Below are 102,239 nucleotides of genomic sequence, written 5' to 3'. Positions count from 1 at the left end.
ATTAATTGTGTCTTGTTTCTGTTTATTCGCAATACTACTCTCTTTCATGGTTACTTGGCGACAAAACAAAGGTTTTCGAAAAGCCTTTCATCGACACATTTCCGAAATTGTGATTTTATTGCGGATATAAATACACGTGTGAATGATATACGGTCATTACGTCTATCCGTTGCCCATTACTAAAGGCGAGAGAGTGGTGAACGAGATATTTCGTAGTCCATATCAATTATATGAATTGATTAACTACTCATATAGGACGCATTCAACTTTTGATCGATTAAAGCGAACGTTATATCATTCATTTACACACGATCGAAAGCTTTCTCGAATGTTAGAAAGAAAAGAAGTTGGTTAGTAGCATACAGCCAATAAGCCACATACAAGAGATGTATATTGATTTGAAAAGATGCGAGATTACCTTAGTTAAACGGTTCTCTATACCAGTAATATATCTCGAGGCAAAAAGTATACTCATACAATTTTTTTGCTACTCAATTTACTGTATACTGATCCGCGACTCTTTTCTCGTAGAAATCTAAAAGATTTTTATCTCATTTCTAGTAATACCTCTGTAAGATACTAGAATACATTACCAGATGGTAAAGGATGGAGATTGGTGCCGAGTGCTTGACATATTGCGTTCGAGTCGTAAATTTGAGAAATATGGTGAAATTGCACAAACATGACACTGTCTTTTCATGCTAGAATGTTCTGGCGTTAGTCGGGAATCTATCGGCGCATATTTCCATTTCATTTCAATTCCTTAACCTATGATTCCTCCCTCAGAAATTGGAAATTTTTTACTTGAATGAAGGTCGAAAGTTACCATGGGTTACCGTATCTCTGTCCGTCAATTTGCAGTTCCTCTTCTATGATTGCGGTCGTGAGGTCGTGAAAACTGAGCCGTGTGATCCACTTGTCCTCAGTTTTTTTTCACACTCTAGAAACTCTTGAAGATATGTAAAAAATGCTTATTTGTCATACTAGTTCTTGTTCAGTTTTCCGTAAGTTTTTTCTTGCATCGTTGTATTTCAATTTATTTGTTCCCGTTCTGGAAACAGGGGCTCAACGATCTCTTCGTTCTTATTAGGGTGATTTTGCTTTTTTCCAGTCATAGTGTCACACATTTAACTTCTTTTTTAAAGGTAGATGGACTTTATCAATTATATGTAGCATGTGAAGAGAAGTATCCACTCTCATTACGGATATGTGCAGCTCTTTGGTGCTAATATGTCGAGAAGAATGAACGAAGAAAACTTTTTTTCCAATCCAAAAATAAGAAATCATTTTCAATCACATTGGAGTCCCTTTTCAGAATGATGTCATTTTCTTCATTTTCTTGCTATTCATGACAAATCTTTCGGGATGTATAGCTTATTGCACAACGTATTGAACACTTATATCGAGGAATGGCTTAGTTTAGGTTCATGGCATATCATATCATCCATTAATTTCCACTTCCCAGAAGGGATGGAAACGGTACTCAACAGTTTTATTTTTGGAGTCCTGGTTTTGGTACTCAAGGATAACTACTATTAAACCAAAACAATAAACCCTGTATAGTTTTGGAAAGTTGCTGGTTATCCTCATTCCTTAATATACGGAATAATGAAGAAAAGAAAACATCACCGACTTGACTCACGTTTTCATAAGTGCCATTGTCTACCAGTTATCGTTCGTTCGTCACAAATCCTTTCTCATGTCTACAAAAGAAAGCCACCTAAGCGTCATGTCATACTAGGAACACATATTCTGAAAGAAACTGGAATATTTGTCATCCATGCTATTCACATAAACGAACACAGAGACACAATAGTGGGACAATTATGCTTCGGCGAACATATGACACTCTCGAATCGCTGCCTACAAAGGAAGCTGAAGTAATACTGCAAAGCTACACATTCCACATGCTGGACAATTTAGCAAAACCCCAATTTTAGGGAGATTTTTCCTTTTTAGAAATTAGAAGAAATCCTTGACACTACCTGTGAACTGTGATACTGTGATCTATGTCGTTTCCGGTTCACAAAGACTGCGTCAATGACTTATTAAGGACAACTGTTTGGACACCAGAGGTTTGAAGAATCCCCAAAAATGAGTTTGTAACGCAGAGAGAAGTGATTACTTCTATGACTATACATAAATACCAAAACAATAAACAACAGCAACAAACGAAATACAACGATTGGAAGTAAAACTCCTTCATTTAGTACAAAAATAACACAATAAATGTACAACCTGGCTCACCGCCATCCAAGTACAAGTAATCATGAAATGAAAGTATTTTCGTTAGAATTATTTCAAACTGAGATTGTGGGGGATTTTTAAAGCCAATTAGAACAACGTAAGTGATTGGCAACCTAAAAACAAAATGTACATAAAACATCACAACTCGCATATAAGTGAAACGAAGCAATAACAATAGTTTTGTGAAGTGTTATTATGAACACTAAATCTGAAAAAAAAAAACCACCCGTATAAGCTGAGAAGGTACAAGATGGGACATCAAATCATACAGAAATAAAAGAATCGACTGATCATGTGCCTCCTCAAAAGTACACCACATTTGTCTTAAAACATACCAATGAAAAGCTATTTGAAAGAACGTTGAAATCATTACAATGACCCTGATTCGAAATAAATCACAATCGCTGAACAGTAATATTCTCTCTGAACAAGGACGGGGCCTGGAGATATCACATGATGTATCGTGCATATATCAACGGGATATTAAAACAAAAAAGTGATGATTCTCGTCGGAGAGTAGAGATTAACTTTTTTTCGATAAAACTATCAAGATCCTCGGTGGGAATTCATGAACCCGCTCAATCCAGCCTGAGAGAGCGGTGAAGTAATGGACCTTCGGGGACTTTCGATGAAGGTTCGGTAGAGATTACTGGAGAGCAGGCTTGAAGCATTTCTTTCGACCCGTCAACGAACGGAATGTTCGGCGGTAAAATTGATGCCATATTATCCCTGGAACTTGAAAAAAACATTCACGGCCATCAGTTTCCCATGGGCTCGGGACAACTCCAATTACTGCGCAGTTACTCAATTGAATCAAAACCAAAGACCTACCTTAATTTCTTGTGTCGCTCAGTTTGTTGCTCCTGCAAATTGCAACCTTCCTCTCGCAGTTTATCTTGCAGCAATCTTCGATTAATGGGAGATCCTAGATAAAATCCAGATTCAGTTGGTAACCTCATACAACCTATACAAAGAAAGAAAAACAAGTGGATACCTATGAAAGAAAGTACAACTGGAAGGAATATCAAACCATGCAAAGCGCCGATGATAACGATGCCCAGAAACATCCGAAAATAAAAAACCTGAAATACTGAGCACATCATCGAAAAAGGGATGCGAGAAAAATTTAATTTTTCAAGGTGTCTCATTGACACTAGTACAACAAGGAGTTTATAAGGAGGGAAGTACACCTTGTGACGTGTACGACTAGAACAAGAAAATTCCTCAAAGTGATGAGTTTTTACTACATTGACTACGGAGTAATCGTTCACAAAGTTGTGCTGAGCCAACAAAATAATTATGGGTTCGACACACGTGTAGCAGCACGTTGGACAGTTTGCAGAAAAAGAACTCGAGAAAAATTTACCTTGAAAATTTGCGAGTGTGCGAACGCTAATACAACCGTGCCTCCAAGAGTTGTGAGTGTAATTCCTGAGAACACCTGAAAAGTAGTACTACAGGTAACAACAACATTTCCAAGAGATGGGTGCTCCGTTGCTAGGAGAATGTGACCGAAAAGTGCAGCGACGCTGCATTAGATTGTGAACATTTTGTAGAACTAGAAAAATGCTTCTAACAAGGCCATTCCGTTTTGGACAGGCAAAAAAAGTGTCCTAATTACATCAACACTCTATAAACGAGGATGCTGCAAAATATAGCATACAACAGAAAAATTTCTCAACAAACAAGCCAACTGCAACAGAAATCAATAACACTAGAAATTCTGGAGCTACACAACATGTTCTAAACAAGAGAAGACGTATCAAGAAAAAAAAATAAATTTTTGCAAAATAAATTTTAAGGAAGTGATTTGTCCTTACGAGTCTAAGTAGTGAAACATTCAAAGGCGTACCGTAGATCCCATTTGTGCGAGTGCTTCTTCTGCTCGCTCTATTCGAGTGCGTCGTATCGAGTGCGTGAATATTCGAATGGTATGAACGATGAATTCTACAGAAATTCCAAGTGACTGAAAATGATGTAGTAATTAAAAAACCAAAGACAAAAAAAAATCTAGGCGAAAGAGAAACATATGAACATTGTTGAACGTACCATAACTAAATTGGCAACTGAAATTGCATTCAGATCAATTTTCCATAAAACCATGAGACCAAGCATATCAACAAGAATACAAACGATTATTACTACTGAAAGAAGCAAACATTCAGGACACACCATTAATATCTCTTCAGTTCTAATACTTACCAGTGATGAAAGCACTAACAGGATCGAGACCAAGTAAAACACATGTCACAGCATATACAACCGCTAATGATAAGGTAATCTGCGTACTAGCATCATAGATGATCGTCGAATATTGCTCATAGAACACGTAAAAAACACTAAAAAAATAAGGAAATTACAAAGGGAAATGAAAATGTCTCGAATTCTACATACCTATACGGGAAAACGTGCACTTTTCCATTAAAGGACTGTTCAATTTTCCGTGCAACTTTTCTGGCGCCTTCCATAGCCACTGAAGTGACAAAGAAATACATATACTTATCAAAACTTCTTTTCAAGAGAAAAAAGGCTTACACGTGAACTCGCGTGATGTACGGAGTGGTGTATGGTAGGTCATAAAGTGCGATGCTTGAACATGACCTCGAGGATTAAGAAGAATTGCATCCTTGAAGGCGGCTCGTCCTCTAAAATTGTAGATTTTCTAGTAAGAGCCAAATAAAGAGCAAGATAAAACCTAAGAGAATTTCTCACCCAACAATGCAGTTCGCATTAGGCACATCATTCATAAAATCCTTTAAATGCTTGTAGAAAGGTTCTTCTGTAGGTCGACCATTTCTTTGGTTCGGATCACAGCTCGAGCAATTATAAGCTTAAATCGTATTCTCATGTGGATTGATCCCAAAACAAACTCTATTAAATGCTGGTAACTCACAGTCTTTCCTACTACTCGGACAGAACACATTTCTATCATAGTTGTACACTTTGCAACAATCACTTTCCTTGTTCAACCACTGAATCATGTTGTCCACCCAGTTCAACACGTTTCCCTTGATGTATGTCCTGGATAGGAACATAAATGGGACTTTTTCTAAAGCTCAAAATTCAAAAATTCAGTCTACACATACCGATTGGAATGTGCGGCTGCTTCATTAAGGATCGCACCAACGGAATTTTCAGAGCATCCGCCTATTGTGCAGAATTTATCCTGAAAATAAGTGTGGACTTCGCGAAACTCGTAGACAACCTTAGTTTCGCTCTACAATGTTAAATATGTGTTGGTGTCATCACTTTCTCTGCACCACTGTTTGATCTCTATCGATCTCAAGATACCAATAACCTGATAAAAGAGTAGGTACGATTTGAAGCAATAACGAACCTGGATCTGTTTGGTGTGCATATCCAGTTCTCCCTCCACTACAAAATACACCGGCGGGCCAACGTTCATGAGACGATCCAAATTTTTGAAATGAAGATAAACGTAGGAGTCCTCAAAAATGTAAACAAATAAGTAGGGTATGGAATAATTCTGTGCGAGCAATTTAGATATTTGATAAAATTACCTCAGGAACGGCTACCTTCTGATCAAAACCAGGATTTAAGAATGGGAATATGCAGAGTGAGGAGCAGAACCATAGAATAAACACTACTAGCTGTAATGTACAGTTTTTTTTTCTAGAGTAGGGAATTTCTAAAGTGACTACGTGACCAACCACTGTCATTCTCATCCATTTCCTCATTAACTGAGGTGCTGCGTACTTGTTCATCACCTCATAAATGTAGCCTTCGTTATCCACTCGTTCAGTGTCAAGTTTCCGATGGTACATAAGCTCAGGTTTCCCTTCCTATAGCACATAATTTACATAGATGACGCAGATATCAACTCTTGAAAGGTACCTCCTCCCTCTTGCAATCCCAAACAAATATGGCCAGAAATATAGTATTTTGAAAAATAAAGTCAAAAATGACTGCTAAACCAGCAAGCAAGGAGAATCCACGTACCGCAGGCATGTCGGAGATAGCACCTGAGAAAATAGATTTAGAAAAAAAAAACGCCACACTGTGCATAAAATACAGAGATTTATTTCTTTATCCAACTGTTAATTAGATGTTCGTGAAAAAAAAAACTCAAGCATCTTGAAATATGGAATCGCAAAGACTGTAATTTACCCAATTTCTGAGGTTAAAATGGAAAATCAGGAAAGGATCTTAAGTGGTGTAAATTAAAAAGTAGAATTTGTTCAATATCAACTAATTATCACAAAAATGTTTAGGAGATCACCTTTCAGTGGAAATGAATACAATGAAATGTTTTATTACTTTGAAATATTAAAAAAAAACATACCAACAAAGAAACATAAGCTCTCCGTAAGCGTACTAAGCAACATCGATGGCATCACTTGACCGCAAACTTTGGCAATTCGATCTTCAACTGATTGACCAGCACTATCTTCGAGCCTCTGCAGATTTAAGAATTCATATAAGTTTTGACACGAAAGAAAAAGAAGCAGTGAACCTGATATGCCTGAACAACAATGAAAACCCGGTTAACTCCAATAGCCAGGACCACAAATACAAGCACAACAAGAGCAGCTTTGGATGTACCTATTCCATAGAGAGAAAACACGCCGACTGAGCTAAAGAAAAGCAATGATCAATGTAGGAAAAAACGACAGGAGAGCTTAATAAAAACGAGTAACAAAATATTTCTGGGAAGTGACCTAGTAAACTTATGAGCAATTCTTACAAAACATGGGAGTAGCCACATTTTCAATCCATAACAAATGTGTAGAATACTGCAGTCGAGACAATACATAGAGAATAAGATGAAAAGCCGTTACTGATCTCATTGTTGTAAATTATTGTGAATTACTCCAAAATCTTAGCTTCGAATCGTTCTACACAAGCGTTCACTCATTTAATGAAATACAAACATTCGGGATACGGTGACATGATCAGATGTTTGAAAAGCGTAAAAAATTTTGAAGAGTTGGCCTACCTTGCGGCACTGCACATAATGATACCGACACCAGCTACACCAGCAATAATTTTGGAATGTACTAATAGAGATAATAGGTTGTTATCCGTCACAATATACTGTCCCAGTGCAAACGCAACATAGCCAATCACTAGTATACAGCTGATCAGTACAGTATACACATCAGACGAATTCTCCCTTTCGATTTCATCCTGTAATGGAAACGGCTTAAATTTTGCTAGAGTCATTTTTCATGTCATGTGATGCCAATTTCTCCTCTTTCTTGCTATTCATGATAAAAACGTAGGTATGCAGAGCTTATTGCCCAACGAGTAGGATTAAGGTTAAGAAGTTTTTCTCTTCAAAAACGTGTTTTCATGACTAATACGGGATTTTCTTGATATTAATAGCTAATGATTCCGATTCAAATAGAGGAGAAAGTAAATAATGAGGAGGGTGTGATGAGTAATTAATGAGGTGGTAATTAACAATAACATGCAACAGCAGAACGAAACTAACCGAAATAGACCTCTCGGCCATGAAGGAAACTTGAATATCGTCATGTTTGTATTCTTTCAGCAGACTGATAAACCTATAAAGAGAGTGAGTTCTAGATTTTTTTTTCTCTCTCTCTCGGCATCATATGATTGAAGGCAGTTAACACAGCGCGAGTACACTTCCCTTATCACGGATCAAAGATTGAGGAGGGTAGTGAACGAGGTGATAATTGCTTGCAAGAGATCAAAGACTTGTTCTTTTTTTAATTTGAACTTTGGGCGAAAACTCACGCTTGCTCCCACGCCATTGCCTTCTTCTGATTTGACAGTTTGCCGTTAAGCGGTATTGTGATTATAAGCGCGTTCGAATCAGTCAACTAAAAGTTAATACTGAGTTGAAATATAAAGCAACAATAAAGAAAACAAAACTGATGGGAAGAAATACTCCAAATACACATTAAAACGTCCACAAAAGCTGCCTACCTGAGAATCTTCGGACACACCCCCGAAAACCAGCTCAGGGAAAACAGGACCACCGAATGTGCCAAGGCAGCTCATATTCGTTGATGTTTCAATGTTGTATGGATTCCTTGAAAGAAAAATTGTGTGTCCTTACTAACCCACTAATTCAAGTTTCTTACTCTATGCAATCATAAATATGGTCCAAATAATTCCTCGTCTCGATCTTTTCTTCTGGTGCCTCTGTTTCATCAGAATAATAATCGAGGTCATCCGACTCAGCTTTTGCTTGAGTTGTGACGTGAGCAGTGATAGAAATATTAAGCAAAGATGCATTTTGCTGAAATATGCTTCTGGAGAAGAGAACGAACATTTTCGCTGTTGTTCGATCACGTGTAAGAATTTCATCAGTATATGGTAATAATTGAGGTGCACTGATCAAATCTCCGTGGCTCAAAAACAGCAATCAACAAAAAGAAAGGAAAGTAACATGAAATGAACCTGGAAATAATTCGTTGGGCTGAAAAGTAGACAATCGTAATCGTGCCCCATAGGTCGAAAACACACGTCATCAAGAGTCACACGCCTTCCATCCGCCATTCGTGCAGTGATGCCAAGGATTCGTGACAGAATAACAAATGCCTCAAATGTAATTTCACTCAATTTTCTTCAATACTACACGGTAGCTCGGCAAAAAAAAGCCTACCTCGTTAATGAAATTTTTCTGGAAAACTGCTCCCATTCGAATCCCATGTGGGCCTATCACGACCTGTTCCAGAGATTTCGGATACATAATTATTTGCTCAACGCGATAAAAAGGCCTTAAAGTTTAGAGACTAAATGTTAGTGAAATCGGAATTTTTAGAAAAAAAATGCCTAGCATACCCGAAACTCTGCTCGAAAACTTTTTTCTCTTGACGGGCTAGGCTGTGTGCTGATGTCCACATTTCCAACGGATCATTAGTAAATTTTAGAAAAACGTTCCCAGAAATTGAGATGACTGCTATAAAAGATCCGAAGAAGAAGGCGAACCATGCATGGTGGACAACAAACTGAAATAAGTACACTTTAGAGCACAGAAATGGGCAGAAATGCGAAATATTTTCATTTTCCTTTTTTCAGTACACTGAATGAGAGGAACGTACTCGTCCGAACATCTCCCCGTTGTACTTTAGCTGATCCTGAATCCATGCGCCCATAGTGCGTATTCGACCCATATTTGTGTTCACACTCTAAAACGTGAGGATTTGCTAGGATTCTGTTACTGTTGGTTCATTTAGGTGTTTGTGTGCTATCGTACCTTGTAATCCATGCGATCCATGCCAGAGTCCGTCGTACTCGTACCGTGAAATAAGTGCAAGAAACCCATGAATATCAATACACCGGCGAATATAAAAAGAGATCCAAAGAGGAGAAATACTTTACATCCCATTCCCAGAACTTGGCACACTTCCTGAAATAAAGAAACATTCACATGGCTTAGAGCGATTTTTCCGATAAAAGATGATTTTTCTGTCAACGTTGTGACTCAAGGCAATAAAGTTCAACAATGCCGAAGATAAATAATCTGTTGAATCAACATTTGATGACTCACCGCAACATACTTGCTTATGCACTCAAGACCACAAAGAATTCCACTGCAAATAATTGCTTTGCAAGCTTTTCTGAGGTTTTCGTTTACAAAATAAAGTTAAACGGCTATGAGAAGAATGTGAAAAAAAACGAGGAGATTATGATCTCTTCCATGTTTGTTACAAAGTATATACAGATGAATACGTAAGAAACCGATACCCAAATTGATACCACAGCGAAAAATCGAAAGCAATCCAATGACACACATCTGGGGGTTATCCGATCGCTTACGACATAGAAATAGTCACAAAGCATAGAAAATACTTCACAACAATCTTGATCAGTCCTGACGATCAGGGTTTCTCCGAAAATGTTACCGAAATTTAATTGTCTGAGAAAATACAACTACATCTATGATGTTTCATCTAGCAGAAGTAAGAAAAAGATGCTAGAAGATCCAGAAGGGAAAAGAGACTACCGACAAGAAAGCACGTTGGAAAGGCTCAAAACGAATCAGCTATTGTCAAGTTAATATACTTGAAACACATAAACGGAAATAAGCTAGAAATAAATACCTTGGTGCCTTCATCTCTAGGAAAAAGGTCCTCAACTTGTACGGCAGCACAATCTTGTTTCGAGCACTTCTCACGACCGTAGCGCGGAGACATATGGCATGGAGTCGTCGGTACGGTCATGAAGTAGTCCAGGCCATCGTCTGGTCCTTGCTGAAATGTACTCACCGTAGATGTAGCTTATTGATTGCTTTGGGTCAACGCTTGAAAACTATCCTAGCAATGAAGTTTTATGGGGAATGAGTAGTGTGCAGTGGAAAATAATGTGTTATCGCTACATTCTTCTTGCCATACACTGTAATGGGACTTCCAAAGTCTGTTTCGAGCACTAAACCTTCCATCCAATTTAGTAAAAAACGACAACCATCTTCGTCTTCTACTCCTACCTCAATTCTAAAATATTAGTCGATTCTAACGTATAATTTCCAACTTTCTAACTTTCCATGATTCGTCGCTTCAACTGAACATACATATTTAGGATTCACAACCACAGAAGTCTAGGTGAAAACCAATCAATAGACAAAGATGACTACTCTTCTAAGGATACAATATGAAATTATGCAAGTTCTTTCTCTGAAATCCGATAAATGGAAGTTTAGCGAAACTTGTGAAATTTTTGGCAATATCCTCCGGAGTGTCTCCCTGAACGCTCTGCGCTACAGATTCAATGGTGTGAAACGCAAGCAAATCATGAATCACTAAAATAGGGAAGGAATGAGAAATGGCGAATAGCAAAGGAAAAAACACTCGGCGGTATTGATCACTACATTACAAAGGCAAGTAAACAGTAACAAAAGGAAAAAAAATCACACCTTCGTATCGATTAGGTTGAATTCGATTCCGAGGGGTATACCAATCCTATGATTTTGAGTTCCCATGAACTTAAGCCAGTTGTCGATTGTACACACCTCGTTCTTCTTCAAACTACCACACATTAATCGGATTGCTTTTGTCGAACTTCCCGCCATGGATACCTTCAAAGAAATATATTCTGAAGAAAATCATACACAGCAGTCGTCATACCCACGCTAATAAAGTGTCATTGTAGAGACAGCGCGGAAAAACGAAAATAAAAGGATAGTCGTACAACAATAACTTACATCTTTACATGAGTTGTACAAAGCATCCGAGAAATCTTTGCTCACATTGTATCGTACCTTGTTGATAAATGAAATATTCGTCTCTGTTACGGGAAGCTCTTGCAAGATCTAAACAAATCGACTCGATTTGTATGGAAACTGAGACTAGAACGAGTACGAAATCCATGCGAAATTCCTAGAACTATACTGGCAAAACAAAGCAATTATGCAAGATTCCCGTTCACCAGGTCATCTTGCAAAAGTACGAATCCGCTGTTTTTATGATCTCTGTGAATGTTAAAAAATCGAAGAACATGGTTCTATTGATTGGCTATCAGTAGTGTAAGAAGGAAGAAAGCGACTGTTCCAGTGTGGAATTACTCAAACATGCGAACAGCAACGGTCGACTGATAAGGCGAATTGTAACACAAAAGGTGTAAAATCCAAAAAAAAGTCGGTTAGTCTCGACAAACCGTGCAATTAATAAGTACGTACCCATTCAAGAAATCAACTAGGTTTTACCAATGAATTTCTTCTTCAAATCTCCCATATGATGCTCATATGTCTAACTAACCAATAAAATCACAAAGAATGGCTAAACGACTAGCCTCCATGAACATATGTTGCCGAGGTGAACACGTGAATTCACACCACAACTTCTGGAAGTTATCATAGCACGATGGACATCGTTCCAGTAAACTGCTAGCTTGCCGTAGTTGTTTGCTCATCGCTAGAACTTGAGCGGACGAACAACAGATGCCATCGTTACCTACAACAACTACAGAGTACTTTAAAAATAGCCCACAGGTGAGTCTGAAAGAGTAATTGGTACACTAGAACAACAGGACAACCGAATCAAACGAGTAAAGTCATACAGATACAGGAGCGGATTTGATTTCTCAAAAAAAAAAGGTCCCATGAAAAAAAGGCGAAAAACAACTCCAGATAAAATCATATTATTCTCAGAACACTCAAGTGATGTTGGACAGAAAACTCTTTTGCGGGGTATAAAAGTTCAAGCAGGAATCAGTTCGACCATATTTAAAAATAGTGAATTTAAAAAGTGCTAAAGACAAATAATTCAGCAGAATCATAGGTAAAAAGTTCCAAAAACAAAGAAAAATGTCTTTTTAAGCCAGTTACAACAACCCTCTTTTGTCTAATTTCGTCATGAAATTCTATTAGGTAATGTACAAGGAAATAGGTTGATAAATGGGAATGGAAAAAAAAAGTTCTACTAGCTACATCGGAACAGATTTGAGATTGCCAATTGCGATAATCAAAAAAAAAAGTACAGATTGAAATTACGTAAAACGTCACGCTGGCCCCGTACAGTAAATGATTAATGGCTGATTGATGTCAAAGATTATAGAGATTAACGATGAAAAAAAGTGTTGATACGTACCTTCGAGTAAATGCGGACATATGTATTCGAGTTTCTTTGCCGCATCTTCGGACAACGAATGTACTGGACGTGCGGTGAAATTCTCGTCGGCTCGACAATTCATCGGACTCGAATGTTCGATATGACATACATCGTACATTACGCAATACGACTGTACACATTGTAATGCTGTGATGAGTTGAATAAGGTAGACGAGTAACCGATTGTCCTCAGTACGCATCGTCGTGTTCCAGAAAAACGGCCGACGCTTCACGGTTCACCACTTCGGATCACTCATCAATCTGTAACGTTGAATATTCGGATGACGTAATTAACCACGCCTACAATGCATCCAGGAATCGTGAAGAAGAGTTGCTTGTTAGCATAGTGACTCAGCATAAGGCGTTTGGATCGGAGATGAGTTTTGCTTCATCAGAAATCACAGTACGATGAGGGCACAAATAATACAGTACACTGGAGTCAATCTAAAACGAGATCTAAAACGCTTTGAAGAAAAAAAGAGCGCATTTCGCATTTGCTGCACATGACAGCCAGAGGAATGCACTGCTTTTCAGTTAAACATTCGTGAACGAAACGAAAATGTGCATCTGTTACTGTGTAACGGTTAGAATGAGGGAAAAGCGACTGGATGTCAGTATCATATCGGACGTCCTCGAATCTAACATCGCTTGATTAGCTCTTGAATTATGCATAAGAGCAAGAACGCGCTCCACCGTCAAAGCTATTGATATGACAGGCGCAAAATCTGCAATGCAGTGTGTGTGCTTCCGAAAGAGGAATGAGCTATGTATGTGCAAGAAATCCTCCCCCATCTATCTCTTTATGGAATCTAACGATCTTAAGAAACAATCGCCGACGCACGGTTCAGTGCGGAATGACCTCGAGTATGCACGATGGAGGACATCAAAAAGCTGTGCAGAAGCGAAGTTACAAATCTACATACTACGGTCAATACCGTATTCTATCATATACGAGGGGGATCACTTTGAATTATGGGATGGAAATCCTGGTCATGAAGAATGAAGGAATCAGAAAGGCTTTGCATTGTATGGAACAAAGGCGCACATTCCTTTTACGCTCCAGTTATACCATATTCGGAGAGAAGTGGATCCGAAAAAAAGAGGAGATGAGGGAGAAAAACAGCGTTCATGGAGCGGAATGAGGACCAGAGCGACGCATGCGCAGGCGAATTCACACCAGATGATGCGAGTTCGATGCGCGGCGCCTCTCGAAAGGAGGTATCCCGACCGATGGACGAGGCAAGCCGAGGCCAGCACGCAGACACGACAGACGGCCGGCTCTGCGTGTCTGACTGCCGAGTAGCTTGAATGCGATTTGCTGCGATTAGCATGAAGCATCGACGGTGAACTCCCTCCATCAACTCATCTGGTACTCGTCACTCACCGCCGATGTCGGATATTTTAGCGCTAAACGACCTCATAATGCCAGCTGGCGATGATCCGCGGATTTGATCTTCCTATCCCATCGCGCACTAAACATCGCCAGGAGAGCATCGGGAACAAATTGCACCCAGAGAGATACGGTATTCTGCGCAGGGAGGGCAACTGCACTTCTTGTTGAACTGTTTTCTGTTCATTCACATACAATTGTTTGTTCTAATTTGTATTCCACGCATACGAGTACCCCTGCTACTGGAAATTGCTTGAAGATCAAAGCTGAACAGATTCGGAGATAATAGAAGGACCAAAAAAAAAATTTAAAATTACTTTTAAAGTCGTCGGTTCTTCAGTCGTATTTAGTTGGTGCTCATGGTCCCTATTACTACGAATTACAAAATGCTTAAATGGTCGTCGTGGATGAAAATGAAACAATGCGCTTCTCACGAAACCTCATGACCCTCAATTGTGATTCAGACAAAGAAAGTTCCGCAAATACACGATATCGTGTCTGGACCCGCCTACGACCCATTTCTGATTGGTCAACACTCATATGTGAGGCAATATACTCATATGTGAGGCAATATCTCGCATATAGAATGATATCCATAATAATAACAAAATTTTTCGAGTCACACAATACTTTGAGAGAATCATGGGACATTTTTAACGTGAATATTCTTCTTAAGACCCTTCAAAATCGTTCATTCCAATAATTTTTATCAGATAGATACGAGGCTAAGATACATATGAGAGCTGAAGTGATAGATCGGTAAAACCACGGAAAAATCCATGGAATTTGGTGAACCGCTGCTGGGATTTCTACTACTCAATAGCACTACATTCCGTGCTAGAAAAATCGAATACATGCTATTTCCATTTTGTCTCTCTTTCTTTTCTTCCGAAAGAATGGAATGGTCATTCAGGAGCAGATGAATGCCTCCGGCTAATGTCATATTGGGAAGTAGATGAATAATTTGACGGTCTATCTTCGCTCATTACTCTCTAAGTCTTTGCATTAATCATATTCTTTTCTATTTATTTTGTCTTTTTATATTCGAAGAAAAAAATATCCAGAGATTTTAAAACATTTAGGAATACGTGGTTGATACAACTAATATATGATAACCTATTTAATGGATGTTTTTTTTTGTATTCACATCAAAATTCGTTCACCTCGTGCCCCACTGCTCTGTTGTAAACGTGTTAAGCAGTTCCTAATAAAATGCTACAGGAGTAAATATCCAGTAAATTCTGGAAGTGAAATTCTTTGCAAAATAACCTCGGCAGCGTACAAGTCATGTGCTCAGCTAATATGTCTCTCGTTTGATTAAGTGCAAAAAAAAAATTGACAGAAAATATGGAACTAGTCCAAATAGTGGCGAATGTTTGTCAAAGCGACGAGAGCAATTTTGCACTTATGTGTTGCATGTGGACTTTTCCTAGGCGCTTTCCGGATTTCTCACACCATCGTTCGCAACTATTCATCTAACAGGATCGTTAAACAGCATTTTGTTTACATTTCGTCGACGTTTGATTGTTTTCAGTTAATAAGCTGAGATTTATCGGCTTCAACGGATTCCGCCTCGAGTGGACTGAGAAAGAAGGGATGAGAGACGGATCGTCTTCTATTCCCTCCTCCCTACCGAACGGACACTCAGAATTTCGATGTGACTCGTTGTCTCTTAGTCACATACCCTCTACATTTTCATTCATCAGTTGGAATTTCTTCTTCCTCAAGAAAAAAGCACATATTGTACGGCATGACATTCATTTCATCAGATTTTCCAGCATTCCTCACTCTTCTGAGAGGGCTCGATCGACAAATACTCAATCCTTATTTCTACTTTATAGTGATGTGAAATATATGGGTCGAGCAAAAGAGACCAGTAGAGATATAATTCTTCATCTTCAACTACTAAAAAAAGTAACTAAAATTATTTCAAAGTTGACAATCATTAACTGGATTAAAATTTAAGCAGGAATATGATAACAAATTTTTAGAATCGAACTATAATTAACGAAAGATGTCGTATGGAATTGAGAAAATCCCGTAGAAAATGGAAGTCGTGGCGAGGATAGCGATGAAACGTCGTGAACATCGAGTGAGTGCCTGAGTGAAAATCATCGCAATCAAGCAGGCGGAGGTCGAAAAAAGTCGAGCGAAAAACCATCGCGCTGAAATTTCTGTGGATTACATCTGCGAAGAAACAGAAAAATATTTATTGCAATTTATTTATTTTTTTCTTTGGTTTTCGAAAACTTCTCGCTGACTTTCTTCGCAGTTGATAAGACTTAGGTTTCTATAAAGTACTAATGGTGTTGTCCAAGCGTTATCTATAGCGGAGATAGAACAAAATTTCAAGCACGCTACCGTGTGAATAATCGTTTATCAAACAATAAAGTATTCTGGAATGAAGATCCTGGACTGATTAAAGCAATGTACTTTAGTCAAAGACAGGAGTCGATGATAACGATATATTTTAATTCATTGCAACACACTAACATCAAAACATGCCTTTAAAAAAATGCGAAATTAAATGATTTCGTTGAATTTACCAATACCAGGATTAAACGACTTTTAAAAAAGCGAAACGTACGAAAACTATTGACTTGCATTAATAATCAATTTTTGTTAGTTACATTTGAAGAAGACAGGTTCCTTTCGAAATTAAAACATGGGACCTTAAAGTAGCAAAAAAAAACATCACGAGACTATTTATCTCTTATTAATGATGTTTTTAATTTCAGAGGGGTGGAGATAGAAAGAAAAGAAAAAAGAAGTGGTGAGTTTCGATTTTTTTTTCAATGAAAAAATGAGGTTTGGATTTTGCCTGCTCATGGCAATCTATTTCTATTGTCGTTTTATATAATTCATAATTATATAATTTTTTTATTGTTTATTATTTTTCATTTTTTTCATATTTTATATAATAAAAGCATATAATTACTCAATTTCATATTCCAAATGTGATAAACTTCTTGGATTTTATACACATTATTTTCCGGGCACTAATAATCTAACATCGGCAAAAGAATACACACCTACTTTAACAAGATAGAGTATTTTTAAAAGGACAAAAATTCAGCTCAGTTTAATATCGAGAACTCACTAATGTGAGGCAGTCGTCTTATCGTATATATTGATGAAATATCCGTGAAAAATGTCGCATAAACTGGCAGCAGATAAGCTCTTTGCATACCATAACCAAAAATATAAACAAAGGCGTCCATAAGAGTAATACCTCAACGATAATAAATCAACCGATAAAGAAACTTCATAAAAAAAGGAGCGAACACTAACGAAACGCTAAGATAAGGACTTTAAAGATTCGATTAAAATTCATGAGGACTCACAATAAATTGGTAAAATCAAATTAACAACCACTCTTGGTTGATATCGTTGAACGGTGAAACCGATGTCTATAGATTCCGGATATAAACCTTTCAAATTTCTGCAAAAAAAAGAATCCAAAAGATGGAAGTAAAATATGTGAAAAAAATACGTACTTGTCAATTTCTTCCAGATTTTGTACATATTTGTACGATGTATAGTTTGTGATTTTGTGACCACTGCGGTAAGCTGTTTCGGAGACCGTCATAAATTTCCTCGTATTTTGCAAATCTGATGTTGGAACGTCTATGCATCACAGTAACAAGAAATCTCATAGTTGTCAAATCCACAATTAATTAATTTTTAGGCTTGCCAATTAAAAGCGTGCTTGATTCCACAAAAAGAGCGATGTCAAAGCTTTTAAAAACACTAATGATTGCATGTCACCTAGATCGTAGAATACAGCAACTACTAGTAAATTATTCAAAAAAAAAGTGGTGGCTAGGAAAGGAACAAGGTCAAAAAAAAAGTAGAAAATAGAGTAAAAGTAGAAAACAGACATCAGAAAATAACACAACGTATAAAAAGAAACTGCAATTTTCGATTGAAATAGAGATTCGGAAAGGATCATAGATCTTCTTCCTTATTTATAAGAAAAAAAAACCCAATCAACTTTTAATGTAGTCATGCCGCTTATCTCTTTTTCGGTTTCTATCCACAGAACTAACTGAAGATAATTTTTAGCCACGAAAAAAAAAGGAAGAAGGAAAATACAGCAGTTTAATTCCCTTTTGACCGGTAACAAACTCAACATTGGTGTATATCAAAATAAATCAATAAAAGAACTCACACGTATATTGCACAGTGTTATTCACTTCATAGTCTCCGAATTTTTCATAACATACATAAACATCGTAAGGATAATTAATATCTGTGATAAGACATGATACCATCAGCATAAATTTGAACATATGCGAAACACCACCGTACGATGTAAAAAATAGACGCTCCGAAAACAGATTCGATGTGCTCCTGACAAAAAGAAAATTAAAAAGATGTAAATGTTCAGAATCTTCTCCAAACAAAAAAAAAGAGAAAGAAAAATACTAGACTATGTACTGTGAACAAAGCTATCCTGAAAAAAACGTCAATATTCCTTTATGCTGTGGAGAACTTTACTGTTTGCTTTATAAAAACAGTCGTACTGTATACAAGTGCAACGTCCCTTTTATTTTATACAAAAAGCTAAGAGAAGCAGTAACTTTGCTACATTAAGAAACCCTTTAAAAATTCCGAATTTCATCCTAAAATTAAGAATTTTAAGAGCTAAACAACAAACGCCCAACACCCTTAACACCCTTTTTCCCTTCATTCTCCTAGTAGGAAGAGTTTGATTGAACGGTAAGGGCCCTTAACACTTTGGAAAAATTACTGCTAAAATAATTTGCAGAATCAAAACTAAACAAACCTAAATGTAAGCAATTTGAAACGATTTTTAATGCTTGGTATCCACAGTCGGCTGTAAACCCTTCGAAAATCGCTAGGAGTAAGAGCAGCATCAAGATCGAAGGTATTTTCACCTTCTGATGGTACCCATGATTTACGGGTGTCAATCCAGCTCTAAAGTAGATTTGCTTTAAAAAAAAATTACACAAACAGTTCTTGCAAGAAAACGAAAACTTGAAAGTTTGAGTGATTTTAGAATTTGGACCCTCATGCCTAAGTGAAATCTATTTTTAGTGAAAAAAATCAGCGTACAGGTACATACCAAGGTCGTTGTTCCATGAACATGCAACGTAGCACTGGTGAAATCCTAAAAATAAGAATTTTTGACATCTATTCTGCTCCTGTTTCAGTTATTTGAAAACATTTAGAAACAGCTGTGCTGAACCTCACACTACGAAGAGATGAAAGTAATGATTTTGATAGTGAAGACAAAAAATTATATTAAATTATATTATAATTATTATATCCGATATTCCAGCCTCCATTATTGTTTGGGTCATAATTTATAATCGATAAAGTCCCTGACCTTATCTAATCATTTTTTAAAAAAAGAATTCTCCACGATACCGCCTCATTTCAGTGAGGAACCGTAAGCGAGAATAAAGTAAAAACAGTTAACTTCTTTAAGGTAGACAACACGGAGTTTTTCTGGCATTTTTCCAACTATCCTTCTACCACAATGCTAGGATGATTATAACGAAACTTCAGTATCAAGGAAACTAAATGTAAAAACGTATGAAAAAATTCTATCATATAAAACTAACCATGTACGTTTGATGCACATCGATTTTCATATGAACATTTACTGGCCTTATAGGAGGATAGGAACGATTCGGTACCAGTAATGATTTTGGGATATCAGCGATAGTGGTACCGATCCAGGCAAGGATCAACAGCATGATGTGACCGTCAGAACTGCAATGTTTATGATCGCTGATCGAAACTCTATACGGCCTCGTCAACACATCAAACACGGTGAAATTGGAAATCAGGGGTGCTGAAATGTTCGACACGTTCCAGTTTTTTCGAGTTGTACTTTGTAAAAATATTACTGTTTATATTACTCATCCGATGTCCCAATTAACGAAATTCCCGATTTCGTTGACCTACTCAAGAGGATGCGACCTTAAGAAGAAGTTCACAACTTCGATTGTGACGCTTTGGGAACGCATTTTTCGTTGTACAGGTGATTTTTTTCCTGGAATTTCGTGAGACAGTTTGCAATTTACTTTTTTTGTAGTTTAGTTAAGGATATTCTCCGGAATCGTTAAAAGACCTAACTTAGAACTTTACCCTGTCTACCTCTAATTGTGCTCAAAGGGTTTAGCTAAATTTATGGTTGAAGAAAAGTGAGCCATACATTCTTGGATCTCTGGATTGACTTATATGTTTTTTTATTCCACCATCGTCAGCTTTTTAATGCGCTGTGAGTGTCGCCTGAGATCTAAACAATAGGTTGCTGATCTACCGATCAATGTAAGAAGGTGGATGCCTAATCAATGCCGAATCTTCGAGCATTCCCTGGGAACTGGAATAAGTTCCAATCCTTGCTATATTTAGACTAATTGTTGTTCGAATAAAACATACACATTTCCTTTATGGCCAATTTTCTGCAATTCGGTCACCTCCTATTATGAAGAATTGTTGGAGAGAATTTTCCAGGAAACTCCTTCGTGGTTTGATAATGCGATCCTAGTTCATAGAAAAGCAAACAGTCTATTAGGAGTGTTATCTTGAAAGATGAAATAGAAAAATCAATACTTCTGTTTTTTTTTTTAATTTTTTGCCTTTTAGTTTTGTTAACTGTTTCTGCTAAAAAAAATAACCAATCCGTTGTAAACTCCTGTTTTGTTCAATACTGACGTCATTGGCTAAAGTTCTCGTTTCACAGAGAAAATTTTAAATCTACAATGAGCCCGTGGCTATGGAAAAATACATTTTTTCATTTTAGCTCTAAATTTTTTCGAGTCCATTATTTTCCAGAAATCTGCATTACTTTCAGTCATTTTTCTCGGGATTGATAGAAGTTTTAAATATTGGAATTCTGCCAAATGACTGTCAAGTTGATTCCGGAAGTGGATTCATATCAAATGACACAATTCAAATGCATGCTGTCCTTTTCCGATTAATAACTGGGCGGATCTTTTGTTGCTCGGTCAAGTCACCTCTTCTAGTCCTCGCTGCAAGAATGAGTTAGTTTCATTACAAATCGGTTTTTGAGCAGTTTTTCACATTTTTTACATTACAGACTAGCAAACACTCTTTTTCTCTTCACCAAATTCACAGTTCAACAGGAGAATAACCGTTTGATAGAACAATCGCACATTTTCCATGCGAATATGATTTTTTTACTACAATGTTTCTTGAAGGCGAAATTTCCGCAAATGACTTTTAAAAGACTATCCCTTTAACATTCTCTTCTCATTTTACCATTAATTTGCAAATTCTCTGCATTTTCCACCTACTACTGTGACCTTAACTAACGCATCGTAACTAGATCCTCAATTTCCGGCATATTATCCCGACGATACTCGTAATGAGAAACGCAACAGTTTGTAGCTCATTATCCTTCTAGTTAATGCTGATGAAAATCTCTAACATACGATAATTGTTCTAAAGTTATAGGTTTTTTTTTTAAATAAAATCGTATTTCAGAATTGCAAGGATGAACGGATCATGTGAAAAAGCGAGAGTTAAAATTTAGTGACAACAGACTTCAACAAAATACACAAGGTTTATCGGACAATTAAAGCTATTTTTGTGGTTTTATGCAAATTCAAATTTTTCTTATACATTTTTAACAATGTAATCGCTAACCGGTCGGAACAACGCTTCACTATCTGGGCTTCGTTCCAAATAAAAGTTCTTGAAGCAATGCTACTATCCTCAAAAAAAAAAAATTCGGAATCGGATTTCCCTTAAACAACGGTCTCTGAAGTCAAGGATGTTGTACTCGGTTGTTGTTACTCTGCACTACCGTCATAGTGCTCTTATTTACATCATCGTCATAGTAAGAATAGTATTATCACCTGTCAACATCTACTACTGCAACAATTTCACCATTTGATTAGTCAAAATAAAAAATCTGTTCAAAATAAGTTGACCAGAAAGTGGCGAACCCTGATCTAAGAGCCAAAGAACAAGAAAACTTTAAATTTCCGCTTTTATTCGACGAAATGACATTGGAAAGATGTGAAACGATTTACAAGAACCGTGAAAATAAATCTTTTTTTTTCAAAAAAAAAAATCACCATAGAAATCTTATCCAGATAAGATTGGAATAAAGAATGCGTTAGACATTTGTTCATTAATGTTGCCCGTTGAATTCCTTTCTTTTTTGAAAAAGTGTCTGTTTATGGAATTACATTACTCTAATGAACACAAATGAAGCTTCTAACAATTTTTGAAAAAAAAAAGCAGTACAAAGATAAATTGCCCTTTACTGCATCGACGAGGATCTCTAAGCTATGCATTCAGCTGATTCGTTACTCTGATACACAAAGTATTCATAGTCATTACTTGAGGGAAATCTCGTGCATAAATAAGTTGCCGATTATGAATATGATTTCTATGACTAGTCTTTGAGCTTCTACACTATGAGTACACCATTTATTTTGTAATTATTGTTTCTTTAAGATGTCTAAAGAAGGCAATTTTTCAAGAATCTCTTGTCAAAAATCCATCAATAAACCATGTTGTTGAGTTCATCCATCATCGGATACTAACATATGCAGTACTTAGCAATTTAATTCAAACAAGCAAACATGTTATTAGATGTGGTGAATAACTGTTGATGTAATTCCATCATATATTCTTCACACTCAGTCGTTTCTCGAACGCGGATAAATTTTTTTAGTGGTTGTTTCAATAAATATCATTATAGCGTCGATCAAGTAAAGAAATTGAAAGTGTTTTAGTGGAATTTTCGCCAAGAATTCTTTTTTTCGCAGTGGCAAGGTGCTCGATTTTCGAGTATCTACTTAGGTGATTCGAGGACTCTGAAGAGGTTCTCTTCCACGAGTACCTTCTGGAATTAGCAACAATTTCGCTTTTTCCATCCTCTATCTTGCCATTGTTTGTGTTTTTCCGTTTATCGCCTTCTATCTTTAATTATAAAATTCTATAATTGCTTTGAAGCCATCAACGCAACGTAATCAGTGGCCTCGTCTGAATATTGCTTGCGTCGCAAGTGCTCTTGCAGTTTTCTCGTTCTTAGGACCACTTTCGTTTCTCATTCAGTGGGTGTTTAGTTACAAAAAGTAAAAGCTACTTGCACTGTGGAAATATCCAGTGAGGAAGGGCTTGGTGTACAGCTACATATCTACTAATAAATACTACTAACTACTAATTCTTTATTCACCGTTTCCAAACTTATAGGTAAAATTGTAGGAAATTTTACAATTCTTCTAGTATTTGAGGATAACTAACTTGTCACCAGTGATTTTTTGGTTTCTGGATTGGGATAATGTCAAATCTATGTCTTCGAGCATAGAATAGTGTCGAATATAAGCACTGATCCTCATATTTCCACAAAAAGGAATAAAGGCTCCTCTTGTCTATTTCTACAGTACTGTGATCACTTCTGTAAGATTTTGAATGAATTTTTATATAAGTTCTATAGTGCTCTATATAATAGCAGTCCTATATTGCGTGATTGACTCCTCAAACTTATATAATTTGAAATCTGGTGTTTATTCATTTCAGCTATTCGCAATGCAAAATTCAAAACGTTCTTCTTTAAGGATTTGCATAAAATTTTGTTGAGCAAATTTCCTCCCGAATAGCTCCAGTTCCCAGATTTCACCGTTTTATTCATTTTAAACCATTTTTCTACCCGCACATCAACGTCACCTTCAGCTTAGTCTATCGTCATTTTTGCTTACGTTAACCGCAATTGTTATCCATTTTTCTTTTAGCTATAACAGTATTTTATAGAGGTTTCCTTCGAGAATAATTTCTCTATAAAACGCCGAGCTTTCATGGGAAATATATTCAGACAAAGAGCCTTTTCAGTAAACGAACCGATATAGTTTCCATAGATTTCCACAGAGTTTTGCTATGGGATCTGGCTTATGTGGACTGAAGAACGTCAGTGGCGATGAGGCAAAATCCCGAAGAATCGATTCAGAGCTGAAGAAGGAGCATGTTTCAGAGAAAAGAAAAATTAAGATCTTACTTTTAGGTGAGCATTTATCTCGATCCTTAACCAGGTTATCTTAGTTCAAATTTTGCAGGCAGTGCAGATTCCGGCAAAAGCACCATCGTGAAACAAATGAGGTGAGGTCAAGGGCGCATAATTAAACCAGCAAATTCATCGAATAAGTGTTCGTGAACTTAAAACGTGAATTCTGAACATTTTGGAATGGACCATGGAAAAAATCCAATTTAATTTGATCATAAGTTTCCGAACCTTGTTTAAGAAAAATAAACCTTTTCTTTAGCGTAATCTACACTCATTTTATTGAGCAGTGTTTTTTCCTCGCGAAGTTTCATTCGCTGTTCATGTGTCACCAGAAAATTAAAAGATTTTTCTACAGAGTCATATTTCATTCAGGCTAATTCATTCCGCCGGATTCAATGAAACCGAGGCGATCGATGCCATTTTCGTGATTCGAAAAAACATTGTGGATGCTTTTAATAGCATCGCTGTGGGGGTTGAAGAGACAAGTATGAATATTCCAGAAGGAGAAAAGGTTTGCAGCTCTCGTAGATAAAAAATATTCTCGTTCTCGCTTGTGTTGAAAGTATTGAATCTTTTTTAGCCAGTTCATTTGAGGATTTGTTGGCTAATGCATAACCTGTCATTGCTATCGTCATAACTTTTTGAACTTTGTGCGAATCATTCAAAAAGAGTCAAATTTCTTCCAACTGCAGAGTCATTTTTCGGAGAAACAGCTCCAATAACGCAAAGTACCGCAGCGTTCTTCGTTTAAAGATCCAGAGAAGTGTTGAAATAAAAGACGATCAGTTCCCGGAAATCACTAGTTTCCAGTAGATTGCATTTTTCTTTCTAACAAGAAGTGATTATTTATCAGCGACGTTTACCTGCCGACTATTACGTCATTACCAGCGACGCAATATCGGTGCAATTCTCAGATTAATCTGCTCCCATGAAATAAGGAACCTTTTTTCATCGAGCCAATAAATCATTATACTGTTCTTTGAGTTGAAGAATCATTTATGTTTGTCACTGATATCAAAAGTTGCTGAAACAGATCAAAAGGAGAAGAAAGAAAAAAAAAACCAATTAATTAATGAAAATATCGTGTGAATTATCAATTTGTTTCTACTGAGAAGAATCTTTAGAGCAATGGAATAATTGAAAAATTCCCGATTATTATAGAATTTTTCGTTTCTGATGTTTCGAACACTATGCAGCATTATATTATATTATTTCTATATAGTATACGACTCAAAAAGGAAGATTGTGCAGTTTTTAGTCAATCCTGGAGCAGTTTTCAAGACACAGTCACGAAATCGAAATCATGGAAGAGAAATCAGAGCTACAATTGCTTAACGATTTCCTGTAAGTGATATTTATAATTATATGTATAAATGAGTTTCAAAATAAGAGAATATTATATTTGAACTCATTTCACGTGCATTTCATGTATCTCATCGCGTTAATGATAGTGCTAGTGGACTAGTACAGTAATTAAAGGCAGCACTCATTAAAGGAATCTTCTTTATCGATATTTTTAATCCTGAGATCAAATAAAATTAAATAAAATTATAACGCATGAAGAAATTGATTAGTAACTCTCCTTTACTCGAGTAACGCCGTTTCGAAGACTTTTTCATTTACCTCGATCAGCTGTGACCTCCCGTTGTAGATCACAGTCTTCGTCTATAAATTGAGCGCGCGAACACTAGGATTATAGGAATTGAATTTTGCAGCCGATAATTATTATTTTATTATCTCCCAGGCTGCGAAAAATTATGTTTCCTTCTGTTCTTTTTTTCCTTGTGATTTAAATTGAGTTAAATTTAATAGTACTTTTGCATTTATGTTAATGACACTTCCTGTGGAAAATGTTAGTTGGAAGGGGTGGGTCGTTTACTGGCGCCCTTATTTCTGGATGTTCTATCTTACTTTTCTTTCTTTTAGTAACTTGAGCTTACATGCCATAGATCCGATAAAATTAATGCTTAGGTCTTAGGGACACCGACTGATTTAGTTATTTACTTACAAAAATAAGGGCGACACTGAGTTGCCTCCCCACCTACAATTTACCTCAGCTCCTTTGTAGTAGTCAGTCAGAGGATGTACTTGAATAAAATATCTCTTATTCCAGATACTAATTACTTTTCTGATTCCCCTTAATGGATTCAGTATTGCTCAACTTTGTTTTCTGGAATTTATCAAAAAATGACAGTAAATTTTCTGTAACATAATGAAAATTTTTGTTTGAAACGCGAAAGTGGCGGCAGTTATCAGCTCATCGGTATTGATTCGCACTTATCAACATTTTTTGATTCTTTGCTCTGCAGCCAGTTTTTCGCCTCAATTCTTTGAAGTGAAATTTGAAAATGCAAGTGTTATTCCACTGGCATTGTAAACAAAAATAAAACACATCTTTTTTTAAATGTGAGTGCTGTCTTTAGAGTGTTTCATAATTCAGTCAGAAGATTGAAGTCTTTGGGCGGTAAATGAGCGGAGGCCACATAATACATCCTTTGCCTCATTAAGAACTCATCTTTAGAAATGAATGCTAATAAAGTAATATGAACAATACCCGTTACTTCTACATATTTGTGGCTTTATTGTTGTTTTATTTTCGACTCCATTTTTCGCTAAACGGTCTGAAACGTCAATGTTGTGTAATTAATGAACGAATTGTCGGTGTTGTCATGTATATCAATAGCAAAGTTGATCTTTTTTTTTTTTTAGGAAATTGGAGTGCGTCCAGTGTTTTCTGACAAAACACGCTACATGGCCGACCATCCCGGATAATTATGGCTAGTAAGTCTTGGGGTTCTTTGGAATGAGTATATTATCTTTCACTCTTTTTTTTCGTAACAATTTAAAAATTGAAATTCAAAACTAACATGTACAAGACAGTGAAACGTGAACAACTACGATTCTTTACATTATTTCCGTTAAGTCATTGAACCTTAAAAGACCTTGGTGACACTTTTTTTTTCCTTTCTCTCAACATCTTCTCGCATATTCATTTTGTTTTCAGCTTTTCTTCTCATCTTGCTCGAATACTCACTGCTAACTACATGCCGACCAGTATGGATATTGTTCACATGCGTAAACCCACAATAGGAGTCCATGAGTTCGCATTTGAGTTCAAGAAATATGCGATAAGGTTTGACTTTTCGAAACTGCTTTTTTTCCCTAACGTCCTTATCTCACACCGTTAGCATTAACCTATAGTCGGCTCCAAAAGTGTTCAGTCGGGAATACCTTCGGGCAGGTGAGGTCGGAGGGAAGAGGAAGTGGGTCAGGCAGACAGAGAGTTTTCGTTGCGGCAGACATGACGCGTCCCCCCGGTTGAACACTTTCGGCTCCAAGTACATATATTTAGACTCATAGATGTTGGCGGTCAACGGACAGAAAGACGAAAATGGATCCACTTTTTCGAAGACGTTACTGCAGTAATGTTCGTAGCATCACTAAGTAGTTATGATCAAGTCATGGAAGAAGATATGAAGTTGATGCAGGTGCGTTTCAATAAAATTAGATTTAAGGGAATCACTGAAGTTTCCATGCCTTCAATCTTCAAAGTTTAAGGTAGTCTCTACAGGCCTTAAACCGTGTCATGCTGTGGTACGACAGCAAACATCTAATCCTAATCCACCAAAGGTAGTACTGAATTCGCTATGAAATGCTTTCTTTAATATTTTGATATCTTTATTTTTTTTTCGAATTTTTGAAAAAATTTCTTCTAGAATCGCTTAATGGACAGCATCGACCTGTTCGGTGATATCGTGAAAAACGAGTTTCTAAAAACCTGTTCCTTTATTCTGTTCTTGAATAAAGTCGATCTTTTCAAAACAAAATTGGAACACTCAAAATTAGCTGACCATTTTAAAACTTATACTGGTAAGCTGAGTATCAGATATACTTCGTCAGAAAAGCTAAAATTTTCGTTTTCAGGTGGAAACGATTATAGTTCTGCAGCTGAATATATCCAGAACTGCTTTAAAAAGGTGAGCTCTTTTTAGTGATCTCGTTGATTTTAAACAAAGACTGATGCCGGTGAATTATATAGGTTGTCTTTAAACTGCATCTGATAGAAGTGAGCAATATGTCAACAATTTCTAAATTTTATTTCTAGAGTAGATTAAAATGGAGTTCTTGAATGTTATCATTCTGGATAATAATTACGAGCTCTTTGTGAGATCGCATTATTAGCATCCTGGGGATTTTTTTTGTAGAATAATTGCAGTCTAGGGGTATTTACGATGTTTCCAGAGGATACGCCGCTATCCACAAATATAAGTATATTTTATGAGGGTATACAGCTCATACACCACAACTAAGCAAGGAAAAAAAATTTTTTTCCCACTTTAACCATATCTGAATTATGAACATATTCGTTTTAGACCCAATTACCGTCAAGTAACAAGTTGTATGTTCATTATACGGAAGCCACGGATACGCAACAAATAGACTTCGTCTTTGCTGCTGCTTGTGATATTATCTTACAAGCAAATCTTGCCCGAGCTGGGATGCAATAACGATGTTTAGCTGGGTGCTTAGTTGTTATTTTAGATCTCAATACTCGTGGAAATTAACATATATTTTCTAATTAGTATACAAATCTAAACGTTCTCTGCCCTAAGGAGAGTCTCGTTACTGTGATATTTTTCATATACTGTAGAAAAAATTCAGTCAAATCCATATTTCTTCAGGAAGATTTGAGTAGTCTCAGATTTCTAATTAATTGACATTTTTTTGGCGATTCTGCATTTGCAGAGCATTTGCAGAAAATTGATGTATAGACGTTATTATTAATTATGTTTTCTAACTCACACTAACTTCGGCAGATCAACGTTTATTCTATTTTATTCAAAATAAATATTGATGTATTCTAGATCTCTGTAGATCGTACAGCGTTAATGTTGTTCGTATGTCAGTTCTTGTTGGTAGAGGATTGTCCTCAACGAGTACTCCACTATAACTCAGTTCCGGAAACGGTATGCCACGGTACTGAGGGAGAATTGCGAGGGACTCTAGAAATTCACTCAGAAAAGTCCTGAAACGTTAGGATTAGCGAATATGACGCATATACAAGCCTGTGTAACTTGTCAGTGCCACTTGAAGTATTTCCAGCCGATCAATGATGCAGCGATTTACTATGTGCATCGATTGAGTGGTCAATAGATCACACAGGGTAATGTTGACCATGACCGAAGCTGGATACACTTTCCAGAAAAGTCTCTTCTCACCAACTACGATGTTGGGTACGTGCGCTTTCGGTCACAATTGGAACAGAATTCTTCAGATGGAGCTCTCGTTGTAAAATAAATTTGTGTAAATCCCATTTCTCTTTGTGAACGGCGGAAAAACACAAGGAAATAAATGTTTAAAATTAAGAAACTATACTGTGAATAAGAATTCTAAGGAATTTAGAATAAAATCAGTTATTTAATATTTTTTTCTTGTAAAAAGGCATTGAAAAAGATCAATAAATGAGCAGCAAAGTCAATAAAGTCTCGTCGATCGGCCAATGCTCGAATAGACGTGTCCTTCCTGATTATTCCGGAACAAAGGCAAGCGCATTTGAGGTGCGCGCCTCAATTACCGTTCGGATCTAGGTCAGTGAGTTATTAGGTGGCCAAACTCACTTGTGCCCATCTTCAGTCTCAATACACATGATATGCTAATTTTGTGACCATATTTGTCAGCACTTGTCAAGATCCAGTATAAAATAATCCTTTTCCTTAGTTTGGAATTGTTATCGAATTAAGAACTCTCATGAAGATATCCCATACATTGTGGTTTTTGGAACAGATCACAAAATAACCCTTCAAAATTACAGCAGAAAAATTCCACTCTTGTAAGAAAGTCTGTTTAGTTTCATTTGACATGCTGTATACGAAGAGAGTAAAAAAATGCAAAATAGTTGTCATATTTCTAAAATTCTAATCATTTTTCAAGGACTGACATGAAACCATGCTAGTATTGTATATACTTCTGCCTATTCCAACGGCATTATCAGCGGCCTTCGACAAATATCGTAAGTCTATTGATATAAGATGAATTTGCTATCAATCAATAGCATAATTCCCAACACTATGTGATACTTTAAATTCTGTTTCGCTACAGTTCTTGCAGGCGATCTCGTGCGTTCTCTGGATGATTGGGAACGAGCGCTCTTGCGTGATTTTGTACGAGGCAAAGGACGTGGCAGTGTTTCAAGGATTCCCGTCGAATTGCTGAATGAACCTCCACCAGCACTCGACGCAATGCAGGATGATAGCATTGTTTCTGTACGATCACATTCGCCTTCACATAGATTTCAGGACACATGCCGTTTCAGCTGATAGCTCCACCAGAATCCGCCTTACGAGCCGGTCCAATGATGGGTTTTCCTCGGGATGCGCTGCGGTCACTTTCAATTTCGCCTAAAAAACTTGAGCCCTCTCGAATGGTGAGAGATTTCGTCGCGGAAAATTCAAGAAATATTTGAATTGCTTTAGCGAACAAATAAGGAAGATCGAGAAGTGCCTTCTGTGATTTCACCGGCTTCAAAGATGAAACAAAAATCTCTGATTTCGACTCAATCCAGAGTTCTACAGGTAGAATATGGGAGTTTCCTTTTAGATCATCTTTTGCGTTCACTGATGTTGTCATAAATTTTCAGAAGAAAATTAAACCTCCTCTAGAAGAACCGACCCAGGAAACCTTTAAGGAACTTTCTGGACTATTACAGGTAGATAATTCTGATTTATGTGTTTTCTTGTATTGATGATTGTCTTCGGAAATTTCTAAATAATCTTCTACTAAAAAAACCTGATGATTTTCGGATATGCCCATAATACTAGGAAACCATTCTAGTCTTTCATCGATCGTCGAAAGCCACTACTTCAACGAGTTACTATTTCTCCACCTTCAACTCCAGTTCCAGCACGAAATTGGGCTCATGAAGAAAAGGATGAGGATTCCACAGCGAGCAGTGTACATATCTTTATAAATAGAAGGCACATATCAACTGACTTCAATTTTCAATCCTCTAATTTCTGTTTAGTCGCTGATGGATCAATGGGAGACAATGAATCCTGAAGAAGAAACTGGAGATGTAGAGGAAATCGAACAAAAAGAGATGGAAGGTGAATTGATCGCAACTTAAATTCAACTAGGTTACGCGGATATTCGAAACGATTTCTGAATCTTTGTTTTTTTTTCCTAAAAACACAATTTTCTATTCGAGCTTCCAAGGTCTTTTTGACCTACTATAGCTATAGACAGAATACTATATAAGGTGGTCACACATTTGACCTAAAGACGATAAATTGCTGTGGACCGGGCGCTATTATAATTGAAAGCGGAGAAACTAGCTTTGGCTAGAATTTCACGTGATCTTCGCGCTCGACGCTATTCGATGATGCTTTTGAAATGCTAGGATGAGATTTGAATGGGATAAATCCTTCAAAGTTGTCAAGAAATCCAGTAACTCTAGGACATATTTCTGTAATTCCCTGGACAAATCATTTTCTTTCATTCATTAAAAAACAATATGTGTTCGTTATACGCTAAATCACTGGACCTAGCAAAAACAAAAACGAATATGACTAGCATATCAGTCAGTATCTTAGATCCGATTGGTTCGATTTGCATATTAATTTTAATTTTATCACTGATATCAGATTAATTATGAGGTTAATTTCGTCTTTTTTGGACTTAGTTATGCTGTGAATGAAGCGCTGGTCTCATTTACCTGATCTGGAGTACAGGCGCACCATCGCACGTGCCCGTAATTCCCTCCTAAACGTCGCACTCTTCGAATAACACATACCGTCAGCTCACATAAAATACAGGTTTTCCTCTGCATTAAAAAGAAAAACATGTAGCTGTCAACATCCCGAACAAATTTCCCACGGTTCATAATTATTGCCTTCCCAAGAAATTCGTAATCCATGCAATTAATTTTTTCAAAAAATTACTGGATTTATCACGATATTTTCATGATCTCCTGTCATCACCAACATTATGCTTACATGCGTCAACTATCCGAAAATGTATTGGATTTAAGGACTGCTCCAGTATATCTCGGATATATCCGAATTAGAACAAACATGAAGAACGATCGCAACAATTGAAATCATAAGGCAAAAAAAAAAAATACTCGTTAAACCGTATCCAACAACTATTAGGGCATGGATCACATTCCGAGGATGACTAGATGTGTGGGTATCTACTGAATCGATAGGATGAAATTTCGCTGTGCCTCGACTGCGTTTGATGGAACATACTTCAATCAAAAGCGCTTCAAAAAACACTCTGGAAAAATAGAATCCTAGAGTGTTGCTCTTGAAAAAAGGGAATCTTCTAAGCAAATCTAAACTTAACTAAATTTCTACAAGAAGATGTCTAAAGATGTGTGATCTATTGACGTTGTAGATCAGTTTGATCAAATCATTATGAGGGAGCAGAAATGGCGACGTTGCATTGATCGTTCACAACCTCTCCTCATTTCTTTTCTTCTTTTACTTTTACATATAATTACGTTAGATTACGAAAAAGTACTTAACTGTTAAAATGTATTTTCCCTTCTTCTTACTACTCTTCAAATACTGGGAACACAGGAAAGACAAAATTCCATTTAGAAATGCAATATTTGTAGTTTTTGCAGATTTATTCTCTTTTCACGTTCACGATGTCTTGCAGCACGCTGTACCTCCAAACACGTTTCTAGTCGATTTAAGTGGTAGACGTGATCGAGAACAAACTTATTGTGTCATAGTAGCTCATAGTTTATCAATTTGTTTATGATGCATTATGCATTATCTCTTACAGATTATAAGTATTACCACTTCTGGATTCGCCGAATCCAGAACGAGTACGCATACACACTAATTTGAGTTTTGAATTTCATTTTCATTTTCATAATTGTCAAAAAGGAGAAATACATAATTCTGTCAGGCAACCACAAATCAACGTACTATCTACTGCTCTGAGTTAAGGAAAGAAAACATGATCACTTTACATAATTCCAGTCATCTTACCTTCAGCCTCAAAGATTGGCTTCATATAAAATACTCATATTACTTCTTCCAGATGAGCCTGATTGGGAATCAAGAATGCGCGAGCTCAGCGGACAACTTAGCGCCATCCTCATACAAATAAAAAAGGCGAAGGAGAGTCGAGCTGTTAAGTACGCGACCGCACCGGAAAAACCCAAGCCAAAGGTGACGATACTGAGAACTGTGAGTTAATTATCATCTAAGTAGTCCAAGAAGTTTTAGGATTGAAATGAGCTCTTACTCACTTTACAATATTAGAATACTGGGACAGATATTTGAAGGGTACACGACACGAGGTAAGTAAAGCAGAACAAAAAAAAAACGGAGATCAACAAGGCGCCGGTAATTCTGTACGATTGCAACGCGCCATTCGAATTCCGGAGCGTAGGTAGCTAGGAATTTCCGATAGACAATTTTCCATTTTTCGTCTGGCACCGTTAAAAAAAGATCCACACACTTCTTCACTACATATAGAATAACTTGGCCGGAAGTTTATTTGCGTCATCTTCAATGTAGCAGCGGCACATATCATATGTCTTATTGGTGATGCTTTTTCTCCTTACTTTTGCCATCCACTTATAGTAATATTCGACTTGCAAGTTTTTTCTCCATTCCATTTGAAGAACCAAATGAATAGCCACACCTCTTCTAGGGTTCCGCTAATCAAACCAACGACGGTCGATACAACTTTGTCGCGACAATCACATTGGTACAAGATAACGGAAAGAATATACTTGTAGATACTGGGCTAGGGACGGATATCAATGGCAGAACTCAGTTAATGAGCGGTAAACATTGTTTTAGAACATTGTGTTCTTTAAAAATCCAAGTCAAAATTGTTTTCAATTCCTATACGTTTCTTATTCAAAATTGTCAAGTCCTTCGAAAATAGTGCTCGATGACCATCTATTTATAGTTGGGTCAAAACGACATGATGCACCGACAGCTGCGTAAGCGACTGCGCTCGAACCGGTGTGGTGGAGCGTAGCGGTTGGGATCGCGTAAGGATCCTCGCTACCGCCACCCATCTTTGCAGTTCGCCATTCTCATCTCGATTCCAACCGCTGTCTCAGCAGCACTGCTTCCAGCGCAACCGCTTACGTAACTGTCCGTGTTTCATGTCGTTTTGACCCGGTTATACTTACGCAATTAGTTCTTTTTTCCTCGCAAGTAGATATTGCCGGCTTTTTCTAGTAAAGATCTCATAAGCTTGGTTACTTTGGTAGTGAGTGGTTGATTCCTTCTATAATCATTGCAGCACTGGAGAAACAAAACGTGGGGGTGCCTGACATCCAAATAGTGGTGACCACACATGGTCATCCAGATCATGTTGGTGGAGTGCACGATTTTCCGGATGCGATCCACTATCAAGGATGGTACATTCACCATCGGACCATGTTCAATCTTAGCAGTCTTTTTGAGGTGTTTCTTTTTCATACCACAAAATTAAATATGTTGAATTTTGTTGGTGATAAATTACAATAATTTTGTTCTAGGGTGACCGACATGTATTGACTGATAACGTTCACCTGATGAGGTCAAATGGACATACTTCAGATGACATTGCAGTGATTGTGATGGACGAACAAACCATGGGAAAGGTTATTATTGCAGGTGAGCGTAGTAAAAAATTTCATTTAATTAAGAATGTCATAATTGACTTTTATAATATAATAGTCAGAAATTAAACACGAAAGAGGTCCACCAATTTTGGTGTTGGGAACTCGAATTGCATGGCTCATCGTTCGCACATACCGTCAACAGTCTGTGTAGTAATCTATTTAGAGATTTTTGCATTCAAAGCCCAAGTCTTGCATCTCTTTTAGAGTGACGTTTAGAGAACACATCTTTCAAAAGTTGTGAGAGTGACTGGCTTATTTTGTTTTCCATACATGAAGCATGAAATGAAATTATGAAGGTATACGTCTGTAAGTGCATCTAGAGTCCAAAGAAACTTATTGCAATGCCATCCAGATGATACAGAGACATATTGTACAGATTCATAATGAAGACTAGAAAATGAATGGATACTGAACTAGAATATGGCAACTTCGCTAAGGTGGAGTATTAAAAATGAGTTGCAGGCGACACGTTCATGAGGCGCGAAGATCTTAACTATCCAATGATGTGGCAGCCATTAAGTGCAAATGAAACGGAACAGGCGAAGTCGAGAAGAAATGTAATTTGTGAAGCCGCTTGGATTGTTCCAGGACACGGTGCACCATTTCAGGTGACGCGACAAATGCGTGCACAGTTTCACTGCTAATGTATACACAACAAATTGTACAGTTTTGAAGCTCATAAAATTCTTTTTTCGTTCATTTCATTTCATCTCATACTGATATGATTTACTTTGTTGACTGACTCTCAACAGAAGCAGTGCATCAGGGGAAATATCTGGAAAAACACACATTAAAGTCAACACAATTGGGGCGATGATATGCGGGACGGGGCTGGAAAGGACAGCGAATCACGTGAGGGGGACGAGGGGCCTTGCTAAAAAATCGCTACTCTAGATATGGCTAAACGATAGGGAATGCTGAATAATTTACAGCCCGCTGGCACCTAAACACGAATGGAGGGAGAAAGAAATAAGTAGAAAGACGTTCACAGACACCGATAAGATCAATGAAAGCACGAATAAGAGTGAACGAGGAGGGCGGAAGGCATCCATATAGGCAAAACAGGCAGAACGATATTTTTGCCAAACTTATACCGCATTACCTCAGAAAAAAAATATGCACATATACAGATGAACGGGAAGATTGAAAAGTAAGGAAAAAATTTAAAAAAAAACTAGACCAATAAATTATGAAGTAAAATTACAATGCGACGTCGTTAAGTAACATGAAATATGCACAACGATACGCCGCCGAGGATTCGAAGCAACGTCGTGCCGCATGAAGAAAAACAACGGGCGAACATTATAACCACAAGAAACATAACCTAATTTATGACACTTCGTATCCCTGAAATGCGAAATTCAGATATTCGAACTAAATATGAGAGTATGTGTCGAATCGTCGAATCGCGCAAGAAATCCATAGTGGACAGTCTGAATTTCGCACCAGGGCGTACATGACTTATCCATGGAGACGTGACGTCACCTTCTCGTGTTTGCCGTGTTTTACGTAGTAATCGATCGTCTTCATTAGACCTTCCTCGAACGGGGTCGTACACTGCCAGCCCATCGCTTTTTTGATCTTTGAAAAATCGATGTAATATCGGCGATCGTGGTACGGCCGGTCCGGTATTGGCACAAAAGAAGGGGGCGATTCTTTTCTAAAGGGCAAGGTTTAGTAATCGGAGTCAACGTACGTGAATAAATTGCAAGAAGATTCCAGGACAACAACTGCAGAATTACAAAAAGAGCGGAAGAGATAGCAGTTTTAGCAATTCATGCATATAATGATATTTGGAAAAAAAAGTACTGGAGAAGAATAAGCTCAAAACAGCTGAGTTGTCAACTAATGAAGCACAACCGTCCACTTGTCTGAGCTGGATCTTCATAATTGTCGAGATGAGACTAGTTAAGATCTGATAGATACAGTTGAGTTTAATTTTAAAAAAGCTGCAACTAATCCTAGAATGAGAACTAGTGGTTCTATACTTCTGGAGGTCATTCTATAGCTGAAAAGGCAAACAGGACTACATCTCGTTGTTGTACTAAATGTCATTAAGAAAAGAATCTCATTGGTATCACTGTAGAAGAAAAATAATGCAAATGTAAATCAAAGGGAATGTTGAAGTGTCAGCAATTAAAGGGCGTATATCGTCTCCTTATGCAATAGATGCACCAAAAATTACTTACGAGGTGTAAAATATATCTGGTAGTTTTCAAGGAGATGCACCAGTAGGAAAAACGAACCGCTTTTGCAGTTTGTTGACGATGTCGTGGATTTTCCTCGTCAGATCGATGTTGGTCATCTCGAAATCCGTCCCAATATTGTACACCTCCCCCAGCTGACCGTCCTCGGCAACCCTTCTGATTGCTTCCGAGCAGTCTTCTACATACATCCAACTTCTGAAATGTACGGAGAATATAACCAGAGGAAGAGAAATCTGTTCAGATAATTTTAAGGGAAGAAAATATTTAAAAATATCAAGCAAAGAGCATTGCGCCCACCGTGTATGCAATCCATCTCCCATCAGGGGATATGGCTTTCCCTCCAACGCCAATTTTGTGAATTTCGGTATAAGTTTTGTACAAGCTTGACGGGGTCCATATACATTATTCATGCGGACCATAACGTAAGGAAGTTTGTATGAATGCTGAAATCTAAACACTGAAACGGCATATTCTGGAAGTTGAATCGGATTCACCTTACGGAAAACTATACAAAATGAGAAGAAAGACTAAGTTCAAGGAATTGAACTGACCCAGTAAGACCTAATTATCACTTCACATGCAGCTTTGCTGGCTGCATAGGGATTTGTTGGATTTGGTAATGAGTCTTCAGTTTTAGGAGTAGCATCATCAAATGAGTCACCGTATACCTCGTCTAGAAGCGTGTCACATAAGGAAATGCTCGTTTGTAACAAATACAAAAAAAACGCACTTACCCGTACTTATATGAACGAGTCGTTTCACCCCTTTATAGTTTCTGTTCATAATACTTTCTAGTAAGGTTGTTGTCGATATGACATTATCCTGAATCGTTCCTACACGATCCGTATACGATTCATCAACGTGAGTAATAGCGGCAAAGTGAATAACCATATCCACCTGAAACGTATTTTGGATATGAATGTTTACGACGAAATGGAGGAATGAAGGAAAAAAGATTCAAAAAAATAGAAGCAATGAAGAGAAGTTGCCAGATTCAGAATGAAAATTTCAGGACTATTTTAGAATCTAGATAATACTGGAGTATTATGAGTGTTTACCCAATCCTTTTGAACTAACATGAACCAATAATCTGAAAAAGTAGCGCCCATGATGAAGAGAATATAAATTGGGGAAAAAAGTCAGAGACAGTGAGAAGAGCGGCTCAAAGCTTATCGCGTAGTTGTTTTCGTTAAACAGAAATATCTTTAAAAAAAAACATTCAATAGTTTGATCTACTCTTGCACGCGGACAGCAGCAATGACATACAATTGAGGGCACATAAAATAAATTTAATGTGGCATAGAATTAACGATTACACGACCACGATTGAAAAAAAAACCTTCAGCGATTCACAAAGATGAAATAGTTTGCGCTCAAAACTCTGATCCCATATCCTAGATTTCGAGAGGTTTAAAATGCCTCAAAATTTATTGGAGAACCCAAATTTTCAAGAAAACAGAGAAGAAAGAAAAATAGATACACTTTATGTGGGACCACGGCTGAATGAACGAAAAAGAAAACGTAAAAAGAATAAGATAAATCAACGAAAGTTACTGACCTGATGCTCATGCAAACATCTGTCAAGAATATCCTGGTCCTCAAGACGAGCTTCGATAAATGTGTACCTCAAAAAGAGAAGATAAGTTAATTAGTTAAGCTGAACAGCACATATTTTTTTCTTTAGAGATCCACTTGTATGTGCGCTGCGAAACATCGAAGTCCCAGAACAGAGGAGATCAAATCAATAGTCAACCAATTGTCCAGGAAAAGAAAAACTAACAAAATAAAATTGCTTTGAGTCTGTTTTTCATCCCCGGATACTTTCATTCCACATAACTCTTGCGGTCATAAATCTATGAAAATGCATATCGACTAAAAAAAGAGTACAGCCCCATTAAAATGAAAAGAATGAAATAGAGGAATGTAATCAACAAAAATTAACAACTATTCTTTTTAAACTCACTGACTAAACAGTAGGTGCCATTTTCAAAGGAAAAAAGTTCTTAAAGAATGTAGCACGAATTAAAAAGAAATTATTTAAACGAAAAATATAACACCAAAAAGATATGATACCATAAATCGGAATAAAAAAAATACATTAGAAGAAAAAATTGAATAGAGGCTAGATTTAATCGGTGTTTACCTGCTAGACTCTCGGATTCGCTTCTCAACGTGATGAGGTGAAGCTCCAAATGCTAATTTGTCGTAATTGACTATCCTTAAAAAACAAAAAATCAAGGTATCCTCATAACCAGCGGAGAAAAGAAGCAAAAATTACAATTACACGTGCTATTACTTTTAAGAATGAAAAAATCACGAAACAAAAGTGATATTGAATAGTGTGAACGAAATCATAAATATCAGTAGCAAGATGTAATGGTAAAAATATTTCTTCGTCGACACATTCCCTTACCTGGAAGATTTCCAACGATCCGCAATGAAATTTATAAAATTCGATCCAATAAAACCACAACCGCCCGTAATAAGCACACATCGAGGCTCGGCCAAGTTTTCAACCATAACGATCTATAATGATCAAGATCAAAAGTAAGATCATTCGCGTAACAATAGTGGCGACAATAAGCGTCGATAAAGCATGCCCAAAAAGTGAAACCTGGAAGCAGGCAATCCGATGACAGCTTGCTATGATATATCCCAGAAAGTAGATGTTGACATTGCAGGAATTCACAAAATGAAGAAGAAGAAAGAAAGAAAAGAAGAGAAAGAGAAGAGAAGAGAAGAGATAGAGGAAACGTTCAAGATAGGGGCGGTGCCATTTGATGATACGAGCCGCTAGCCGCCCGCTGGCCAGGAATCATTAAGGTGTTTCGCACGAAGGGATTTTCTCCACAGAGAAACTCGTTCAATTCAGCGACGAGTCGAGAAAGATAGCGACACGTCAACTAGGTAGCCATGGATCACTTCGACGTGACACACGACGATGCTAACCACGACGAATACCGCCTCGTTCGGTATCGTCACCCGCCTGTACTGTGCCCTGCATCGACACTGACAACCAAGGCTTCCACACACGAACACGCGGCAACCAGGAAGACGAAAAAACTCGCAATAAGCTAACAAGCGATGGAAGAAAAAACAGAAAATACGCAAAAATCCCCACTAATCTGTACGCACTCGTTAGCCGCGTGCGAAGGTGTTGCCGCAAAATTAAAATTTTCGACGTATCGCGCGACATCCGGTCGTGCGGCCGGTTCGCAAGCAAGTTGAATTTCGCGATTGCGAATATGGTCGCTGATAAGTCGCAATCAATCATCGCTGTTATGCAAATTTCAAGCACAGCGATACTTGGATGGCAGTCGGCGATGGCATGCCGTCGCATACCGAGGCTCGGCAACAATCCCCGTCGCCGTCGCCGACAGGAACGAATCGATGCCCTGGCGATTTATTGAGGGCGATCTTATTGTGAAAGATCTCATCGATACATACCGTCGTACGTCACCGACAACGATCGATATCGTACGTAAGTCGCAAGACGCGCATCTACATACCAAAACACGCGCGCATGCAAGAAAACCAGACGGCCTCGAGATGTTCGCGTGAAATATATCATGTGTATGTATGTGTATGTCGATGAATATGGCTAGTGTGATTTGTTGAGGTGAAGATGAGGTCAGAATGTGAAGAAGGAGCACGAGATGGAGCACGAGAAGAAATGGGTGGAGTCGGCGGCGTGGACGTAGCAGTCAGCGGCGGCGGTGTCTACGAAGAGCTAGGAGATGACGTCTCGACGCGGGACTGGTTTCGACTGATGAGGAAACCGCGCTACCAGTACGGCATTTGCCACATTATCGCTTCCGTTTACACGGATTTACACGGAATCCACCTCATCTTCAGCAGTTTGGAAAAAATCAGACATTGACCGCACTTTCCACTCGCCTAGAAAAGGAAAATAATAAATAAATATTCACTAGAATCACTTTCTATATCGGGGTTGTAGGTCGAACATCAATTACGTTGAGACTCGTATCTGATCGAAAAAAAATTGAATAAGACGAGGAATTACTACGATGGCACGAAATACAGCATGGGACGAAATTCGAGACAGGCAAACTTGATCGCGACAGCTTTCCCCTTCAAAACGCACCAGTGAGTGCAGAGCAATTGGACCTTAGGGAGGTCTGAATGATGCCGGAGGCAGGAATAGCGAATGGCAAAATCTTACGTGACGTTCTTCCAGGGATCCTGCCACCTCGAACACCAGACAGGAGCAGATGCAAAACAGAAACACCTCTAGGACTATGCCTTTTTATGCGTATCGTTTTCATGGTGGGCGGTCGGCCATGCCCGAAAGAAGGCTCCGTGATGGAGGGAGGGCGTGAAGGAGGGGCGGCGGAAAAACGGTTTTCTGTGGCAGTCACCTGCACATTGTCTTCGAAGGGTGCCGCCTTATAGGGGCGCAGAAATGCGAGTTTCTTCATATCCAGCACTCTCTGGATCGGTGATAATCTCTCATCGTATAACGTATATGCAACTCGCTGGCACTCCGATCCCGCTAGCGAGTTCTTGCGTCGGGCCGCCACCGGAGATCCGGCTTGAAGTTTTCCGACCGATCTACGCCAGCCTACATCACCTGCATACCATAATCAAAGCCAGCTAGACAATCACCAAAAACTTGCTATCCTCCATGGGAGAGGTACTCGCTAACTCCAAGCGCTCGCTGACCGCTAATCTTAAACTTTTTGGCAAGAAAGAATTTCAATCAGTTTAATTTTATCGCCATATTTTATTAAATTTCAACCGCAGCGATGTGTTCGTTCGTTTGGTGATTGTCCGTAGTTCAGCAAAGCTCAAGTTTTGCCGGTACTCATCTTATATAGCGGTCAAAATATGTGGAAAACGTTTATTAACGGACATCTCATCTTCATCAGGAAGGGAATAATCCCATCTCGGGGAAATAATCCCCAAAAAAACGGCTTTTTTGATCAAATTTTTATTTATATTTATTTTTTATTTTTACATCAATATTTTTTCGATTCGAATTTATAATCCGGTATTCCGCTCTGTTTGAGTCCTGCGTTTTTTTTTTATTCTGGCACATTTTACTACGTATAGATAAATATTTAAATCAATGTTCCTTCTGATATGGTAGGTTGTATGTTCTAATCGTACGTTTCAAAACCTTCATACCACAACAACAGATTTTAACCTCATGTTTATTTCTGAAAACAAATGTTATTCGCAAAACAGTAGAAATGCAGAGTAGTAAATCTCCGCGTCATTCTCGAAGCACGTATTTAAAAAAAAATTACTGCGATGAATTGTTTGATGGAAAAATACGAATTGAACCCATTTGATTTTTCCTAATACTCGAACTTCCGAATATTTTTGAGTTTTTGTCTTTATCTTCGCCCAACAACTTACCAACTCTATCCTGATCGTCCATATATTTCTTGCTCCGTCACTGTTATCTTCTCATGGTTAGTTATATTCATATGTAGGAATAGAGATGACATGTGGATCGCACCATTCCATGCCGGAGCCGGACCCTCCTGAGGTGAACGGAATCTGGCTCATGGGGTGCGGTTCAAGTGATGATCATCCCTTCACCAAAACGTCCAAAAATGAAGGAGCTCCTTCTCCAAACCATCCAGAAGTGAACAGGGTCAGACCTCCGGCTCCGACTATCCCATATATGGTACGCTCGCATAGCTCCTCGATAAAAATGTGTTAAAGTCTGCTACGGTACTGGCAGATATGCGCTACATGTCAATCACGTAAACTACAAGTTTAACAAGTGCTGAAGCACTTTATCAAGCGTATCTAAGTACTGTAAATCTGCATTATTTCCAATTATGTATTTCATAACACGAATTTTGACTCATGTACAAGACAAATCCATGACAAATATCTTCATCTATAACACGAAACTGTCATTTCAAATGAGCAAAACAATAGCTTTTCCTTAATAATAAATCAACACACATTAGCTGTGATATATATCACATTTTTAGTTCCTAGTTAAAGAACATATGAATCATAAACAAAGGTCATACGAGTCGATATGTTGGTAGATGAATGGCACACCATTTCTTTCACTCGATACAACCTCATTTATGAGGGACGTGTACAAATGACAGCAAAGAAAATTATTAGTGTTACAATATTCTAGAAGATAATAAAACTAGTCGATCAACGTTAAGAATACTTTGCACTTGAACCTTGAAAATGAGGAAGCTTCGAAACCACGACTTTTACATATCCACAAGTACAAGCTGGCAAGGTAAGTAAAAAGATGAAAATAAGATTTGATGAACAACGAGGAATTGTTAACGCAATGCAACTTCTGAATACTGCTTTAAAATACTATAGCTTCGGGCGAACTGATGAATTTAGGATGAGGTAGGACATTGGGCCGCTGGGAGAAGCTACGATTGGCTGTCTGATGAGGGTAAAGCATAATGAGCGCAATAAACTCCGCCTACTGGCCGCGTCGGTGCGCTACCCGTATTTGAAGTAGTGAAGTGACTAGAACCACTGAACTAAAACACCTAACGCCCAGTGTGTTTTGAACTGAAAAGAAATTACAGCAAAAAGATGATGTTTCTCGAATCCACTTCACCACCGTAGCCTCTCAGCCCAAAATGACCAACGTTATCTCAAGCAATCAAGCTCACTATCACAAACTTTTGTACGAGATCTCCCTTACTATAAAGAATGAAAAGGTCTTCATGTCACCGAAGTGATTCGCCTTCTAATGGTACTTCTTTTTTGGCTTTTTCGAGTGTTTTCCTTCTTTCTCGTGCCTCGGTTCCTCCTTCTTCTCTCTTTCTTCGTGACCTCGATGAGTGCCCTTCCACCAGCGTGGAATGATCACCCGCAAAGGCATTTCAAATTCGTTTTGAACCTGAAAATAACGTCAGCTTCCAGCTACTTTCAATACAGAAAATCCTGATGGTACAATCAGTCACACTTGTAGTTCACCTTTCCAATACTACCAGCTTCGAAGAACCATCCGAGCGGAAACCACAGGCGAATACGGTCATCGGTAGCCGTTAAATTTGCGTGGTTGTATGCATAGGCATGGTAATAGAGGAACATGCGAGATGAAATATAGAATGCTAAAAAGAAAACGACTAAGGATGTGCGAACAGAAACATGCTAAACAAAATGGCAAACTCTTAGAACAAACCGCGACTGGTGCTGCAAAAAAAGGAAAAAAAATCCCTATGAAATCTCTTTAAAAAGGTCTACTTCACAGAAAAAAAAGACAAATAAACACACCTATAAACACATCAATAGAGTAGTGTTCATGTCCGGCGAGAATGAAGAAAACCCCGAATAGATTCATTACCCAAGTAGCTGTGTGCAGGAAAGTCCAAGATGCCGGTGTATCTCAAAATTAAGGATATTGGCACTAATTCCCTTTCATAAAGAGCATGTTAAAGGTAGAAGAGAGAGTTTAAGAGCTAAGAGCTTCAAAAAAAAGATAAACTCACATTCCGTAATGAAATGATTGAGAAGAGTGATAGCAGTGGTGTGCCCACTAAACATATAGTCACCGCACGTTCTTACACCCTACAAAAAGTAAGTAAGAGTAAAGAAATAGCGATGTGTTTCCACTCTTTTATATCTCAAAATATTCGTAACTTCGTTTTACTAAAGTCCAGTACACTCAGAACAATCTACATTATGAAACCCCTTATCTCATCGATATTCCACCTATGGTGCCGCACTACTACAAAAACAATCACCTGTATTGACATCCCTAAACGAGACCAAATATGAAACGCTTGCACAAGCTTGTCCATGAGACTTCCATAGCTCTAGAATATTTAGCGGATGAAATGAAAAATTACGTAAAAGGATTTTATTGAAGGCAAAAGCATTGAGTTTCCAAGTTTTCTCCTTGCAATCTTCCTACTTTCTACTTCCTACTTTTTGTACTGCCCATGTTCGACTGTCCTTCAAATATTGCCATATTGAATACATAGCTTTTGATTATTATTATTATTATTGATTAGTATTTGATATGGCAAAATGTCCTACTCTTTGTTTTAATTTTGTTTCGAAAAACGCTAAGCGAACTCGAATTCCCTAGATTGGAAATAGCACTCAACTGGTCAGCAATGCACTATCTTTCGAACCTGATAACGAAGGACCAACGAATGACCGTCGCTAGTCATAAAACTTTAGCAAACATAGCTAAACTGTTTCGGATCACGTCAATAATATGTGTTTAGGATACTGTCTCCAAGTGGCACTATTTGTAGATGGTCACAAATAAAATTATAGACAAATCCACAAAACAGCAACAAAACATACCTTCGCTCGACACTCCAAATGTACTCCAGGAACTGATAACGATGTAATTAACATGGTAATGCAACGAAGAAGAAATACTGTGCCAACTAATGAAAACATCCGTCGTGTTATGATTATCCTAAACAGAATGTATCAGTTTTAATTCGCAGTATAAATAGATTTTCGTTTTGTTTTAATAGTCATCAAACATGCGAGACTCTTTGCGCAAAGGAACAGTCATTCAGACTGTTGAAATATTTTAGTTTACGTTAAACAAGTCCTTACAAATTGTTAGGGCAAATCCCAACAATACATAATGACGGTCCTGCAGAACTCACCTATGTTTATGGAACAGAAGCACCGTGAACCAGATAACACTAAGAGCTACACCTATTAGTTCGCACATGTCAAAAGCCCATGGAATTAATGGCAAATTGTCAAGCACGATATCAGGAAGTGGAGGATACATCTTCATGTCTGAAATGCGGAAATAACGTGTTTTTCAATTTATGAAGTGATTTAATGAATCTCATAACAGACTAGAGAGAAATATATAAGAAAATCTTCCGAATGTCAGTGTAGCAATAGAAAGGTGGTGAATCGTATCGTATCGTCGTCAAAAACGGGATGGAAAACGCCGTTTTTTCCTACGATGATTTCAGTTGCAACGCACCGTATCCAGCTGCACAGTGGTCAAAAGCAAGTGAGTTCTCCTCCACTACCTATTCAAGTATTGAAACCAATGAATAGGTTGCCTGGGGGGTAGGAGAAGAGCAGAACGCGTACATATGAGCGCGTTCTAACGTCCCTCGTAGGAACTAAAGCGGGTTCCCATGACAAAAACCTCAAAAAGCAGCTAACAATAGAGAAATTGATAATGAGGATTAAAAAAGGAATAAACAGCGGTTACGTTTTTGTGTTTGCAGAACTAGGCGCAATCAGAACGGTGCAAATACACACCTACTGTAGAATCTACATCAGTAATTGATTCCTTACAGAAGTAAACTGAATTCGGTGAAGCAAAATCCAAACCAACATTTTGAAAGCAGAAAGAAGGAAAAGAAACATATAAATATTAATATAACAAAGTACCTGGAACACGATCATGTACTAAAACCATAGCGAAAGCTGTAATGAGCAATGACGACAAGCAGTAAAGAAAAGCTATAAGCAATTTAGCAAGGCTTTTTGCTTTGGTATCCGGACTTTCGACAGTTCGTATAAGCTGAAATTATTCTGTTTGACAAACAAATTATTTCTCCTACAACTTTTCGTTTAGGTTTCTTATCTAATTCTGTTATGGAGCATTGGTAAAAAGAGGCCAGAGAGCGATTTTTACAAACAACGCGCTCACCTCATCCCTGGATATAAGACGGACTGAATGAATATCACCGGAACTGGATAATGTTTCTACCATAGCGTCATCTCTGAACAAGAAGCTACTCGTTCACGATTACATCAAATTGAAGTCAAATCGAAGTACTGTTCATATTAACCACTTAGATCACAACGTTCTGAGAGAATATCCGCTCACATGATCGCACTCTGTTTCGTCCGTACAAAAACGTCCTCGCCCGATATTGACATTTTTCTTCTATGATCATATTCAACGCATAATAAAACGTCATCCTGAGATGCTGATTCCGACACCCGTGGAGATGTTTGTATGGAATTTATATGAGACTAAAATAGGTAGAAAGAAATCTAAAACCAAACCAAAAAAACATATAAAAAGCATCTCACATTTTTTAATTCATAAATTGCTCTACCGAGCCTTTTGATATCACCTAGACATTTAATTTGCAGTGGAGGATCTCGAAGGTCTAGCTCGGATAACATGAGGAGGGTGGCGCCATCAATCTGAAAATAATAATGCAAAATTCTCCGGAAGCGAATCCTCAAATGTATATAGCTCTTTATGCAAACTGATGGAAACGTGCATGCATTATGTACCGATGCTTTATACATATGACAATGTTCTAAATACGTATCGATCAACGGCCAATTTTGCCGGAGCCCGCAGAAAGCTATGCAGCTTTTCTGGGACGCAAACTGGCAACCTTTCTTGTGAGGAATATTCTTCTAGAATGTATGTTTTCATTAAGAAAATGGACATCTCTCAGCACTATGATGCATGAGGTGCACGAAGAAAGAAGAACATAGCAGAATACCACAAAAGCTTTCTCATTGTCCTTGCGAAGACGCGATTTCCGAGACATGTTTTTTATATCGTTAAAACTTATGAAGGAGTTCGAATGAAGACCATTGAAAAAACTGCAGCAAAATCCACTAGAAATACATAAACAGCTGAGAAATATATTCAATGGTGACGTCAGTAAAGACTTGCATTAGCCGACAGATAAATGACGAAGAATTAAAGACTGATCGAAACGCATATCCAAGAAAAGAAACTGAATGATATTAGGAATATCTTGTGCCACCCTACCTTATGCTGAACAGCGAATAGGTCAGCATACTGATGAAATCCTGCGCTGTGCAACCAGATGGAGACGTCCTTCGTCGTCCACTCAAAGACTTCCGAAGGCATAACGGTATCGGAGGCGTTCGCTACTAGCGGCGAACGTATCGCCTTACGCACCATCTCCTCGCCGTCCTATTATGAATCAGTTTAATTTAGAGAGAATAATTCGTAGAACTATACGAATTCAACGAACAATGGCACGCAGCTGAGTGCATGACGGTGCGGAACCGCGGAAGCATAGACAGACAACAACAATACAAAACAAGGCTCTCATGAAAGAAAGTGCACGGAGAGTAAAAGCGCAACGAAAGAGTAGCGCGATAGTTGCAAATGATGAATAAAAATATTCTATAGGCGAAAGCAAAGGAAGCAAGTTCGTCTGAAAAATCGACAACGTCCCACCCTAGTCAATATCAAGGCGAGCTAAGAATGAGAATGTTTCACATTCTCCATGAATTAAATAGTTAAAAAGTTGGCAAAAAGACGAAAACGAAATCAATAACTAAGAGAAGCGGATTGGAGCAGCGAGGTAAGCTCGAAACGAACTCGGAAAGCATGACGAGGTCCAAAAAACAAAGCAGGATAGCAGTCAGTCAATGCAACACATCTCTTGAACAGCAAACTAGCACACTGGCACAGATTAGCAATCCGAACAACGCTTATCAGAATATTGTTAAGACATTAACCCCGCATTACTGTGGACACGACTACTATGAAACATTAGAAGCAAGCGGGTTCAACTTACATTGTGTTGACGATTAAAGTGCATGGTCGAACCGCTGTGAAGGAAGGTTGACTCAAATTAACAACGAGGAACTACATCGTTCCGCCCTAGCCCCAACAAAGCAGCGTCAGCAGTGTGACAATAGGTTTGAACTTGGCATTAGAGCGCCGTAGAGGACATTATCAGGACAAATAATGAACGACAACTAAGGGGGGAACGAGTCCGACAAGAGCATAGTTCTGAACGGTCATTTCTTATGGACTATGTTTCGGTTTAAATGTAAAAAAAAATCCTGGAAGCTGTAGAAATTTTCCATCGTTTCAGAAATTGAGGGAAATTTGAGAAATATGTCTTTTCCATGGCATCAGCGCAACGCTTGAAACGCTACAATCGTGTTTCTCTACAGTAGAACCGGTTGAACAGGATTTGAAATGGTGCACGGCAAAGATATACATAATCAATATTGATGATTTTGCTCGGTCGCACTTTGAATGATTGGGGCAGACACATGGAGTGTATTGAAACAGATAAGCGTTAGTCGAACAGTATAGAGTAATGTAAATCCACTAGACAACTTCTAAATCTTATTCCAACGAACATTATCCTGATATGGGACAAAAACTCACAAATCACATCCAAGCAGAAACGTGATTGGTTTAAATGTCGTGGGTGGAGCAACTGGCAATTCAGGGCGCTATTAAAGCGACACCGCAGCGACCTGTACATAAAAATCTGCCGATAACGTACATAGGGTGAAGTCGTCATCATGCAAGCAGCAAACATTCCCTAACCTCCCCTTTCAAGTCTATTATATTCCTACACCACTAAAAAAAACTCCACTTCACTTGAAGTGTAAACATACAGCTGAACCGCAACAAAAACATTACACACCAAGCGACGATACATTTCATAGGGAAATGTTTTATTAGCTTTGCACCTATTGATGCCATCGGGTGCCATTAAGGCTACTGTTTGGTGCTATTTTTTCATCAGAAAAAGATTCCTTACAAAAAATCAAGAAAAAAAAAAGAAAACATAAATAAAACAAAATGTAGTTACCAGTCTCGCGCAAAAATAGCGCTTCATCTTTGCTGGTGCTTCTTCCACACAACTATTTCCAGACATGTAGTCTGATTAAAGCTGCATTTTGATTTTTTTTTTTTTGCGAAGGTTACGGAAATTTTTTGATTCAGCGGAAAAAGCGGAAATTCAGTCCCTGTAAACGTCGAAACTGGATTCCAACCAAGTCTACTTTTTTTTGCCTTCGAGTTCGGTCAGAATGGAGGAAAAGTTGCTCGGAATATCAAAGGGGTTTGATGGAAGTGTTGATAAAGTTTTTCTCGTCATGGTGAATTTAGGAAAATCCAAGAAAATGGTTGCCGCCGACTTTTTATATTTGCTGACTACCATCTAAAACTACTTGTCTTTCCATTGAAAACTATCTAGGCTAATGATCCTATTTAATCCATACATTTTGTCCGGGAAATCACAGGAAGACACCTCAATGACCAAATATTGATTACTTTACATTACATGAATGTTCGCTATTTGGAGGGAATGACGAAACCCAGCAATTATTTGCTGTGCGAACTCAATAAAAACAAAAAAAAAAAGTTACCGGCATCATCGAACGGTCGTGATCCATTAGAGACTCGCAGAATAGAGTTAAGATATAAATAATGAGGTGCACAACGCTGATCAGAGCCTTTGGAATACGCCAACGTGTTCGTCCTCAATTCAGAACTATGGAGAGCTACGAACGTAAATGCGGCTTATAGAATCAGTGGTGGGACCCGATCGGCGTATCAAACTAGTGTTTTTATCCAGCCAGACAAGTCTCGTACCTATTTATCCACGAATCGGTTGGCAATGAGAGGTTTCGAACCATCAACGTTGTGAGAGCCTCTTACCGCCGTGACACATGCACTGTCTAGGGATCCCATCGCGATTGCATAGTCAATGGATCGATATGACCTAAGGACAATCAAGCCTTTCTTCTTTGTAGATCAATAAACTTGTGTTTGTATGTTCTGGAGGATAAAAACACTGACTTGATATATTGGTTTGCTCTTTCAAATCGTTGTCCTTTACAACTCTGTATTAAAATCCCAAGGGATTTGATCAACGTCCAGCATTTTATCTTTTTTGAGTAGTCGATGACTTCTGGAGACGGGGAACAAATTCTTTTTTTGAAGAGAAATCGGATGTCCTGTGCCATAAATATTGAATACAATGGATAGCTCAGCGGACTTCGGATGTCAACAGGAAGTTGATTCCAAAAGTAATTGAATTTGTATGATCTCATTTTGTAAGAAATGCTTTAAACATATCTTGTAAACATGGCGAACCTTCGATACCTCTAAATTCCTGGAAAGAACGCAACGTAAAAATTTCCCCAATCCGTGATGAGATTTCATGTTTTCCTGAGCTTGAAGAGGCTCAATGATTACGATGATGATAATATGATTGGGTTTTTAATGTCTACTATTCTTAACATAAGGATAGGAACCCTAGGATCATTTCTTTTTTTTAAATTCATGTTCTGTATTTATACATACGGATCAATCTGCTGCTGTGACCAATGAAATGCACAATGCATTTTTCTTAGAAATTCACCTCAGTCTTGTCGAGGATACGAGCTAATGGCAAGCTTGAATCGGGCAATGACTAGTGCGTAACTGTAAGCTACAACCGGTTTAAAGTTTACAGATCCTCATTACGATTAACTTCTTCCGATTAATTGCCGATATTATCGCTGTTCTTCATATATAAGACCAAATTCGGGAAGCTTAATCCATTGCATTACGCTTATTATCGCAAGATCCACCTAATCTTCCATTCAATTCCCATTAATTTTCTTTGTTATATTAATGTTACTGGTTCTAGAGAAAATAACACCTTAACTGCACCTTTTTTGAGATTTGAGATCTGCTGCTGCTACTGCTTCCAGATGGGAAAAGTCGTTTCTCCGGGACTGAATGCATCAGTAAATTTCGCCACACTCCTCTCTGGATGCGCATTCCTTGGCCTGGTACGAAAAATGTTCCGTTTTCCTCAAATAAATGACGAACGCTACATTTTTGAAGGTTGTTTCCATGCCTCTACTTTTCACCATTATGAACAGTATCGAAGAGGAACTGATGGAGACTCGAGGAGTTTACAACGAAATGGCTGATACTATGTGGAAGGAGCTAATGAATGAGGAAGAGGAGCTTCGGAGGTTCCCTCGACAAGTTTGTACGTAAATTTTCCTACTTTTTTCAATACCGGTCCCACGTTTTGTTCACGCTTTCCTTCAGACAAAGAAGGAAAGGCTGGAACTGGTGGTGGCTCTACAGGAAGTGGTGGTGGCTCTACAGGAAGTGGCGGTGGCTCTACAGGAACTGGTGGTGGCTCTACAGGAAGTGGTGGTGGCTCTACAGGAAGTGGTGGTGACTCTACAGGAAGTGGCGCAGGCTCTACAGGGATTGGTGAAAGTGCTGGAGTATTAGGAACAAGCAAAGTAGGAACGACAGGTGCAGGAAATGGGGGTGGAAAAGGAAGAGGCGGTGGAGGATCTAGTTGCCCCGCAGGTCCCAAAGGTTCTCCAGGACCGGCTGGAATACCAGGTAAACTGAAACATGCTGCTAACAGAAGACTCGTAACGTCATTGCTAACATTCTCGCTTCCAGGAAATGATGGTTTCCCGGGAGTCCCTGGAAAGGATGGCGGTGGTGCACAATCGTCAAATGCAGCTGGAGATCAGGGTTGCCCCGTTTGTCCTCCTGGTCCTCCTGGTTTGCCAGGATACAAAGGAACGCGTGGTCCTCGAGGACCTAAGGTATTATATCCGATTGCTTTTTTCCCACATTGATATGCGAATTATTCATTCAAGGGAGAAAAAGGTGCACCCGGAAGTCCAGGAAACGATGGCGCTACTGGCGATGAAGGAACTGACGGCTCACCAGGTCTTCCTGGAGAAATGGGAGCAGCGGGAGAAAGAGGTTGATTCATGATATATTTATATCGTCACTAGAATTTTGATTTTCTTCCTACAGGAGCACCTGGAGCGGATGCTGTGGGATCTGGAAAAGGAAGTCCAGGACCAGCAGGAGAAATGGGACCCGCTGGTCCAGAAGGAGATGAGGGGCTTCCAGGAGAGCGAGGCGATGATGCTATGCCAGGTCCACAAGGACCACCTGGTGCAATGGTACTCTCGGATAAATTCGTTTTGAGCTAGTTCACAGTCTAATCGTTCTGCATGAAATAGGGAGCTCCTGGTGAGGCAGGTCAGGATGGCTACCCTGGCCTTCCCGGACAGCCTGGTGGAAGCGGTGCCGATGCCGAGTACTGCCCATGTCCCGACAGAGCTAAGAAAAATGGAGAACAGTACAAAACTGATGTCAGCAGCGGAAGCAACGGTGGCAGTGACTCAGGTTAGCTTTCTTGGTAGGACAACAATAGTAAATACGATTTAAAGAATGCGCAAATTTTAGGAGCTGAAAGTCCAGCATCACCAGTAGGAGATGGAGCTGCTGGAGCTTCTGAAGGCACTAGTGGAGGCTCGAGTGAGAATGGTGGAGCCAGTGGAGCAGCGGAAGCTACTGCTGGCTCATCCGGTGCTACAGCCGAAGCTGCAGCAGGAGATGCAGGAAAAAGCAATGAAGGTAGTGGAGGAGCGGGTGGATCGGAAGGTGCGAGTGGTGGCGCAAGTTCGGTATGTCTGTTTTTCATTCACCAATTTATTCATTCAACCTATACTATAACGTTTGAGTATTCAGGCCGCTGATGTTGGAGGATCTGGTAGCGCAGGAGGAAAAGCATCAGGAGAATATCCCATCAAAAAGGTATCTTATCAGGTAGTTCCTCAGTCAGGTCATTAGAGTCAACTGTGGTCCTATTTCAGGCTCTTGTCGTTAATAAGAAAGCGTTCGCTCGTGCACTCCGAAGAAAACTCGTTCTCAAAGCATAAATCTGGAATTTGCATTGTAAAACATTTATTCGCAATAAATGTTTGTTTTGATGATTGGTCACTGCTGTATGCCAACACAATATTCTCTGGATTTTTTTCACGTGTTTTCGTCATCTTTAGACCTTCACCAGACAATACATTCTTTAGTCATGGAATCTACACATCCATAAACTTCACTTGTTTGGTACGTGTGAAAATTTGCGAAAACATAATCTTCGTATGACGATTCTTATGTGAAGTATTCCACGGATACACAATAGTGTCTGAAGGACTTTGTTTTCTTCCAGAAAAAATAAACGTCGGAAATTGTCGTGTAAGCCAGCGCCAGTGGCTTCTTCTGTCTCCTAAACAATTCGTGGTTCATGGTTAAGCAGAACAAGGAAATAGAAGAGCCAGAAACTATGGAACTCTGGAAGGGAATTTTTGTGATTAGACTCTTCGTGAAAACAATGTCATGTTCACACCACATCCACATTCAGATCCTGAGCTTTGAAGGCCACAACTATTGGCCGTCCTTTGTAGAATCCCCTCCCCTGAATTTCAGGTCCAGTATTCCAGTAACCCCGAAACTTACTGTCTTTTCCAAAGATGAAACAATTCGTTGTCTGTTTCGATTTGTTCGACGTTCCTAATATTTCATGTGTTTGATTTAAAAAAAAAAACACACACACAGCAAAAATAATGTACAAGGATGAGAAGAAACTATGGATTTTAGACCCGTCACGAAATTTCGTAAAAAATGAAATTGAAGTGAAATTTAACGGAATCGTAAACAATAATGGAATCTGCAACTATTAGAAACTTCTTCCGGTTAGAAATAGATTAGAGGATTTTACAAAACCATGGAATGGAAAAAAACAAGATACGTGAGAATCGACACTAGACCTAAGATTTGTCAACAAATCTGCAATTGTGCGTGTGCCAAAATAAACAATGTAGAGTGCATGTTTTTTTTTCCCTTGGAAAGTCATCCTTAATTAATCCCTATATGACTAAGGATCCTAGTAAATCATTTCCGAAAAAATTTCACATCAGCCTTTGATGCATTCAGTTCCGGGCTAGTTAAACATTGCGGTCACCGCGATTGATTATCGTTTTTTTTTATAAGTTTCAAACTGGTCTTGCAACGACAAGATGTATGTATGTAAATTCCATTCTATTTCACTTCGATTTCGTAGTTTTACTTGTTCCAAAGACTGGACTACATATTATCCTGGGATATCTTCAGTTCAATTACTCCTGTCAGTTTTGATCTGTGTGGTGGTGGTAGATCAAAGAAAAATCGTTAGCCGGGTTATGACCTTGCGGTGACGATTACGTACACAAACGCCAGCTATGTGTCCCTGTACGTGCTGTAGCGTCCGGTTTTTCCTGAAACTTTGTAATGTTTTGGATTTAGCGTAGTAGTATACTCGAATTTTGATCCGTTCTAAGTGTTTGACAGCTAGTTCGAGTGTGAGTTGTTTTTCGTGCTGGCGCTTATTTCCCATGGATTTACAACTTCCGATGTATATTTCGTGAGATCAACGTCAACCTTTAGACGTATGCTTTTACGTCTAGTAAATTTGTGATTTTCTGGATACAAAATTGTTCTATTGTTAAAAATGTACGTGGATTAAGGCTATATATGGAACAGCAATTTCAGATTGTCCTGGCTACAATTGAAGATCTGTTACGTTCAAAGTTTACGTACAAACACAAAATTGCAGCAAACTTTTCTCTATCCTTAATTTTGAGCTACTTAAGGTTTTTGTGGAATTTGCAAAAGTTTCTCTACTGTTTTTTTTTCATAGCTCTTAGGCAAAAATCCCAATGAAGTGAGTACTTTCTTTATCTACTCTAACGTTCCATATATTTACTCATTTGTTTATTTCGTAACAAGAAATTTTGTCTCACCATTTAACGTTATTTTTTTCAGGTACGCATACAAAAACGAAATAAAAAAAAGGAACTTATAGAAAGTGCTAGTCGGTTGGGTTGCTATTTTCTAGTGTTAGAAATTTATTAGGAAAAAATTGTTTTGCTTTATGCTTAAAATTATGCGATACCTATAGCTTATCCCTCGTTTATCTTCTTTTCAAAGAGGAAAAAACACGATTTGAGGATTACGTGAGCATCTGATTTCCAGTAGCATCCGCCAATAGATTTTTCCCTCTTTGCGCTAATGATATGATATAAAAATTGATCTTTTTTTAAAGATGTCTCACCACGACTAGACGCTATTAGAGTTGTTTCACATCGCATACACTCGACACTTCCTCCTCAGATTTCCTGAATTACCTGGGATTTTTTTTTCTAGATTGTCATCGGCAGCTATACCGTCTTTAAATCACCTATGGGTGTCGCCGAGAATTCCGCAAATTCTTCCTCTTTCCTCACATTCATAGGCACGCAGTCATTTTTTAAAACTTTCCAGAAATAAAAGAGGATATTTTCCAAAATTTAGTTAAGGACAAAATGTACAAATCAGTTCGAATGTTTTTTCTTTTACAAAAAACTAAACCTATAATAGAAATGAAACAAGCAACGCTACGAATTTCTTTCTGTCAGCAGAGCTGTTGTGGATTTGTTGGATCATTTCAAATCATACTTTCGTTAACTAGGATTGGTTTTGGCCTAGCAAAACATTTACCTAGAGACCAAAAAACAACATTATGTAGAAATTAGAGAATTAGAGTAAATAATTGCGAGAACCTTTTAATCTCGAGATAAAAACTTTATTTTCTGTATTATTTCATTATATCATAATGAAATACCGTATGTTACGACAAGCATCGCGATTAAAAAAAAAAAAAAAACTACACGCCATTCTCGTTATACACAACTAATTATTCACTACTAGTCTACTAATTCTCAGTTAAAAATTCACAGAAATGGGAATCTAATTTGCTTATGAGTCTATGCGATAGCGTTTTTTCTGTGTAGTATATTCTATACTTCGCATTAACCTAGCAGGGTTGAAAGTAGTTAATGGCGCAGTTTGCAAAAAGACTCAGCGCTGAGGTAGTGTTGCACATTGAGAGCTCAGGAAAAAAAAACCTCCTTGAAAACCGCTAATATTCATATTTCATCTATCCTACACATATTCCTTAGCTACTATCATCATGCAGTAATTTGCAGCTATTTTTGTCTTATTACCTCCTAGTGGAATCAATATGAGAATAACACGTTTTAATTTTCTCACTAAAGAACATTCTATTCATTTCCTACATAGAATTGTTAGCAAATCATGTCTTCAATTAAACCCCTCATCCTCCATGAACAACTCTTTATAGAGATGGTCGCTGCTAAATTCGGCTTAATCTTTCTCCATAAAGGATTCGGATAAGTAGTAAATTTTAATTTTAAAAAGTAATGCAAACACTACTTTCTCATCATTAACATGCATATGTCCGAACTCGGCGACTTTTTCGCTGGGATGAAATCGCGAAGCGAATTCTTGCATGAACTGGGAACACTTTGTCCTGAGGGAATATTGTCGAATTAACTATGTGGTTGATTAGTTGATTGATTAATTAAGTTAACTAATGCAATGCTTATGCTCCGATTGCTCCTATTTCATCGTTTATTTCTATTGTATTGCTGCTTTTGTAGCTTCTTTTCCTTAAATTTTTTCCAGAGAAATTTTACTCTTCGCAAGTGAGAAGTCTTGAATCTTCCTATCAAATCAAAGTTGTGGGAGTTGTGATGATGATTATCTGTGTGAATAAAGTGACTAGAATCCTTTAAGAGGATTCTTTGAGCTTTTCCATCGTCCAGTTTCCTAGCTATTGTCCGCGGGAAATTGCGCTCCATTGTCACTGATCGACGAATTGCGGAGATTCCCGCCATAGCTATTTGTTTCTAACGAGGAGTGACTTCCCATCTTTTCAATCAGAAGGCTGGAAGATAAGTAGAGAAATAAGTACGTTATAGTAAGCGGCACCGCAACCTCAAATTAGAGTTATGATGGAAGCGTCCACCATGCGGTACTTTTTCAACTCACTTCCAACTTCTTTTATGAGCTGAGTCCAAGTATTTCACTAATTATTGTGTTTTCATGGCTGTTTTATTTCAAGGCAACTCACAATTTGATGTCTGTTGTTTACTGGATAGATGCCAGCATTGTTATTTGAGGCTCACTTATGCCTAATCGTCTGCTCCTTGATATTTGGTCCGCCGGAAGTTTAAGGCGATTTTATCTTCACGTAGTGATGGTGAATTCGTTTGGGTAAACTGAATTGTTCGAATCCCTACAATTTGAGTTGGATCCATTGTTTTGGGAAGTTGTTCCTTTCCGTCTTCACGTTGTCGAAACATTCATAATTCTCTTCTATAGTCTCTCGCCGATGAGATACTCGGAAGTTTAAAGGCATCACCCCACGAATCTGAGGTGGTACGGATTTCTGGTGGAGTACTCGTATACGGAATCGTAGATTATTGAGAGAAGGGTGATTCCGTTCATTTCTTCCTAATTGTCGTAAAAAACGGTCCGGAAGATACGGCTTCGAGCGTTCCGGCGCACTATTTTCTACAAGGAGTTCGATTGGAGCGCGCCAGCCTTGCGCACGCGCCGCATATTCCAGGCCGTTTTTACGGCAATTAGAAAGAAATGGACGGAATCACCTCCCTCTCCATAATCTACGATCCCGCATACGAATACTCCACCTGACATTAGTACCACCTCAGATTCGTGGGGTGATTTCTTTGAAAAATAACAGTATACTCAGATGAATATGATTGAGCGAGCACATTGAGGAAAATATTAAACGCTTTTGCTTTACCTTATATTTTGCTGGATGTCCTTAAGAGGAGAAATATGCTCTGGACAGTTGACAGACGTATGGAATTCGAGAGAGGATGTTCATGTAGACTCGTCACTGAAACAATTAAATTCTAATATAAATAATTCAACGAGTGCTTTTTCGGCTATTTTATAGGACTCGATGTGTGAGTTTCTGAATCCCCAGCCAAGTCATGCTGTATTAGACGCCGCGCCACACTCATCTCCAACAAAATTATCTAACTCTTAGAGTGAGGACCGCTGGCAAGGAAAAACATCTGGAATAGGAATTGTAGGCTCCCTTCATTGTTATTACCAAATCCGACATGACGTTTTAACTCTTTCAGTCTTCATAACCTCTCATAAGATGTTTTATTTCCCGATATCTACATTTTGCTCGTCTCTGATCGTTGCTTTTTTTCATTCTAAGTTCTCCTTTCTAAAACACTCATTTTAATGCACATTCATGCATAATGGTACACAATGCACTGCTTTGAAACGCTGCGATTTTGGATATTTCATATCAAATACAAACAATAATATTAGTTGATGGAGAAGAAAAATTGTCTCATGCACATTCTACACTTAATTGGGCAATATATTCCTGGGAAAACAAAAAAAGAGCAAAGTTATAGTTGTCGTTTCCGAAACTTTTCTACCTCATTATTCTCCGACATTTTAACTCCGACTCCGATCGAACATTCCCCTTAATTCTATGCTGGAGGGAATGTATGCATTGCAAGAAAAACTTCCAGCAAATGACGTGAACCTCAGGAGTTATGCAGGTGCGAGAAGCTGCACGCTGCTAACTTGCTCAGTTTCCCAGGCTCAGATTTCTTCAATGACGTTATCTTTGGTACTTCGTAGCAGCGCATATCATTAAATATGTGAATCCAACGACCAGAATAGAACGGGTGTGTGAATTTGTTGTGGATATGGTCGTGGTCGTACTCGTTAATGAGTATCTGCGTAGGAAGCTTGGAAGAGAAATAAAAATAATAGAGTGATACACGGCGATTCCGATTCCCTCAAGCCCCTCCTCTCTTCCGAACCGCAAATTTTGTTCACCAATGTGAATTTACTCGGTTATCGCTTTCACTTCCTTCCTTCTCACTCACGATCGCCTCCATTACCCAATCTCCTTCACAACTGCTCATTTCCCAACAAACAAGATTGAAACGAAAACAATTACTTTTCACATCTCCTAGTTTGACTACGGTAATCCTAAGGACGGCATATCCACGGAATCACTTATATTGTGGATTCGGACGAACTGTGACAAGGTACCGCACGAAAATTAAATGATGTCGCACGAAATGTCTTCAATTCACTTGAACTTATTTTTCGTAGAAGGAGTGTGTCGGACCAATTTGATCTCCGAGTTCATTACAGAAAGTACCATGACATTTCCACATTGTATTTCAAGTTAGATGTGAATTGTACAGGTAATAAGGAGTAATTCCTTAAAATTCCCCAACTCAAAGATAACGCACTTATACCTCCTCTGACGGGAATTTTCTGAGCTTTTTACTACTACTGAGTAACCACAAGTGCAAAGTAACACCAATAGGCACACTAATCCAGTAATCAAAGTCTGGAAAAATCCACAGAGGTGTGATTTACATGTGTTCTACGTGACTGAGCCTAACACTTATTCAAACGTTGTTGTGCTTAGCTACGGAGTTATTTTCAGGTAGGTACGGATATGATGTCAGTTGAGGAAGTGTTAATAACCAGGATTAGTTGCTGCGGTGACAGCTTCATGAGTATTTGTGTACTCGAAGAGCTCTATTCAACAAAATCATCAGATTTTTTTTGAAATATCTACTTCTAATCCCCTCCCTCCTTCCTCACTCATCGTAGACCTCATCAATCTTCTTTTCATTTTGAAAGGCGCAAAAGTTACATTTACGTATGCCCACAATCCCTTAAATTAACTCTATAAATGAAACAAATAACGAGGAAAAACAGGATTTCCTGTGACATGTGTCCCGGCTGAAAAAATCTATTCGCATAGTAATAAATTTTCATTCTTCACTAACTCAGTTCTAAAAAAAAATGTGCCAGCAATGAATACCTCGCTATTCATCAGGGCCGAAAGACCAACCAACAGGCTGCCTTGATTCAATTCGTTTACTCCATGGAAGCCTCATTTGGTACATTTCCTGTCTATCCAAAATAAATCCGCTGCCTTGATGTTGCCACCAGTCCAGAGACGTTTCTCCGTTTGTTCATAGTTTAACGTCATTTAACCACATGCCTTAAATAATTTCTTTCACGTTAACTATTGAAGTCATTCGAAGTTCTGGATGGATTACTGGGATTGATTATTGGACGAAAAAAGAAGAAAAAAATACCATCATTGGCTCGAAAATATATTATCTGTTCACAGTATTCTTTTTGAATTGCAAAAGTTCGTTACTATACAAGTCGTCGCAATCATTTTGCATGAATACATTTAATGCAATAATATGATTGTATTCAAGGGCAGAAATCCGCGAAATTTTGGGAAAAATGTCTGCTAATGTTTCGCTTATCATTACTCCTTTATCTCATTAAACCACTCTGAACACAAATGTGAGTGCAGACCTCCCAGGAAAATCTGAGGGAGTCAAAATCATCAATAGATAAATTTGTTCCAATACTTTGGAGTTCGAACATAAGACATGTAAATGCTTTTTTTTCTTTTTTTTTTTTTAAAGATAGTTTTCAAGTATTTGTATTTAGAGATGTGTTCTTTGAACGTAATTGAATTGGTCTTTAATTTACTTATAGGTCTTTTTTACTTTATTTAGGAATACGTTAGAAAGTATTATTTGAGCTCGCTAAAAAAAAATAATGTCATGCCTGAATCTGTATCTTCCTGATATGATCCTACAATGTTATAGTTCGTTTTACTTACTCTAATCTTCGTGGAAAATAGTCAGATGAAATGAGTTTGCTTTCGATTCTCAATAGAAAGAAGCATTTCTAGAATCCCTTGACTACGTTGTGACTCAATGGTTCCATGACTTATACGAATCCCAAGAAATAAATCCTATTCATCATATGATTAGAACGTAACAACCAGAAAGCATTGGTGCTTTCAATTACAAACGACTGGTGATCCATGGCCAGAATTGATCAGAATGGGAAAAATTCAATTTAAACATTCTCTTTGAAGTTGAGACAAAAAAATCATAGTACCGAAAAGCAGAAAAATCATAACTGTGTTTTGACTACGCCTTGGCTAGGACTAGGATTCTGAGCAGATGTCTAGGAATTGGCACAATTTTGCCCCTAGGTAATTCTAAGATGGGACCAATATGGCGAGCGGTATTAATGCATCACTATTCGTCTTTTCCTCAATTTCTCACTTTCGTGCTTTTCCTCATTCACTCATATGTCAAATAACGAATAGGGTAGATATTATCTATTTATGCGATGAAAATGATATATTCCACGATTATTCAGCAACAATGATTGTATTCGATATAATGAGTCATGCCGCGCAGAGATCCTTCATTCATACCTCGTTTCCGAGACGAATGTGTGCGTTAATCGGTATCGGATACAAACATTGAGTTATCATCTGAGCTGAGTGAACTCATCCTGTGAGCAAAAAATTCTTGTGAGCTGACTTCACTAAAGTGCGTATTTTTGATCGTCTTCACTTTTTCTTACTCTTATGTCTAATGAGGTTCCTCATTGGCCTTGTTGAACGAATTTCCTCAAAGGCGCGTCGTGCCCATCCTGTTGACACCGAATTACATACTAAGTCCGTTATCGCGACATGTGCGAAGAAGAAATCCATGAACTTACTTCACCTACAGCCTCTAGCGTTCCATGAATTTGTGTCCTTGTTTTTTTCGCTTCAAATGTATTCACTACTAACTATCATAGTAGTAGAGTAGAAGTATAGTGATCAAACTTGAGCAACCTGAGTTCGTCTTCACCTATAGATTTTTATTCATCATTCCTAGAAATTCTCTGCAAGCAACGTGACTTTCAGTGAACCTTTCCCGAAGCCGTCTTTGACATGATCTTGGACCACTTTCCCACCGTTTATGCATTCATTAGTGTTTCTCCTCTCACAACACCGAAAATAGCGGAATTCGAGTGACTAATACGAGGAAAACAGCCTTCAACCTTGAGTACTGAAACAAACGACAACCCTCTTTCTTCTGGAATTTTATGACAATTGATGGTGTGTCTTGGATTAGTTCAAATGTGTTTGAGGCTGAATTTCATGTTCATGTCGAACAAAATTACAAATCTTCGAAGAGGTATTTAATTCATGTTTACGGCTTGTCCTGATTGCTCATTCTGTCCTCGATTAACACCTCATTTATAGAGGCTTTAGAGGGGATCAAAAATTGGGATCTTTCGGTCTTCGAGAAAATCAATTGTAAAATTAACATTTTAAGGAGAACTTGTTTAACGTAGAGCTAAGATGAAAATGAATAAAATCTACTAACGAAGATATTTCACGATTTTAGGACCTAGTCCAGGATAGAGTGGATACGCTTTTAAAATGTCCACAACTTGGAACAAAAGTGAAAATGTTGAGAGGGAGTAAATCTTCTGTAATCTCTTCTTGGATTTTATTATTCAAGCTCTGCACGATGCCCTTTTCCTAATGATACATGTCGCAGAATATTTGACATATCACGTAGTGTAGGCTTCTTCGTTTCGTTCTGGATGTATCCGAATTCGAGTATATTTACAGCGATCACCAGTATATCCTCAAGCAATTTATATCTCAATAAATTTTCATTGTAGAACTGCAAATACTGCAAAATTAGATCTTATGAAAAAGTAGAGGCGGAACGCTCATATCTTTCCATCGCCTTCATTATGTTTTGCGGTTCTCTCATCTCTCAGCTCAGTCTTGCACAAACCTGTCAATATTATAAGAAAGAAACATTTTTTTTTAAGATTAACTGCAACGTAGCGAATCTTCTAGAAAGCGTTCTCAACTGTAGATCATATATAACGGTAAGAGCTTTCATATAGCTACAAATATAATGCAAAATCTTATGGTCTACTCTATTCCCGTGTTTTAGTGTTAGCATCTACTTAGTGGGTTGCTCAGCACTGCATGGACCGCCCGTTGTCACGTCCATGAAACGTATCAGGCGCTAGGATTCATTGCCATAATGAATAATTCATTGCAGCTTGGATTTCCGCCGCGATCCCGTTGCTCTCGTAACTTGAAGAGTGCATTTTATAAATGATAGTCAACGAAAAAAAAAATCGATAGCTTTAAATACGTTTCTACCCTTCTTAAGCATACATAAAATTTATCCATAACTATAAATTTTAATATCTAGAAGTTAGGAACGATGTTTCTATTCGCGTGTTTGAGTTAAGTCACCTGTAAATCCGTTCTGTCTAAAATATTGATCACTAGATTTCTATTTACTTTAGTTTGTAGGTTACTGTTTCTCATCCATCTACGTTTATGTTTAGCTTTAAATCATCATTATTGCTTGAAAATATGACTCGACCACACGCTGAGGTGACGTTTTAAAGGTATAAGAACGATGCACATTCTCTTAGTCGTTAGTCGCCCTGTCATGAAGCGCTGCCGGCAAGATGGCGTTGCTACCCGAAAGTTTCTACTTCTCCCTCATTTACCTCGTTGTCCCGTCCTTATTCTCCATTTTTCTCTATTTTGCAGCTCTTGTATCTCTTAATCCTTGAGCATTCATACAAGGCTTACTTCAACTTACAGTTCGACCACGTACCTCAACACAATTCTCTGGATTATAAGCTTAGAAAAACAAGTCGTCTGGATCACGTTGAAAACTTTGCAGTTGATGAAAATTAGAATTCTGGACAGCTTTTAACAAAAATGTTTTCCATGCGAATTAGCTTCCATGCTAGGATGACGCTCGGCACAGTTTGCAACTCAACATAATGAGTATCCTTCCCGAAATTGTTTTTGAAAATTCACGCATATTCTACAGTACCCTGTAAAACACGACTGTGCCTCGGTTTATGTATGTCGTTTTCTGATTGATGTGGTCTTCACACAATCCTGCCTCCATATCCACATTATCCGCGCCGTCTAGCGGTTATTGAAGTGACGCTGCGTGTTCCTGTAATATTGTGGATATGCTGTTTCACTCCTATATCTCGATATATAACGAGTAAAGTGTCACGATTTTGACTGAATTCGGTATGTGAGGCCATATATATGTACATACTATTACCTCCTCAACGTTTCACTGCTTTCTTCAGTACGCAGTCATTCGTCAGTCATGGGGTTTTTCGAAATTCTTCCCGAAGAATACGATTTGAAGGGCTTGAACACTTCAGCTTCGACAGTCAGGTGATAGACGACTGTCGCTACCATCCGACACTTTTTTCTATTACAGACGTCAGTACAGAACGCTGATCCCTACGATCCGTGGCATTTGTGTAAACCCACATCCAGATATTTCACAAACATAGCGATAGCTCTTTGATATTTCACTTATAGAACGGAGAATAGCTACCTGTCCCTAGGAAATCGCATAGCTTTGAAACGAATTCCATCCACTTCGCCTCCTAATCACATTTCTAACACTTTTCACTGAACCTGGCAATCACCTCTTCGTTGTCCTCAATTCTTCTTCACCATATGTGCATCCGTGGATCCAGTGTGAATTGTTTAAATCTCAGAGCAGCTCATGCCGACATGTCACCTTGCATCTTCCTTACTTCGCCGCCTTTCTCACTTTGACAACTATAGCCGTGGCTATAATATTGCATTACTTGATCTGCGCCCTCATACCTCGGTCCGATTTATTTGTTTGTATTGACTGTTAATCTGCTATTTCCTTCCAGGATCCATTCCAGAATCTTGCACCGAAATAAGCGTGTGACGTTTCCTAAAGATGTCCGAGAAACAGTCTCCAGTAGAAGAGAATTTTACTGAACCTCTCTTGTGTATGCCGTCCACGGTGAGCTTAAAATTCTTGGGCCGAATTTTTCTCGTCATTGTTTATGCGCTGAAATTTGTCAAGTATAAACAGCAGTTTTTCTCGAATATTCCCCGCAGCAAATAAAAGACAACTGACAAACTGCAAGCATTCTTTCATCCGAAAAAAAAACTCTGGGTTGTTCCAGCTTGTTGATCAAGATGTAGTTCTTGAACTCATCCTTTGGATGGACTACTTCATCTTCTTCTCTACGATATTATCATCATTCCTGCAAGTCTATGTACTAAGGCAGGTCCGTGAAAGCGTGAAATACATGCACAAAAATGGCGAAGAATGCTAGAAAATTATTTCTCAGGCAAATCGACATATTCGTCGAAGCGCGAGTGATCAGTGCCTGCATGTGTTCCTTTTCAGTATGACTATGGGAGATTTTATTCAAACAGGTATTGTTAATAATAAGGAAACATCATGAGCTCACGACGTTGTATAATGGCTGTCAACACTAAAAGTCCAACTGTCTCACTAAATGTCACTAACCCTTCAGCTTTTTGTTATCCTATCGAGGCGATTTCACGGATCCTGCAAAATCGTCATGAGTTACCAATGATCTTGAACGTCACTGTACACTTTCTCACATGGGTTACGCTGTCTGGTTCAAGTTTAAGCCTCATCCTACTCAATCTCGACAAACTGCTATACTTCAAATATCCGCTGAGGTAATTTCGTTTCGATTCTCAAAGATGGTTGAGTTTTCGTAGATGTCAAAGGCGATGGAGTCATGTTTTGTGCACAGCACGCATGCATCGATTTGCGTGGGAATTCACTGTAACTTGAAAATGGGAGAGCTGCCAAAAAAAAAGATGGTCTCTTTAGAATTCTAGAACTTCAAAATTTACATTTCTCTCGCAAACGCGTTGAAATATAGCTTTAGTTGTATGTGTTTCGCGTTTTGAGGACTTTCTTTTCCAGATATTCAGCCTACGTGACTAAACGTTGTGGTATCATACTAGCATTGACAGTATGGGCGTGTTGTTTGATATTTGTCGCTGGAGCATGGTACTTTGAATGTTTCAAGTAGGTTAAGTTGCATTTTTTTTTCACTTGCGATTTCTCTCCTATGAATGAATACATTTTTGATGAGAGGCACCAAAAATTCATATTCCGCTTGCTCGTTCATCCATCATTTTTGGAGGAACGTTGTTTCTGGAAAACTTATTCGTCGAGGAACAGCTCACTCGGCCAAATTGCTTTTTGTTATGAGGGAAACAAGAAGCTGAGTTGCTGAAGTCGTGAAAAATGTTGCTGATGATATTGGGCAGAAGTCGAGAATTTAGAAAAATATGAATAGGATTTTTTTTGCTTCAGATGCGGAGAAAACTGCAGTTCGATACATCTTCTGCACGATCGTTGGGGAATGTACCTACTTTTTTCGGTGAGTAGTTGCTCTGAATATGTTTGATTGGACATTTTACTGCCTCCGAAACGGAGGCATAACAGAGACGTCACCTTAGCGTTGAAAGTGTGCTGTTTTCTGCAACATAAACAAAATCACATGCACATAAAGCCGTTAGAAGATAATAAAGTAGTCGTAAATCTTCTTTCTTTGCATAAATGTTATGGGGATCGAGATTTAAAACTTATAAGACCTTTTCAGTACGAAAAAAATTGCTACTGGCTGTTTCTATGTCGTTTGCTGAACAAAATTGTGCATGGTATTACGGCCGAATGGCTGACTTTCCAGCTTATCCCAAGATCTGAACAAAGGGAAATAACTACAGGATAAATCTCGATTTTTGCAGATCAGCGTATGTGTGATGCCTACTTTAACATCGTTAGCCGTTGCATTATATATTGTCAAAGTTGTATCCACACACAGAAAGAAGTTGGCTGAAGGTATGAACTTTACGTCAAAATCTCTGGATGTAGAAGAGGTGGAGATATGGTTAAAACGAAACGCATAACCATCCTATACCACGTTGTTAATTCCATGACTTCAGCTGTTCAATAATCATGTTTTTCTTCGTCTAGACTACGGGAAAACAACATTCAAAATTTTGATGTTATGATCTTCGATCTTCTGATTATGCTGCCTGTAATAACTACGAAGCGAATGCGTGGGCGAATTCCTGCTTCTGCTATGGCTTGTTTACTCATCTGTCCGTTTATGAAGAATAACGCAATATAAAAGCCTAGGTAAACAAAAAATTGCTGCTGGCAAAAACATGCTGCGATATTTCTTTTACTATTCTGAGCATGTCAAAGGTTGGTGTGGATGAGTCCGTCTGTATCTGCAAACAGAGACACTGAAAAAATTGACAAAAGCTGTAGAATTTTTTCTCATAGATAAGTATTGATTGATTTCAGCGTTTTCAAAGGTACATAAACCCCAGAAAAAAAATACTGGTTATTTGTAACCCTCCATTACGTCAATCAATCTTGAATTAGAATTGCATGGTTTTCCTTAAAAAAGTGTCATGTTCGTATTTCTTTTTTTTTTTTGTTCTAAAGGAAGGCAAACAAAAATGTAGTTTCTGAAGGCCACAATAAATACCGGTCTATTCGAAATGCATGAACAATGCAAAGCTTTTTTAAGATGTCAATTGCTAAAACCTTTGAAAATTCAACCTCTTTAACCTGCATCAGCACCTCCTCTTAGTGAAGACAACTAGCAGTTTCCATGATCAAATACGGTGCTACCAGAAAGTATCCATTGATAGGACTCCGTCAATCCTAGTTCTTACCCCTAGAAATCCCGTCGTGCTCAAGAATTACTAGATGCAAATTACAATTCAGACCTAATTCCAGAGCAGGCACTCTATCAAACTGGACCATCTCGTCAGGTGCTCGCCTCACGTCTTCGGACCTTCTATTTTGTCTTTATGACAACAGTATTCACGGCAGCTACTCTGTTGCCATTCAGGATCAGCTCCATCATTATGAGTTTCAGTGAACACAATGAGGTAAAGAGTTCACCTCTTCTTCTCTAACACTGCTTTAAAAGAAACGTTGTACACGTTATATTCAGATATCTTCGTGCACTGGCACGCTTTCTCGTTGGGTAATGGCGAACCTGATCAGTCTTAATGCAGTATGTTGTTTTTTCTTCCTTTTTGAGATAACAAGATGTGTCTTCCTTGAAGCAACTTTTTTCTCAAGTCCCGAGCATATCAATCTAAATAACTGCAAAAAACCCCGCTGTAGTCCAATCTTTCCGCACTACCTCCATGAAATCTTCGATTATTGGATTTTGAGCTATACTCCTTTGCAACAAGACATGCAAAATTTCCACATTATATATATATATATATATATATATATATATATGTATATATATATATCATTTAAGTGTTCTTTGTTCTGTATTCGTCATATACGTTAAGCATCACTTTGAAATACCCAAATGTGTTTAGGCAGCGTACCGCGCATCTGTGAGAGAATCCGAAGGAAATGCTAAAGAAATGCTGTGGTTATAGATTGCACTATCCGGGGTGGTTCCGCTCATCTTTCCCTAATTGTCATGAAAAAAACGGCGTGGAAGATGTCATTTTTACGAAGATTTCAGCTGCAATGCTCCACCGTTGTGCGCGTGCCGCATCCAAGTGCGAGCGGTTGAAGATCAATGATGTCTTCTCACCAGCCTATTCAAGTGAAACCAATGAATAGGCTGTTGAGAGTACTGGAACGTGAACGTAGAGGAGCGTTCTAACGTATCTCGTAGGAAGTAAAGTGGTCCCACGCCGCTTTTTACGACGGTTAGAGAGAGATGAGCGAAACTATCTCGTATACCGCAATTTTCAATCCCATCTCCAGCTTTTCCCGCAGGTCCCCTCACCGCGTCAGATTCCTGGTATGCTCCCTTTAAAGGCATCACCCCACGAGTCTGAGGTAGTGCAGATTTCAGGCGGAGTATTCATATACGGGATGGGAGACTACGGAGAGGTGGGTGATGCCGTCCGTTTCTTGCTAATTGCCGTAAAAAACGGTCCGGAAGATGCGGCGCCGCACAGGGCTGACGCGCTCCAGTCGAACTCCCTGTAGAAAATAGTGCGCCAGAACGCCTGAAGCCGTATCTTCCGGGCCGTTTTTTACGGTAATTAGGAAGAAATGGGCGGAATCACCCACCTTTCCGTAGTCTCCCATTCCGTTTACGAATACTCCACCTGAAATCCGTACCACCTCAGATTTGTGGAGTGACGCCTTTAAGGCAGTCAGCACTAAAACAGTTGAGTATTTCCTCCCACTGGGGAATCAACGGATGATTAGAAAATTAGTGGGTTTGAAAGCCGGAAGAAGCACAAACAAGGTCGCCTCAGATGACTACTTGTGAAGGGTAAAGACAGAAACGAATAGTTGTTAATAATACATCTAGTCTATAGTCTATAAATCCAAGTCTGCAAAATTCCACAACAATTGATTCGAAGCCCCTTCACTAATCTTGATAAGACGTTCGGCGGAACAGCATTAATCCTTTCCTCAACATGAACTCTCGATACGTATTATCAATGCCGGATGCGGCGGAGAAAAGGGGCGTCATCAGATCGCCGTGATTGGCTTGCGCTCGAGGTGTTATAGTTCAATTTTGCGTATTCACATAAGCTATGAATCGGGCAATCATAACACCTCTTCCGCATCCTGTTTCCCCTGCATCACCCTTAGAGACAGCGTATCACGAAACTGACGTAGTTGGGAAACATGTGGGTATATATAGAACTCGGTGTATAGATTAAGAATTAGGGGCATGGCTCCACTCAATTCACTTCATTGTCCTGAAAACGGCGTGGGAACGACGTTTGTTCCTACGAGGTACGTGGAAATGCACTACTGTTGTGCACGTGCCGGTTTCTACAGCACCCTATTCACTGGTTTCACTTGAATAGGCTCAAGTGAGAATAGGCGAGGACACCTCATTGATTTTCGACCGCTCACTCGAGGATGCAGCGCATGCACAAGGGTGGAGCGTTTCCATGGACTTCGTAGGAAAAAAACACCGTTCCCATGGCGTTTTTCACGACGATTATAAGGGATTGAGCGGGGCCACGCTCGTACTCGCAGTCTACAAACGGAACTCTATATTTTGTATTGTTTATTTTAATTATTTATTATTTATTGTTTATTATTTTATTTTGCTATTATTTATGTATTATTATCTACCTCTATATTATTTATATATTTGGTTTTGTGACACGCTGTCTTTAACCCGCAGACAATTATTTTTGTCTGTGAGTCAAACGCAAACTTTGATGCCTCCACTACGATGGATAACTGTAAAGCGGATTTATGGTAGTTGGCACGGCAAAACAACTTAGTCTAATCATTCTGATCTACTTAATGCTCCGTCACTCTCTTGGTTATCGTAGAATTTAGTTGTCTGAATATGTGACGTATATATAGAGTCCAAAAATTTGACCGCTGAGGCGGAATTCCCAATATACCTCCATGCATTCCTCTTTACATTATTCAAAGCATATTTTTTAGATTTTCAACCCTCTGATCACAGTTACGGTATTGCCCCAATACCGTTGTCATCTTTTCAGCCGTCTTCTAGGCACATCTAGAAACGAAACAAAGACTACAGACTTATAAGGTTTGCTTCATGACAAATAGCTCCGAAGTGCTCTTTTTTTTTAGAATCTAGAAATTTAGGATACCTTTGGGGCCTATCAATTCCAACGGATGATAAATCTCCTCAGGGCGATAGATGGAACAGATTTTTAGGACGTAGGTACTGAGGAGTGACTTCGGTCGATATTTGACATAGTACCAATACTTAAATAATTACTAAAATAATCGTGACATTGTCGTGTCATAGGTGTCATAATAAATGTCTTAGTTGCTTTGTTAGGAATATTAGCAATAACTGTGAATAAATATCGGAAAATATGTTACTTTTAAGCAGAACAAGAGCACATTCTTCTCTATGAAGGAGTTTGCATGAGAGGAAGTGTGGATTTCTTCCATAATGTTGTCATCCAGTACTTTATTGTTAAAGGGAAATAAATCACAAGTGAATTAGCCCTCAACGCAGAGCATTGTCGTTGTCATAAATTGTTGGGATGAAGAATCGATTGTTTTTGCTAGCTCTATAACATAAGAGATCAAACGGTCAAAGATCATTGCACTGAGCGAGCCTACCCTTCAAATCCTCAAAAATTTTTCGGGGGGAAATGAAGGAAAAAGGAGTGATGGGCAATGTTCCAATTATTTTAAGCAGAAAAAAAATGGTAAAGACGAAGAATTAATAGAAAATCGTTCAGGTATCGAAATTCTATTAAGCCCAGATGCTTTGATGCGTGACATGCATCATTCAGTACCGATCGATACACGTGCCATTACGCGTCTCTCATTCTCGGTCATCTGAAACTAACTTGATAAGGAGATTTCATCCGAAAAAAAAGGAGTACTCCTTCGTTGAAAATTCGGAAAAAAAAAATAACCTCCTGTCAAAATCATAAACGGATCATATTCTGGACAATAGACATCAGACGCTAATTTCCCAACCATTTTCAACTATAACTCTTTTCAATTCCTCACATGTCTAATTCCAGTGTATCATAGTTTCACAGAAGAGCTTAGTTAAGGATCGCCAGGGCAACCACCTCAAGTTCAAAATTATATTCCTGCTTATAAGATGAATGATCATGTTATTCGTCAATTTACTGCTATTGCACGGTATCAAACAGTAATGGAAAGACAAAATTTACGGAAAAAAATGACATTTCTTTGAAAACGACAACTTCCTATAGGCAGAGAACAAAAATCCCCTCAAATCGCTCTGATATACCTCAGGATCTTCGCTCGCTATGCGCTGCGGCAGCCAATCAATAATGTACGACTTCCCAAACGGTCACATACTTCCATGCAGAATAACGAAGTTTTCGCCGGCTCCAAGAACGTTATGTTAAAGACTGAGTCCAGCACTATAGATCAAATATTCTTCTAAGACTATTCCATGGCTGACGGAGTGGAAATTAAGGGTCACTTTCTCCTGCTAAGATTAAAAGGCACGATGGTTTCTTTTTCTGATGTTGAGGTCAGCACGAGATATTTAGGAGATTTAATGTTATATCACTGTTCTCTATATGTTGCTGGCTTAATTTTCCTGATAATTACAAAGAATAAAGAATGAGAAGGACTGTCATCGCTTCCGACAGTTCTTCGGATCAAGTCGTTCAAGTTTTGTTCATTTGACTCCAAATGCTTCTCGTACTATTTTTCGGAGTTTGGACTCGATTTTTCCTTTTTGTGATCTAAATAATCTAGCTGGAATGTGTCCACCCCTATTGTCCAACACTTCTGATAGTTTTGAAAAAAAAGGAACAAATAAAGTGAAAGTTCAGGAATCGTCTGTCCAAAACCCAATTGAACAGTTCTGGTTTATGGTGCAACATTGCGTAGTTGGTCACGACCAATGCAGAACTATCCCCAACCATTTACAGTTTACTAGAATAGATATAGACTACCGCTCACCACGAGGATCCTTCTGGGTCCCGCTACGAAATGGTGCATCCCCAACACACTATCGCAGTTTGATTTCTCCTCATTTGCTAGGTGTACATGATAGTGAGGAGTTCATGGAGATCTGTTTTCTGGATGATGCTAAACTGGGAGTTGCTTTCATGATATGAGCGAGAGATAGTAACTAACAATTCTTTCAATAACTGTAAATAACTTGACTGCACTTAGATTCGCTCAAATGGAACGGTGTTGATAACTAAGAACAAGACACAGATTTGAAATGCAGCTGATTGATTGCAGCTACAGTAATCTTAGGTCACAACAATGTCGCGCGTACATGTACGTCAAATTATGCAGACAGCGTTTGCTGCGCAATTTCGCAACCTAATCACATCTGTGTACGTCAGCCGTATCCTTAAGTTATTTGATCGCATCCAGGTGTGACTGTACAGCTCCATTTGTTAAATAACTCGTAATGTACTGTTACCAGTACTCTACAATGTCCGACTCTCAACCATCCGGAAGTCTCCCCGCGGTTTCGTCATTTTTCCCGATGTATTCGCCGACATTTCCACCTTATGTACCGTCCCTGTATGAACCGTATCAGTACTATTCTGGATTTCCTTCTGTTACTTCATTACCGTCAACGTGTGCTCCTGTTGACGTTTTTCGCGAACAGTCACAATTTACGAGTTCGCCACTGTATTCTACGGTATTCTCAACTTTCGCGTCAGTCCATCCTACGCTCTGCACTCAACTTTCGGGCGAGACTTCCTCTTCCGATCAGGCTCAGACTTCATCTTCAGGATTAACGGTGACAAGTTCAGAAACATCCGAAGAACCTTCCACCTCTGGAGTGGAGATGACCCGAAACGAAAAGAATTCAAATAACTCTCTTCTTGGGGACCAGTCTCCCGTCCAGAATAGTTCTCCCGACGTTGAACGATCCTGCCGGAAAGAAACCGGTGCCAGCACTGGTTCGGAAAGAACTTTTCCTGCATTGATCGTTTATTCCTGCGATAGAATTCGTCCCGTCCTTCTGTACAATGCACCAGATACGAATCGTTGCTACTCATTCTCATATTCCCGTAAGAAAAGCCGTTTTGATGTTTACTTATGTAATGGTTGTTATGAAACGAAGAAGGAGATGATCACAGTGGTTAGTTTTTCCTTTGTATTTGAATTAATTTGTTACTGATTTCGGAGTTGTTAAGCTTGTCAATAACAACCACTTCCAATCCGATCCTGCCAGACTTGAGCACATTTGCACGCCTAAATTGCTCACTGACGAGATTTCTGCTTGGACAAATAGGAAGGTGAAGTTGCCGTTAACGAGATATCTTGTCGTACAGAAGGTTGTTGTCAAGTAAGTTGATATTAAAATCAGTGTTTGGTCGAAGTTCTAATATTGGCGTCTCTCTAGTAGTAAATAGAATTCGGACCGTAGTTCACAAGTATCACAGTTAAAATGTGAAATGTTCGTTGTGAATCCAGAGGTCAAGTGGATCATTTGCTATCATAGTGATCACGTAACTCGACGAAGCAACCTGTTACACTCGCATGCTGATCACATCCACTTTTTGCGCCTTTTTAAAATCACTCTTGATACTTGCAAACTGTTTACGTCGTGATCTCTATCGATTGCTTGGGGAACGCAACATCGGAGCTCATTCTTTTTTTTCCTGAACGTTTTTTCGGTACTGAAGTGCCTAACTATTCGATATGTATCATTTAGGAAGGATAGGAAACGACGTACCGTGCAGCCACGTGCTTCAATTGTCCAGCAAACTGCCAAGAGTAAGGATACCAGTCTTGTGAAAGTATCATCTGCTAGTTAGTTTGCTCTCATTTCAACATAAATTTCATGTACAAAAGATCCAACAGAAGTAGAACAAGATTTGTGTATTCCACAAAACTTGCATGTGGATTCATAGATCATTTCTCGGTCTGTCTGCCTTCTTTTTGACACCAGTATCAACTGTTTTAACACATATAGAGCAACGATTCCGGAATATTCTAATTTCACCCAAAAATAGTGTATGTGGAATTTTGTAGAGGAGAGTTCGTAGTTTTCTGAGGTCAAATTCGATTACTTCCAGTCTGTCAAATTGAGTGTTCGATCTTCTTGTATTGATTGCTGCGAGGAGCACTACAAAATTTTTTCATTTTGAGGAACTGTCTTTCGTTTCTAGTACATCACCTAGTACGTACTCTTTAATGGAAATTTTCCCGAATATTTATCATACCAGTAGCCTCTCGTCTGTGGATGTAGTGTTACGATTGTGGATATCTTAGATTTTGTGTGCTTGAATGTGCTTTTCGGCGAATGACTGTAGATGAACGAACACGAATCGGCATTTCCATTCTTAAACAGTACTGAAGGAGTGACATCGATTATTTCCAGAATACAGCCCTCCTAAATTGTATACGTAATTCTTCTAGTTTAAGTACGCCAAAAATTTCAAGCATATTTTTATGTATGAAAAAATTAGAGGAATGATATTGGCTCTAAATCCCTCATTTGAGGCAGCTGCTAACGTCATGTTGAGGAATATGTGTACTTCAAGTTGGTAGCTAATGATAGGATCTTTTCCTACTGTTTATTCTGAATCGAGGTTGTGCGTAAAGTCCTTTAAGGCTCTTCAGCACTTCCGCACAGCTTTCTTTTTAACTTCACCTTCTAAGTCTCTTCTCTTACGACATAAATTTCTTATTATAGAAAGTTGAAGGTTCCTTTCTAGCACTCATTTGCTTTGTAACTGTTTCCTAATTAGTTTGTCAGCTTTACAATTTGCACTGAACACCGTAAAATTCCTGATGAATCCCTGGAAATAAGAAGGATTCGAGATAAACCCAGAAAACTATTCCATTCTAAGATTGAACTTCTCAATATTTTAACAGATTTTAAATGGTTACAGTCGTTTTTAATTTAAATTTATTCAGAGAAAAGAGTTACTCGTTCGCAAACTCGTAATTTATCCTAGTATCAACACTATCATTCACTTCATCCACCTTTAATTGGTAAGTTGCTTTCTATTAACATTACTCGTCTTGGATCTGCCATGTATAACTGATTTCGTGTTTCAACTACACTTCTGTTGATGCTTATCTGACACTTTTTAGGTATTGAAGCGAATAGATGTTTCTTGTTTTCTTCGAGTTGTACTTTTAGACTATTCATTGTGTACGTCTTTAATACTGCTATGCTAAAGATTTTCATAAAGGTAAATGATTTGTCAATTTAGAAACGTGGCAAGACTTTGATTTCACTTAGACTCATCACTGTTATTTCAGCACCGCTAAATTTTGATCAATATGTATCCATCTACCTGGAGAAAGTACTCTTCTACACTCATTTTTATTGCATGATATCAGATTTGTGCGTATTTTATTTCATTTTGCCCAGCCATATTTAACACTTATTTAGAGGATCAAGCATTGTTGCAGTGCCTAAATCATTTTTATTATTACCAGTAGTTCTATAGAACCTTATCTATTATTCACTATGTCAACCCACTCATTAGATGTCATTAACTGCATCATTTTAATGGACTCTTCGTTCACGTGATCTTTTTAAAGAAATTCTTGTAGTGTATGATTTAATGCGAATGTAGTTTCTGTCTCAGTGCTTCCTTTTCATGTATGGCGAGGTGGAACGCACTAAGAACAGTATTTCATACCAGAAATGATTGCTGTAAGTTGACCGAACACAAAATTGATTGATCCAACTGTATTAGTTAGAAATTGATGTTACTGGAGCACAGTTTTCATATTTGAAACCATTGAAACATTGAAGCGTTTTAAATTTTCCACTTGACTGCAGTCCTCACATGAGATCGCTACTTACCTCAATACTAGAATCTCTTCTCTTTTTCCTCTATGATTCGTATTATCGCTACTCTTGACAGCTTTTTTTTTGCAAGTTGAGGTTGTTTATCCGTCTGTTCACTTCCTTAAACTCTTAAAATTTCTCTATGATTCCGAAGCTTGCATGCACTCTTTCAGTACTCACTTATTCGTAATGAATAAAAGATTTAAATTAAGATGTTCTATTCATCGAATTCAAGATTAAGGTCAAGATTAGTTTGATTTCCACGGAAGTTTGATCAGCTTCGGTTAGAGGAGAAGGAGGATCTGAAAGGATGAGAAATCCTTCCCATCTCGCTATAGATGAATGGTTTCTAGGCAGGCTGGCTATTCAGCTGTCTGAGGATCTGCTACGAAAAAGTGATCAGTTAAGAATCCTAGAACCCGAGAACACCTGAAGTTGCGTTACGCATCATCTTTCTAGATGATACGAGGTGTGTATATTGCATAATGAGCTACTTCACATTTAATCCGAGCAATCAAGAACAATGCAGTGAAAAATTTTCGAAGGTAAGGTAGATGAACCACAGCGGTAGCCAGCACTCATTCACACCTTAGCTGCATCTAATAGGGCAGTAACAACGATCATTTACATCATAACAACTAAATTGGACTGCTCAATTCGATGCAACCTCTGGAATTGAAAAAGAGTGGGAAGTTTTACTCCACGTTTGGATATTTGTATAACGATTCCCATCGTAAAGCTACGACCTGAAGTTTGGTGCAGTTGCGTAGGCGGCCGCGATCGAAGCGACACCGCGTACCGAGCGGTTGTGATCCAGGAATGGTCAGGTTGACTAGTAGTGTAGCGATGAATGGAATCAACGAGGATCTCATGTCAATCCTAACTGTTCCTTCGGATACGTCGCTTTAAGCGCAGCCACTTATCCCACTGCACAGATTTTCCAGTCGTTTTGACTCGACCTTGATCCGCGGGTCGCACACTACGTTGTTGGGTGTCCGTATGGGACGAATCTACCATGCACTTAACGGCGTAACGCTTTTACTCACACATGTTCTCGGGCAAATGGCCGTACGAGGTGAAAAAGAATCTTTCTGAGGAAGTACGTTGCTTCGAACAAACGTATACAACACCGCTTAGCAGCAGACATGAAATTTTCTCGACCAGGATCGTTGTGGTGTTAGATGGTTCCTCTGGAATCTATTTTGCTGGTTTTTTTCTTCAGTAAACCAACAACAACAAGGCCGTGATTGCTTATGTTGGTGGACGGGACCGAAAGATTAATATTCCTTTGATTAGAGGAGAAACCGTAGCTTGCGACTTTGACCCTCACCCTCACAGTAAATGTTGAGATCAAATGAGAGTACTATAGATAATTCGAGAGTGACAGAAGCTTTCCAGGTCCTAGGTCTCTAGCTTCTTCTTTCTTCGAAATATGGCAACTATCCAATCAATATCCCTCTCAAATGTCCCAGTCCCGCCCACGATTACCTGCGGTCGCTGGTGGGTCCTGCCACGATCACTATTACACGTGGCATAACTTACCGGTGCCACTATTACACGTGGCATAACTTACCGACGCCATCATTGATTTTCCTAGGAAGGTGGAGGATGGCGGGTTTCTTGCACTTTCGGGTCCATCTCTTCTGTGTGCTACTGTGTTTGCTTATGTTGTTTGTTTTTGAAGTTGTTTCTCGAGGTCCCGCGGTTTCACCTCGTGTTATTCCTTCTCTCTAAGCATTGCCATTATCATTAATGGCAATGCAGTTCTGTTAGTTGCCAGTGGACTGTCGATGGTGACAGTTGTGTGGGCGTGTGGTCCCCGCTGGAATATTACGTTCCGAGAGGGGGAGAGTGTGCATTCGAAACCGATCAATGTGGTCTCTTTGGAGTTCGTATATTCGAACACAATAGCTGAAGTACATTGTAACTTTTCATATTTCAGAGTTCTTTTTTGCGACTCTTCGAGAACTGTACGCTTATCGAAATATGGATAATACGTGAGTTTTTTTCTGGAAAAGGTCATATCTTCAGTATCTAGTTCGTTTGTTTAAGTTTCTGGCCTATTCTACAATAAATGTTCTCTTACAGCATGCAACAAGAACAGGTGAACACCTCGACGGCTGCTTCATCCACTGGAAGCACTGAGCAGCTATCGTCGTATTCCACATCGGGGAAGACTTTCACCGCATTGGTCCCTGTTTCTGAGGATTTCACTGTACCACAGCTCTACGCTCCTTCTTCTGTTCCCGCTGTAAAATCTCCGCCGCTTGCCGTCTGCGAGGGGATGGACACCAGCACGGAACCGTCATTCGCTACCAGCTATTTGGTTCTGCCACAGCAGCTGCCTACTGGCTTGCCGAAGACATCTTCGCAAGTCTCGTCGTCTGCCGAAACTATTCTGGATTCAAATGATGATGTGATCCACACGGAACCTAAAGATTCGCCAATGGAGTTTGTAGAAGTCGTTCAGAAGTCGGAAACTCCTGCTACTGACGCTTCTCTAGAAACCATTCAGAAGTCCGAAACTTCTGCTACTGACGCTTCTCTGGAAACCATTCAGAAGGTGGACACTCCTTCTACTAATAGTCTTCTGGAAGTCATTGTACAGTCGGACACTCCGGCTACTAATGGTCCTCTGGAAGCCATTGTAAAATCGGACACTACGGCTACTGATGGTTCTCTGGAAACCGTTGTGAAGCCGGACACTCCTGCTGCTGATGGTTCTCCGAAAGCTATCCTGAATTCGGAGACTCCGGCTACTGATATTTCCATGGAACCTGTTCTGAAGTCGGACACTCCCGCTACTGATGTTTCTCTTGATGTCGTCCTGAAGTCGGACACTCCTACAACTCACGTTCCTCTTGGACCCATCCCGTCAAGAAAACTCTTCTCGGCCATTAACCTTCCCTCAAAAAAAGGAACTCACATTCTCATCTATAACATCGCCAACTCTGATAACTGTTACGTTTTTCAAACTTACGAAGTTGGAAAGGAAGTACGAAACTACAGATGTGTCGGAAAGTACTCAAGTGGCACCAAATGCACGGCCACAGTGGTTAGTCGTTCCAAGACCGAAATTGTTCTTCTTATCTCATTTCTGCTTCAGATGGGTAGTGAAAATCACTTCTACTCGGATCCGACCAAACTCGATCACAAATGCATTCCAAGATCGCTTCTTCAGGAGATTTCTATGCGCACCAAAAGAACTGTGTATAACCCTTCTTGGGATATTCATGAGAAGAGAAGATCGGCACTGTACGGTTGTTATCGGATTAATCTGTGGTTCTTCGAACCGTCGTCCTCATCGCTACAGTTTACCAGACTATTTCCAATTGAATGAATTGATTTTTGCGTTTGATGCGACGATCCGAGGGGTCACAGAGTTTGAGATTATTGTAATTTTGTTAGTTTCGTCTGGAGAAGGAGGAGAACTTTGCCGTTTGATTTTTTCAGCCGTGCACGTGAAAACCTCGTCAAGGATGAATCACCTTCGAACAAGGGAGGATGCTCTGGAGCTCAGAGGTACTAGTGGTTGCTTTTGTGAACAATCGTACAGCCTCTTAGCCGCCTTTTTCCACAACATAGTAATTTTTCAGCAAATCTGCTACCCGTACTCCGATGGAGAAGCCCAAGTAGATGGGGTGAGTTTGGTTTTTAGCGTCAGTCACGACATTTTTTCGTTTAATTGGATGTAAGGTGATTTTAAAAAAAGCAGACATTTTGTCGTAGCAGTGATATTTGTTGGATGATTTGTGGATAACAGTTCTCGTCTATACTCTCAATAAAAAATAGGCCAAATAGAACGAATAGACTAGAATTTTGGTGAGGTTTGAGTTGTACTCTAGGAATTTCTGCTTAGAAGGAGTGGATTCCGATCTATTGATTCACTGGCGAACTTCACTGTTTTTAATTCAATCATTCTGTAATATCAATGAGGTATTGATACTGTAACTGTTGTTGTAATCGTTAAATTCTGATGCAATTCACATTTTTAATGTTCTGGAAACTATTTCAAATATTAGGTGGTTCACAGTTCCATTTCAGGCACCACTTTTCCATCCTCCTCTCCTCATTCGAACTCTAGGATTGCACTCTGTTGGTACCTCAACACCTGTTTTTTTTGTTATTGTTGAAATTTTTGTTTTACACTAATGCTGTGCTACGTTTGTCACTTCCTTTTTTCGATCACTCCTCCTCGTTACTGTTCCATCACTCTTCTCAATATTTTGAAGTCCAAGAAATTTACTCTACTCTGCTCCAACTCATTCGCTGTGCTTTCGTTTACTAAACGTTTTTCACTTTCTGCTTGACTAGAGCACTGTCTCACTGTTTCCTTTCTGCCTAGTTTCGTGTCACCGCAGGATTATACCATAATTTCCAAATAGTATTCGGTTTTTTTTTTGTCTCTGAAGCATCTCACGAATCTTAAAAAGATGTGCTTACTCGAGGAACTCTCGGATATTTTGATTTTGAACAGGCCACATTTATTCAGCTTTGAAGTTCACTTACTATTTGTTATGAATAAATGTTATTTCATCAAGCTTCCCCGAAACTCACGGGAATTCGAGCACAACTCTCAAACATTCGGAATGGGAAGTGCAGAACCATCGTATGTTGTAGTACAAAAACTAGGCGTATTTCTATGCGTCGAGTTGAAATATCCAGAAAGTGTACACGTTGAAAGAGTTGTCGTAATTTGATTAGTACGACGCAGAGAAGTTTGTAATCTCGCAACTTTTTGAAGCATTACTTTGGGCAGAATAACGAACGTGAGCATTCCATAACCATATGTGCTGCATCCCAAGAGGAATTGACGTCAATTATCCTCTTCTCTAGTCGTACATGCTCAGGATGGTGTTTACATTTTGTCACGTGGTGATTTCGAAGCAATTGATAATTGAATCATGTACGTGATTGGAGCTGGATACTTCGAAATGATCCGGGGACTAAAACGAGGTGAATAAGGGCTAGTGAGGTAGTGCGCGTTTGCATATTTCTCCTTCTTTACTTTCATACTTTCTCCTAAAATGAGGCCCATTTCACATCCCAAGAACAGCATGTTGCATTCAGCGAAGTAATGAAAGTAACGATGAACTAAGTCTATCTTTTGTTTTCTACTTGTATTTGCTCATATTTGTAATCCAGAACTGCGAAGTGACCGGGATTACGTTTCAGGAGCATGCGTCGTGTTTTTGTCTGCTTTCAGTTCGTGATCTAATGAATACTATAAGACTTTTTAGTAACAAACAGCGAACTTTTTCCTTTGCTGTTTAAACCATCGATTCTTCTAAAATGCTTTAAGAGGAGCAGTTGACCTCTTCGTGTTATATTTTTCTATCTAATGTGACAGAAGAAAGTATGGATACATGGAATGTTGCTACATTGATTCCACGTGACACCTGCATCATTATGTCCAGCGAAGAGTAAATTTTCACATAATCGTCTACGTAAAATCGTATCCGAGGTAGAGTGTTACTATCTGACAAAAAAAAAGAACAAAACAGTAAATCTTCATCTTCAACAAGGTATCATAGCGGATCGTAGCCACAAAGTTGTAATCCTCAAAACCCGCAGGCATAATTCACAGGAAAAAATGGCACAAGAAAACACAACGACAAACAAGTGTGGAGACAAACAAGTAATATGTTTGGAGCAGTACCATATCCGTGAAAAAAAAACTATTCAAGAAACGGATCACTTAGAAATGCGCTGTAGTGATCGGCGCTAATACATAAGCGAAAATGAATGGCAGTGAATGGGCACAACCTCGGCATGTACAGTTAATTTATCATGGTTGGTTTTAAAGTTCAGAAGAAGTGGTCGAAGAAAATTCGCCACGTTCAGCACGTTCGATGCTCTCCAACGCCATCCGAGCAGCCGTCTCAACAATTTCAGCACCAACTTGCGCTTCCTCTGCATTTTCTGCTGCCTGAATTTGAATATATTTGTCTATTCTTCCTTTCAGCAAATCCTTAAGAGATCTGGGCTCCCGTCCACTATAATCCACAAAAATATACACATCTCCAAAAGTTAGTCTTTTACGGGAATCAGGCACATTGAAACATTCTTCAACTGGCTGTATTTCTTATACTTATCGAAACGATGATACTAAAAAAAGCGTTAACACAAAAGAAGTCCCAGTGGGACAGGCAAAATCCCTCTCAGCTCAAAACGAACTGAAGCTCGGTGCAGTTGCGCAGACGGCTGCGCTTGATGCGCTGCGGAGGAGCGTAGCTGTCAGGATCACGGAGTGATTTTTGATACGATCCCTCTACAGATTGCGATGGTCCCACCTCGATCCCTACTGCTAACGTTACCGCGTCGCTTCGAGCGCAGCCGCTTACGCAACTGCACCGAGCTTCATATCGCGTCGACCCTACTATAGTAGCGCGTCGCGGTCGTATTGCGACGATGTATGCCTCTGAGCATCCGTAAAGAATCCATATATCTTTCATTTGAAAAAAAAGAATAGTAAATGGTGAGATATCATGATGCTTACCTTAAACCCCTACAAAAAGACGAAATCTAAAGGAAAATCTAAAGGAACTGAACACAACTATACCTTCTCCTTCAACAATTCATAGTAGTAACTAGGTAGAGTGAATGCTCTACGTTCTTCCGTTGTATCCTCCATTTCTTCGAGTTCCCTCATATCCCAGAAAAGGTTCCAGTGCTCCAAAATCTGAGAATAGAGCTGCTTAAAACATAGGATGTGAAGCTTCCAGAATGAATGTCGAAATCGTCGCAGTTCACCGATCATCAGCTCGTATATAATAACTTTCATAGTCGATACTACCTGATTCACATTTGGTCTAATCTTGTACTTTGGCTCAAAGGAAAGATTTCTCGTATGGATAGGAAGATCCTTGCGTGACTCAACAAGAGCCAAATCATCAGCGTTCAGAAAAACTTCGAGTCCATTTCCTTCTGACTCGTATATTTTTCGCATATATTCCTTGATTATAGTTAGAATAATCCATTGGCTGCGTCCTAAATCCAACAACTCACAAAGATAAATAAATAGGAACTCAACAAACATATAAAGACAAACCAATAGGCCTGTGGAAGGTGACCAACTGGAAGAACCTTATTTCAGACCAAAAACACCACTTCGATTCACTTTTTTCCATTGTCCAGAAAAAAAAGTACTCTGCAATATAAGTCAAAGTCAATGGAAAATATGAAAGAAAAGACAGTACAGACTAAAACTAATCACGAGTCGAGAAACATTGAAAGACGAGTGAAAACACATTACTGCAAAGACTGGAAACAATCCAGAACCGAGTAAAAATATATTACTGGAAAAATGTGCAAAATTATGAATTTATATAAGAACTATATCGGAAAACAAATAATCATTTCAGGCCTGTAGGATCCTCTCGAAATCAGTTTGTTGTCGATGAAGCGTGAAGCGCGAGACATCCTCGAAGCGTGCACGTACAACCGCGAACAAAAAGCCGCATGGTATGAATAGGTGCACGAAACTGACCAATGGTGAATGAGCAGGATATAACCGGCGTATTCGCAAATATTACGCATCTAAGAAGATTTGTTAGGAGTAAACAGCTTTTTGTAAGCGTTAGCTGACCATTCTTAGCCAGAATGACAATAAAGTCTGATATACGTATGTTCTCCTCCCTAATCCTTGTTTGGGTCCATGATATTCTATGTCGATTATAAATGTATTCATCCCAGTTTACAGAAGCATTTAAAATAAGAGTTATATTTACACGGTACAGTAAACAATTGCAGTGAGTAAACCTAACGTGTATTTCTCAATAAAATCCAGCAAATTCATATAACACCGCCTTATTTTCATACTGTACATTATCCATGTAACTCCCTCAACGCTCTACAGTTTAATTGGATTAGTAGATACTGTCAGAACATCAGGATTGGGCGGACCGATTTCCTAGCGCCTCGTATTCGGAACGGTTGACCTTGCAACATCACACCTTTTTCACCTTAGGCATACAAGGAAGAGGTCGGATGACCCTGTGCGAGCCTTCAGGACTCGTCCGGAGCTTGTTGTTGTTGAATTGTCCCTAAGGTAATGACATCCACGTATATATAAACGTTTCTAGATAGTTGGCTCTCCCGAACTATCCTCTAAGATTAAACTCATGTATCAGAGCAGTTTCTGCTACACTGCATCCTACGATAGTACATATGTCCCTCAGTTATGTCCTGCTCCTGAAATAGATCCACGAGAAGCGTCAACCCCTGCAATGTTATTCGGTATACCCATGCCGAGCCCAGTTCAATTTTACAGCTCATTTCCACCGAATTACTATCAAATGCCAGCTCCGATGCCGATTTCAATGTCGGATCCTACTCAGCTACCGATTCAGCCCAATAGCATTCAGGATCTGAACTTCAGTGCTACTAGCTATTATTCTTCGGAACTAGGCAATGTTTCTGGATTCTCCCAATCGTCCAGAAATGACTCTTGGCTAGAGTATTCTCAGTCAAGCATTCATTCCGGGGAAGATGTCACTTCCGAATTTAACGACTCTTCCGGTTCTGTTGAAGTGTCTAAGCGTTTCGCTGGCACATTTGCTCCATCGTACAGAGGTGCTTCTCCTGTACTCCTCTATCGAATCCCTTCTACTGATCTCTGCTATGTTTACAATCGTATCCGTACCGTTGATGGATTGAAGGGACATTATGTTTGTAGAGAATGTTACCTGAAGAAGAAGTACGTCCCAGCAAAGGTGAATTAATTAATTCTACATGTACCTTTTCTAATCATATAAAAAGTAATAATTTAACCTTTAGGTTGCTAACCAGCGCTACTTCACCACGGATCCTTTGACGGCTGGACATATTTGCCGTCCCAAAAATTATGCAAAAGAAATGACTTCTCGTCAGTCAGCCAAGGTAGGTTCGCAATTTTTTTTCAAATCTATTTTTTGAGTTCAATAATTGTTACAACACTGAATTTTGTGATATATACATCATAATGGAATTATCCTTATTCAGAAGCGTACACGCGGTCAGCACAACGATTCTGGACTGTCTAACAGCTTCCCGGACATATCTTAGTCTAGAAAATTCCCTCCTGGCTAAATATAGCTTCCGTTCAACAATCGATTTCCATTATTATGAATAGTGATCTGATAGCGTGTCATTCAAAGAGACATTATTTTAGATTTATTTAGAGTTCTAATTTTTTTGTTATTCACCTGTTAGTCCCCGAAAACTTACATGGTGCCAGAGTTTTATGATTTTTGTGTTTTTTTTTTCATGCATGTCCATCTATTTTTAGCAATTTGCTTTGAACAATGTATAGGTTACTGTACAGAGTAAAGAATTTCTAGAAGTGTAGTGACAACTCCAGAAGGCCACTGAAATGAGGAAGAAAAAGAGGGAAAGTCTCTGAAAACGTCACAAACCGTCATTTCATGTCATGATTGGAGAAAATGGTTCTTTTTTTTTACAACTGGCTATTCCTCTATATAGAATTTGGTGTAGAGTCCAACTACAAAAACTATATATACTATAATACTGCTATACCATATATATACTATAAAACTATGAAAATACACATATATATATATACCATATATAAAAACTATATTTTTATATACAACTATAAAAATGAAATGTACATAGCGTTCTTTTCTTGAGAAAAGGTTTCAAGGATTTTTCACCCTCCATAGCAATAGAACGACCTGCCAATCCACAAATTAAAATGCTAAAAATGCCCAATTTTCCTATATAAAACTTAGATGAAATTCAAATGTGCACCGTTCTTTCTCGTTTGTGATTTAGGACCCCTCCATGCTTCCCTCGCACCTCAGAGTGCGCATCAAGAGGTACACGAGAGGAATGGGTGCAGGCGACGAGACAGACCGGGGCTACCTGAGACAAGTTAGGGCACAAAGTTTGACTAGAGATCTAGGATTACTAGAATGGAATGAGAGGAGTAATCAGAGAACAGCTTGAAGCCCGAACTTTGCTTAGACGACAGTAAAAAAATATACCGTATGCATATACTATAAATATATCTTTTATACAGTCATCTCCCCACCAAAGCGGGATATTTCACAGGATTACTCGTTGAAAGTGATTCTTGTGGTATACTAGATCCCAGTTCTTTGAAATCCATCATTACGTCGTAAGCGAATTCTGCCCCTCTTCCGTACGTGTTTTGAAGAATTTATATGTTTATAGTCGGCTCAAAACGACATGGAGCACGGTGCATTTGCGTACGCGCTCGAAATGGCGGTTGGAGGCAGCAGTTGGAACCGAAGTGGGACCGTCGCAAACTGCAGCGGTAGATGGTCCCAGCAAAAGTTCTAGAACGCTCCTAGAGGTGCAGCCGACGAGTACGCAAATGCACCACGCTTCATGTCGTTTTGACCCGGCTATATATATATATATATACTTATACGTGCAAACTTTGGAATGTGTGGATTGGTTTGTGCTAAAGTTTCCTGTCTTTAATTTGTGATGTCGGCTGCACCAAATTATCTCGGGTACTTCTTGAGCCCTCCCCCTCCCACCTCTCACCGATTATGGGTCTTTTCCGACAAATAGGATAATAAGAGGATAAAGTTTCTGGCGTTAATCAATCCGCTTGGGATGCGCCCCCACGTTCACTTCAGTTCAGAATCGTTTGAGGTTCACGAACTGGCCTATACAATGACTTGTGGGGACCAGTCGATGTGTCAAGTCAGCGTTTCTATCCTCCCAGACAAGTCTGGTACCAACTTATCGACCCCAGAGGGATGGAAGGTTTGGTGAGCGCTGGGGCGAATTCGAACCTCCGATCGATCGTGCAAGCAACGAGACCTCTTACCGACTGCGCTACATCCGCTACCCAAACAAATAATAAATAAATAAATACGATAGAATGAAATGGAAGCCTCATCATTTCATTTATGTATACTGACCACGTTGATATGATCAAATTCCACAACGTATTCCATATTCTGAATCACCTAAGACGAAGGTGAAGAAAATGTGCTCTATTCAATCCACTCATTCAACGTTGGCAACTGCAAATTTATGCTCAGTTTCTTCGTTTTTTTCTAAGTTGTTTTAAAAATTTGCATCTATAGGCTTTCATGCATATCATGTTCGTAACGAGTAAAGTTATCATGTTATTCGAAATATTACTGTTTCATTATCGTTCCTCGTCTCTAAGATCATTCATCGAACGTCGAGCTATTATATTTTATTTTCTATCTGTAAAATCAGTTGTTTACTCTGTTATACACACTTAGTACAGTATTGATGTTCATATAGTTGCTTCAAATATTCATTAGGCGGCAAATTTTCGTGGTGAGAACAGCCACATTGGAATTCTTACGTATTGATCGGCAGGTGGTGTATGTGCACGGCATGACTCAAACAGATAATTGTTAGGGTATGCAGGGTGATTCTACGTTTCATTCGTCTCCTTATTTACATGATCGTTTTCCTGGAGGAACGATCCACAAGTTATTCATTTTCGGAAAATACTAGAAAAAAATTTAAATTAAATTTTAGTGCAGAAATTGAGTACCCTTAGAGGAAATCAATAAACTAATCACCATTATAACGTTGTTTTGGGTCCCGATGAGAAGAAGAAGAACGAATAGTTGTGGTGAAATAATAATTGTAATAATTGTAGTCTAAAAGTTTTTTCTTTTGCTTTTCATCCTAAAAGTCTTAACTAGAACAGCTAATTTTGACATTTTTCTATCAACACCTCGAAAATGTGTCCAGAATGAGCTTTGACTACATTTTCTTATCATAAATAAAATAAATAATAGGAATAAATTACACCAGTACGGAGAAATTGTTTATTTCTAGATAAAGTACTATTGAACACTTGAATTAGTTATTTAGTACAAATCAGAATATCCGAAAAAGCATCAAAGATCCTTGTAAGAAAACAAATAGCTGTTCTATGATCATCGTAAGAAAAAATGTTATGGATAGTTGTTCAGGAGAGAAATCAATGTGTAAGAAAACAAATCAAAGATTAAACATCATAGTTCTAGCCGAATCAATACTTCCACTTATGGTTAAACATAGAATTATCGTTTGATACCATACATACTAACAAAGGTAATACTTGAGTTCTCGAGGTCAATTCCATTAATAGAAGAAATATAGCTGTCATTGATCCATTTCTGGATGATCGTCTCTGAGTCGATTCATCCATATTTGACTGGTGGACAAAATCGGAAGTGACTAGTTGAATAATTGAAAAAAAAAACTATCCAAATAAGAATAATTGGATATTTTCTTCATTCACCTATGTCCATAATCATAACTCTTTTACGTCATCCACTTTTTTTCCTATGACTGATTCTCAATAACGTACCCATTGCTATGAACCTCAAAAAAAAAAATCCAGAGATGACCAAAACATCAATTAAAAGCGGTCGAATGACTAATATCGCCAGGATTGTTGATGAATCCCAGGATATTACAATAAAGCGATATTTTAGATGGTTCAAATGATCTCATTTATAATACAATGATCATTTTTCAATGGTCCCATACATAAATCGGCAATCAGCCCTATAGAATAGGGACTGTTATGAAGGTCTCACGCCCATCCAGCCCTTCAGCGACCACACACCACCACTGAGTCTTTCGCGCTCCACCATTATTGATTTATTTTTACTTGTTTGAAATAGAATCGAAAAACAAAAACATTACGACTTATTCTTCTTAGCTGTTCGAGACTTGAATGTATATTGGTGATTTTACGGAATTTTTCCTTCTTAATTTTACTAATAATAATATTTTAATTCCATTATGAGGGGTTGTTTTCCTTTGCATGGATATTGCTGCCTTCTAATTATATTTTCACTTTTATTTCTGCTATATTCTCTGTTGAATACTGAATATGAATATAGATTACTTGAATTGAATTTTAAGATATTTCTCCATCAAGATTTCTGAACGAAATCCACTTTTTATGATCGAAATCTGAATTTTTAAAAGTTTTATTATTTATTTTTGCCTATTCTGACGTTCTGATTCTTTGATTAATCTCAAATAAAATTTTAAATCAAACCACCAATTCCACAAAAAGCGGAGATCATTCAATAACGGCACAGATCGAGCACTACCGTCTTTTTGACCAACTCGATCAAGGCCACCCACTTGGTTCGGTTGTCTGCCGATTTGGGTGGCCCTCTTGAGTTTCGCTTCCTACCTTTGCACTGAACCTCTGATCCTCTCTTCGTTTATTTTTTTCATTTCTTAGGATCGTTAATGATGTTTTCCTTCTCTTTTCCTCACTTTTTCTAATCCAGAATTCAAAACAAGCCCCTTAAAATCCTTATGAGGATGAAAAATAGGTGGAGGCAATGCTAGCAAAACATTCGAAAAGAAGCAATCAGAAACCTACTCTCATTTCATCTTTCCTCTAAAACGATCGCTTATAAAATTGATCAGTAGCCAGCAATCAATCGATATAAAATTTCCAGTTATTCGAGATCGTAGCCGGAAGCTCCATGAATTCTAACAACGGGCCGATCAAAGAACATGGAAAACGCAGAGTCGCTTATTACTACGATTGTAAGTTCTTACTGTTTGAGATGGGATATTCCATTCTGAGTAGATGCATTGGCGTTTACTATCCAAAAACGGACTGGATCCGATGTATTGCTGAGATCAATCGATAACCACCACTCTGGTGGATGCTTGCATTGACGACAGCGCACTGTGATAAAGTTCTTGACCAATTCATAGAACTACAATTCTTTGGCTCAGGAGAAAGCTTTTTCCTCGAATTTTCTGGATTTGATCCTTTTGTTTGAAGAACCGTATGTTCCTCTATTCTAAACGAGATCATCTAAAATGGTTTAATGTAGGGAGTCTCTAAAATATGCAAAAAAAATAGTAAAGATATTGACGAACAAATTTTTGTTGCTAGAATTTGATATTGAATTTTTAGCCAATATTGGAAATTATTACTATGGTCAAGGACATGTTATGAAACCACACAGAATACGGATGACCCATCATCTCTTATTGAATTATGGAGTCTACAGAGATCTTGAAGTATATGTGAGTAAATTTTACTTTAGCGAAGTTTACTTGCACATGTTTTCCTACATGGGTCCTTTTTATGTGCAAAAAATGGCTCAGGAATATTCTAGCGTTTTGGACAATGTCCTATTCCTTGAAATTTCTCGTAAATCCTTTTTTTTTCAAATTTTTCCGTACGATTTTAGTTAGAAAGAATTTTGGATACTTGTAAACTCGGTCAGAAATTGGGAAGAGAAACGGAGAGTTTCAGAAGTCAGATCTTTTAATTGATTACATCTACCTCTTTTTTAGAGACCTTTTCCTGCGACATTCGAGGAAATGACTCGCTTCCACAGCGAGGAATATATGAGTTTTCTTAAATGTGCAAGTCCGGACAACCTAAAAATGTACAATAAACAAATGCTCAAATGTAAGTCCATCCAGAGAATATCCCAATTTCAAAAATTAATTTTTCTATTCAGTTAATGTCGGTGAGGACTGTCCACTTTTCGATGGGCTCTACGAGTTCTGCCAGTTAAGTAGTGGAGGATCGTTAGGTACCGTTCTTATAGATGACTCTACAGTAATAGAAGTAAAGAGACGGTATTCGATCGATTCGGGATTTAGCCGCTGCCGTGAAGCTCAATAAAAGAAAAGCCGATATTGCCATTAACTGGATGGGTGGTCTCCACCATGCCAAGAAAAGCGAGGCCAGCGGATTCTGCTACACCAATGATATTGTACTTGGAATCCTAGAGTTATTAAAGTATCATAAGAGGTTGGCTATTTGCTTATTCCTTATATTCTCTTCCAGAAACATATTTCTAGGATTATGGTGTTTAGGGTACTGTATGTGGACATCGATGTGCATCATGGAGATGGAGTTGAAGAAGCGTTCTATACTACAGATCGTGTTATGACAGTATCATTCCATAAATATGGCGATTTCTTCCCAGGAACTGGTGATCTGAAGGTTAGAAACAAAAAATGAAGAATATGTGCTTTCTAATGTAAAGTAAGAATATGTGATCAAGCTCTCGGTACTATTTTTGTTCGATTCATCGACCTATCCCCTGCTCTCTGTCAAGAGCTCATTCTAATCCAGACATTTTTGAGTTCGTTTTGATGGAATGGAAGACGTGTCGAACCGTAGAACTCCCTTCTATGTCCAAGTGTTAAGGATGCGCCCAGTTTCTGGAGTTTCAATCTTTCAATGGGCCGTTTATGTCCCTGTTCGAAAAATTATAGCGTGGAGTCGGGTCAAAATGACCACTTTTCTACGATTGCAAAGTGGGGTCCCACCACGGGTGCAATCGCCCGCGCACTTGCGTCGCGACTGGATCCTTGCTCGTCCCAACTCAGGTTAGAGCCGGCCATAGGTAAGTGAATGAACAATGGACCACAACTGCAATCAAGTGGTAGAATTTTTGTTTCAAATAGAATTAGTCGATTGGAAGGTACTGGACAATAAATGTTATCCTAATGAATCTAATGCCGCTCACTCACTACCGTGCGGGAAGATTCCGTTCGGGACTCTTCTCATGCGTATTCTACCTATTCCGTAGTTTGTTGTTTCCTTTAAAAAAAGATTATCTGGAGATTTTATCCATTATTTTTCATTGGCTTACGAGGTTTTTTTTTCCAAATAGGGTAACAGATAATGCTTATTTCTGGCTATTATCGTGTTAGTGTTTCGGATTAGGTGAGGAATTGCCTCAGAACCGTAAATATTCGATGAGCTTGGGCCTTGTACCTTAATAACCTGTCTTAGGAAGTCTTATAGTAACATAATTGGGACATAATTCGATTATAAAACGGTTTTGTTCATCGTCTGTGAACCCTTAAATCTCTGTTGCTTTACAAAAATAATTTTGTTTTTTTTTTCCACAATATGCACGAACACTGGTGTCCTTGAAGTACGATTTTATATGGTATTACTAAGGTGAAACTAATTTTCAGATGCCTTATTCTGTATATAGCTTGAGAACTTACTGCTTTTTTTGCCGGAATAATTATTTATCTTTCCAGGACATTGGTGCTGGGAAAGGAAGGCTGTATTCTCTCAACGTACCTCTCAAAGATGGAATCACAGATGATGCGTATCAGAGTATATTTAAACCGGTACGTCTCTTCTAATCATCTTTGTTTTTCTTTTTTTATTTCTTTGAGTTCTTTGTTTATATATGGTTGACTTTGCGTGCGTTATTGATTAGTTTATTGGGCGCTTAATGGTGTGATAGTCGTCGTCACAGCATGAGTTAGTGCAGTCAGGATTTTCTCTTTTGCTAATTTATGGAACTCAAGCTTTATTTTTGTAAATGAATTAGTGCTGTTTGTTTCTTCAGAATTATTCTGTTACCATTTTTTTTTCTGGAAAATATCTCTTAGAATTGTTTTAAAGTGTTCTCATTTATATTCCTCTGGGAACAAACACCGTTTTGAGGGTAATTACTCATTCTTTTGGTTACTTTGCTTTTCGTTGTTAATTAAGCTGTTAACTATTTCCAGGTGAGGACCAGGTATTGTCATGATATCCGTTTATGTCGCATCTAGAATTTTTCTAGAAAATTGTCGAAAAAATCGATTGGAATTTTCCTATGGGACATGTAGTGTTGTGTCTTTATTGTTCCCACCATCTTTCAGCATCTTTTCAACATTTTTTGGATAATGGTTTTGGAAAATTAAAACTTTTGACGTATTTTGGCCAGATGTGATCCACATTTTAGAATCCATTGACTGCTGAGCTTGCTTTTATTGTTAGTTTAGCCATGGGCAGTACTTTTTATTCGTTCTCTGTTCATGCTGATATCTTGTTCTAAAAGAGAGCATGAAAACTAGCAAAAAGAATGAATACTCTATTTGTGAGTTAGTTATAGGAGGCTATTTAGTCTTACAGTGTAGTTGAGTTGTAATTTCAATTGCATTCAATCGCAATGAAATCATTTTCTTAAAGAAAATCTTTTCAGGTCATGACAAAAGTTATGGAAAGGTTCCAACCATGTGCTGTTGTCCTACAATGTGGTGCTGATTCTCTGAATGGTGATCGACTTGGCCCATTTAATTTAACGTTACGAGGTAAATTTTCAAGTAATTCCTGGATTTTTTTCTCATTGTTTTTCAAATTCACCTTATAGGTCATGGTGAATGTGTGAAATTTTTCCGTGCTCAAAATATTCCCCTAATGATGGTCGGAGGTGGTGGCTATACACCACGGAACGTAGCACGATGTTGGACTTATGAGACAACGTTGGCTGTGGATCGGGAGGTACCGGATGGTAAGCAGAACGTGTCCTCTCTCCTCATTGAGAATGATGTAAAATTAATTCTTAGAAAAACCGCGTAATTTTCGATGCGCTATAGTCTAATAACGACTAATTCACTGCACGAAATTGGTTTTCATCTCCTACCATCTGCATCTGATGGTATGAGATGAAAACCAAAATCGTTCGGATACTGCCCCTTGTGAAGAAAGTTACAGACAACGTCATTTGCTTTCTAGAATTACCGTACAATGACTACTTCGAATACTTCGGTCCCAACTATCGTCTCCACATCGATCCTTCAAGCGCATCCAACGAAAATACCCCAGAGTCTTTACGAAGAATCCAGTAAGAATTGAATTGTTGGGGACTTTAGATTCATCTAGAAGTATGGGAATTTTCTAGGGAAGCTGTCATTCAGAATTTGGAAAAACTTACATTTGCTCCAAGTGTGCAAATGCAACGTGAGTTCTCGATATAATCAATTTTTGATTTCATCCAAGGGTGAAAAGACTTACGTTGCAGCTGTTCCTGAAGATGCATTGAAGGTCTTAAATGATTCTTCACTTGGTCAGGATATGGCAGATCCAGACGTGCGGTTGCATCGTGAGTTTCTGTTTTACATGATGAAAAGTATGGGGTTGCTTTATTCTTGGTGATTGGAGCTAAAGCGCCGCAGAATTTACATGTTTTTACATAAAGTTATAGACTTGTATTTCTTTTTTATTTATTTCTCACATCGAGTTCCTATTGTCCTCAGAACGACTCATACAGCCACGTTTTGCTCCTCAAAATAAGCTCGAATGAGGATTGATGACCTCACAAGGCTTTTAGATTAATTGTTTAGGACAAATTAGGTTACCTATTGCAGGATCCATTATGGATGGTGTGACACAGGATGCTGGTGAGTTCTACGATGGAGAAAATGAAGGAGATGACCGAAGAAATGAGAATAATGCTAAAAGAGCAGCTGACACCTCAACGCAAGATCAAGTCGAAGCTAAAAAACCAAAAACTGATGAGGTAAGAAAAGAGGTATGAGTTAAAATAACAATTTCATATGAGAAGCTCTTAAAGATAAGCAATGCGCAACTGATAATAATCACCACTAACATTTTCCAACGGTTTTGAAATAATTCTCCACCCTTTTAAGCATATCAACTTCCTTTTTTTTTACTGTAATGCATTGTGCTTGGAATTTTTTCGAATTCCCCTCCGCTTTAATTTACGGGGTAAGTCGACCACGAATCTAACGTTTTTGTTGTGCGTTGACAACGTTTCCTGGAGAGGTGAAGTCATGTTGGGATTTGATTTATTTTGCAGTATCGAGTAGGTGTTTACGTGAAACGAAGAGGCGAGGTTTTCAACCGCTCGCTGAGGTTCTCACCGGGTTCACAGTAGATCCGTCGAAATCAGACCAGCAGTAAGGGGGCGCGGTGTAGAGCGGATCTTCAGAATTGTGGAGAAAGTAGAGCGCCAGATGCTGAATATTTCCTGAATTATTACACTACCTTTACCATTTTTGCACCCTAAGTCCTCACCGATAAACATTTGTTAGTTGAGAATTTGACGACAAAAAGTGGTTTGTGGTGTATTTACGTATTTTATAGATGTGCCGTCACGACAATTGGTCGTTGCTAAATTCTATCTTTTATATAATTTCTTTCACATTAATAATTTCATTCCAATCACGTTAACATTAATAGTTTCATTTTCACTCATTAATTGAGAATTCTTGCCCGAAGAGTTTAAACACAAGTTATATTCGGGTCAAAACGACGTGAAACTTGGTGCAGTTACGTAAGCGACTGCGCTTGAAGCGGCGCGGTGGAGTTAGCGGTAGGAATCGAGGTGGGACCATTGCGAACTGCAGCGATGAGTGATGTTAGCAAGATCCTGGCCGCTACGCTCTACCGCAACGCTTCGACAGCTGCCGCTTACGCAACCGCACTGAGCTTTAGGTCGCTATGACCCGAATATACTTTAGTAGACTCAATAAAGATACGGGATTACAGTAACTTTAACTTTAGTAACGATAACTTTTCGGTTTTTGGTGTGTTCAACTTCCGAGCCACCTTTCATCGGAAATGTTCCTATCTCTGTGTCTCATCATGGAAGTTATGTTTCACTGTTAGTTATTGAATGGTATGAGAATAGTTTGGAGAGAGTGACTTATATACAGTTAATTTGAAGATTCTTACTTCTTCATAGGAGAAGTAGATCGAATGTAGCTAATGATAATAATTTTTTTTAGTAAGTTATGTCAACTGTGTCGAACTGTCGTCGTCCATTTCAATAGCAAGACGTGATTGGAAGCTTTCAACCGTAATCTGTGTTCATAATCAAATCAATTTTGAATTTATTCGTTAATTTACTATTTGTTAAATTACTTGTTCCTTACTTTCAGACCAAGCTTTTAGGAGTTTGGTGGTTACTGTAGCGTTGTTCATGAATTCACTAACATTTTCATTGTTCACCTAATTATTTGATATACCTCGTCACCGTCAGAGACGCTTCTAGTAACTCTGTCACGGTCGCTCTGTGACATGGAATTTCTAATCCGGTCGAAAATCTCCTCGCCGCTAGTTCTGGTTGCCTCGATAGTGTTCGACTGAATTAGTACGTCTTCTTTGATGGTTTTTTTTGCCTCACACTTTATTCGGATATGCCTACCGTAGTCACGCGCTGCAAGGATTTTCGTGCTTCCGTTTCCAGAGACACAACTCCGCTACAGTATGTATGCGTTCGCAACCTCTTAATAGCCTGCAGAAAAAAAAAACAAACAAACAAGTTTTTCAGCGGAATGTTCCCGTTTTGGAATTACTAGCAACTGTAAGTTGTAAAATTTGTGTCAGTTTACTAAGCGTATCGTGAGTCCTCGTATCCATGGACGAGGTATATCGAAGGTCTCAGTGACTTTCAGTTGTATCTCCCATGTTTTTCTCTTTTTTTTGCATTGTGAGTTTTATAGAATTTAAACCTCTACGAAAGGTACTTGTTATTTTCACGATTGATGTTAGCCTCGATTAGAAACATGTTGTTTTACGAGTTCTAATGTATTAAATCGTGGTCTTCAGTATACGGTATACTTTGTTACTTTTATTGATCTCGCAACTATTATATTAATTTTGGCTTAGCGAGCAGGCTGACAGAAGCGCACGATCTCTACCTGCCTGCTTGTTCTCAGTGTATGTCGTATCCAAGGTTAATAAAAAAATTTGACATATATTTCGTGTTTCACACTATAATATTTATATTTTATAGCATTTCCAGGAGTTTTTTTTTTAAAGGAACTCCAGAAACGCTTGAGTATTCCCTGAAATCCATTATGAAAAGCCAGAGAGATTCCCTCCTATAGTTAATTTCTGTTCGCATCGTCTAACGAAATGTGTTTCAAAATCACCTATAGAGAACTTTTTAAAAATTGAGACGTCCCCGTACAGAAACTTCCCTCTGTAGGAAATTTTCCTAGTTCTGTAAATTTTCATCGTCCGAACATTCTATGAAGTTCTCCTGAATCTGCACCAAACATGGATGATCCGTTGTTCATCAATAATTTAGGTCGTCGGACTGGTTCAACTTCTTTGTTCACCGCCTACTGTAGCAACACTGTAGAAATATAAAACATCTGAATGCATTCGTTCTGGGGAATCCCTAAAATCAAACAATTCAACCTGGTGGCCCAAAACTTCTTCGAAACATCTTGTCGGAGTTTTTTTCCCCCGGCGATCGCATCGAAAGTGGTGAATCTAGGGCAGCGCAATTCGTCCCCTATCTCGTTTCCATTGTCACCACACCTCCCATATCCGGGGAAAGTAACATGGAAAAAAGGAACAAACCGTGGAACGAATCTTCTTCTTCCTGGCTCATCCACATGTTTATTTATGCAGCTTTGCATGTTTCCCTTATACTTACTCATAATAAGTTTATTTTCATATCACCTCTCTGTCACATGTAATTCAGAAATTTATTAATTTTTCATTATGCGTATTACTAGCCTAGAAAGCTACAAGAAATCCGACGACAGCGGTTCGGTCTCATTTTGAAGGTCCGTCCGCCTGGCGGACATGATTAATTCTCGTATCCTATTCATTACGGGTCTAATATGTCTATGTGAGGTTTGTGTGATTGCGATATTTTAAAAATCAAAATTCTTCATATTTTTATGAATTATTTATAACATTTCACATGCTGGTTCACAATTTCTAGGGGTTACGTCAGGTGCAAGTCGGATCTCTGGCTCATCCTGAAGTGGTCTCAACTGGCGGATTTCTACAGGTATTTGTGCTGCTAATTATTGTTTTGTAGTTAGAACCTAATTAATCCAGTTATTCTGGATTTTTCACTTTTCCGATTTTCTAGCCCATGAAAATTTTCTTGTTATCTTAATTCAATGACGAAGACCTCGTGGATCAACACGCAATCTTAGCAACTATATCGATCAATTAGATGAGCACATACTGCCGTAATTGCAGACAAAATCATTCAATCAATAAATGACCTAAAGTGTGAAGAACTGATCAGCTTCGTAATCATTTAGGAACGGGAATATCGATATGTCTCGTCCGCATCCGAGGAGAAGATAGATGCAACCAGCTACATCCAGGAAACTCCTCAATTTGTTACTACTGAAAGCCCCGTACAGCCCGTTGAGGTAAACTTGGTTTTATAAGTGTTTCAAGCCAGTGTGCAATTCATTCTATAGCTATTGATCTTTGTTGATGTGTTATGATCGTGCTTTTTGTTTCCCCAAGCTGTACGTTCCGTTATCTTCAAATCTTTGTTTGACTCGATCCTGAAAAAAAAGCAGAAAAAGATTGCATGTTAATGATGATCCTTCTAATCAATATCAATTAATCAATCTAATCTATTTCTGCCCATGTAAATTTTTTTGAGACTTATCACTTGGTTTTATGTGTACTCGAAATTCATGGATGATCCAACCCATTCCTCATCCTCCTTCAAACACCCTCCTTCGGAGTGTCCCGACAACCTCACTGTATTTCAGAAAGATTTTCCTGCTCGGATACTGCCAATAATTCTATAAATAGTCCAGTAGCCGTACTTGCAGACTGCCTCAAATGTTTCCGGAGAGGACGTCCGAATTGTCCCGAAAATACAAAAGAAGAGGAAGAAAAGGAGAAAGGGAAAGAAGAAAAAGATGCGGAAGGTGAAGGTGAAACCGCGCGGAGGTCGCCATATCAAAGACACATACCAGGATCTTCATCCATGGAATACGGTACGAAGATCGGTATCTGTAGGGACAAATTCGGTTGCATACCTTTTTTACCGTTTCAGCAATATATTGAAGAAGAAAAATCCCCAATTCAAACTACCACAGAAACTGTTGTCACATTTGAAGTAAGAGATTTTTTCTAAAAATCGTTTTATCTACATTCATGGCTATTAGCGCTACAAATACAGTATCTGGGAGTAGAAATCTGCTGTTAAAATGATTACATTTGTTTTCTTTATGTCTTTTTTTTCAGCCAATCTACGACAAATCAACAGGGAACTCATACACCCAAGAAGAACTTTTGAAGCTATGCGAGGAGACGAGAAAAATTGGAGAAAAATTCGGAATCTATGATATTTCCTCATTTGCTGGAAGTAATTGCTCTCTTATTCGTCTTTACTATCCAGAAGTTACATGCGAACAAATCAATATCTTCCTGCAATATTGCCAAAGTGCTGGTTCAATCAAGTAAATCTGAAATAAAATGTATTCCAGAACCTTGTTGAGTTGATTATCCTACGATTTCAAGGGAAGTAAGGAAATATCGAATGATTATTGGGAATAAATCGTAAATAAATATTACAAGCAAAAACTCCACCTCCAGGATTAATATGATGTACTATATAGAATATATAAAATATATATTGTACAGAATGGCTTGGAAAGTTTTGTTTACGAGTTTTGGATCCGTTTTTGTATGATATCTCTAGTACTCATACGATTACAATATATCTTTTCCGGAGGAATACTGCAATTCTGAGGACGATAGGTATTTTCTGAGAAATGGCGTTTTTAGTTTGTTACGGTATCGATTCTCTTTCATCGGCAAAGACATCCGTAAATATTTGAATAAGTCCGAACTTCCCAGTACTTGAAAACCACCTGCGTAAACAGTGTACCGTAGAAATTGCCGCTCGCCAAGGTTCACTGATTTCATGGGTATTGATCGACATATGAAAATTATAGATTAAATTATAAATAACTCTGTTTTTAATTATATCACTTTAGACCTAATTGAGTATGGACGACGTTACCCAACTCAGATATTGACGAATGAAGCCGTATTGGAATTTATTCTGTAAAACATTGTCCTGAGAACAATCTAAAAATTCCACGTTTCAAGTTTAGGAAATAGTACATCGGTATGATGTGATCTTAAGTCATATACTCATTAATTGTTTTATGATTTGTTAACATTTGAACAATAAATAATAGTATCAAATTTTCACAAAATAGATTAAATGAGGAGTTACAGGGAGATTTCGCCAGGTATCTACCCATTTTTTTTTGTTGTAAGTTACATATGCGTTGGATTTTTCATCATTGTAGAGGAGAGCTGAAGATTCTCTCTTCCAGCAGCTGGAAAGGTCCTTGGAAACTATTTTAGGAAGGGGGAGCTGTTCGCGATAAAAATATCGCTCTTAATTCTTTCGATCACTCTGTTCAAAGTTGTCAGCAAATTCAAAGCCCTTCTCATGAATTAAGGAGTTTGATGAAAAGAGACTGCAACCAAATTTCCTTAAATTTAGATAATTTTCTGGACTAACGGATGTATAACACCTCTGATACGTATACATCCGAGAACGTCAACAAGAACTGACCTCACATGAACGTATAAAAACTCCCGTATACGACCTTGTACCTCCAGTTCTCAATGAGGTTACATGTACTTAAGGATACGGTAGGTGATCGAGTGTTCTAACAGGAACATTTGAACAATAACCGCAAACTTTGAGAGAGTTTTATGAAAACACTTTATAGTGTGTATAACACTTCATAAATGATGTAATAACATTGTACTAAATGTTAGCTGAATGGAGGACATCGGGAACTTTGAACTCGACTGGATTTGTCCACGGAATATTCGTGAAAATCGTCAAGGAATCGGAACGTAAAAGCGCGCTCCATTCGAGACACTGACGTGTGCAGCGCACACTCGCCAACGTCGTCGCGTGCGTACGCCAGCAATGCCTGTGTTCTTGATCGACCTTGGGAATTCGCTAGGATTGGGAGCTCATTTTCCTGGCTACTATTCTGGAGCACTTTTTTTATATAATAAAGTGTACTGATACTGATACAACAGACAGTCTTTCCTTAGCTGGACTTAATTTTTACCAGTTGTTTTCAATCGGAATTGTTCTTCTTGGGCGAACACATTCGTATTGATGTGTGTAAATGATTCGTATACATTCTATTCTATTCTTTTCTTTAAACTCGATCTTCAACAATACATGAGGTTCCTATAATTGGGTCGAAGTCTTATCGCTTGTCGTTGCGACACGTCTCACTTCTGCCAACCTGGACTTTCTCTCAATCGATTCCCATCGGTGCTGTTTGACTTGATGCTTCTCTATTCTGGCAATGTACAATAGAATCCTTATAGCTTCTTCCTTTTTATGCATATTTTGTTTTTTGTATATGTGTATGTTGGTTAACCGAAGTCGTCCATTTTCCCTTCCTATTGAAATGTCAGGTCCAAGGGGTGTATTTATGGAAGTTTTAAACTCCGACATTTTCTCTCTCTTCATAAACAACGAGTTTTCAATATGTTTCTCGATCTTGTCCATTTTGCAAGAAAAGTGCAAACCTAAAATATCAGGGAAGTGCGTGTCGACAAGTAAAAAGACTAACTACAACAGGTTCATTATTGAAAACAATAGCAAGATTTAAGTGCTTATTATACGTAAAAAGCTCAGCATAAGAAGATACCACGGCTTACAACTTCACCTCTGGGACAAAATATGTTATATAGATGTGTATTTGTTTGTAAATTTATTTATTTGTTTTTCTTATTCATGCCTAAATCAATTTGCTTGGAAGATGTAACGCTTTATCAATGGAAGTCATCTTAAAAGCTCTAAAAAGTGAATATGCATGGTTTGAATGTTGAGAGAAAATATGTTTCTCTATTCTATTGGTATTTTTCTTGCCCTTATATCCAACATTATGTTTTTCTATAAGTTCCTTCATCTTATAACTTATTTCTTAATAACGTTTTAAGGTTTTTTTCTGCGTTTCTGTTGGGTTATTAAGAATAGTAGCTGATAAGTGATTCGTTTGGATATTGAGGAAAAAAACTTGGTCAGGAAAGAGCACATCGTTGTCATTTAGATTATTTTATGTGTGCTAATTTCTCTTTTCTTGGTGTATTCATTCTTATTTTTTTCCGACCACACTTCTTTCACACCAAAAACGTCATTTTGTTCATCATCCATAATTAATTGAAGGCTTTACGAGAATCTAACGAATCTCTGGGATCTCACAACGTCATTGCTTTGTTCTCCTGTGTACCATTGTGTTTGTGCGCTTTATAGCTATTATATGATGACGAAAATTTATGAAATGTAAAATTTGA

At 38.5% G+C, this 102,239-nt stretch overlaps 15 protein-coding genes across 23 annotated transcripts; 10 read left to right on the top strand and 5 right to left on the bottom strand.

Moving 5' to 3' along the window:
* Window positions 1-2,825: 2,825 nt before the first annotated feature.
* On the bottom strand, window positions 2,826-12,987 carry RB195_021177 (uncharacterized protein; the record flags this gene model as incomplete). Of its 2 annotated transcripts, none has more annotated exons than XM_064207782.1 (33): window positions 2,826-2,982; window positions 3,079-3,172; window positions 3,242-3,329; window positions 3,614-3,688; window positions 4,100-4,213; window positions 4,297-4,391; window positions 4,450-4,586; window positions 4,642-4,720; window positions 4,783-4,892; window positions 4,960-5,077; window positions 5,141-5,268; window positions 5,334-5,413; window positions 5,585-5,695; window positions 5,769-5,858; window positions 5,919-6,050; window positions 6,103-6,230; window positions 6,551-6,665; window positions 6,722-6,842; window positions 7,205-7,395; window positions 7,703-7,775; window positions 7,972-8,057; window positions 8,164-8,269; window positions 8,322-8,479; window positions 8,641-8,781; window positions 8,846-8,960; window positions 9,025-9,191; window positions 9,285-9,371; window positions 9,440-9,592; window positions 10,287-10,436; window positions 11,096-11,257; window positions 11,384-11,491; window positions 11,971-12,131; window positions 12,768-12,987. In XM_064207782.1, the coding sequence occupies 33 exons, from the start codon at window positions 12,985-12,987 to the stop codon at window positions 2,826-2,828; spliced, it is 4,050 nt and encodes a 1,349-aa protein (XP_064063663.1). The 2 variants fall into 2 exon arrangements, with proteins under 2 accessions (XP_064063663.1, XP_013307232.2); XM_013451778.2 differs by having other exon boundaries at window positions 2,826-2,976.
* A 3,194-nt stretch (window positions 12,988-16,181) lies between these two features.
* On the bottom strand, window positions 16,182-19,903 carry RB195_021176 (uncharacterized protein; the record flags this gene model as incomplete). The annotated part of the gene is made up of 8 exons (XM_064207781.1): window positions 16,182-16,342; window positions 17,278-17,409; window positions 17,522-17,619; window positions 17,675-17,789; window positions 18,349-18,530; window positions 18,967-19,118; window positions 19,267-19,311; window positions 19,769-19,903. The coding sequence occupies 8 exons, from the start codon at window positions 19,901-19,903 to the stop codon at window positions 16,182-16,184; spliced, it is 1,020 nt and encodes a 339-aa protein (XP_064063662.1).
* Window positions 19,904-24,062: 4,159 nt separating this feature from the next.
* On the top strand, window positions 24,063-28,694 carry RB195_021175 (uncharacterized protein; the record flags this gene model as incomplete). The annotated part of the gene is made up of 11 exons (XM_064207780.1): window positions 24,063-24,186; window positions 24,239-24,281; window positions 24,559-24,697; window positions 25,445-25,530; window positions 26,896-26,967; window positions 27,191-27,319; window positions 27,539-27,674; window positions 27,745-27,816; window positions 27,903-28,056; window positions 28,111-28,163; window positions 28,560-28,694. The coding sequence occupies 11 exons, from the start codon at window positions 24,063-24,065 to the stop codon at window positions 28,692-28,694; spliced, it is 1,143 nt and encodes a 380-aa protein (XP_064063661.1).
* Window positions 28,695-30,132: 1,438 nt separating this feature from the next.
* RB195_021174 (uncharacterized protein) lies at window positions 30,133-35,469 on the top strand (the record flags this gene model as incomplete). 3 transcript variants are annotated; one of them, XM_064207779.1, is made up of 13 exons in its annotated part: window positions 30,133-30,196; window positions 30,295-30,449; window positions 30,500-30,610; window positions 30,660-30,758; window positions 30,824-30,892; window positions 31,018-31,137; window positions 31,208-31,289; window positions 33,238-33,386; window positions 33,856-33,991; window positions 34,462-34,625; window positions 34,700-34,817; window positions 35,288-35,382; window positions 35,434-35,469. In XM_064207779.1, 13 exons carry the CDS (start codon window positions 30,133-30,135, stop codon window positions 35,467-35,469), a joined length of 1,398 nt encoding a protein of 465 aa, XP_064063659.1. The 3 variants fall into 3 exon arrangements, with proteins under 3 accessions (XP_064063659.1, XP_064063660.1, XP_013307237.2); XM_064207778.1 differs by having other exon boundaries at window positions 30,286-30,449; XM_013451783.2 differs by having other exon boundaries at window positions 30,286-30,449; window positions 35,288-35,469.
* Window positions 35,470-36,286: 817 nt separating this feature from the next.
* RB195_021173 (uncharacterized protein) lies at window positions 36,287-39,552 on the bottom strand (the record flags this gene model as incomplete). Its single annotated transcript, XM_013451784.2, has 8 exons — window positions 36,287-36,485; window positions 37,072-37,227; window positions 37,330-37,475; window positions 37,584-37,705; window positions 37,767-37,929; window positions 38,591-38,657; window positions 39,176-39,250; window positions 39,446-39,552. 8 exons carry the CDS (start codon window positions 39,550-39,552, stop codon window positions 36,287-36,289), a joined length of 1,035 nt encoding a protein of 344 aa, XP_013307238.2.
* An 870-nt stretch (window positions 39,553-40,422) lies between these two features.
* Window positions 40,423-40,912, top strand: RB195_021172 (uncharacterized protein; the record flags this gene model as incomplete). Of its 2 annotated transcripts, XM_064207776.1 has the most annotated exons (2): window positions 40,423-40,509; window positions 40,652-40,912. In XM_064207776.1, 2 exons carry the CDS (start codon window positions 40,423-40,425, stop codon window positions 40,910-40,912), a joined length of 348 nt encoding a protein of 115 aa, XP_064063657.1. The 2 variants fall into 2 exon arrangements, with proteins under 2 accessions (XP_064063657.1, XP_064063658.1); XM_064207777.1 differs by lacking the exon at window positions 40,423-40,509 and having other exon boundaries at window positions 40,658-40,912.
* Window positions 40,913-43,744: 2,832 nt separating this feature from the next.
* RB195_021171 (uncharacterized protein) lies at window positions 43,745-48,545 on the bottom strand (the record flags this gene model as incomplete). 2 transcript variants are annotated; one of them, XM_064207775.1, is made up of 13 exons in its annotated part: window positions 43,745-43,897; window positions 43,975-44,111; window positions 44,275-44,385; window positions 44,490-44,568; window positions 44,745-44,816; window positions 45,316-45,433; window positions 45,633-45,771; window positions 46,387-46,519; window positions 46,649-46,721; window positions 46,829-46,977; window positions 47,038-47,154; window positions 47,741-47,908; window positions 48,522-48,545. In XM_064207775.1, 13 exons carry the CDS (start codon window positions 48,543-48,545, stop codon window positions 43,745-43,747), a joined length of 1,473 nt encoding a protein of 490 aa, XP_064063656.1. The 2 variants fall into 2 exon arrangements, with proteins under 2 accessions (XP_064063656.1, XP_013307239.2); XM_013451785.2 differs by lacking the exon at window positions 48,522-48,545 and having other exon boundaries at window positions 47,741-47,896.
* Window positions 48,546-51,450: 2,905 nt separating this feature from the next.
* RB195_021170 (uncharacterized protein) lies at window positions 51,451-53,451 on the top strand (the record flags this gene model as incomplete). Its single annotated transcript, XM_064207774.1, has 10 exons — window positions 51,451-51,531; window positions 51,587-51,737; window positions 51,800-52,108; window positions 52,172-52,320; window positions 52,375-52,483; window positions 52,538-52,689; window positions 52,750-52,915; window positions 52,976-53,196; window positions 53,261-53,326; window positions 53,386-53,451. 10 exons carry the CDS (start codon window positions 51,451-51,453, stop codon window positions 53,449-53,451), a joined length of 1,470 nt encoding a protein of 489 aa, XP_064063655.1.
* An 11,625-nt stretch (window positions 53,452-65,076) lies between these two features.
* RB195_021169 (uncharacterized protein) lies at window positions 65,077-70,836 on the top strand (the record flags this gene model as incomplete). 2 transcript variants are annotated; one of them, XM_064207773.1, is made up of 12 exons in its annotated part: window positions 65,077-65,142; window positions 65,309-65,413; window positions 65,477-65,564; window positions 65,666-65,837; window positions 66,091-66,195; window positions 66,487-66,553; window positions 66,921-67,014; window positions 67,927-68,081; window positions 68,147-68,209; window positions 70,597-70,623; window positions 70,667-70,705; window positions 70,765-70,836. In XM_064207773.1, the coding sequence occupies 12 exons, from the start codon at window positions 65,077-65,079 to the stop codon at window positions 70,834-70,836; spliced, it is 1,053 nt and encodes a 350-aa protein (XP_064063653.1). The 2 variants fall into 2 exon arrangements, with proteins under 2 accessions (XP_064063653.1, XP_064063654.1); XM_064207772.1 differs by having other exon boundaries at window positions 70,677-70,705; window positions 70,765-70,798.
* A 2,091-nt stretch (window positions 70,837-72,927) lies between these two features.
* On the top strand, window positions 72,928-75,879 carry RB195_021168 (uncharacterized protein; the record flags this gene model as incomplete). Of its 2 annotated transcripts, XM_064207771.1 has the most annotated exons (8): window positions 72,928-73,014; window positions 73,067-73,735; window positions 73,791-73,942; window positions 74,312-74,409; window positions 75,520-75,527; window positions 75,561-75,597; window positions 75,700-75,800; window positions 75,871-75,879. In XM_064207771.1, the coding sequence occupies 8 exons, from the start codon at window positions 72,928-72,930 to the stop codon at window positions 75,877-75,879; spliced, it is 1,161 nt and encodes a 386-aa protein (XP_064063651.1). The 2 variants fall into 2 exon arrangements, with proteins under 2 accessions (XP_064063651.1, XP_064063652.1); XM_064207770.1 differs by lacking the exons at window positions 72,928-73,014; window positions 75,561-75,597 and having other exon boundaries at window positions 73,052-73,735; window positions 75,520-75,546.
* Window positions 75,880-76,214: 335 nt separating this feature from the next.
* RB195_021167 (uncharacterized protein) lies at window positions 76,215-80,541 on the top strand (the record flags this gene model as incomplete). 2 transcript variants are annotated; one of them, XM_064207768.1, is made up of 6 exons in its annotated part: window positions 77,408-77,483; window positions 78,351-78,405; window positions 78,497-79,463; window positions 79,515-79,663; window positions 79,862-79,930; window positions 80,005-80,044. In XM_064207768.1, 6 exons carry the CDS (start codon window positions 77,408-77,410, stop codon window positions 80,042-80,044), a joined length of 1,356 nt encoding a protein of 451 aa, XP_064063650.1. The 2 variants fall into 2 exon arrangements, with proteins under 2 accessions (XP_064063649.1, XP_064063650.1); XM_064207769.1 differs by lacking the exons at window positions 77,408-77,483; window positions 78,351-78,405; window positions 78,497-79,463; window positions 79,862-79,930; window positions 80,005-80,044 and adding exons at window positions 76,215-76,245; window positions 80,453-80,541 and having other exon boundaries at window positions 79,577-79,663.
* A 1,667-nt stretch (window positions 80,542-82,208) lies between these two features.
* Window positions 82,209-83,538, bottom strand: RB195_021166 (uncharacterized protein; the record flags this gene model as incomplete). The annotated part of the gene is made up of 4 exons (XM_064207767.1): window positions 82,209-82,337; window positions 82,971-83,090; window positions 83,205-83,398; window positions 83,460-83,538. 4 exons carry the CDS (start codon window positions 83,536-83,538, stop codon window positions 82,209-82,211), a joined length of 522 nt encoding a protein of 173 aa, XP_064063648.1.
* A 993-nt stretch (window positions 83,539-84,531) lies between these two features.
* RB195_021165 (uncharacterized protein) lies at window positions 84,532-85,453 on the top strand (the record flags this gene model as incomplete). Its single annotated transcript, XM_064207766.1, has 3 exons — window positions 84,532-85,122; window positions 85,187-85,288; window positions 85,391-85,453. 3 exons carry the CDS (start codon window positions 84,532-84,534, stop codon window positions 85,451-85,453), a joined length of 756 nt encoding a protein of 251 aa, XP_064063647.1.
* A 4,418-nt stretch (window positions 85,454-89,871) lies between these two features.
* RB195_021164 (uncharacterized protein) lies at window positions 89,872-95,905 on the top strand (the record flags this gene model as incomplete). Its single annotated transcript, XM_064207765.1, has 14 exons — window positions 89,872-89,935; window positions 90,315-90,427; window positions 90,701-90,818; window positions 90,871-90,945; window positions 91,016-91,166; window positions 91,232-91,361; window positions 92,417-92,509; window positions 93,355-93,463; window positions 93,523-93,663; window positions 93,888-93,996; window positions 94,054-94,112; window positions 94,174-94,254; window positions 94,520-94,671; window positions 95,903-95,905. The coding sequence occupies 14 exons, from the start codon at window positions 89,872-89,874 to the stop codon at window positions 95,903-95,905; spliced, it is 1,398 nt and encodes a 465-aa protein (XP_064063646.1).
* Window positions 95,906-97,715: 1,810 nt separating this feature from the next.
* On the top strand, window positions 97,716-99,356 carry RB195_021163 (uncharacterized protein; the record flags this gene model as incomplete). Its single annotated transcript, XM_064207764.1, has 6 exons — window positions 97,716-97,766; window positions 97,858-97,926; window positions 98,189-98,302; window positions 98,720-98,887; window positions 98,947-99,009; window positions 99,138-99,356. The coding sequence occupies 6 exons, from the start codon at window positions 97,716-97,718 to the stop codon at window positions 99,354-99,356; spliced, it is 684 nt and encodes a 227-aa protein (XP_064063645.1).
* Between the last annotated feature and the right edge of the window lie 2,883 nt (window positions 99,357-102,239).

The sequence above is a fragment of the Necator americanus genome, chromosome X (genome assembly GCF_031761385.1).
Source record: "Necator americanus strain Aroian chromosome X, whole genome shotgun sequence".
NCBI classification, from domain to species: Eukaryota; Metazoa; Nematoda; class Chromadorea; order Rhabditida; family Ancylostomatidae; genus Necator; species Necator americanus.
This window is presented reverse-complemented; position numbering and strand designations above follow the sequence as displayed.